Below are 142,671 nucleotides of genomic sequence, written 5' to 3' on the forward strand. Positions count from 1 at the left end.
AGTAATTAGATGGGGAGGTGGGTTAAAGCATCTAAATGTGTGGTATAAAAATTGGAATACTGTAATACAATACAATTCGGATGCAAGTCTTTTAAATGGAAGAATAAATTAAAGGAAAGATATGAATATACACTAGATAGTAAAAATAAACATAATATTTCTTGCATTGACCTGGATCTTAATTGATCTGGGCTTGGACAACTTGAGTGAACAAACATTAAGTAAATACACACAATGTCTAAGAATTTGAAATGAAAAGTTAAAAATTAATATTTTCAAGAAAGAAAAAAAAAGTTGATTAAATAAAAATTATTTATGTTAAAATCAATCAATATTTGAGAAAATATTCTCCTTTTCATCTATTTATGTATGAGGAAATACATATTTACAGTAGCTGCCTCTATAGTATTTGTTGAATGTCATGAAGCTTTGAACCAGCTTAAAATTTAGACTTTCTTAGACAGTTGTGCCATTTATTTAAAATTTGCTAGTTCAAAAGCTATGCTCTAATGGCAAGTCCAGAATTTTATGTTGCAGTATTTCAGGGAGGAGCAAGGTAAGTGACCTAATTCTGTGTTTTGCAAGTACTTTGTCATATTGTTTCAATTCATATAGCTTGAAGAATTTTGCTGTACCATTTGAACAGCAAGGAAAAAAACATTATTTTCAAAAATCCACAAAAAGGATCCATATTTTTGCTATCCTTATTTCTGCCTCCAGGAATAATTTTCCAAACTGAGTTGTATGGCTCAGAAATCAGCTGCCTTTTCTAATTTCCATCAGGGTTGAAGTGAGTAAGGACTTCTCAAGAGAGTAATTCCCAATAAATCCATGCTTGGACAAGCTCTAAATCCAGCACCAGTGGAGTGTCTGCACATTCTTCTCTGGCAGATTTTATGGGGAATTTAGGCCAATTCTTTCCCGTTAGAGGATCTCCGAGTAGGGGGCTTGTCAGGTGCTGCTGCCGGGCCGCCCCTCAGAGGGCAGGCAGCGGGCGTGAGGCGGGCCCGCGCCTTCCATTTCGCTTGGGCGGGAGCGCCGAGCCGTGGAGCGGCGCTGGGGCCCCTAAGGGAGGGCCGGGCCCCTGAGGGGGGAGTGTGGGAGCCCGTGAGGGAGCGCCGAGCCCCTGAGCGGAGAGTGGGAGCCCCTGAGGGAGCGCCGGGCGCGCACAGTGCGGGGGAGGTGCGGCCGCCATCGCCGCTTCGCGCCGGCAACGCTGGGGCGGCTGCAGCGCGCGGCCCCCGCGGCCGCCATTTTGCTCGGTGGAAGCGGCGGGAGGCGCTGCCGGTGAGGCGGGAGCCTCCGCGTTCTCGTTCCTCGGTGGAGGGAGCGGGGGCCTGGCCGTGAGGGTCCTCAGGGCCTCGCAGGCCCGGAGAGCAGCGCAGTGAGGCGGGGGATCCGCTCGGCGCCGCCGGGGCACCGGGCACTTGCGGTTTGTTTGGGTCAGCACCCTTAAAGGTTATGACCTTCACTTTGGGCCCCTGGAGAGAGCACTGTGATGAAATAAGTGTACCGAGGAAAGGATTTGTTTTAGGAGGGAGGTGAAAAGTAAAATGGCTTCAAAACTGAACAAATTCCCTCGTGGCCTGCGGTGTTTATAGTAAGGTGTTTGTTAAAGCAGAAGATACATGAGGGAGGTCTTTGCTCCCAGGATTTGGCAAACACCTCTCAGTAAATGTGATTCAGTGGTCTGTGCCGCTCCTGCGAACACCTACTCCCTCATTCTGCCATCTGGAATATGCATTTTCCCTGTGGAATCCAATAGCACTGAGCGTGTGGAAAAGACGCTTTGTTTCGTGGCTATCTTGGAAGCGTTTTGGGCTCCTCCCCACCACTCCCGCACTCGCCTTTTTTTCCTTCTTCTTTTAATTGTTAATTAAAATAATTTTTTTGGGTAGCAGTATAACTTTAATTTTTTAGATAACAGTATAATTTTGTTTTGCAAAAGCTTGACAGACTGTGATCATAACAAAACAACTGGAGAAAAAGAACATTGGCTGTAGTTGTATAAAATAATCAGAGAATATGCTGGGTTGGGGGGGGGGGCCTCAAGGATCATGGAGTCCAACTCCTGGCCCTGCACAAGAGACCCCAAGGGTCACACCCTGTGCCTGAGAGCATTGTCCAAACACTTCTGGAACTCTGTCAGGCTGCTGCTGTGACCCCTGCCCTGGGGAGTCTGTCCCAGTGCCAAACACCCTTTGAGGGAAGAACCCTTCTCTAAGGTCCATCCTAAACTACCCCTGACGCAATTGCAGGCTGTTCTCTTGGGTCCTGTCACTGGTCACCGCAGAGAAGAGCTCAGTGGCTGCCCATCTCTTCTCCTCATGAGGAAGTTGAAGAATGGGGTGTGTCCCCTCAGTCTCTTCTTCCCTAGCCTTCTCCAGGCTGAATTTTAGCATTGTTATTACACTTTAAATACTTCAACATTAACTTTATCTGGATCTTGATTCCTACCCACTTTTTCTTCTCAGATATGTCATGATAGTAAAATGTAGCTTCAAGGGCTGCCCCATAGGGCTTTTTTAGCAGAAGCAATAGGAACCACTTTTATCAGGAGAGAGATTCTCTCTTTGAAGAAGGATTAAGAATGCAGTCAAGAGCTCTAAAAGAAAACAATATAGAAATTAAATATTGCTACTTACAACTAATAAACTTTGTATTGCTTTAGACAGGTTCAAGTCTAGTAATTTCAGTTTTACATTTTCTTGTGCTGCCCTTTGCAGACTAAGAGACTTCACATTTGATCTAAAAATGTTCAACTCTGCAGACATGGTCTTTTCACTGGATAATTTATTTTATGAAAAACCAGATATGAGACAAAGGTAAATCTTTATTATTATATATATATATAATTGTTTTCCAAATGGAATAATTTTGCAACAGTGGGCGTTTTTTTATGACTCACTTTTTCATCCACTGATAGAAATGTGGGGCTGGAAATTTCTGGTTCCATAACCCATACTTTGAAATGTTTCTCCAAGCACATTCAATGATGCAGGTGTATCTTAGGGCTATGAGAAATAAGGGATAGCAGAAGTTAGGTTATTTATGACTAGTGATTTTGAGCTAATTGTTATGGAGGGTGCTTAAAAAATGCTTTTACCTCACATTTGTGTGTTAAAGTAGGTGTCTGGAAAATGAAGATCGTAATACTTGGTTTATTGCACCTGCTCCAGCTATTGCTGAAATTCCAGCTGCAGAGGAATTACAGAGGGAACTGGAAAAAAGCTCAGCTAACACTCACATGGGTAAAGTATCAGAGAATAGAATCATTGCAACCATTGGAAAAGATGTTTAGGATGATTGAGTGCACCCATAAACCCAGCACTGCAAAGTCCAACTAGTGTCAGACAATGTCAAGTATTACTTGACATTGATATTAAATTACTCAACAAATAATTAGTGTGACAGATCATTCCTCTCTTGCTGTGAAATATGACATATTCTAGGTATGCAAGTAGAGACAAAGAATGTATTTGAGTTGAGAATGGTGGTGTTAGATGTGCCAGGAGCCTAGCAGTCCTCTTTAGGCATAAACATGCCACAGGTTTGCTGTGCAGAAGTGTGCAAGGTAAGAAGTAGAGTCAAAATTTCAGTTACTGCACATTGTTTCACAAAGCACTGTAACACAGTGGAAAGTGGCTGTAAGAGCATAATGTTGTCACATGGATCTGATGGCCTGTCTGCCACCCAAGGAACAGAGAGTTTATATGAAACTCACTTTTTTCTTCTTCTTTTTGGGGCTTTAATCAAATTGATCAGGCAGCCAAATTTGAATCTGGTCGTGAATTGCTGCTAAGCGGCATATTCCTAGACATTCAGGATTATCTTAAGGAAACTTATTTTAAAGAATGCCATTTCTTTATCTATGTCAGCTAGATCTGTGCATTTATTAGTTGCTGTGCTGATTTATAATGTTCCCTGTTTAGGAATTTTAGTAAAACAGAAGGTGAGGTTTTTTCTGCTTTATGCAAAAATAATTCCATTAAGAGCTACTTATTCAAACAAGCTTTTTGATTTTTGTAGAATTAGAACTGCTGGGGTTATGCTACAAACAGGGCATTGTAATTTTGAGTTTCTAGATGGATAACATTGAAATGAAGACAGCAAAATAGAGCTGTTGTTATCTTGTTGCATTTAGTTGCTTGTTTCTGTTTGTCCCTTTCCCTTCCTGTTGCCAACAGCAAGGCTTGTTGATCTGGTCAGCCAGATCAGGACACTGATTCTACTGAGAATTAACCCTGCAAAATGTGATAATTAACCAAGAAGGTTATGAAACCAGCCTGTCTCCACCATCAGCACCAGCTCTGACTGTTGAGATTGCAGTAGTTATCTCAGCTGTTTGTAGCAGGAACTTCAAGCTTGGTCATTGTGTCATTTTTTTAAAAGACTATCTTTATTCTGGGACAGGGTGAAGAGCTCTGTCATACAAACTATTTTGTAGTTCTGAAGAATAGTTTTTATCCTTTATTTTGCATAGGAAGGAAAGAAAGGGACCTTATTTTTATAACTTTTTATTGACAATGCATGCATTACATTCATTAGCATAAGTCATAAAATACACACTAAAATTCCTGCAATAAGATAGAAACATCAGTTTGTATAATAGATGTGAGTTTGGCTGATTCTCTGGGAAAGGTACTTGATTAAATAACTGTGAATAAGAATATGAATATTAATGAAATAATAATTTATCATTTTTGTAGGGGGGAGCAAGCATGAGAAGTTTATACAACAATGTAAGAGTAACACAGAGAAAGTGGAAGATAAATCATCAGCACCTATTCATTTTGGCATAGCCCCTGAAAAGGAAGTCCTACAATTAAGTCTAGGAGAAAGAGATAAAATTAGTTTTCAGCATGAAAATCTGAAAGTGATTTCATCTTTTCTTTCCTTTGATGAAAATAAATCTAAAAGAGTAATAGATTTTTCTCAGCAACCACAAAATAAAGCATTAAGTGAAAACAGTGATGATGAGAGCGTCCATTCAACATTAAGAAAAAGGTATGTGTCCAGTCAACTCAGACAATTTATCACTGCCAGAATCATATTATTATTTTAGATAAATCTCTTGAACACAAGTTTGGGATCCATCAATTGAAGCTACTTTAGCAGGCTCTAGATGCTAATTCTTCAGTGTAAGGAAAAAAAAATTCTTTTTTGGCAATATTTTAGTAATTTAATTAAATGTGTCCTGAACTCAGCTCATTCATGAGAAAAGTAAGCGTTGGTTTGTTGCTTAAATTTTAAATAAGTCTTTAGATAACAAAGCTTTTGGAAAATAATGCTCTGAATTCTTTATCTGCCTGGTGACGAGGAAGAAGGCTGAGATCATTTGCTTTGCTGAGCAGAGGTCAGCTAGTCAGGAATACCTTGAGCAGTTCTCAGTGTGATCTCAGTGCTGCCTGGGAGGAGAGATTTTATCAATGAACTGCTCTTCTGTGTCCAGCTCCTCCCATTCCTCAGAACCTGGATGTCTCTATTGGTTTTAATGATACAGAAACTCAGAATTAATCTGCTATTAGGAGTCAGGGCCCATCTGCACAAGCAATTTATTCTTTCATGTTCTTTCTGGAATGAAAGTGAAGATAAAATGTATCTTGAGAGGAGTCTTTAGGTCAGATTACATAAAGTTAGATAAAATTTTACTATTTATCTGACTAGTTCTGCTGCTAATACAATTGTATATCTAGTATTTTTCAAATATTAGATAAACTGTAACATTACAACAAGCTAATGAAAATTTTGGGTTTTTTGCAGCTTATTTAAAAAGTCTGGCAATGCGCATAAAAATACAGAATTTAAAGCTGGTTCTGTTGATGTGAAAGAAATTGGTACTTACTTAAATACAAGTGAAAACATGAAAGAAGTGACAAAAGAAGGTTTTTTGAGGAATAATCATCATTCTCCAATAACTAAAGACTCAGATTTTACTTTGCAGCGGGTAAATAATGAGGAGATTGTGTCTGAAAATGGAATTAAATTTCAATCATTTTCTAATGCTTCAGAGATTCTGGATATGACAGGTAATTATTTTTACTCTATTTCAAGAAAAATAGTCCATTGTCTGTCTTTGGTATATAATAATAAAGGGTATCCAAGATCTGAGGAAGAGTGAAGAACATTTTCCCACCAGCTCAAAGTGAGATAATTGGCTAAAATTGATAGACTGTATTGCAGTCCTGTGGAACTTGATTGCATTGTTGTTTAATATGAACTGGCTAAACAATTTATGAAGAAGATTCACATTTTCAGAAGTGCTAAGTCATGTAAACCTGTTTGAAAATGTCATTTCACATCCCCTCAGCAATTTGAAAAAAAACCAGCCTTGTCACTTTTTGCGGTAAAGAGTTTCATCTTCATTTGCAAACAGAAATTGAGAATTAAATGTTTATTTGTGGTGTGACTCATATTTGTATCTTTGTAGAAATATATTTTAAGTAGGAGATATCTAGAAAATGGAGGGAAGTGGTGAGATTTTGATGAAATGATAAAATATGTGGTTTAGAAATTATTTTTGGCTTTTAATAGTTTTTAAGTAAGTGCAGTTTATTTCTAGATTTTAAACTTTTTGGGACATGAGACACCTGTGGAATGTACCTTATATGCCTGACTACTACAGAAATATGGAGTAGAAAATTAGTTCTAGCAGAAAAATGTAGGGTAGAGTAGTGGCTTAGGATGGGATTTGGAAGCAGGTCAGGAATGGAAAGCAAGATTAGATTCCTCTGATTGCTGTATGAGCAGTGGTGATTTGATTTGTGGGTGAGGGGACAGCAGTGGGTACCGTTCACTTTGCCTTCAGCAAGGGTTTTCATCCCACAGAGAGGTTGGAAAGTACTCCCACGGCATTCTGGTACCCACGTGGGGCACTAGGAGTGCATCAGCCACTGCCTGGTGTCCAAGTGGCTGGCCAGGCTCAGAGGGGGTGGTGAATGGGTCACACTGCCCACGTGCCAGCACCAAGGGCAGTACTGCAGGGGTGTGCTCTGCAGCAGGGGCTGACAGCAATCTCATCAAATTCAGCGGGAACAAATCACAGTCCTGCCCCAGGGAAAGAGAAGAACCCCTGGGCTTCCTCTGGGATGGTTTGACTGAGGGCAGCTCGTGGAAAAGTGCCTGGGGCCTGGCCAGCAGCTTGCTGAGCTTGAGTGGGCAGTGTGTCCCTGCAGTAACAAAGGCCACCACCAGCATCCTGGGCTTGGTTAACTAAGCTAGGAGGTTTAGAGAAGTGATTATCCCTTTCTTGGCACTTCTGAGACCACAACTAGATACTCCATCAAGTTTTGAGTCTCTGGTACATGCAAGATACCCTTAAACTGGCATGAGTTCATGAAAGGGCCACCACTATGGCCTTTTTAAATGATGAGTTAGTGACCTCCCTGTCCTATCGCATCTTCTCCTTTCTATCACCTGAACCTTGTTGCAGCCTTGAAGCTCCTTACAGAACACACAGCTTGGGGTCAGGAAAATACTTTTCATGGTTATTGGTTGAAAATGAATCTTATTTTATAAATGTACTGGTTTTTACTTCTTTAGGAACTACAGGAAGAAAATTGGAAATTTTGAGGGCCGTTACAGAAATACGTATCCTTGTATTTGCTGGATCTGGTTTTCCTGATTTTATTACAGTGCTTTTACATTTGCAAAATTATTATGTTTGATTTGTAGGCATAGAAACTAATGCATTACATTGTAATAGTTTCAGTTTGTGGCATAATGCTGGGAATCAAATGTTCAATACGTGTTTCTTTTGACTTCCAAAACAAGACTGAAATAAGACAACTTGTAGATCAATCATTCTTAAGAAAGCTTGTTCTTATTTCAAATGTTCAAATTTTATCCTCAAAACATTCTTTATAAAATATAAAATGTAAAATTTTAATTTGCGTAATATATATTTCAGACATTTTCTATGCAAACACACATATACACATATATCTCCATACACTTTAAATGAAGGAAAAATAATTCTTATTTAGGCTTATAAGAAAACTGTATCTTACTTTCTGTCCCGTTTTCTTAGAAGAAAATTAATTTTACATATTCCTTGTTGGTCTGTACCTATGTTGTAGTGTGCTTATACTGTATTTCCATTCTTAAAGCAGATTTTACCATCATTTTCTTTCTTCTTGGCCCTGCCTCGAACATGGAGTATAATCAAGTATTCATCTATATCTATCAGACTTCTGGGTTTTTTACACACTTTTCAATATTTTGTTTCTAGAAACCTGTCAAATGGTAGGTTAAATATGAGGAAGAGGAAATGTCTAAATTTAGGCACCTTAAATTAATGTAAATTGCTTTAAAAAGTCACATTTTTCAAAATTAGTAAGGATTTCATTGTTGTGAATTTACCAATTAAGGATCATTAATGCTTTCTAGTTTAAAAATAAATCACTTATTTAGAGCAGGGATTTTAAAAAAGGGTTTTTTTTATATCCTTATTTTCTTTATTCTAATGTTACTTGCTTTTCTTTACCCATTTTAACTGCTTTGGTTCAAATAAGTTGTGGTTTTTTCAGTGATATGGAAAACCATTTCTTAGTTTATATATGGCACACCAAGAATCTAAAATTACTGAATCATTTAATAGGTTACTTTTGGATAACTTTTTACAAGCATGTGTAATATTGTGGTATGTTTTAAGTTTGCATTTAGATTGCAAGGACAACATGCACTTACATTCCTATAATTTTATAATTTATGCTCTAGTATTTTAAATTCCTTAATGTTCTCAAGCAACCCAATTTAGGAGTATTTTTAAGGAGTTCCCATATTTTAACTATGCACAGTCAAAAGCTTTGGATGATGTAAGTATGTAACATAAACTGCAGCTGCAAGTAGTGCTTTGTAGATAAATTGAAGTGGGAATTTGATATTCAGAGCATAAAAGGAATTAGAAAACTATAATATATCTAGAATCTCTTCCTGGAATAGTTTATCAGGGTTGTGCTTAGCTGGGAGGAGACTGGAAGAACTTTAAAAATTGTTTTTCTCAGTTTAAGATACTTTTATGTTAGGATGAGAATTATATTTATGCATACAGATTGGTAATATATTTGCAAGGAGGAGGAAGGGTGGGTGAATGAGTGACATGGGTGAGTGACACTGCAGAGGAGGAAAGGGAAGAATCAGTCTTGTCAGAGGAAAATGAGGGAGCTTGACATGGACACACTTGGCTTCTAAGGTGCTGAAGGATAAAATATGAAGGAAGCCCAGTCATGCAAATCTTTCATTTGTCATTATTGAAAACTTAACAGGACAATTCTTTCCTAGCTTTTATATACAGATAGGAACTTTGTGATTTGTGCTCCAACTGGCTCTGGAAAAACTGTAATGTTCGAACTAGCTATTACCAGATTACTCATGGAAGCCCCACTGCCTTGGTTAAATATTAAAGTTGTTTACAGTAAGTATTATGCAGCTTTAAATATTTTGGTGACAGAACAGAAAATGTCATTCTGGGAATTCAGAGATCTGGAGTGAGTCCAGGAATAATATTGAGATTAAATACATTAAGATTCATTCTTTAAAAAGTTGATTTAGTGTTTATTTGTGGTACCATTGTAATTATTATTAGTATTTAACAGCACTGTGTAATTGTAGTGTTCAGCATTGCTTATACAAATAAAAATTAGGAAATCCTGTATATGTTTGTCCTCCAAGAAGGCGAGATGTACACAAAAAGGTAAGGAGGAGGCAAAGGAAATTAAAACCAATTCTTCATGCGTGGTTTCTGGCTGACACTATCTTTTGTATGACTGGCTGTTGCTCTGAGATGAGGATCAAATTTTCCAGTGTTTACTTACCTGGCAAAGTTTCCTGCTGTTTTCTGAATACTACCTCAGAGGCACCAGAACTGTGATCTTCATGAATTCGACTGATCCGTGGGGAAATATGAAAATACTTGGAGATACTCACATCAGTTACACTTTTTTTCTTTCCTTTCCTGGAGAACTGAGTTAATATTGTGTGAATTTGGTTAAATTGGTGATTTTTTCCCAGTTTTAATTTATTCATATGTGTTTGTCAGCCTTGCTGTTAAAGGTTTTATCCTTATATTTACAAAAACGTCATATTTGGTTTTTTACTCCATTTTGTTCAATTTCTTACAATAAAGCTAGTGTTGCTTTAGAGTTTACTGTGTATTGTAAACTGATCTTTGAAGCAGGCATGTGCTACAGGTTCTCTGTCAGCTGGACCAGCGTATGGTAATAGTTTCCACTTGCCTTGGTAGAATTGCTACAACTTGGTTGGTTGTAGCAATTACTGCACAATTTACTGCACAATTTACTGCAGTAAAGAAGCAATCAGCTGCCAGTAGAGTTAAATCTGCTGACCTTTCCAGATTCCACAATGATGGAGAAGGAGACTTGTCAGTTTTCTGAATGTTGGAGCAGAGGTGGTAACCAGACCATGTCCTGCTGGTGTGAGCACTGGTGCCTGGTTCATCAGTGGCCCCATAAATGTGCATTAGCGTGCAGTAGTTCTGTGGAGTTGTTTTCCAGTAGCTTTACATGGAAGGACTGGTGTCTGTAGTTCCAGGAGCAATCACTTGCATCTCACATTCTTGCATTGCTGAAGATGATTAGCTTTGTGATTTTGTGAATTACTTGCTGGTAGCTTAATCAGTTTGCTGGAGCTAATTATTTCTCTGATACTCTTATGAGATTTTACACCTCTTTCTGAAGCAGACACTGGTTCTTTAAGAAGGTCATTTGTGAGCTAATAGGCAGAAATCATTCATATTCCAGTGCCTCTAACTAACCTAGAATGTAATCACTGCAAGATATATTATACTAGAGCTGTTTAGGGCTCATGCATAGATTGTCTCTTTCACGTAAATCACTGCATTTTCCTTATAGATTAATCATCTAGTATAGCCTTACATGTATTGTTAATACCAGTCCTTATTGAGAATTATGTCTGATTTCTGGGAAAAAAGAGTCTGCAAAAGTACAGTGTGTATTCTCAGGAAAAAAAAATATATAAGTAGATTGTTTTAGGACTCTGTTCATGAGAACTGCTACCTGCTGTGTTAGCTGCTTCATATGACCCTACACCTAACTGTACATTTGTTTTTGATAGAGTACCAGAAGAAATAAAGGTCTGTTTCTTGCTCTTGGATGGTTTCTCACTTATACTTTGTTGTCTGAATACAGAGTATTCAAATCATTCTTAACTGAGAGAAGGTTGGTATTTGTATGATCTGCCATTAGAAAAGATGTATTTCCTGTGGTTTCTTCCATCTGTGAGAAAACCTTTGATAGCTGAGTGATTGTTTCCATGTGGTACTGCAAAAAAAAAAAAAAAAAAAATCAAACCCAACAGGATAAAGGATTAAGAGAGAGCATAAATAATCTTAATTAAAGGGTTCTGTTTCTGCTTGCTGATGGGAAGAACTAGGGCCCAAAGCTCAACATTGATTGTGCACATGGAGCAGGATAATAAGAACAGTAACACCAGTTACAGATGTTATGGTTCTGGAAGCAAAGCTGAAAATTAGGGAAATTAAATTCACGAAGGCATCTTACTAAAGAACTTAAGGCATACATTTCTAATACAGTTGAAGATTTAGTTTTCCTGATTTAATTCTCATTATTTGGTGTTGTTTTTAGTGGCTCCAATAAAAGCTCTATGCAGTCAGCGTTTTGATGACTGGAAAGAAAAATTTGGACCTATAGGACTCACCTGCAAGGAGTTGACAGGAGATACACTGATGGATGATTTATTTGAAATACATCATGCTGACATTATCATCACTACACCTGTAGGTTTCATTCCCAGTTCTTACAAGAACTTAGAATAAACAGACATTAGTGGTCAGACTGCCTTTTTTTTTTTTGGTAATAGACAGTGATTTTATGATCCTTTTGTTTGTCTGCACACTGCTGTACACTCTCTCAGTTCATATAAACAAAAGTTAGTAATATAATAATGTGCCAGATGAAACATAGATGGCATTAGCTTGAATTCATTTAATTGTTTTTGTTTAAAGATTTATTAAGTTTAGGCATGTCTCCATGTACTATAGTTGTGGCTTGTGTTGGCATTTAAAACATCTTTCAGCTTCTGTTGTTGTTTTGATGTGTTGTTTTTTTCCTCCAAGGAAAAGTGGGATAGCATGACTAGAAGGTGGAGAGACAACTCTATAGTCCAGCTTGTGCGACTGTTTCTCATCGATGAGGTAAGAAAATGAATGAGGATTTATGCACTGCTTTTTATCTTTTGCTAAGATAAAAAGGAATCTTAGAAAATATTAAATGTATTTAGCACATGTCTAGATTGTAACTGGAAAATATTTAGCATGTCTTTTAAAATTCCTGATAGGTACACGTTATAAAGGATGAAAGCCGCGGCGCAACTTTGGAAGTTGTAGTCAGTCGGATGAAAACTATTCAGTCTTCTCTTTGGCGTCTCTTGGAGAAACATGACACTGTTCCTCCCTTGAGATTTGTAGCTGTTTCGGCCACAATCCCAAATACTCAAGATGTAAGAGTTACATTTTAATGTATTTTGATCGGTGGAGTTGTGTTTTATTAAATTTGTCTGGAATTACAATTTTAGATTGATAGCAAAATAGTAATTTTTAAGCTGTCATCTGAAGACAGCTATGAGGCTGCTGCTAATGTAAGATTACCTTCAACCATGTGGAAATGTCAGCCATGTATGAACATGCTTCAGTTTTAGATCTCTGCTTGTGATTTTTGCCTCTTACGTACAAATCACAACGGATTTGAGATTTCAGTCCAAATAATATTGGTCCTGCAAAAAGCAGACCCTCACCTGTGATTTTCAATGGTAAAAAAATGTGTTAGTAGTTTACTATAAGTTAATTATTCTGTGATGCTATTAGAGCTGGAGCACAATTAAAAAAATTAATTTCTCTTTTCTGTTCTACTTCTTTTTTAAAGATTGCAGAATGGCTTTCAGATAGTAAGATGCCTGCTGTGTGCCTGAAAATAGATGAGGATCAACGACCAGTGAAGCTACGCAAAATTGTTCTTGGTTTTCCTTGCAGTGACAATCAGACAGAATTCAAATTTGACTTAACTCTTAACTACAAGATTGCTAGCATTATACAAACATACTCGGAGCAAAAACCAGCACTTGTGGTACAGCAGCTTTTTTTATCATGTTTGAAAGGATTTCTTTCTTGAAAGTGTTGATTCAAAAAAATATCTTTTATTTATAGTTTTGTGCCACAAGAAAAGGAGTACAGCAGGCTGCTTCTGTTCTTGCAAAAGATGCTAAATTTCTACTGAGTATAGAACAGAAACAAAGGTATTTTTCTATTTAAATTGGAAATAAGTGTTTGTACATTTTAGTAAACCTGTGATATCTGTGAAGAAAGCTGTTGAGCTAATACAGTTTCTAGCAGAGGAGTGTGCAACAAAATCATCATCACAGTTGACATTCTTTTTGGTAAATTGGCACTCTTGGAAAGTTTTATTTGCTTCTCAGAGTTTTAGGATACTTTTCACAAACGTTGTTTCTCAAAGCTGCTTTCTGAACATAAAGATGCTAATTCTTACGGCCCTCTGAGACCTTGTAATGCAAAGATTAAGCATATGAATAGTTGAATTGGATGTGACTTTACTAATGTTTTGAGTTGTCTTTACTTTTTCAGATACTGTTAATAAATAGAGCCATATTAATTATTATTTACTTCAGGGTTGCCTAGTCATGGCAGCTGCAGAAGCTACTCCTGGCTTTAGACCTAAAATACGATCTTACTTGCTTTAAGCGAGCAACACATAAAGATTGTTGATTGTCACTTGGAAAAATGACCAGGCTCAAAAAGCTGCAATAGCTGCCCCAGAGAGTCACTGTTCTCTCTGTGAGGATGGGAAAGGTAGTGGTTGAAAATAACCAAAGAATGTATATTTTCTAATTTTTGTTGTTGTTGTTGTTGTTTGTGTGTGTTGCATAGATTACAGGGATTTGCAAACTCATTGAAGGACTCCAAACTGAGAGGTAAATATAACCTACAACTTCTCTGTTCTGTGATTGAATATTTGCTTGAGAAAACCTAGTCAAATGAGGTATATAATAATTTCATTATCAGACCTTTTGACGTGTGGTGTGGCTTATCATCATGCGGGTATGGAGATATCGGACAGAAAAATAATTGAAGGAGCTTTTACCGTAGGAGACTTGCCAGTACTTTGTAAGTAAAATTAACTTAGAAAGCCAAAATTACATTTATGTATCCTGAGAAGGTTGCAGTTTGGAAGTAATATTTTATGGTTCTGTAGTTTGCTTAACCTTTGGAAGTTGTGAAATCCAGGTAAAGGTGTTTTTGTGTTTCACATGTACTTTTACCTTGTGAGCCTACATACGCACTGTTACTAAAGACCATAGATCTTCCTTTCACCACACATGGAAGTGATCCCCGTCCTATGTCCATGTAGGTCTGGCCATGTCTGTTTCCTTTTCCTACCACTGAACCCTGCCATTGAGATAGAGTTCTGTGCTAGTGAATCTTTCCTCCAAGTTTCCAAGATCTTTTCTTTGCAACTGTGGCTTCCCTGAAGGTAATCATTTATGCATCCTAGGTGGGTAGGATGCTATCTTCAAACTCCCATGCAAGGTGTTGTGACTGATGGGGAGGTCCCTAAGAAATATTCCATCTGTTGTTATGTGAAATGAGAAGAGATCTGAGATGTGATTGTCTCATCTCATCTGGGCTTTCTTTTCCTGTAAAAAAAAGATCCAGACCCTATGGGGAATTGTCGGTGTGGCTCATATACAACATTAAATGATTTGTAGATTCATTTCCAAAAGAACTGGAAATTCCAATAATCCTTTGTTTTCCTACCAGAATAGTAATATCAGTTGGCCCATATGACTGGCTTTCTGTGTTGATTTCTTGCCACTCTGGAGAAAGTGAATTAGGAAACATGAGTGTAAGATTACTTGCCACATACTTGACTGATGTTTCCTGTGTGAGAGTGTGTATTGGTAAAGTGTTGTGATAGTATTGGTGGTGGTTCTGGTTTGGTACCATGGGTATAAACAATGCTAATGACTGATGACTTAAAAAAATATATCTTCATACTGACCACTACTAAGCAAGATGAAGCCATGACTCTATTCAAATACATACCCTTGAAGAAATAAGAGTAAAGTTTCTCCATTGTGTGTCTGTTATATTGAACATGGATCATATTCTGGATTATCTCCAAGTATAAAGGAATGTTTAAGCAAAAGTATCTGCGATGTAATTTGTTAAAGAATATGAGAACAAATGAATGCTGATGATCAGATACACAGAAACTGTTATGTAAGTACTTGTCTGTAATCTACATAATTTCTTTGTGGTGCCCACTGATTCCACTAGAAACTAAGAACTCTTAGGCATCAAGAGTTAAGTTACCTATTTGCTGTTTGATTAGAGTCTGCTGGACATTTTGATGGTGTTTGTATACTTTGATCTGATGTAGTTACTACTAGCACCTTAGCTATGGGAGTCAATCTGCCTGCACACCTGGTGGTTATAAAATCCACAATGCATTATGTTGGAGGAGTGTTTCAAGAGTACAGTGAAACTGATATTCTGCAAATGATTGGGAGAGCTGGAAGGCCTCAGGTAAGTGAATGTTTTATTGTATTGATGCTGTCTATAGGCATATTAGTAGAAGCTATTCTTGGCAGAAGAAAGTAAAATACTAGGAATTTTATTGCAGCATTTATCAATACTTAAATTACTCCTAGGTAAATTTTCTGTTGAGAAAGAAATCTGTTTGCTTTTGTATTGTCCATCAAAAATCACTGCTTCACCTTGCAGTGCAAAAAGATCTAAGATTACATTTGGGTTACATAGTGAATGAGGATTAGAGAGAAAGTAGGAAACTGGCATTCAATAACATTTCAGACAGAATTTTGAGAAAAGAGTTTTAGTGAATTCAGCAGGTATGTGATGCTTATTCAACTGTGTTTTTTTCTAAGAACTAAAGAGCAGCTTTAGTTTTGGGGTTTTATTTTTCAGTTTGACACTACCGCCACAGCAGTTATTATGACGCGTTGCAGTACCAGGGAGAGATATATACAGATGTTAAATGGTGCTGATATAATAGAGAGCAGGTAACTAAGTATGTTTTTATGAGACTCTGTAGATAGTAGCTAAACTTCATTGTGTCTACAGAATGTGCTTTTCTTCACATGCATTTTGGGCTTCTGCTTCTGTCTATTTAGAAGAAATCAAGAGAGAATTAAGGAAAGTAAGCTATTCCATAGTTAGTGGTCTCTTGTTTTATCAGCCAAAAGAATCTTTAGGACATCTTAAGCTCAAAAAAAAAAGTTTTAGATTCCTGCTGGAAGACTGAGGAAGCTGAAAGAGTATTTATTGCAAAGACAACGAGCAGGAATTTAATGCAGCCCATCTCTCTGAATTTCTAGATTATAGAGTCTGGGAAGTACTAGACCTATATTTGCTGTTAACAGATTATCTTGAGAAGTATGTAGGAAAGTTAGGATGTTAAAAGGTAAAATAGGAAATTTTACTCATTTAATTTTGTTAACATTTATTTTTCAAATATATTTAGAATATCAACACCACAGAACGTCTGTGCTGTAATTTTTAAATGCATGTAACTTTGTTTTCTAGTAAATGTGGAACTTCACAGTTGACAGTTTATTTTTGCTTGCTAGGCATTATGCCATAATAAACAAATTACATTGTTGATTACTTATTTAATCTTTACTGTGTTCTATCAATTTCACTGATTACAGTGAACAGTTGTGGTTTGGGGGGAGGGGTTTGTTTGATTTTGTTTCTTCACAAAAATTAGTTTTGGCACTTTTTATTTTGCTCATTAGTAAATGTCCTTAACTCTTGGTTTTTTTGCGCTAGCTTGCACAGGCACCTTGTTGAACACTTAAATGCAGAAATAGTGCTACATACTGTCACGGATGTCAGTGTAGCTTTGGAATGGATACGATCAACATTCTTGTACATTAGAGCCTTAAAAAATCCAACTCACTATGGTTTGTTTGGTTTTATTTCTTTAATTCATCTAACTATGGCATTAGAATGTGTTATGTCCATATTACTTGTTTCTATAATTTTCTTATGGACTGTTATTTCATAATGTGATGAAAACAAGATGTGCAATGTGGCCTGTAACATTTTGTTCTTTAACATAAGCAGTGGGAGTTACAGCATGGTATAACATGTAAAAACTGTGAGGAAGCCATTTACAACTTCATAATCCATTTCTTTTTATCTTAATATGCTGGACCATGTATTAATACAGTATCAAGCCATAATGTATTTTGTACTGCTGAATATGTAATCTGTTAAGAAAAAAAATAGCTCAGTATTTCATAGTTTTTTCTAGAATAAAATTCTAGTTATCTTAATTCCACTGTCTTCAGTTTGTCTTGTCCAGAACATTATCCCAGTCCCCAGCCCTGACCATATCTTTGTTCCTGCCCATTTGCTCTATGCCTGATTTTGAAATCATTGGATAATTGCTGGAGACAATTTTTTTATAAGGATTTATAGCTTAAGGAACATAGCACCTCTAGTACTTGAATGGATGTTACAATTTACGTGGCTTCCTATATTCCAAAATAAGAAAACTGTACCTGGAAGTTTCTACTGACATTTCTGAAACTTTTGGGACTCTGATATTTTACATGGGGCAATGTTTGCAGCTTTTACCTTTGCACATCTGTTCTAGCAGCCTCTTACTGATACTTAGAGACTTACACCCTGTAAGACTTCTGACTTGTTTGCAGTGTAATAAATATTCCCACATATTACACTTTGGGGTATTTATCTACTTCCTAAAAATCAGCAAATCAGTTTTAATGGGTGATGACATTGAGGAGGAAGTGTATCATAGTACTAGGTTATGATATGATAGGTTAAAACAACTTTTGTCTTTGCCATTAAGGTTTTTCATCTGGATTAGATAAAGTTGGAATTGAAGCAAAATTACAAGGTAAGTGGCTTCCTAGCTTTTTTCAGTAAAATGTTACAATTTAGGGCAGGTTCAACCCTGTTTATTATCTATGTCCATTAATTTCAATAGATCCATTTGCAGAACAAATGTAATTTACTGTGTGTTATTAATTTTATTTTCTTATTAATATTTTTGAAATACTATCGGTACCTTTTAACTGGTAGAAAAATTTTTCTCGTATAGAGGAAAATAATTAAATGCCTTTACCTACCTCATCTCCATATACATACTCTGAAGTGTGGAGCAGAACACTTTAATTTTGATTGTTTGTCATTCTTCCTAATTTTCCTTTAATTGATCTCACTTGTTTTCATTAATTTCTGTTACTATACTTTCAGAAAAGTTCTTTTCAGACAATGTCATCTTCCATTCATAAATTTAGCCTTGGAAACAAAGGATATAAAATGTAAACATCTTTGCCTTGTCCAGAAACAATTTAAAATTGCATGAGTTTAAGAGGCTTTTTTTGCTAAGACTTGAATATTAACCTTTTTTTAAAAAAAGGTTTAGACTCAGTTATTAACCTTTTTTAAAAAATATTGCATTTTAGCTGTTTGCAATTCCATTAGAAAACATACAGTGGACAAAATCATTTTGGGAATCAGTGCCTATTAACTTTAAATACAGAAATAGCATGCAACTCTTCGTGTAGTTTTGTTTTGTTAATTTATTTTAATGTAAGTTTTCTGATACTTTAAATGTTAGTATATTTATAAAAGAGTACTTGCTATCAAGTTCTGCAAATCTACAAATAAAATTTTCTTTCTTCAATCAAAGTCCTCATGTCCATGCAGACCACTTGGAGCTAAAATATCTGGAGGAGGGTCAGGTCCATGAAAACATGAACAGATAAAATGCCCAGAAATTTGTAGAGCTTGTACTTGGACTCCACTTACACATTTTTAACATAACTGTGGAGGAAACATTTGTGATTGATTTTGGGCTTCATGGAATGATGCTGAGGCTGTTCATTGTGTAAGGGTTTCAGGGGCCTTCAGGAACACAGTACATTTGCTACCACTTGAAGTCCCCAAGTGTGAGAGACATTGACTCTAACTTGCAGACAGTGAAAAGAGGAGTACTTCTCAGTAAGAAATTTTGCCTCTTTCAGTAGTTTTCTACCTTTTCCTTTCTTTTACATCAGGAGTTTTCTATTCTTGCCATGTAGATTGAAAGGAATAGAGGGAATGAAGTGTGATACTACCTAAATAAGCCTTTATGGGAGAAGGCATGGTTTAAAATGTACAGATAGTGCTAGAAGAATTCAATTAATGCTTTTTTAGTGTGGCAGTTGTGATGTTAAAAACTAGCTCCTCTTCCTTGCAGCATGAAATATTTTGTGGTAATGTATATAAAGTTTTCTTATATTTCATGTGTAAAGTGAATGATTGCTCGGGGAACTATCTCTGAGTGCTGTTCTAACTGACTTTTAAATTCTGAAAAGCACTTTGGTCATTCTTATGCAGATACCTGACACAACAGGTTTTGTGAAATAAATACAAATGCACCTGATACAGCATGAAAATTTCTAATGAAGGATTCATGAATACTTGTGGGTATTTGAAATTTGAACCCTTTCAGTGTTAACTGTAGCAAAGTCTTTTGTGTAAGTGCTTGTGGGTTCTCTGACCTGTCATTCAAAATTGAATATGGCAACCTACATTCCAGCATCTAGTTTCTTTTCCTTTGCTACTTTTGCCTTACTGAAAAAGAGTTGGCTTGTCCTTATCAATTATCTTTCAGTGAGTTTCCCCAGAGAAAAGTTAACCACCAACTTTAATAGAAGGATTCCAAAACCTTTACTTGTGTTCAGTGGAATTACTTGGGTATACATTCATACCATTTTATGATGATGTTTGTGGTTTGTACATGGATAAGGTATTTTTAGTACATGCAGAAAACATTTTTCAAATTTTTGGCAGAACTGTGTCTGAAGAACTTAAATGATTTATCAGCTTTTGATTTGATCAGGATGGATGAAGCAAATAATTTCAAACCAACAGGTAATACTTGTTTCAAATAAACTAATTTTCAGAAGTGATGTAGAGATAGTAGTGAACTACGAAGGGTCTCAGCTACCCTTGTGACCTGTTAATAGGACTACATAAATGTAGGAGAGAGTAAAGTCTGAGGAATTTTTTGAGTAGAATATATGGACAAGTTTCTTGACCAAGTCGTGGATGTTCATTCTATTAATCTTGTTTCATGAATAGATCTTCTCTTGTTGATGAAAATTTGTTGCAGATTAGAAGATTGCAGAATACTGTGACAAGATAATCAGTTGTGGCACAGTGCAAGGAAGGGCAGGTTTTGTCAATACCTGCTCTGCTCTAGAGTCCTCTGCAAGAGGTGTTTGGCTTCTTAGCAGCCACAGTTCACTGCCTGGTGTGTTAGTGGGACCTAATCTCCATTGGAGAGAATTGCCACTGGCACATGGCTCCTTCTGCCACTCTGTGATCGGGTCAGTCATGTCCATCACACAGCTGGGGACAATAACATGCTGACTAGTGGGGGTAAATCTCACAGAGGCTGTAACAAGAAAATTAATTTAATTTTGTGGCTTAAAAAACTCTAAGCTACTAAAATACACTTGACATACTTATTTTTTATGGTATATTCTTCTTTTACAGAGACTGGAAGATTAATGGCATGGTATTACATTGCATTTGATACAGTGAAGCAGTTTTTCACAATTAAGGGAACTGAGACACTAAATGAATTGGTAATTTGGGTTTTTTTTCAAAATTACATATGTTCAATTTTTTTAAACAGTCTGAGAAAAGAAACATAAGGTGTTATTTATTTTAAAGAGCTCAGGCTTTGTTTGTATAAAGTTTTAGAGAATACATCTTAAATTTTATATGGAGTATTTTTGAGACTTTGTACTTTGAGATCTTTTGATTTCCAACTCTTTCTTCACTCACAAACCTTGTTTATGAAGATGCAAAGTTGCTGAAGCTGTTCTGTTTATGTATTTTCTGCTTTAGTAGGTTTTACTTGTTGAAAAAAAAGCTGCATCAAGAGCAGGTTTTACTTTTAAGGGAATTGTCTTTCTGTTTTAAGTAACTTTGCTCTTTCAGCTAACAAGTTGCTATCTGAAGCACAAGACATTTTGTTTTCAAGTGTGGGGTTGATTTTAAATAACCTCAACTGAAATAGTAATCTAAAAGCTGAAAGAAAAATTTTCCCCTTTCATTAATAGCCTTTATAGGAAGAGGAAAGAAAGTTGGTCGTATTAAAAAGAACTGATGGACTGTGTCTTCATGGTCATGCTGTTGAGGCAAAACATTTTTTAAATGTTCTTTTAAAAACAAATTAGAAGAAGTAATAGAAAAAATGGCAAATTAAAGCAATTACTAAAAACATTTAATTATTACAGATTACAATGATCTCCAACTGCGCAGAATTTGTGGATGTGAAGTTAAGAACAAATGAAAAGAAAATATTGAACACTTTGAATAAAGAGAAAGACAAAATAACGATCAGGTATTTAAAAAATACATTGAAAGTTGAAAGTACATTTTTAACAATAAATAAAATGAATTTAGAAAATATTTATGTTTTCATGCATAGGTTTCCAATGGAGGGGAAGATAAAAACAAGAGAAATGAAAGTAAACTGGTAAATATTATATTGCCTTTTTATTTTTTATTGAAAAACTGCCATTTTATGGCTGTTGAAGTCCCTGCTAAATTTTTTGTCATTTTGCAGAGGGCCAGATCTTGTATTTTGTTGTTTCTATTCTGAATGTCCTTTTTTTTCCCATGAAAAACTTTGATGTTGTTCTTTGTTTACAAACCCATTCTTTTTCCAGTCTTATTCAGGCTCAGCTGGGATGTATTCCTATTCAAGATTTTACTTTGACACAAGATACTGGCAGAATATTTAGAAATGGCTTGAGAGTTACTAGATGTATGGTAAAATTTAATTTTTTTTCCTGGTACATCTCCTAATAAGGTACATTAAGTTTATTAACATAAGTCACTCTTCTTTTTACAGGGCTATCGGATTTTCTGGCATCATCTAAGAACAACTTCTCTGCTTTATTAAACTCTTTGATTTTAGCAAAGTGTTTCAGGTGCAGACTTTGGGAAAATTCACTTCATGTGTCTAAACAATTGGAAAAAATTGGTAGGTACTAGTTAAAAATTATAAAAGTGTAATCTTGACAGAGAATCACAACTCATAATTAGCCTGCTGATTTCTGTGGTATCTATGAACATAATTGAATTAGTCTGCTAATTACTTATTTGCCACAATTAGTACCACAGTTGAGAGAAGAATCTGCCATAACAAAAGCAAGCTATTTAGTAACTTTCTTAAGGCTTTCAAAGTATTTCAGATTTATTCTTATTCCTTACTATTCCTCTCAGTATCCCAGGCATATTCCACATTGATGTGATTGCGTGTCCCTGACTAGGCTGTGCCTTCCTTTCCAGGCAGCTGTTGCTGTAGGTCCTCTTATTTGTATGCATTAAAACCTTTTAATTCACATTGAAAAGGATAGGAATCATGAAATATAAATCAATTTATTATGCATGAGGTTCTTATACACATGATGATCAAAAGTTTCTAATGATCTTCCTTTCACTGTATCCTGTTATTGAATGAACTTCTGGCTGGAAGTACAGGCTTGTCATAATTATTTGAAAAGGAGTTCAGAAATTTTTGAGTCTTCTGTTTTATAAAAATGTAGTCATACTTGTTTGAGGTAGTAGTGTATCTTCCTGCTTTGAGGTCTGGTCTTATCATACCTTCATGCTTTCAAAATTCACTGCAGCATTCTCTGTATTTCTTCTTTAGAGATACATCAGCTCTGCACTGAAGAGTGTAGTACAGAGATCTGCAAATTAGAGAATGGCTAAACCCAGAGGTCCATCGGGTCCAGTGCTTTACAGGCTTTCCTGCTCAAGGGCAGAGGCTGTAATGCTTCATTCATGTGGATTCAAAGCAAGGGCAGGGCTTGTTAGCTTGTGCACAGCACAGTGCACAGTGCTGGAACACACTTCCAATACCCCACACCTGTGGCAATGTTGACACCATCATCTGAGGAATCTGCCTCCTGTTCAGCATTTCTGTGGAGTTAGGATGAGTGGGATAAATATGGCACTTGCAGTGTAGACAAATCCTTCCCTGTACACTATATTCACTAGAATAAAGTCATGTTTAGTTTTTTAATAAGAGGTGTATATACAGACATCTCTGTCCAATTTTCCTTTTTTTGGGTACTTTTTTCTTATGCTGTCATAGCTCTTGCAGCATATGTTACAAAGAACTGCTAACTTCCAAAGTGTCATTTATTCCCCTCACAAGCTTCTTTTGAACATTCTTCTGACAATTCACTCTTTTCCTGAATCAAACACTGAATTGATGCCTGTAGTCTGATGCGATTTTTTTAACCTCTGCCTATGGCTGCTAATCTTCTGTTTCTTTCTGAAGTTAAACGAATTAAGTTCCTAGAAACTTGCTGATACCATGTAGCATTCAGAAATCCTTAATTTTTAAACTCTTACCTCAGTGTGCTGTTTTTGAACCTTAAAATGCCTTATTGGTTGGTATTTCCATTATAAGAGTGACAGTTCTTTGACTGACACTTGGCCTTACTGAGACTGATATTTCAGTTGAATTCTTACTGCATTTCTACAGCTCCTGTCCAATAATGATGCTCCCTCTTGTTACTGAATGGTAGGTTTGATTTCTGTTTCCTTGTTCTGACAGACAGGATAATGATCAGTTGTCATACAGGATTTATGACGTTTACTACTTGTTCAATTTTGTTTCCACCTTCATTTATTCTTTTTGCTCAGAAGTGTAGATGAAAATAAAGAGAAAAAGTCTTATTTATATCTGGTGTTCTCTTCACTGGCAGAAATCCTTCTACCATTTTAGGAATTAGGATAAAAGAGTTAATCTTCAGCTTCAGTTATAAAGAAACAGAGCAGCAGCTCTAGCAGAAGAAGTTATATGTGAGAATTCTCAGTATTCAGACTGCAGAGCTTCTGCAAAGGAGCAGGAAGATGGTAAATGATGTTTTCCCCAAGTCAGACCCATGTGTATTATGTTCAAATACACATAAAAAGAAAAAAGGTCTTCTGTTTCTTTAAAGTATTAAATTCTCAAGTTAAGTATTTTCTTATAAGATTACAGGAATGTCTTCCAAGAAGCAATCTAAAAGTATATAAAGAGTTTTCCCACTTAATTTTCAGATTTCTTACACTTGTTCTTTAGCAGAGCTCTTTAGCAGAACTTACACGAATTCATAGCAGAACTGTGTGAGAAGGGTCCAAATACTCATTCTAAGTATTTGGTATTATTTTTTACATACAGTCATTGCAGTTATTATGATAGGCTGTAATGCCAGGTCAGTTAAATGCCTGTTCATATGCTGTGATAAGTCTAAATCTCACTGGAAGTATGGTGAATCACAAAGAGAAATAAATGTGTACGTGGAATTCTCTGCTTTTGTGGCTTACATGCCATGGGAAAGTTTTTTGCTAAAGCTGGAATGACTCGTTGAAGATTATAATAAATAATTCTTTTTCAGTGAATTTCATTATTAACTTGTTCAAAAACATTGAGGTCTTTATGATTTTAACATAATTAAATAATTTCTTGAATAAGGAAAACATTCTGAGACAAAGAAGACTGCATGGCATGCTTTTTTATCATATATATACAGAACACATTTCTTGACTCCTGCAGAAAGTGATTTAAAATCTCTTTTACTGTAAAAATGCAAAAGTTGTCATCATTGAAATATTGTATATTTTCATGTTTGGTTTGTATTGCATTTCTTTTTCTCTTTACTAATGGAGAAATTAATTACTACTGAAATACTTAAGTGAAAATAAGTTTAGTGATTTGCTGGGCAGAAAGCTGCATCAAATGTAACAGAGGTATTTATGCTTTGGGTTTACCTGCTGTAATGCAGTTATTAGAATAATTTGAGGTTATTCATTGTCCTTTAACAGCATAAAACTGGTATACATGTTTTTCACAGGTGTATCGTTGTCAAATGCCATGGTAAATGCTGGGCTGACATCATTTAAAAAAATTGAAGACATAAATGCAAGAGAGCTTGAATTGGTAACTTATTATTTTGTACATAGATAAATATGATAGGGAAAATACTGAGGATTAATACTGTTAGCAGTAAAAGCAGTATAGTTAATGTATATTTGTTATATGACCATAGTAAAATTTAGATGTTTAGGTGATTTATTCATTTTAACTAGTAGAATTTTTAAAACTGTGTAGCTACTGCTGGTTTTCCTTGAAAATGTGTATGATGTTTTGTTGTAGCAAATTTAATGTGAATGATGATTTCACTGATTTGGCTGGCTGTGGAAAACAGATGCTTAAATATGTAGAATTTCATCATTAACATGGTTTGAAACATTCTCTATTAAAAGTGTTGTAAAAATATAAAAAGGAGTATGTATTTACAGTTTCTCTTAGTGTATCTCAATTATGAAAATCCCAAATTTCCATTATTGCAAGTTTGAGATAAAAATCTTCTAAATCATCTATAATGCAGTTCTTATTTTAGGAAAGGTAAATGTTACCCTAGGACTGGTTCTTTGGCTTTTGGCTTCTTTTCTGTGGAAGCTGTTTTTCCAGTGTTCTGGAAGATATAACAGACTTCTAAATCTTACTTGGATTTTTCTGTTTTGACTTTGGAAATTTGATTTATCATTCTGGCTCCTTTTGTGTTTTTTTCTTGTAATTTGTTCTGTTTTAGTTAAAGCTTGTGCAGCATAGAAGAGTGATCTCATATAAAACCTGAGTAGTCATTGGTAGGTGATTGAATGAACTGAACTGAAGCAGTAGCAACTTGAAAAAGTGTTGGAATTTCCTTTTGGTATGTTGCTATTCTGGGCCTCACTGACAGTAGAGAACCAAGAGTGAAAGGGGCTTTTGTTGCTAACATAATTACTCGGGTGACTTTGATTCCTTGGATTTACATCTTTGCAGATTTTAAACAGACATCCTCCTTTTGGAAACCAGATAAAAGAGTCTGTTTTGCACCTTCCAAAATATGAACTTGAAATTGAACAGGTACATTCTTTCATATTTATTTTATGTTTTTATGCTGGTTGTATTAAATGAAAAAGCAAGTACTGACTTAAAGCAGTTCTGAGTCTTCACAGATAGAAGATCATACAATATTGTGACCTCCTTCCCACTTAGCAGGTAGAATGAAACTCCTAAATCTCAAAGGAGAGCCTTGGAACAGACATTCCCCATAATATATTGGCCTCTCTTGTTGATAACATTTTATTTTACAGATGTATACCAGTATATTCACATTCTAGCATTATATGTGAGTCTGAGAGGTCTCTTCTATCTTGAATTTAAACAAACCCTAGAGACAGCAAAACATCCAAATACAGCTTACTGAAATAGTATTAATGCATGTTTATTTTCAACAGCACACTTAGGAATATAGAGAAACAGTAAGTTATTACATTAACCTAGCTGGTGCCCTTTCAAAAGAAGGGTACAGTTCTATGTGTAATCAAAAGCTTTGAGGTTCTGATATGCATTTTGTCTTTATATGGATCACAAAGACACTCTAGCTTTCTAAAATGCAAAATTTGAAAAGTAACCTTAAAGTTGATAGAAATGAAGACACATTTAAAGTTAAAAGCTCAATAGATGTGTGAAATTCTATTGGTATAACAATCAGTTCTAGTTTACTTTTCCCTTGACATAATACCAGATGAGTAGCACAATTCTCAGAATGAAGATTTAACAATTATAAATATCTTCTAGAGGAATGTTGGGATGCCAAAATATAACTTCTATATAACAAGTCTTATTCTTGCATATTTCTCTTTGCATTTGTCCTTGATTCTCAGTACTGAATCAAACTTAGGGTATTCAGCTTATGACCAAGTTAGTACTGAAAATCAGTGTCTCAGAGGAACAAATAAAATTGTACCACAAATTCAAATTGCTTGAGTTGAGTTTTTGTGCTTGTATCAATGGATAGAAATTTATAGAGGGGCATATATTTTCCTCTGCATATTTTAGCAGTTCTGTCTTCTGTATCATTTTCCCTAGCTTCCCAAATACAGTGACACGTTGGCAGAAATCTTAGTAACCATCAAATTAACAAACTATGAGCAGCTCCAGACAAAGAGAACAGCGCCAGACTTTCACTATGTTACATTGGTCATAGGAGATGCTGACAACCAAGTCATTATTAATCAGAAAATTATGTATGTATGATCAGGTTTTTTTGCCTCACATAGTTTTTATGGTGTTGGTTTTTCATCTGTTCTGTGACTTTAAGGCATATTTTCAATACTTCCTACTGATGTCTAATAGTACAAAATTATTCTTTTTCCTACAGCATTTTCTAGTCACTGTTGTCATTTAAAATGCTACATAAGATTCAGAAACCCCCAAAACATGCCAGTGTGCTTGTCAGTGAAGAGAGCACGTGTAAATATCTATTAAACATCAATGTCATATTACGGAAAAGTCATAATAATTTTCCCATAAATCTAAAACAAGTAAAATACCTTTTAAAAATATAGGTAAACCAGTTGTTACTTCCTCCTGTTAGCTATATTTCTTTAATTATATTTTAGAAATTCTTTTTTTCCCTCAGAGATGGATTTAAATTCTCCTGTTGGCTAAGAGATGCTTGGAGCAAATGGGAAAAGAGAAACAGAATCTTTTCCAACTGCTTGACCTTCATGAGAATTCTGGCCAAAATCTGGCACTTTGGGCAAAATTGAAACTCATCTGCAGGATCCTGGCCCTCCTATGGCCATAAATCAAACATTATTGAAGAGTTATTCTTAGGCCAATTATCAAGCAAAACGAAAGAACTAGAACCAAATGCAGGCTCTTTCACTTGGTTACAGATACCATAGTATGCATACCATAGTATGCTGTCCTTGTCTAACAACTTTTGCTGATGCATTACAGGGATTCTGTGCTCCTGAAAACTGGAAATTGGATGAAGAAAATTGAAGTTAAAAGAGCTGATAAATCAGAAGACATTAGTATAAATTTAATTAGTTCTGATTATGGTAGGTTAAGGTATTCTTTGAATTAAAAAACAATATGCATAAGATTTTGGAACAAATAACTAAAACACTTTCTGTTAAGCCAAAGTATAATAAAGTGAGCTGGTCTGGAAACAAAGCTCTATAACATGTATTTTACTGGGTTGCATACTACCTCTCACAATTACTTATCAGGTTATTTAATTTACTGCGACATTAAGGAACTGAGAAGCATCAAAACTAGGATGTTACTAGGAGACAGTATTTTGCTCTGTTGATACAGGTTGGGATTCTCTGTTGTCCTTCTCCTTCAAGTGAGTTAACTTTCAGTAGAGATAACCTATCAGCCTGACAGGTTATTTATGCTGAGCAGAGCTGTCTTTGTGAATGGTTAGGTTTTGCACTGTAGTAAAGAGGTGCTGGATGTGGTTCATCTCCACTTTGGTAACAAGAAATTCCTACAGCTGGAAATGTTGTGCCTTACTATGTGCAGATTTAAACATGGGTCCCCTCAGTGATAATTTTCATGCAGTTTGAACTATAGCAGCAAAGGATCCCCTTATGACCGTGAAACACAAAACTTCAAGAAACAATTTAAAGATAAACTGGCTCTGTTCAATTCTGTCATCGTGCCCCACCAGTAAAGAAAAAGTGCTCTGTGTTAGGTTAACTGAAGTGTAGTTGATGCTTCCATGGTAAATATTGACATTGAGATTATTACAATAATCAAGCCTGGAATAATCTATATTTCTATAGCTAGACCTGTGGCTCTGGAAAAAAGGGTTTTCTAACCACACAGAAATGAAAATTGTCCTTTTATCTGCAGGTACAGTAGATAAAGTACTCAGTACTGAGTCCAGTAGAACTCAGCACAACAGTTAATTTTTCTGAAACTGGTAACAGTGAAATTAGACTAAAAACAGGTCTTCCTAGTCTCTACTTATTTTTAAGTCTGTTCCTATTTCAGACTTCAAGGAAATCTCACATTTTTTAAAAGCCTGTCTGGTTTTCCAGCAAATTTTATTTCCCTAATAAAAGACAAAATTACTCTTTTTACAAAGGGTGTCTCTCAGTCTGTCATGAATATTGGCCTTCAGCTTGAGAAGCATTATCAACATATTCATTTTTTGCCTTTGCCAGTACAGAGCTCCTGATACTCCTGAACACAGACTGGAGTAGAGTTTAAAAGTTAAAATTTTATCAGCTGTGCAAGTCATAGATAAATGTAGTTTTAACACAATACAAGAACATTTGGTTAAAGGAACTAATTTTGTTTTTCTTCTAGTAACTATGTCTTTAATTCTAAAAAATGTTTGGGGTTTTTAATCTCAATCCTGAAGAATCTGGTCATACAAGAGTGTGCTCTAAGGGCAATTAATTTTTTAAATTTCCATGATCTTTGAGTAACATTTACTTGCTTAAACACTTTAGAAAACTGAAGATAATTGTAGTATAGAAATAGTTGAATGCAGTTTTAATATTTTTGTCTTTTTATTTTCCAAGTTGGCCTTGATATACAGCGAGCATATACAGCCTTCTACTTAACACCAAAACCAGAGGGACGTAAGGTGGTTACAAATCAAAAATTGAAAGCTGAATCTACACTTGAGAAATGTTATAGCTCACCCCAAAGCTTGCCAGCAGCAAAAGTAGTTACAGGTAAATGGTCAGATCACAGTATCTGGCTGATACTAAAGTCAACAGAAAATTGAATTTTGCTGTCACTAGGGAACTAAATCTTTATTCATCCCTGCTGTTTCTTTCTCAAAGGTAATAAAAATACAACTCTGCTGCTTCTACTTGTAAAGTACTACACTGCAATTCTTTGATGATTTTGAAAGTAAGAAAAATCATGGGTGTTTGGTATCCAATATTACTGTTTGAATTTCTGTATTATATTTATCTAGGAGGCAGATTTAAACAGGAGATTGCTTACAAGAAATACGGCAACAGAGAATGCAACCACCGCTGTAAAAATAAAGATGTGTGTGGGCATGACTGCTGTGAGTTTCATTAAATCTACTACTTCTGATACTTTTAGAGAAATGCAATTGAGAACAGCTCCCATCATGCCAATAGCTACGTTAATAGAAACAATACCAGCAAGAGAATGGGTTGTTATGATGCAGTCATAAAAGCAATTATAAGTAGCTTTGGCAGTAGCACTTTTATAGGTGCTACAATGATTAATAATACTTTTTGTACTTAGCATATGATCTTAAAAATTGTCAAACTTGTTATGCTTTTATAAAATACTCTGTTAGATCTTGTAGTTAGCATGTGAAATCTTTTAGAATCTTTTAACAAGAGATATTAAGCTTAGTGGCAAAGTTTTTCAAAGTAATTTGAAAACAATTAGGATTTATCCCTTATAACTAATCTAAAGATTATTTTACTTCATTTTCTCAGGTAAAACTGGAGTACCTCCAAAGTCACAGATGAATGGGGACACAAATGTTTCTTTGTACCTAGCTGATTTAAGGAGCAGGAACTCAGTTTCATCTATACCCCCAGTAAAACGTCTAAAGGTTCGCTTGAATGCAGTCAGCCATTTCATAGGTTTATTTTAATCTGTTACATATTTGTAGGCATTGTTTGCAGAGAAAATTTTATCACTAAATATGAAGATCCAAGTTTGACTTTTCTGTGTGGAGTGCAAAAAGTAAGGAAGTACAAAGGTCCAGAAATCTTTGAGAGGTTCTACTGTTCTTTGGGACATTTCCATTGGTCCACTTTTGTGCACATCCTCTATATTTTTTCTTTTATGGCATTTGATAGGTTGTGGTTGGTGAGATTGAGAGGCATTGTTGGAAGGTACTGCACTGTGACTTGGTTTGGCAAAATATAACCTGAATGAAACAAATTGTGGTATTTATTAGTCATGCTACTAAGTCCTTTTTTCACTGGCAAGTACATCCACTTGTTTATAAGAAAACTATCCCTATTGGTTTTAAACTTCTGAAACATTTCATGGCTTGCACTTTATTCCTCTGAATGTAGTGGTAAACTAGGTCTTTCTGCAGCAAGAATGACATTTGAGGTATTGGAGGGTTTTATTTCTACCTCACAGTTTTGTTTGCTTGTTTGTTTGCAGTAGAGGATTATTTAGCCTACACTAACACAGATGAGAGTCGACCAGTCTGGCTTTGCCGGGATGCTTGCATACCTCCACCAGAAGCACATAATTCAAACCTTTTTAACTGAGTGCATTAGATAGACAGACATCAGAAAGGTTTTACAACATTTAAAAATTGTGCTAACTAACAATATTAATGATGCCATCAAGCCTGTTAAAAATAATAGTTCTTAGTATGTTTATATCTTATAAGTTAAAATATTTTGCTTTCTTTAGATGCAGATGTTAAATCAAGCTGAAAATGTGGATCTCAAACAATTTGTTTTTACACCTAAGTCTTTATTGCCAGCCTTGCCAAGGTATTACTAAGAATTGCTTTCTGAATAAATTTATTTTGCAACTTTCTGTATTGTTTTACAGACATGTCATTGATTTATTGTTTTTAAATAGGTCTAGCAATAAACTGTCATCTTTATCACCTTCAGTGGACCAGGAAGATAATATTAATACCTTAGAAATATCTCAGAAACAACTGCAATCCCAGAATTGTGGAAAGAGTAGTAAGTTATTGCTTATGTTTAAAATTGCAGGGTTTACTGTTTTGATGTTTAAATTAATGCTTCATGCTTTTCTGCCACAGATAAAAGCAGATACTGTTTTTCAGATGCTTTGAATGTGGACTTTGAACTGAGAGACGATATTTGGGATGATATTGATGATGAGAAATTGGTATTTGCCAGTAATTTTGTCAGTAGAGAATTAGGTAAGGTTATTTCAACAAACTTTTTTCTTTCCTAAAATTATTCTACAGGCTATTATTTGAGAATAAGTTATAATAATATACAATGAATAGAACCACCTGAAATTTTTGGTTAATTGACTAGACTGACAGATTTATTATTCTGCCTTGAATGTCACATATATTTTGACAAATCCAATACAGAAGGGAGAGTTGAAAAACTCACAATTAAAGTTTTTTGATGGCCTGCAACTGCATAATTGTTGTTTCATAATGTATATTGACTGTATATCTCTGCTTATCTTTATATTAGCCCAAAACCCAAAGAAGAAATATTGCAAGAGTTAAGACACTTTCATAATTTTCAAAGTATTATTTATCATAACATGGGAAATATTTAGAAGGGGTTGTGGCTTCTTCTCAACCCTCTTTTTAAAGCTTTCATTCTTTCACAGAACATGGAAATATCTGCCTTAGAAGTCCAGATGAATGTCAGCCCCTCTGCCAGTATACATCAAGCAAAGTCACAAATAACATTTCAAAAGAGTAAGCCTTACATAATTTACTACTGTTTTATTCAGTTTAAAATATTGTCTGTATTTCACATGTATCTGTGTAATTAAATGTATAGAAGGTTGTTCACTCATAAAAGTGAGTGAAATTTCAGTGTTTAAAAGGCATGCCTTGTTGCATTATTTTAATTTGGTTTTTATTTAAGTGTGCAGAGAAATAAGTAGAAAAACCTGAATTGAACAGAAAATAATTTTTCCCTTCCGTAAAAATACTGAAATTATTCAACTTGGTATTTTCAGTTCATGCACGGTACAAGATGAGTCCAGTATTCACAACTCAGATGTTTCTGTGGTCAATAGCACATCAAAAGTGAATTTATCTGTACAGAATAGAAATATAACTTTGGTGAGTAAAAATATATTGACAACTGAATTTTCTATCATTTGAGTACTTATTGCGTAAATATATCTGCCATATCTGACTGATGAATCAATTAGGATATCATTAATTTCAAATTGTCCAAATCATTCTCTGTTCATTGGGATATTCCTGATGCACAGAAAAAGGATATGAATTTACTTTATATAGCACAATCTCAAAACTATTTACTCAATTTGATCATTTCTCTGTCCTGTATATATTTAGATTCATCACATGCTTGGTCCTTGTCAAATATCATAATATCAATTAAATACCAGTACTACATTGTACAACAATCTGGGAGCTTCAGTTGGTTTAACCATGTATACTTTTAAATGTTTGTGTTGCAGTTCAGTTTTCAAGAAAAAACACATTCAAGTCCTTCTCAAGAGCAAAAAAATTTACAGTGTTCTTCCATCCGAGAAATAATCTCAGACTCTTCGAAATTCACTAGGAAAGAAGATTTTTTTATTTTCACAAAAGAGCAGGAAAAAGAAGTAGATCCCAGGTAAGAAAAGCTTACATATGTTTTTCTGTTTCTTCAGTGTTACAGTGCTTAGTTCTTCATGGAATACAGACTTTTGGGCAATGTGTTAGTTTCTAATATTCATTGCTAAAAAGTTGAGTTTTCACAATAATAGTAACAAATAATTTTTCTTAAGAGACATTACTTAAAATTGCTTGTCTTGGTTTCTCTTGACTCTATAGCGTTCCTGATTCCATAGGTTTTGATGTGCTATACCTTATTTGTTTGTTTGCTTCATCTTCTTTAGATTTCTTCTTGATGATGAAACCAATGATGTCAAGCCCTTTCTTGGAATATTTGATGGTATTTTGTAAAACATGTAAACAAAATACATTGTAAGTGCTGGGGAAAGAACTTACAGTCAATTTTACAGTAAGGCTCCAGTCAAGAGAGTTTGATTCCTGTTGTATACCTATTTATTAATAGCTGGATTGCTGCATAGAATATACAATAAATTAGACACCAGTTTTGTTGTAGAATTTATAGAACATAAGAAATAATATCTTGTTTTACAAGTATTAAAGTATTTTTTGTTGACCTTGCTGTTTTCAGGATTATAAAGAAAAATATTGAAATGTGTCAAAGGAGAATAGTTCATAATTTGAGGGTACTTTAACAGATAACAGAAAATCCCATTAGAGAAAGTAAAGGATTAAGTGTTTATAGTAACATGTCCTGCTTCTCAAATAATCTTTAGGGGAATGAAAAATTCTTTTGTTGGAAATTTTGTAATATTTTTCAGGTTTTTCTTTCAGTTTCTCTCAAGTTGAATTTTTCATAGTGCTGTAAAATAATTAGATTTATAAAGAGAAGTAATAGGATGATAGATTATCCTAGATTCTAGATATTCTTTTTGACAGTGCTATGTGTTAATAAAAAAAGTGCAACTTAAGCAGATATTGTTTCCAGATTTTCAGCAAACCAGTTGTTAAATGTCTTTTAAAATACTCTAAAACTCTCTTGCCTGTTCAGTTTCCTACCCTAGGTCATAAAAGGGACGTTCATGTGTCCTAATACAGATTTAGGCACCAGGCATTGGATTTGGATATTTTCTTGTAGCTTTAGTGTTTGAATAGTAGACTTTGCAAGTTCAACAGTTAGTAGAATATGGGATATTGCCTAAAATCCAAGAGAATGTTAAATTTACTGTTAATTATTTAAAATGTGAGGAATTAAAATGCTACAATCACATGTGGAACATTAGCTGTCTATTCTTTCAATGTTGTTTATGGTGCAACTAAATGCAGCTGTGTTTTTCTCCACTACCAGGTTGTAATTTTCTCAACTAATAACATTTGGCTTGACTCCAGTGTTTCCTTATGCTTTTGACTTAATATAACTCTTTCTCTGCATGAAAGAATGGCCTACTCTAAGCAGCCTCAATACTCACTCCTCAATATGTTTTTGACTATGCAAATGCCAGCAGGCCCCACTACACCTCAAATATTTTATTATATCTCAGAGTTATTAGTATGTCAGATCTCTTTTTGTCAGATTTTTTAAAATCAGGCTTCCAAGCTGATGTAAGTCAGAATTACTGTACTACTGCTACATTTAGCCCAGCAATCCTGGTCATGTACACATTCCAGTTCTGTGTCAGGGTAAGATTTAAGAATGCAGATTTTGTTTCCTGCACGTCACCATCTTCTGATTTCCATGGGAAACAGGTGGCTCCTAGGCAGACACAGTGGTGTTTCTCAAAAGATGCTTCATATAAATAATCAGGAGACCAAAACCCCAGGTCACACCCTAGAAAGTAAGTACTGACATAGCTATGGAGAGCTGTAATTGCCATTGTTTAATTGAATCCCATTAAGAGATAAACCTAATTCACCTGGATTCCCTGTCTAGTCACTAGAAAGAGGCAGACACTGTCAGAAGATATTTTAGATTGTAGTGGGCTGAATTGCTCTCTGGTGCAACTGTCCAAATTACCTGTGTTGAGAGTGACATGGAGAAGCTGGTGTGCTGTAATTTCACAGAAAGGATCACTGAATATTGCTTTGCTTGTGCATGTGAGACACTGAATTCCTTTATCATCCTTGTAAGGATCTAATTTTCCTAAGGTGAATAAAAGGGCAAGAGATGGCTGTGCTTTGTTTCAGGTGCTGACCAAATGCTAAAAAAGACAAATTCAACAGGATATTATCAGACATTTTCACTAAGCTACTGACAATGAGTAAAATACAGACTAAAGTACATAAAAAATTTGTTAGAGTCCAAACTGGTCCTTATTTTAATTCTACATAGAGTTGAAACATTAAATGAGTGGCTTGAGTTTCAATCAATGGGATTGTGTAAGTAATTCTTTGGGGATACTGCAGGATGCCACAGACTTTAGTCTAGGGATGATTCTACAAAATTTACATTATAAAAAATACTGTTTTCTATAATGGAGAAGTGAAAGAAAATTCAATGTGATGAGAAGTCAGATTTTACTATCTTACTTGTGTGATTCCCCATAATAAAATACATGCTTATACCTGCTTTTAATTTAACTTCAACTTCCTTATATGCTTCCTTGTCCTGTCACACATACTGATTTCAAAATATAAACTGAGATCAACCATATCTGTGCCTGAAGAAAATGCAATATGCACTCAAAACCTATAATCTTCAAAAGTAGTGGGAAAATAAGTATAGTGTTTAAACATGTTGCGAGACATCTTTGTGTATAAGGTAAGTTACAGCATACAGAATACTGCAAATGTATTGTAACATAATTTTCATTGTGTGGGCAATGTCTTGAGCACATTTTAATTATATAGCTTTTATTCCTGTATTTGAAGATTTTAATGAGTTAAACATTACAGTAATTGTCAAAATAAGAGCAGCTGCAACAAGTCAGACCCTTGTTATTTGGGTGTATTTTTACTTAGATATACCTTCACAGAATAGTTATGTGATGTATAAAAGTTGGTGCTCTTAAAGGCAGTCAGAATAATGATAAAGAATGAACAGAAGTCGCTGTATGAAACCAACATACACAAAATATTTGAAATTAGTCATTTTGCAGAGCACAAATGATACCATTCTAATGCATCATTATGACAGTATTCAGATGGTACCTCTTCTGAAAGAAAGGGTGTCTTGCATTAGCTCTTTATGTCACTTTGTCTGCATGTTATGTAGATGAGCAAAAGAGTCATATCATGTCAATTGTTTTACTGCCAGAATCTTTAATTATATCTCTAAAATGAGATCTTTGAATGCCTGGGTTTTTTCCAAGCTCCTTTGCTTAACAAGGAAATAGAAAAGAAGGTACTAATCAGGGTAAAATTCTCTTCCTGCAGAGGGCTAATAACACACTGCATTTTTGGAAGACTTCCATGAGAATTAACTGAGGCACATACAGTGCTTTCAGTGATTAATTCAGCTTGACTGAAAACAATCAGATAGAAAAAGGACAGGTGTTTATTGGCTGTTTATTGGCTGTTCAGTTGAGATAAACCTGGCTTAGCCATGCTTCTGTATTTGTTCTTGAAGTCTGTGTGACATTAAATGGTATCAGTTTAAGCCTTCAGTTTCTCTCAGTGTTGTAATTCCTGGTCTGCATGTGCCCTGATGGGGGTTTCAGATGGAATGGGCTGGGGTAAGGAGTGCACCTCTGTAAGCAGTAGGTCTGTCTGTCTCTAGGCAGTGCTTATCACTGTTGCTCTTCCCTCTGGTTGTGAAGAGACTGGAAAGGATGTGCTACTGTCGACTTGCAGTCCTGCCTTAACAGGAGCCCCAGTCCAGACTGTTTATACCAGTCAGGAAGAGTTGGTTCCCAGTTTGCTTTAGTGTGCTACCTACCACACTGAAACACTACACTGTGGGGAATGTGCTTTGAGTGGTCCGAGTCTGTCCTCTTGTGCTTCTTAAATGGATTATTTCCCTGTGCCAGGACTTGAGGGGCACATCTAATTGGTGGTGTGTGAAAATGTTAACATGCTTTGCAGAAATGCAGTAGATGGTACTGGGTGGATAAAGAAGAAGGACACATAAATAAGGTATATGTCCTTTCAAATATAATAAAATTGCCCAGATATAATAATAAGTAATTTCTTCCTGTATTTAAAATATATACTGCATGGAACTAGCATGTCTTTTTGACTGGGGCTACATGACAGTTTCTATATTTTAGATAGCTGAGCATAGGGAATAAGGCAAAACATTTTATTTTGAAAACTGTAAGGATATTTTGTTTATATAAAGGAAACAATGTTTCTTTTGTAACTGTGAAACTTCCTATTAAAGGATGCATATAGCTTTCAAAATAAAAAGACATTTGTAACTGTAAATGGCTATGATATATTTGCTGTTCCCCCACCCACTTAGAGACAAAACCTATTTATGAGGCTTTATTAAGTGCAAATAATTCCCATGCTTCTGCAGAATGTAGTCTGATTTGCATATAAATGACATCTCATGATTTCTGCTCAGAAAACTATATTGAAAAATACATAGTTCTGCACTGGAAACCTGATATTCACACATCTTAAGGTCAGCTTGCATAACTTGTTTTAAGCTGCTGCATGTTGATACCTGATCTTCCGGCTAGATTCAGGCTTTATCCTTTGAAATTATGGATTTCTTATTTTGATCTAATTCCAAAACATTTATCTCATCAGTTTAAGCATTTAAAAGTACTCAGAATATTCATCAGTGCAAGTGGAAAACTCCTAACTTGGCACTTTTCCTTATCTCCAGTACTGTGAATTTGTGATATGAGAGAATTCCTGCTGTTTGAGTGAGACAGAAAAAGGCTGCTAACTTGCTAACTAGTCACTTTAATAAATGGTAGGATGTAATGAAAGTAGACACAGAAATATTACTCTTTTTTATGCTTTAATCTGTATAATACAATAAGTAATACAGCGAACCTTGCCATTGAACTCTGTATATTTTCACAGATTCTTATATCCTGCTTTGCCAATACCTTTGATGGTGTTTCTTTAAACAGCCAAGCCACTCATTCGGGACAAGTGTCCACTTACTGACAGGCTCCTGCTGCTTCTTAGATCCATCCTAAAATAAAAGAAAGATGTTGGAGAGACAGGCATTAAAAGGTTTGGAAGAGACCTGCCATGCCTTGGTTTTCAAATTCCTGCCTGGCAAAGGTCTTAGTGAGCCGATTGCTATTGCTGGAAGCAATAGGTTCTCTGCTTAGAGAGATTGATTTGCCACAGTAAATAGTTGTTAGTTTTGAATGCCTCATGGAGAGCTTGACACTGTCTAGTAAAGAAAAAATGAAAGTAGTGCTATCTAGAAACTTGGATGTGCAAATCAGAACCTCCTTTTTAGCAATTTCTTTCAGTTTATAAAGGCCATTAAATTATCTGAATGAAAATGAGGCAGTACAATTTATTCCTATTTTTCCTGGTGTGGAGTAATATTTTAGCTGTTTTATTCCAGACTTGTTAGGTTCCTGTGTGTAGGAAATACACTTCTTTTATCCCAGAACTCTCTCCTTGTGTCTTATGTGTTATGCCTGGAGAAGGTTTTTCTGTCTAGTTGGGAATTTCCCCTCAAAGAATAGTCACCCAGCAGCTGTATCATTTATCATTTTCAGTATCTTCTCAATTATAAAGATTTCAGACTCTGAGGTCAATTTGGTTTCTAAAAATTGTACTAACAGATGTAAAAGGTGCATTGACCAAAGCATCAGCACATTATCAAATAATGTTATTTCTTAAGTATGGCAGCAAAAGTGATAAAGAAAGTGTCGGCCATGAAATAGATATGCTTATCTTGTGATACATCCCAGAGATGCATTTCAGACACTGGAGGCTTGCTTAGTGAGGAAAATAACTTGTGTTACAAAGATAAGAGGTACAAGTGGATGGATCTCCCTCCCTGTCTCCTGGGTGTGATTGTCTCAGACAACCGTATTAGCAGAAGCTTAGATACATTCTTAGCTCCTGGAATGGATTTGCTGAAGTGACAGTGCATACTGAGGATGATGGCAAAAAGATGGGCAGTGTATTCTGGAAGAAAATAAAGTTGGCAGCTTGCAATGGTGGAACACAGCTCCAGATAAGCATGTGGTTCAATAGAAATTAGTCTCTGTCCATAGACTTTATAGCAGCCGATCAGACCTGCTCTTTCAGTTCAAGCAGTTAATAATATCTCAGCACTGTAGCTTAAGGGATACAATTTTCAAAATTATTGTAGTGTGGGACCGATAAATTTCAGCACAAAGAAGGCACTATTCCATATAATTTATTTTAGATTTCCATCTAGGGTATGTTCTGACACTCCACATGAAAGTCAAATTGTCCATGTAAAATGGTTTTCGGGTGATAAGTTGACCCCTGGGGTTTTAGTAAAATAATAGGTTCAGAATTCCATCTGACTCTCCAATCTATAAAAGCTAGTTATCAGCTGTTTGAAGGATTTGATAAGAAAGGGAAAAAAAGAGAGAGCTTTTGTATAGTGACATTTTTCTCATTAATGGGGACAATGTAAGAATCATAAACTCCTTCTGGATTTGGCAGTAAATACTCTGCTGACGTGTTCCAGGAGGTAGTTGTTCTGTGTGAGGAGTGTTTGTGTCTTATCCTCCACATGCATATGGAACAAGGAATATTTCTAATAGACATGTATGGCCTGTCAAAAGAAGGACGTTTACCGTGCCATCATCTGGCCATCATTTCTAAATGCATTCCACCACCAGAGCCTACTTTGGCAGAAGTTTTGCTGCAGAATGACTGTCTCACACTGCCTAGAGACACGGTAGAATATTTAAATGTAGTGCAAAACAAACCGTAACCCGAAAAGAAATAAGGTGTTATTTTAAGTTCTCGTCTGAACACTTGTGTAGGACCTGCTGTGATTTTTTTTTTCTAGTTTTGTTATTTAATTGTATTTTCTTGAGAATACTTAAAAGTAGTTCCTGCTGTAACTTGTGACTTTACTGTCAGTTTAAGCAGATCCAAAGTTGGGTAGAGGCTTCGTTGCATTTTGTTCTAGTAGATGGGTGTATCTGCATGTTCATGCAGCATTAGTGACTGGGAAAAGGGGACAGTAAGATAGGACCAGTCATTGTGACAGTTAGAAGCAGTTTGCTTAATAAAATGCTAAAAGCATGTTTATGCTTAGTGCATTTGAGTGCCTCTTTGAATTTTGAGAAAAAAAATACCTCCTGCTTTTAAAAAGCAACTGTGCTCAAGAAAATATGACTTTCTAGAGTCTTTGTATATAAAAAGGATTGTCTCAAAGCAAAACCCAAGTCCCTCCACAGCTGGTTGTGATGTTCCTGTACTTCCCCTTCCTGTGTGGGTGGTGAACATTGAGCTCACTGCAGAAGTACTGTTATACTCTGTTGCTGCAACTTTTGCAGGTGTGAGGAAAGTTATACAGAGAGCACCCGTGTGCATCCTGTGTTCTGGAAGGGGCAGACATCTCCTCTAAGAGGAACTGAGCAGTGCTCAGAGGTGAAGATACCTGATGCTCCCAGGTTGGGTAGAGAAGGGAAATCTGAGATCTTGTCGGCAGTATTATGGAGGATCTGGGATTTTGGTTGTGGGACAGAGCAAGCTTTAGAAGTGACAGGAGAAAGGTGAGTTTCTTAGAGCAGGTGTCTGTGGCACCTCTGTGAACCATTTCAGATTGGAAGGACTGGAGAGAAAGATTTGCCCTGCAGTGACACAATGGAAACATTAATTTTCAAGCTTTTTTATTAATTCTAGTTCTCCAACAGTTCAGACTTGTTGTGATTTAAAGAACAATTCTATCCTCCCATTCCAGTAACATTTGCATTTATAAATCTGGATTCTGTGTGTGCTTATCAAATAGAAAAATATCTACCTAAACACAATTGCTAGTTTGGGGTCCTTGTGGACAGGATGAAAAAGAGCTAGCTGCTCTTAACACCTTACCTCTTCCTGGTTTTGTTTGGTTTAGCTTTATAGAGATAACTGGGTGTTAGTCCTGCAAGTGGGTAAGTTATAACAGATGTGGGACAGGCTGGCTCCCTCCCTTGAATGAACTCCTGCTTGTTCAGGTGTACATGAGCAGTACTGAGATCTACTGGAGTGTGCTCAAAAGCAAAGCATCTGTTGCATTCTTAAAGTGCTTTTCTTCTGGAAGAGCAGATCTGAGAACCAGAATTTATGAATAACTCTGACTTCTGCTATTGACTGGATTTAATCTGCATTAACACTTTCCAGAGTAGCTATATGTATTCCTCTGGGTTGTTTGTCACTCTGAGGCTGATTTGAAAATATGTCACCAAATTTCAAGCTTTCACATGTTAGTGCTGAAACATTTACCTCTCTACTGAGGTAATTATAATTTGTATTTGTGGCCCTAGTTGATTGTAGTCCTCACCTTTTGCTTACTTAAGCCCTGTTAGAAATTGCTTCCTTTCCTGGAGTGGGATGATGGAAGTAAAGTACTTTATCTGCATTCTTCCATACCCCTAATATTTGGGAAATGCTGGACTGATATAGTGTCAGGTGCTGTAGCTGTGTAAGTGTTTACTGAAAAATCTGTGAGTGCAGCCATAGGTAGAGTTGGTGTCAGACATGTAAACATCATGATCCAGCCCTGGAAGGAGAGTTCCAGAGCTCTGCATCAGGGAGGACACACAGAGCAGCCACATGTCCAGGATCAGCTCCCTCCAGGACAGGGACAACAATCTGTTACCCCAACAGAATAAGTTTACTAAAGAAGCATTGGATAGATGTGGTTCTATAAAAAAGTCTCTCCCATAACTTTTAATGCAGGAGTGGGGTATCTGTTCTAAGACTGAATTTAGGACATAGCATGACTAAAAAGCAAAACAGGAGAAAAAATAGTGGACAAAGTATTGCCTCCTTCAGAGGCGCAGCTTTAGGAACCACCTGTTTCTTACATGAAGCACTGAGGCTTTGCGGGTAATGCTGAGTTTGGAACAAGCATCACCTTCATGCCTGTATTTTGCCTTTTCTCCCCTGTAGGCAAACTTTATGCAGATGCCATTTTGTCTACTGCTATACAAGGTTGTGCTGACTGGCCAGATACTTTTGGAAGTATGACTGGAATGTGCTCGTGAAGATGTGGAAACCTAATCAGTAATGAAAATAGTCACTGAGTGTAAATCTGTGTTCTGTCAGAAAAGCTTGTTGACGCTGTGGAGCTCCACTCTTGCCCTGTGCCACTCAGCTGTTGTACCAGGCCAGTTGTTCTGTAAGGTTGTTTTGTGAATTGTCTTTTGAGAAGCCTGTCGCTTATCCCTTGGCAGTGCTGTTATTACCAGAAGAAAGTGCATGTGTACAAAGAGCAAAGTAGACTCAAATGTTACCTTCCACGGTTTTATTTCACTCATCCTTGATTGGAAAGTAGCCTTTGTTTCATGTATGTGGCAAGTGAACTACATAACATTAATGAAACAGAGGTCCTAAATCCTGCTTAGAATTGTCATTGGCAGCTATTAGTTTATTTTCAAGACTATTTTTTATTTAGTTAGTCATAATTTACCTAAGTATGTAGTAGTAGTTCTCTTGTTAGCTATAGAGGTGGTTGGAAGGGCTTGGGATGCTCCAAGATTTCATCCCAGCTTCATAGCATTCCTCATTGTCTTGAAACTGTGCTAGGCTTTGTGTCTGTAGTGAAAGAATTAAAAATAGAGCAGCACTAAATTGACATTTCCACTCCTTGTGTGGATGGAATGGGAAATGAGGAGCTCTTTGTCACCAAGTGCAATGGGTAATTCCAAGTACTGGCTACCATGTGTAAACAGCTGTGTCTTTCCTGCAGACCCTGACAAGAGATTTCAGACCATATTTCTTTAAAAAGGTCATTGAGAAATACAACCCCCAGGACGCACCGCACACTTAAGTGTTTTAATGTCTTTCACAGAGGGCTGACATCGGAGATTTCCCCTCCCTTACTGCGCTCACAATCGCCGGCCTGAGGCGCATTGAGGAATCGCCTGTCCGCCGTGCAGGAACCGTGCGTGGACGAGCCCTCGTTCACTGCGCACCCGCGGCAGCTCCGCGCCCCCGGCGCAGTGCGGGGGGACAGTGCAGGGCCGGGCCCGGGGGCAGCGCGGGGGCGTTGGCTCCGCGCCCGCTCCCTGCAGCCCGCGGGCAGTGCGGGACAGAGGCCACCGCCTCGCTGGCCCTGCAGGACGGAGGCCGCCTCGCTGGCCGTGCGTGGGGGCGGCCCGGGACGGCCGGGATTGCCGCCCTCGGGGCGCCGCCCTCCGGGTGCTTTAGCCGATGGCACTCGAGTGTCACCGTGCGCCTCCCCTCGGTGCTGGCACCAGGCTCAGGGCGAGACCGAGGTATGGCACGGCTTGTGCTGCAGGCACCCCATGGTGTGTTCCACCGTGCTTGTCCTGAGAGCTCTCGCGTCTCGGCACTGCCGGGTAGGTGACACACAGAGCCGCGGGCAGGGACGGCGGGAGGGACCCGGCCGCCACCGCCGCCCACCCGCGCCCCGCAGGGACTTGGTGGCAGGGCTCGCAGCTGGCCTTGCTCGGGCAGGTGTTTCCGGACTTAAAGGGAGCCCTTAATACTGAACACCCCTGCAAAATGCAAGCTAAAAGAAAGGGCGCCGACTGTACCGTAGAGTAAGAGTTGTAATTTTAAACGGGGAGAGGCCTACGTAAGATGGCCAGTTCTGTGGGCTTGCAGTGTATTTTGACCATGTTGGTTAAATGGTTAACAAGGGACTGATGTGCTGCAGAGGGAAGGTGACGTATCATCCTTTCGGGATATTTCCAAACGAGGGAGTCGTGTGACCCACTTCAGCACCTCAGTTTCCTCCTGACTCTTACTTTGTCACTCTCGGGTGATAACTGGGCCAGCCAGAGCGGACGGCCGAGCCCGGCCACCATTTCCCGTCACTGCTGCGTGGAGCGCCTCGGTGTGCTGTTCCCCTGCACCGAGCCCATCCGCGTCTGCCCGCCTCAGCCAGCCCCTCACCCTTCCTGTGGGAAGGAATAGGAAGAAAAGAGCCTTTTCCTTAATGCAGAAATAGGTTATGGGATAGTTTTTGTCTCAGAATTTATTTTCTCCTGAAAAGGAAAGTGCGTGCCCAAAGCAGCTGTAGCGCTGACCTCCCTTCCCTGTGTGCGAGGTCCCTGTTGCATGTCGGTAGGGGAAGGGAGAGGTGGCAAGACCTGGCTTGGCTCTGCGGCCTTGCGGGCTTTGGCTCTGCAGACGGGACCCAGGAGGCCGGCGGCGGCTCTGGGGCTGGGGAAGGCCTGGGTGTGCCTGCGGTCGGAGTGGGGCTGCACGCAGATCCTTCCCTACAGAAAAGTTTTGTCAGCACATGGACTGGTATCTGGCTTCACATTCCTTCTCAGAGTTCTCGAGACTTTCAAAAGGGAGGTCTCCCTTGTGGATTTATGTCAGTGATTTTGGGTTTTAAACTATTCATGCATGAAAAATGACTTAGGAGCTGTATACTCCCATGTATGAATAATGACTACATAGGAGCACAGATTACAGCAGTTTTGCACTGAGACTGCTGCAGTTTACATGCTCTCTTTGGGAACATTATGAAACGTTTTTAAATGCTGGTTCATGTTAATGCATTGATTTCAGTCAGTCTCTTTTTGTCCCTTTTGGATTTGTTCAACTTAACAGCTAGCTTGTTTCATGTTTGCTCTAAAATATGCTTAGCAAATTAGGCAAATAAAAAAATGAATGCAAAAATATGGTGCTATGCACATGTATCAGGTTTTTTATTTATTAATAGACTTCAATTTTCATATGATAGTCTGGTTTTTTTTTTTTAACTTTAGCTCAATGGATAGTTTATGCCAATTACACGTAGTTTAACAGCTTTGAAATCTGTTTTTGCTTTTCTAATGCATGAAGACATTGATTCTGTTTCAGGTTTTAATTAAACTCTACACTGACTTTAAATTCTATTGTCCTTTTCATTTAAATAGGATTTTTGTTAGATCTTTAACAAGACCTCAGTGGGGTAATAAATCTAAGCAATTGTCCTTATTAGGAGTAGATTATCCTCAAGAGATGGAAAGTCACAGAAGTAACTAAAACCATTTGCAGAGACTGAACTAAGGCTTTTTCTTCCTAAACATTAAACAGACTTGAAAATTACTTGCTTGGGCACTCAAATTAAATTAAATGATATTTTGTTTATTTTTCACATTTTCAGTGTAGGCTATTTGCATTTACTTAAAATTCACATTTCATTGAGTAGGATTCACTCCTGAATAAGGATCCTTACTTTCTGTATACAAGCTGTAATTGAAACTCAATATATCCTGCCATTTCTTTTGTTATTAACCCTTGCAGTGCTTCTAATGTATAGGACCTGCTGACACAGTGAGTGTGTATTCTTAGCTCATAGTTTTTGCCATAGAGATGAGTCTTGGCTGAAGAATTGGTCTTGTGTTTGTCCCACACCCCAGCCAAGGAAAACTGTGGAGTATTCAGGAGTGTGGAGCTTGTGCAAAGATTTCACATGCTGGATTAAAACCACAGGTTCTTGGTGAAAACTTGTCACACACCCAGAAGTTCTGTCTAGGTTTGACCTTATTGTGTTCACATACTGCTAGGAGGTGAAAGGGGATATAACTCTAATGGTTCTCTTTTTTTCAGCTGTTGGCTTCATTCGATGGTATTCTCTGTTCTGAGGTGCTCCAGGTTTGCTTTGTTCCTGGCTTTAGTCATCGGTTGACTTCTGATGGGACAAGGCCTCCTTTATACACAGTCAGATCCTGAATCCCCAGTGTTTAATTCCCAACTTCATTATACACATTTTGGTGCAGTTTCTTTAAGCATTCTGTTGTGTGGAAGCTCCGTTTTGGGGGACACTCGTTTCTAGGCATTAGTTCTAAACCAGCGGGCAAAGGCAGGGATGTCGTTCCGGGACATTCTCCCAGTGAGCCCTGCCGAGACAGCGGCTTTTCCCCGCTGGCCGCAGTCGCTGCACTGGCCAAGCCACTGCCGTCCGCGGGGGCCACGGCTGCAGGAAGTGGGGCTGAGGGGACACGGCTGAGCGGCCGCGGCCGCAGGAAGCGGGGCTGAAGGGACCGGCCTCAGGGACGCGGCCGCAGGAAGCGGGGCTGAAGGGACCGGCCTCAGGGACGCGGCCGCAGGAAGCGGGGCTGCGGGGACACGGCCGCACGTGACGCGCCCACGTCCGCCTCCGCCGGGAAGGAGCCCGCAGCTCTGCACGGCTGATGAGGACCAGCCCCTCTTGGTTGTTGCAGCTCTACCGGCTCTCAGCCAGCAGGTATGTAATTTCTGGAGCCCTCCTGTCCGTAGGCTCCTCTGCCCCTGTCCTGCAGGCCGGCGTCTCTGCACAGCAGGTCCTGTCAGCCTCCAGGCTGCTGCTCCCCGCATGGCATCTGCTGTGTTTCTCTACTAAGAAACTTCACCTCAAACCTTCTCGTCTTCTAAGTGATACTCTAGTGATACTTTGGGGCAGAACGAATTATGTTAAAGGAACACAGCTCATAAATATTAATTTCTAATTAGACTCTATTTGCTGCATATTCTAGGCAGCATTACAGGTTTTGAGCCTTCATCTGCCGCTTTCCATATCACTCAAATAGGAGAGATTTTGGCATGGTAAATCACAGAGGAAGGTGGAAAATCTGATGCAAAGTGAGATAATGTAGTTCTTCATTATTATGGCTCTTGTGTGCCCTGATAGAAAACTTTAAAACATGAAAGGTGCTGACAGCAGGTAAGTCACCTAGTTCCTGCTCTGCTTTAGGTATAAAGCATGGGGAAAGTGGAGGAAAGGAATGCACACTCTGGTTTTTAGGCTCAGATTGCAACTCACCCTTCCCTCTAAAGCAGTGCACTGGAGGAAGTGTAGCAAACCTACAACTTGTTTAATATAACTCGTGCACAAGATTATGAGTTCTAAGAGTGCTCAGCCTTTGGGACAGAGTCTGGGGAATTCAGATGTTCTTCATCCTATCTTGCATAGCAATTAGATCTGATTTAGGCAATGCTATACCTCGGACAAATTCCACAGGGCATAGTTTTGCTCTTATCAGGATGTGGGATTTTCCCTCTGTTTTCCCCAGCAGCAGGGCCAGGAGTTTGTGGCTCTGCAGGGTAAGATTGAGAGGGCCTAGCTCTGTCCCTTACTATGAGATTTGTCTTATCTCCCCCTCCACCCCTGTTTCCGGGAATGTATGCTGTAGTCAGAGGCAAGTGCTGTGACTCTGCCTGCAGTATGAAAGTGATGTGAACATAAGAAATGCAAGGCTAGCTAAATGGACTTCCATTGCTTGCTGATGTGCAGTGAAAAGAATCCTGTCTTGCCTTGCACTCTGCAGCAATGTGTGTTGCTTTCCAGTGCCAAGTACATACCACAGCATCAGATGTGGGGAGCTGCTGTTTGCACGTGTGCCATGCGGTGAGCTAGCAGCATTCCCCCTGTTCCAGCAGCCTCCCTGGAGGGCAGCAGGCTGCTTAAAAGGTCAGCGGGGTACCTGTGCATCACGGGCGTGAAAAGCTGCCCTCTTTAGGCCCTGAGGCAACAACTTGCTTTCACTTTGTGAAGCCGAGCAGAAAAGCTGGGATCCAACAGTGGCAGGTATCCCTGAGCACAAGACAAGGCAGCATGAACATGTAAGAAATCCAGTTTGCTTCTCAATGTAAGTAGATGAGGTTTGGGTGGGAAAGTAATGGGAATGCTAAATGTTTGCTGCTAACATTTACAAAAATGACAGCAAATCCCGTCTGTATTAATGTTTAGCTTTTGAGATGCAGCAGAATTTTACTTTGTTAAAGAAGGTTAAGGAAACCTAGAAGTAGCTCTTTAATCTTCAACTGGAAAATACAATTTTGAAATCCATTCTCTTAGGAGTGGAATAATCAGAGTGATAATGGGTGTTAAACCTACTCTGAATGTTATTTAAAGGATTTCTCAGATGGAAACAAAAGTTGATAGGATGGTGTCAGGCTCAAATGAACATCACTTTTACTTACACAGTTGTCCACATGAAGGAGAGAGGTTGATCAGCATGTATTTTCTGGTTATGTGATTGTTTAGGAATTATCAAAAGTCATTATGTGATTCTTAAATACTTCCATTTGCTCTTTGTTCCAACAAAAGGCTGTTGGAACTGTATCCATGTGTTTTTACAAGCTCTATGCATGAGGACTTCACCAAAAAGGGTTTCCAGTGTCCTGCATCTGCAGGAGTCTTCAGCATTGAGGAGAAAAAAATTGTTAGTCTTTCCCCTCGTACTGCTGACCTGTTCCTCTTGGCACATTTTTGATCTCCCTTGGTCAGTCTGTGCCTGATACCATGTATACGTGTCTTGTTCCCCACACTGTAATGCTCTCCTATTTTTCCCAAATGTTGTTACATTTCCTTTGTCCTTCCTCTATTTTTCATTTGTCTTTCCCATTTGTAATGCATCAGCTGTCTCTGTTGTTTTTCACTTCTAATTTAATACCACCAGTGAATTTGTGTCTCTCTGCAGATCATTAAAAAGGGGCTATGTGGGATTACTTGTAGAAGAAAACACTGCATTCCCAGGACAGGTTACAAAGTGCTGTGTGTCAATACTCTGTTTTGGAACTCTTAGCTTTGTTTAGTTCTTTAGCAGATGCAAAGTGATCTCTGGATCTCTTGTTTGCCACTCTAGCATGAGAATACAAGGAACAAATTCAAGAGCTGCGGGACTTGAAAGGACCTGTGCAGCCCTAGGAAAAGGGCAGTTTCCTGTGTAAAGCAGAGCAAAAAATCAAATTAACAAAATCCCCGTCCAGCCACAAAACTAATCTGTCCTCAGCCCATGGGCACATTACAGGAGTCCTTTCCTCCTTGCTGCTCTCTGTACAGGCTGTTTCAGCCCACCATTGTGATCAGTGGCTGGGGAGCTGGCGGGAATGGATGTGTGCCTGAAATACCAAGTACTAAAGGGCCACACCCGTGCTGAGAGAGGAGTTCTGCTCCCCTGGGAAGCCAGGAGTCATGTGATTGCTTTAATCCAGCACAAATCTCTGTGGCTGATGCAGCCAAAAGGAGCATTTGTTTTCTGTGGTGGGTGGCAGAGTTGGATGAGGGAACAAATCCGACTGTGGGCTGCGTTGCCTCATGAGGCCAACCTGAATGCTGGTATTGACTCAAAGGAGGGAGTTTTGGGGGCAGGAAGCGAAGATGAGCAATGTCACCACATGGTCAGTGGAGAGAGAGGCTCTTGGAGCCTGAGTCTCTCCCGGTGCCTGGTTTTAGGATGTGGATGGCACTGCTGTGCCTGTGAGGTCTGTACGTGTCAGCCGATGCCCAGGGTCAGTCCCTGCCCAGGTGTTACAGCAGCGTTGGACTGACTATCCCTTCATTTTGCTTGTGCTCCCTGCTGGAGTGTTTCACTAGGAAAACTCACATTCTCAGCCCTGTGAGCCCGGACAAGATGGGCTCATAGTGGAGCTCTGACTGGGTTAAAGGATGGCCTCGGGCAGCAGCAGGGTTTCTGAAGGCCCCTGTAGTCTGCATCTCCTGGCACAGACTCCCTGCTGCCCTTGGACCTCCTGCAGTGCAGGAGCCTGCCAGCATTGCCCGGGTGGTAGTTTTAACTCTTTGTTACCTAAAATGCAGACGGTTTCAAAGTAAATAAACCACTAGCCCATACAGTCACATCTCTCATGTTGCCCCTGCCACCAGTGTTAATAATGTGCATAATTTCCCAAGCACAGACTGGGAGTTGGGGAGTGTGAGGTGTGCCTTAAGGGGCTGGTAGCAGCAGTGAGTGTTTGAAGCTGGATAATACCCACTGGTTTGCATGAACTTGCTGTCAGGGAACTGTTTAGATAGTGCTTAGCATTGCTCAGTGGCAGGACTGTAAACTGAAGTAAATAGCTTGGTCCTGATTACATTTTCTAAAGGGGATGATTCAGAAGAAAATTGAGTTAAAAATTAGCTGTGAAATGAGCTTAAAGTTTTTTTACCAAGCACGCAGGACTTTGAAACATCTGACATTAACAAAAAAACCTATTTGAAGCAATAGTAAACTGCCATCTGCTGGTAGAAAAGTAATGCACATAATGAACATGCAGACTTAGGAAGTGATAATTCTTTTGTGTTTGACATGCTGCAGTCAAATATGTACATGACATGGAAGCTGCATATATTTATTTAACGGGTGGTTTTCATCTCTATTTGCATTTTCATATAGAATATGCTAAACAGATGCCTATAATATAACTAACTTTAACGACAAGCACAGAAAACAAGACAATAAGAATAAAGAATGAGGACTAATAAAAGCAGATGAGCGATCAGGATGATGACAGGCTCCAAATGTGTCCTATTTACATTGCTAATAATGAATCACAAGCACTTCCTTCTATTGTTTCCCCCTCTATGACCAGAATTGTAGCACTGAGAAACATTTCCTGGCATCTTCATTGTGATTTGTGTGTGTGTGTATGTGGTTCCTTACACAAGCGTGTAAAAAGGAGCTGGGTCTTTAATTGTTCCCGATTTAAGTAGGTCATCTTCTCCAATACACAAATCTCCTGTCTTCTGGTAAGCCAGGTCAGCTGTTGAAAGGATATGGAAAATACTTACTACACAAATATGACCAGAGAAGATGATTTCACAAAGGACCACTCCCAAATTATATGGCATTACAGAGCCAGTTTCCATAAATCACCAGCATGATGAGTACACTGCAGGGGAGAGACTATCAGATTTCATGTTTGTATAGTGTGTACCAAGTGGGTGTGCTGAGCATGACTGTGTCCCTAAGGTGCTGCCGCACTATAAATAGCGGTGTTAACGTGAATTACCTCCAGTGCAAACATCAGGCCACTTGCCCTTTTCATATGCATGCAGTTTTGTTTTATGATCAGGATTATTCCAAACACAGCCTATTGTTTTAGCAAACTGATCTTCTCATAGGAAATATTTTAAATGGGCAAAGAAAAAATAGGTCAGTTCTTCCTTTGAAATCAGTGAGAAGTGTGTATTTGTAATATTTCCCAGGCTTGTTTCCTTGGAACAGGTTTGGCAGGTATGAGAGGAAGTTAAAGATTTATTTTTGGTGCTATGTACCAGATGTCATACCTGCTCTTCTGAGACAGTTGCTTTTATCTCCAGCAGTACCTGCTCTAGTAGCAATGAAAAAGTGACTTGAATCGCATTTAAAGCATGTAGTGTGCACTGTTCTTGTGCCACTAAAGGAAGGGGAAGGCTTGTTTGGGAGACTCCAGGCAGAGTCCTTATGCATCATTATAAAGCAAACATGTTTGCATCCCTCTCAGCAGTGTTGAAGATGTGGTGAATTAATTTACCCAACTCCAGGGCTTGTGACCCCAGCAGACACTGAAGGGCTACAAAGATGTCCAGTTTGAAGTGCTGTTATATTTATGAGATCTCCACATTTATGGCTCATTTTGTAGCATCCAGGTGGTTCTTTCTAAAGGACTATTTCTGGGGAATTTCTGTGTGCTGTGCACACTCCACTCACATTGGCCTTAATCAAATGCTGTTCAGCGTCTCGCCTGGAAAGAGCCCTGCTTGGTGGCAGAGTAACATTAATACTGTAGGGCCAAATCCTCAGCTCAGGTAAACACCACAGCTTTTTCTGACTTGTAATCTGTGGAGGATTTAGCCTTGGTGCATGGTCACAGAGGCAGACACCCTGCTCTGGGTCCTTTTTACTGGAATGCTCCAATAGCAACACAGCGTGATCAGATGGGAACAGCCAGGGGAACAGTGATGCCCATGGATACCTGCTAGCAGGTGGGAGCTGAGGTACACAGTTACCATCAAAGACACCACTGTCCTCTGCTTTGCTCTGGAGTCTCCCTGCCAACAGGACTCTGCCTTCCAGCTGAAGAGTGACTGATGGTTGAAACAGCAAGCCCAGTTTATTTCAGGTATGCCGGTGACCCACATGACCCATAGGAAGGATAAGGTAAAGGCAATCAAAGCAGCATGTTCCTGTCGCCTCTAAGGGCTGTAAAAATGGAAACATGGGAAACAAGCTCATAGATAGATGAAATGAGGATGAGGGTTCACTGTTACCTGCTATAGGCTAAATCAGGAGTTGAGTGAGACTGACACTTCAGCCAGCAAGAGAAAGGAGGAATGATGAAAACTGTGAAAAGATAAAGCTGGTGTTTCCTTCATGTTATGCTAGAATCACACTGTTCAAAAAGGCTCCTGAACCACAGAGAGCTGGGGCAGGCAAGGGTGAAGAGGTGGGTTGTGGTGATGGAAGGGTATTGTCATTACATAAATTGGAGGATTTCAAGTCTGTTTAACTGTTTGGTGCCATATCCTGTTAGTCTTTTCTGAGCTTACTTTGCAGTGGAATGGGGGAAGCTGTGCTGATTGCACAACTGGTTGTTTGTTTCTTTTCTCTGTGTTTCCAGCAAATTAAGCACTGTGTCCTGCCTGGGCTATGTTCAAAGTTTGGCAAAGGGCTTTTGAAGGGTTTGCCCAGCACTTAATCCTGCTTCCTTTTACTATGGCTTCTGTACTAAAATGCAGTGATCAGACTGAGTAACATTAAAGCTACTGGTGATTTACCAAGGAGCAGGAAAACCCTTGTTGGGGGGCAGTTTCTAGCAAAGTGTAGTTCTCAAGATGAATTGAGGTCCTTGTCTTTACAAGGATTACTGCATGGTGGATGCAGAAATGATAACCTAGCAGTTAGTGCTGTTCAGAAAGCAATAAAACACTCACTTCAAAAATCAAGAAGCATGAAGTAGGTACTATTTTACTGGGGCAAGAAGGGGGGAACACGAGGAGAATCATGAAATGGCTGCATGTTGTTAATTTCTGTGGATATAGTGACATTAGGAGACCTCTGGTATATATTTGAAACAAGCAATGAAATAAGGCTCATGTGCTATATGCTTGTCAAAGCCAGGCGGGGGATCAGCTAATTTGCTTATCAGTCAGGCAGTGTACGTGGAGATGCTCTGCTTTCACACTGTCTGCTGATTGGAATTGGGCCCATGAAGAAGCCAGGTGATTAGTCTGCAGGGCTTTATTTTTTCTGAACTGTTAATGTCCTCTGTTTCAGAGCAACAGCCCATGGCTCATTAAGCAGGCAAGATTTGATTGCAAGTGTGAAGGGCAGCACACAAAGATTCTCCACACATCTCTTGTTTGAGCCTTAGAGGGTAGGAAGATGAAATATTGGAGAAGTTTGTCCTGTGCTGGGGCAGAACCAATGCTTCATGAAGAGCAGTGGTACTGTTAGAAATTTGAGTCAACCAGGATAAAATTTAAAGCCACAATGCTCTTGTAAGGTGGTAGCAGACACTTGGTACTAGCCCAGAAACACAAAGCTGCCACTTCAGCTGACCTGCTGTGAGAATCATGCCCTTCTTAAATCTGTTGCTCCATTTCTTTGGGGATGCCACCTCGCTCTTGCTGTGTTCTTTCCACCCATACTGTTGTGTACTCTGGCATCTAATGCTGAGAAAGCAAATGGGGCTGCTGAGTCCAACTGCCTCAACAGAAATGCAACAGGGGAATTGAATACTCAGTCTGAAAGATTTTGCAATATTAGAAGAATCTTAAGGGGATTATTTTGAGATTATTAGCCACCATTTATAGTCTGTGTTGTACCTGTTTGTAAAATTAATTTCATCAGCTGAAATATTTGAAAACATGTTGACTTAGGAAAAGTACTTTTCTGACAGCATGGTGTTACGTGAGCATTCGTTTATTAACCCTAGTAACTTCCTTGAGAAATAGGGAAGTATTTCAACATTGTTTTTACAGACTGGGATACGTAAGGCTCAGATGTATAGATTTAGATCTGTATGTTCTAGTGTCTGCTAACTAGCATTTGGCCCTGCTTACTTCCACTCAAGTCTTTCCTCACCTGAACTCCTGGTCATGGAGCAGCTGTGTTCTCTGCAGCTCCTGGCACCTCTCTGGTTGCAGCCTGTGAGCAAGTCTGTGCTGGAGGAACGTTAGCAGTGAGGATGGGTTATTGTGGGAAAGGAAGAAAAGTGAATTACTGTCTTGCTTCAGGCTCTAAGAATGATGTACCAAGCTCCCATTTTGAACATGGGAACCAGGGAAGGAGAATGGCTGCACAGGAGGGAGCAGACTGAGGCTCTGTGCTTCCATTCCCAGACATCCAGGTCAGACAAGAGAAGACAATGAACCAACATTGAGAATACAGACAAAATCGTGGACCCTGTAATAATTTACTGGCTCCAGGAACAGGAGAATGTTGTAAACTGTAATTATGACAGACGACAAGGTCATTGGAAACAGGGGTACCCAGGATACTGGGTACAAAAACAAGGATACTGGGAACAAAACAAGTCTCCCAAAAAGATTTCTCAGTCCTATGGTGCAATATTTCCATGCTCAATGGGCTGCTCTAAATTTAACTGTTATTAGATATTTACCAATGATCTGGACTTAAACTGCGCTGTGGAATGCAGTGACAATGGGGAAGGATTGAGAATACTTGTTAGAAGGGGCAGCAAGAAAGTTTCAAGGGTCTTTGGCTTTGCTTTCTTCTGAACCTCTTTTGGTTTTGGTTTGGGTTTTTTTCCCCCTTTATTTTTCTCATCTTTTTTGTTATAAAGTTCTACTATAAACAATTAGAGGAAATTTAGCAATAATATTGTCTGTGGATGCTAGGAAGGTAAGAATACATCCTACATCACTGTTTTCCTTTGTTTGTCTTTTTTATCTTGTTTATCTTTGATCAGCTGCAGATGAAATAACCAGCTAACTGATTTCCCATACAGGTCTGCCACTCTTGCTGATGAAACTGTGCTGACATGGGAGTATGCTCTGTAGCAGTCTAGCAGTATCCATTTCTTATTCCAATACACTGACAGGTCATTCAGGGAGACAAAAAACGCTATTCTAAAGTGGAAAAGTAACTGCAATTTCAATTTTGTTTTGATTTGAAATTTTCCAGCTACCTATCAAGACCAAATCCTTGAACTATTTACTTAGAGTAACTGAAATACCCCTATTTGAAATAGTGGATATGCAAGATTTAGCCATTAAAGAGTTGGGGTAAAATTAAAATCCCCTTCAATAATAACTAAAGTCGGAGAAAATCTTTCAAGAAAATTAAACACTTGATCAAAAAGAGAGAAGGGTTATTGTTGAGAGCATAAAGATTAACAGGAGAGTTGTCTCAGAGAATAACCATCAATGATAAGTAGCAGGCAGTTAATAATATCCCCTCAGGGATCTTCTTTTACTCATGTAGGTTTTTTGGACAAATACAATATTACATTTTTTATAGTTAAGGTGTGAGGGAGCTTCATGTCATTCTAGAGCAGCAATAAAGCTTCAGTGGAATAAGGACAGCTGGAATGGTAGGGAAGGGGTGACCCAGAAGTTGATACAGCAGGAAATCAGTGACAGTTTTTCCACATAACTCTCCTTTTTAACCCACAAATTCTGAGATCTCTCTCCCTGACATTCCTTTTTTTTCATATCCACAGCATTGTATTGGTGCTGAGATTAGTGCTACTGGCCCTCTATATGGAAAAGAAGGAGAGACCAAGGAAATGAAGAGTGTGATTCCATAAGAGCTGTTTCAAAGCTTGATTGTGCAGATGGTGGAATTGGCAGAACTAAAGGCATGGTGATCTGTAGACAGGGGAAGGCACACGGGGTGGGAAGGGTGGGGGCAGAAGGGTCTGGAGAACCTCTGCAGCCAGCTCTGCAGCTGGAGAAACTGTAACATGAAACAACTCCCTTGATCTCTCATCTTTCTTCCCTTATTCTCTCCGCCTATGTAATTGCAATAATAAATCTTTTCTGTTCCTTAACCATCTTGTGGCCATTGCAAACATTTAAGAATTAATGCAGTTCTCACACATGATGCACATGTTCTTCATGTCCCCTTGTGTCCCTCCATTTATTCATTTATCATGTACACACAAAACTCCCATAAAATATTAATCTGAAATACAAATCTCTCTTTGCATCCTGGGAGCATTTGCATATAGTAATGTTAACGAGAGTATTAATTCTGCATGCACAGTCTGTGGACTGCACACAGGGCCAAATCTCTCTCGGCAACTGTGCTGAAGTCAGTGACAAATTAAGAAACATTATTTTCATATTAAAAATGCTGAGTGGAAGGTGACAGTTTCCTAGCACTGAAATGTTGTCCTTAAAAGTCAAACAAGAATATTTAAAGCCTTATTTTCAATTTTTCCTTTTAAGAATTCCTTTGTAAAAGGAATTTTATACTGCTCCATGTTTCTACCCAATGCTTCCTAATAAACTGGTACAGTCTAGAAAGAAAAGGATTTAATTTTTTTAACAGTGCTGTAATTCATGGGTCCTGAACATTTATTTTGCTTTTCTTCCCTGTTGGGAACATGAGGAGTAGCTACACCTCTTCCAGTTTGGGAAGGACATGCAGTTGCAGATGGACCAAAAATAATTCAGTTAGGCTGGAGAGAGAATCATTTGCTCTGGGGTAACAAAGAGTGAAAACTGTCTGAGCAGGCATTTGATGAAATGGAAATAGCAGGAGGATCTCCTGTGGTGGAGTAAATCTTTGTACCTCACTCCTGGCTGTGGGCACAGGTGGGGGGTTGTCCTGCCTTTGACCGTGGTGAGAGCCCTAGGGCACCTTGGAGGCCACCGGGAGCCATGGCAATGCCTCTGGAACAAGGACACATTTCTTGGCCTGGGTTTTACTCTGGAAAGAGGGAGGGAACAAACTTGTCTGATCCTTCACTGTCCAAGGCAGGCTTAAGACAAAATAGTGCCAACAATGAAAGATGGGTAATGTTTTTCTCAGTGGTGGATTGTTAAAGGGTTGCATTTCCCTCAGTTAAACTCACATCACTGAAGGTGTACAAAAGATTTTTTAAGGGAAAGTCCCTGCAGCTGAAATTGGACCTTTCTTTCTGCAGGGACAGTCTCTGGTGAGAGGCAGTTGCCAAAGCAGATCAGATGCCTGCTGCCAGGAGCTGCACCCCTTGGGGGAAGGCTGGAGCTCTCAGCAGATCCCTGGCTGCTGTTTATGGATCTTGCAATTCTCTGTCGATGCTGCAGAAAATCAAAGCACTCTTGTTTCAGCAACAATGTATTTTGAGTTTGACTTTATTTCTATTCTGATACTCAAATTCTGATGTCTGCAGTTTGTGAAAACACTAAGTGCCTTACTGTCTTCAGGAAAAATGCCATTGATCCCTCAACTCTTTACTGTAAAGCATTCATTTGACTATACAGCTTTTAAAAGTATTATAAATGAATCATGTGAGACAACCTCCACAGCTGGAGTTAAGCACTTCCATGTGCTTGCTGAATCAGGGACCAAGTTGTTAGGAAGATCTTTCTGGACTTACTGGAGATCCATAAGAAATTGTCTTGAGTTAACCAAGCCATGGTATTTCTCTTAATCTTTCACTTCCTTCTTATTCATGCTTAAATGAGACACATCTGTTTCCATTTTTCACATTGTTCTGTTATGTGAGTAACGATATCAAGCTTTCCCCCACACACACACACTGTGAAAGAATAAATTAGTGTTAAGTTTTGTGAAGTTCTTTAAAACACTAAAGCAAAACATCTGTTTCAACTGCAGGTCATTAAGATAAAAACCCCTAGTCTGTGTGCAGTGCAAAACTGCCAAAATTTTATCAGCTCAAACACATTTCTTTACCTGACTTTTACTATAACAAGTGAAGATGGTGAAAGGACAGTAAATCTTTGTCAGGGATGGAGCAGTTAAAAGTGTTCAGTGTAGTAATCCACAGCAGCACCTTGCAGTAATCTAGTGAATCTGATCTGGAGATGCCTGGACATTGCTGCAGTGTTACAGACTTCAAGCTGTCTCCTTGACCTCCACATCTTCCAGCCAGGCACAACACTGTGTAGGGTTGCCTTATCTCCTGTAGATGTTTGTGTTACTGAACTTCAGCTATGAACCTTCCACCCACCCCCAATAATTTAATTGTTTCCAGGGCAGGTGGCCAGAGTAAAGCTGAGCTGGCAAATCTACTTTACAGGTGAACTGTGACACTCTTTCCATGCCAAAGCCCAGATGTAGATGTCTGTGTTCTTTTGTTGGTAATGATCTCCTTTATAAAGCATTTTGAGGTATAGAGATGAAAAGCCAGCAGCTACCTGAGAGCTTGACTATTAATAAATAATCAATGTTAAACCCGAGTGCATTTCCTGCATTCTGTAGGAAATGCCAAACCTTGCAGACAGGTCCTGGCAGGCAGGTAATAACTTACTCCTACAAGAGGCAGTGTCCACCTGTGATTCCCTCTGTCTTTAATTAAAAGATCTAGCACCTTCCTTAGTGTAAAGGAGGTGTTGTGTATCATGAATGTGCTCCAAAACTGGATGTGGCTTTTTTGGCATCTTAAGATAAAGTACTTACTTGTTCTTCCAATCTGCCAAAGCAACAGCCAGTGAAGTCTTGAGCAATTCTGCTCCACTATGCTCACACCCTCCCTGGAGCAAATGAATGGGATGTTTGGGGTCTTTAGCAGCCCTATGCACTTTTTAAAAGCAGCACTGTGGGTCCCCTTTCATTTAAACCCTCAGTTTCTGAGACAGGAGAGTGTATATATATTGCTGCACTGAATCTGTTCACCTGCAGCTCTCCCCACCCCCAGCTTATGAGCATGATTTCCTTTTATGCACTGCTCTGTCACAGCTTGGCAAGTTTCCCAAGACAATCCATACCAGAAAGGAGAATATGGCTGCTGAGCAGCTTAGACAGGAGAAATGCCTTATGTAACAGATTCATTTAAATACTATGAAATGTTGGGACAGGCGAGACAACTGAAAGCAAAATGCAGCCCTTAATCTCTAGCATCACTTCTGCTTGCCCTCACCATCATCAGCATCTGATAGTCACTGCCTGTCTCCATTCACATCTCCATCTTTTTCAAGAAACTGCCTGCGGCAGAATGTTCAAACAGCTTGGCAAGCAGTTTTAGGAGAAGGGGTTTTATTTATTTTTTTTTCTCCTAATTCTTCATGAGCCTCATGAGCATTTCCCCACTAATATGCCTGTGGCATCATTAGGTGTTTAATGAGAGTGATGTTGCTTGAATATTATTGTTTTTATAGCTCATTTTGTTTTGACAAGTCTTCAGTTCTGTGACACTTTATAGTGTGCAGACTTCCCCTTCCTATATATTACAGATTTTGCAGAAATATTACCACAGAGGTGTTGTCATGAAAGCTGAAATTAAATTGTCAACATTCAGTATGTTTGAGTGCAATACGTGTTCAACACCACAGCAGTTTAATGACATCAATTAATTATTTTAGTGTATTCCTTTATAATACTGAAGCACCAGGAATACTCCAATTAATGGCCATGTCTTAGACAGCAGTTCAGTCCAATTCTGCACAAACAGTTCTGTTTGGAATCTTCTAGCAGTTCCCCAAAAGACCAGCTTGTACTCCAGTGGATAGTGGATCAGAGTCTTGTTCCTCACATCCAGAATCTGGATCATTATAGGTTGTGCTCAGATGAAAAGTTCCAGGATTGTACCTGCAGAAAACAAGGTTGCTGAAATTGGAAGTATTGAATAGACCCATATAATATCATTTTACCCCTTGCATTTTATCTACATGTTGATGGTACTGCATCCATTTCTTTACTGATTAAATTAAATGGATACAGGTTTTGTGTCAATGCAAGAAAAATGGCTGTATTTTTAACATACTAATAATTACCCATTAAGTTCTCACTGTTATGTTATCTTCCAAGTAATTTTACCTGGTTTAGGCTGCCAGCACATACTTTCTTACTGCCACAGTGGCAGAGCCTTTAAAACAACTAGCTGCTGTCAGGAATTTGACTTGCTGGCCTTTACTGAGATAAGGGAGTTACTGGGGAGAAGGACAGTGAAGGTACTCTTGCTGCTTCCTTGTGCAGTGTGTCCTGCCTGACAGGAAAGGGGAAGAAGCTGCACCTCTCTGCAGTGCCTGTTCTCCTCCCACCACTGCACAGTGTGGCTGCACAAATATTCTGCTCTCGGGATTCCTGCTGCAGGTCCCAGAGGTCTGTGCCTGTGTTCCCAGCACAGGCAGTGGAGCTGCACAGCTCCAGGAGTACATAATGTTAACAAAGCGCTAATTGTATACATAGCCACTGTTTCAAACATTCATATACTGGCTTCCAAGGACCATACTTTTATGTCTTTGTTTACATTTAATAGCAGTTACAGTGGTTAACTGGCTTTATTTTGGAAACTTTGATGTTTCTCTTGCCAGTACTGGCGCTGTGAGGATCAGAAACAAAGATGTGCCTTTTTACTCTGTCTTCTGATAGGTTTTGTCATTTGGCAACTGTTGTTCTGTTAGACTTTGCAGAATTCGGACAGGATTCTGATCTCCTATAAAGTGACACACACTTATTAGAATGCAGAAACAGGTTTGGGGCCTTTTTTCTGATTACACCATGCTGAGTGCCATGCATGAGGAATTAGAGGCTGTCTGTTATTATGTGGCCAAATAGCTGCAGGAACTTCCAGTGAGTGCTTTTAAATACTAGTAAAATAAAAATCAAAATAACATTCCCATGAAGCAGAATGTAAAGCACAGGCACTCTTGCAAGTCTCCCAGGCTCTGGAAAAGAATGATCAAATCTACACCAGGCTAGTCTTCTTATACTTAAAGTTCCATTGAAGTAAAACATAAAATAAGGAGAAATTTTGGGGTCTTCTACAAGTTCTTTTGTGGTAGGTGCTTTTTCTAGTCTCTTTTCAAACCCAGTCCAGTGTAAGAAAAAAACCTCAAAATTTTAATTTCTAAATTAAATGAAATTCAAGGCTTGAATTTGTGGGGTGTTTTTGAGATCCCATATCTAGGAGGCATTTTAAGTTGAGGTTGATACATACTACATTTTATATTAGGCTATTTTTCCTTTTAGGTGCACAGATAATCATTCACATGACATTTCCAGTGGGGTATTCCCCAAGCCATTTAATTTTCCTGCTCCTGCTGGAAAATTGTTCGGTGAGCCTCCCCTCCCTGCAAGTAAAATATCCTCATCCTGCTCAGAACAAAAGAACTGCCAGGTATAGGCAGGCCAAATAGTTTTGTCCTTCTGTCCAGTAAAAGTGCTCCTGTGTTACCAGTAAGGCTGTGTTGCCTGAGCATGATGTGCCCTCTGAGACTCCCTGCGAGTGCTCCAGCTGGGATGCTACAGGAAAATTGCTCAGAAATCTTCTCAGTTTGCCCCCCACATGCATAGAATCTGGATCATCTCCACTAAGTGACTTTCCCTGAAGCACCTCCCTACCTGTCCAGCAGAGCCATGTGGCTTAGTCTTTACACTCAGCTCTGCACCTGTGTGTGTGCCACGCCTGCCCACCTGTTCAGCACCAGCTGGCCATGTGGCCCTCTGCTTAACAGTGATGTGTTCTTCATTACCCCTCCACCTGGCCCTGGCTGCCATCTGCAAACACTCTGGGCTTCTCAAAGTCTTCTTCCACATTTGGGCGGCCACAGCTACAAGCCAAGGCTTTTCTGCATCTCTTAACCCAGAGGAGGATCAGCTATCGTCCTTCCCAGAAGGAGGAGTGACCTCCCCCCCACCTCCTTCTCTAAATTGTTTGCAAAGCAAAAGGAGGGAGCACTACAGATTTTGTTCCTGAACTGAAGGCCTGAATGGGTTGTCTCAGAATGGACTGAAGGACCAGAGTGGTACTCACCATCCCAGGGAGGACACCAGCTGGCTGCTGCAGCAGGATCAGAAGGCGGGTCATGGATGAGGTTTTGAACATAAAGGTAGGGCTGTGTAGGTTGTGGGTTGTATGTGGTACATGTGTTCTGGTGTCACATGAGTATTGGAAGGGCTTCACATGGTATGCTGCTGCCATGGGATAGGGGTACCTATAAGCCAGCCCCTGTGCACGTGTCGTGGTTGTCCTATCTTGATTCCCAACACCTCTGCATTCAGGAGCTCCCCAGCCTGCTGCTGCCCCAGGCTGTACTTCACAGTGAGCCTTTCTGGCACAAGAGGTACAAAGGGCCAGAGTTCACATATGCCTGGAGTTAGAAAGGGTGGCTCTGTGTCCTGAATGCTCACCCTGGTTTGCAGCCTGGGCCTCTTGTTAACAGCAGGTATCAGCTCCCTGAACTGCTCTGAAGCACCATGATCTCCTGTTTCTGGGTCCTATGCAGCAAAAGCAGGATGTGTTCTCAGAGGGCGTTTTCAGCCTCTCTGCTCTCAGCAGGCTGCAGAGCTGTTTGATCAACACAAGCTTTGACAGTCAGGCATCATTAATTTTCCACAACCTACTACTTGAAACTCCTGAAAGGATGGGCTGTCACTGTTCCTTGCAGCCCTTGCTGGCCTGAACTGCCCTCTGCACTGTCCTGCTGCAGCACAGGAAGGCTGCATGCCTCGAGCCACTGCTCTCCTCCTTTGGGCCTGAGATTTAAATCCTGTCAGCTCTGTCAGTGAAAAAAAAGGAATTCTCAGTATAGAATTACTTCTTTTTAAAGGATGAGATAAACTGTAGTGCATTAATGGTGGAAGTGATCATATACAATTCAGGCTTAGTGAGTACCCATTGTCTTAAATTAATCCTAATAAGCACTGTTTCCCCCAACATGTGCCATTTTAACAGTCACTGTGGAGAGCTCTGCTTCCTAAAACTATCACAAATGAGATGGCACCCTCCTCTTTCGGAAAGCATAATTGATAAAATGTGACAAAACATGGTTATTGCTTATTTGTAAGTGGGAGCCTTTAAAAAGTACTCTCTTACATGGATTGGGTTAAATGTCTTGCTGATTAAGACATCTACATGAAATATTAAAGTGCCATTATTTGGCTCCCGTTAAAATTGAAAATCAGGATTCTCTTTTGTGCAGATTAAGTAAAAACTTCTATGCTGTTTTAGAGTACAATATAAATGTGGTAAGTAAAAGCTAGAGGTATATTTGAATGACAATTCACACATAATGTCTTAAGAAGAAATTCTAATACGCTTGGGATGAAATTAGAGGGACATGTTTGACACACTAATAGACAGATTTGAGTGCTTCCTGAGTGTTCAGATATAGCTGCTTCTGCTGAAATCCCCAGAATTACACTGCTGACTATTTCTGCTTTTACAGATACCCCATTTTTACTCTATGAATTATCTGCACAGTCTAACTAAGAATACCCTTCCAAAGCTTTATCTGAGTCCCTTTCCGCACACTTTGTTGGAAGCCAGAGCCAAGGCCTGTGAAACTGGGACAAATTTTAAAACTGAACATGACTGTTCTTCTAAGTTTCCTCACTCATTCTTTTGACTGAGAAACCTCTACTCAGCATGCATTCCAGGATACTGAAATAAGTATTTTGCAGTTATTTTAAATACATAGATCCTTGTTAGTAGGAAAATTAGTGCTAGAATTTTCAACCAGTGCCTGGTTGAAAGCTCAATAAAGTCTTTCAACGAGCAGTTATTTCAATGAGGTTATAATGAGACACCTTAGTTCATATGAGCCTCACACTAAAACCAGCAGTGAGTGGTATAATACAAGATCTGCCTGCAAATCTCAAACTTGACAGTATTTCCTGAATGAGATAATGGCAAATGAACTGCTGTTCAAAATAATTCACCTGAGAGTTTCAGTGGGATGTGATATGGAAATACTGGCTGGACAAGAGAGAAGCAAAAGTTTTAATATAGCTTTTGATCATTGCACTGAAGATACGTTTTAGCAGATGAGTGGTAATGGATGTGGGTCAAAGTGAGGAGCTAAGAGATGCTCCTCTTCCTTTGGCATAGAAAGGGATTGGCAGGGAAGTTGGAAAGGAAGAACTTACTGGGTAACAATGCTGTCATTATAATAACCCTAGGTTGTACCTTGGTCTTTTTTGTTAACAAACCATGCCATATACTGATTCTGTGCAACTACAAAATTTAATAAATCATTTTTCACAATTGCATATTAACTCTAAGACTGTATAGAACTATCACAATTTTATGTAATTTCCCTCCCCCCCCCTTCTTTTCAGAGGATTCAATTACAAAGATGCCTGGTTTTATGCCCTGAAGACATATACTTATCTGTACACTACAATATAGTCTAAAAAAGCTTTTGTAGTTTTTTTTTAAGCTTTATCCCTGATGTTAGAAAACTCAGGTATATTCATAATTAATTGTCTTGGTCAAAACCAAACTCCTTACAATTAAGAAACAAACAGAAGGTATGACATATCAAACAGACTTTCTACTGCTGTGATCTTACCTAAACACAAAATAAGATCCACAGTACTTCCACATTAATAATAGTAAAATGGATTTTTTTGCTTTCTTTACTTCTTTAAAAGCGATTGCTATGTCTTCCCATACTCAAACCTCTAGCACTTTACAAATAAACAATAATAAAGCTTTTTGCTTTATTACGCTTAAAGCATAAGGAGAGGAAGGTGTGTATGTCCATGGAATGGTGAGGGAAATCAGAATTGCTGATGTAGCAATTGCCTACCAGGCAGAGGAGTAGGAAATTGCAGGGAAAAGAAGGCAGTTTGAAATCCTGCCTGGCAATGATTTTGACGACTGAGAGACACTGTTCATTTTTCAAGTGCTGCTAAAACATATGGAACTTGCTTCTTAAGGCAGAGGGTTTTGGTGAAGATGTCTTCACTTGGATCTTTGTCCTGGCTTCCATCTGGCCAGATGACTTTGAAGTACGGAAGTGGTGGGGGTTGGCTAGCAATGCCTTTTCCTTTTGGGGAGGGTGTGGAAATGATCTTTGTCTGAGGGAGGTGACTTCCCCATGTTGTGCCACCTGTGTCCTTCACTGGACATAGAAAAGTCACAACTTTGGATATGGAGTGTGCCTGAAAGGATTCTTGTCACCAATTCTCCACATTGGCTGGAGAATTGGTGACAAGAATCCTTTCAGGCATTGCTCTGGTCTCTGATACGTGCTGCAGCCCTGGGTGTGACCCTGATGCTAGCCACAGAGGTGGATGTGGGAGGTGGGGTGACACACCCTGAAGGGGACAGAATGTGACACTCTCAGGCCTAGTGCAGTTTCCCTCTCGTCACTAGCACTCTGCCAGCGTAGCACAGTCGTGACAAAGGCCCAGCATGTGGCCCACAGTGGCCCAAAGTGGTAGGAGCTGGATTCATTCATGCTGTGACCTCTGCAGGGGGATGTTGAGGCTATCAGTGTGACACTTGAAACAAGGATCTTGAAATTACTATGTCTGTCTTCTCCCTGAGTATCATTTTGGCACTATAATGTGAACTGAATCATCAGGTAAGCTGAGCTATGATAATTTATACCTATTAGATCTAGGTCCTTTTCCATCATCTATTGAAGGCCAGTTTATTGCCACTGCTTTCTTCCCCTCACAGTAAATTATAATTAATCAACAGATTCAGGAAGCAACCTGTTATGGTTTCGTTGCTCATAGCATATTTTCATATATTAATGCTTCCTGTGTGTGATGCAAATGGCAACTCTCCAAGGCAAAGCATTGTTTTTAAGAAGGTCAGTGTTATAATGTATGGTGGTATTTTCCTACACTAATCTGCTTTCTTGTGATCTTTGAATTCTGTGAGACTTGAGCTCAGTAACTCAAATGTGAGAAGAGAGATGGCAGATCCTCCTGAAAGGAACATAGATGTAGGCTCAGTCTTTTTTAATGGAAGATCTATTAGAACAACACCTGATGAAATAAAATGAGCATGAGGGCTAAGGTTAGTGAATGACTATTGATAATTAATCCAGGATTTGTAATGTTTACAGTAGTGGTACCTGTAGGACAGCTAAGAATGGAGCCTGGTGTGCCAGGCAGGCAGTGCTGCCCCCGCAGCTGCTCCCCTCTGATGGGTGGCAGATGACAGGAACACTCCATAGTGGTGAGCCTGAGAACAGGAGACGACTGTGGCAAGCTGGGCACGAGCTGCTGTCCTGACAAAAGCTGGTTTGTAACTGCGAGCACAGGCCTAGCCAAGGGCAGCAGGTCTGAGCAACAGCCACGGAAATCTTCGTACCATTGCCTATGGACAGAGGCTGAGCAGTGAGAAAACAGTGGCAGTTGTCTCATGTAATCTGAGCAATCTTCTCTGAGATTTCAAACACACACAACAGTAGGACAGTTCTAAAGGCAATCCACAGTGCAAAGCAGTAATCTTTTCCTAGGCACGCTGTCTAAACACCCTTCTGTTGCAAAATACTTTATTTCAGGACTAACCTTATCTTGGGATCACTGTTAAGAGAGACAATTTTATCTATATGTTCTTACTGCTCTCTTATTATTTTACTGGTAATTTTAAAAGTTTAATTCATTTTGACAAAGATGACTAGAATATCTTGATTTATGGCAGAGACTAAATTTATAAATAAAATACTTTTTTTGTTCTGTCTGAAAAATAGACAAGACAATCCTCTTTAATTAACATGACAACTGTATCTCAAAAGGGCCTGTGAAAGAAGCAAGCCAGCAAAACAAGAGAACAAACAAAAAGAATCAACAGCTCAAGCAGAAAAAAAAATATTAGGAAAAGTCACCTTCCCCTTTTTGTTTCTACAATGTTGAAATAAATTAAACTGCTCCATATAATTCTTTTATTAGTTCTTCTAATATTTCAGTTGAAATAACGTTGATTACTCTTTGTCGAAACAACCAGTACATTGAGGTCCTAAATTCATGGATATTAGTGAAATCTGCATTATGTCATTGTAGGAAAGGCCAAGAAACCAGAAACATCTCAGTAGAGTGTAAAGAAAAACTCAGTGGCAAGTTGAGCAATGAAACACAGATACCTTTCATATCATGTTTCTGTGTGCTTCTTTTTGTAGTTACTAGGGTCTAAAGACAAAGACAAGACAAACTTCATACATAAAGATAAGGGATTTTATTAGTACAACCATCTCACCTTAAAAAAATCCCATCACTATATCTCAGGTACTCAAAAACTCTACTTTTTCAGACTGTAGTAGTGTATTTCATAAAAGATGCTACTTTTGCCTATAGAGATCTTTTTTGTCTGAAAATCAGACATCAAGAATCATTTCAATTTTAAAAATGTTATGGAAGACAAAATTTTCTACCAAGGGCTATGGTATAAAGATGAGATTGAAATAGTAAATGGAGAAGGAAAACTAATGGGTTAAATGTAATGTATCCATTACATGACAGCATTTTGTAAACCATACAGCCTTAAATTGTTCTATAACTCAAAATTATACAGCTAAATATTTTATCTGTTGTTATTTTGTTTGCTGTACACAGGATAACCAGAATATATGTCAACTGAATATGAAATGTTCAAGGAATGATGCATATAGTGGCTCTATTTCCATGGTGAAGCTTTTTGCATAGAGTTAATGAAGTGCTTGGGGTCCTAGGGAATTAAAGGTGCTATATAAATGTAAGAAATTATCATTAAAAAGTTTTTCCCTCCAGGCATTTGGGATTTTGCTCTGTGTTACAAGGAGGCATTTGCAGTCTTCTTTCATTCAAAATGCTTCAGCTTAAACATTTTCCAACTCTCCCTCTGCAGCTTCAGCTACAAAAACGTTTATATGAAGAAACAGTTACTAAATTGGTTCCAGTTAATCATACTTTGCTGCTAACTTGAAAGAACCTGCCTTGGTTTAAGCTTTTTATAGCCATGTTGAAGATCAGGAGGAACTAGGAGCATCATTTTCTCAAGAGATTTTCAAATGCTGTTTTAACCATTATTAGGCTTTGTCTGCATTGGTGGAGAAATAATCCAGGCCACAGCCAGAATTCCTGCAAACAGAAAGCCAGCTGTGCAGTATCTGGCTTGATTTTCAAGGATCCTATTGTGTTGTTCTCTACTGGCCATTACATGTTCCTTTACTGACATTAGAATGCTTCACTGGTCCTAAAGTTTCTATTTTGTGCAGACATGCAATCCCAATTTTGTGTCATTTGGTGTCTGTTTCTCAAGTCTTCTTAATCCATCAGGCAACCTTTAAGATCATCTACTACTTTTCACATACTACAAATGGCAACAGAAGTGGAATTAGAAATCAAAAAAGACTTCTGACATCACTGGACATAACCTTTTACCACACTGCCATTTTAATGAAATACTGAATTTATGTTCTTTATTCATTCACACCAAATGTGGATTTTTTGATCCACAGATTATGTGAATCATAAGCATTTTTAAGAATCCATTAGTGCTAATGGAATTGGGCCTCTTAGTTCAAGTATTAAGTTAAGAGATTAAAAAATTGCTAGATATCTTTAAACTATTAATAAGTTGTAGGATTTGGCAGAATTAGAACTGAAGTTCAGGTTTTGTTATGCTAAGTATTTTACTTGTTCACAAATAGATGTGAAATCTAATAAAACATTGCATCTTCTATAAGTTAATACTTTTACGGAATTTGGGGATTTCCTTCAGTTATTAATTGCAGAATTGAAGCAAGAATTGCTATTCCTTAAATCTTACCTTCTATTGGGCAACATATATTTAAATTAAATAAGGGTGATGACCTTAAAATGATTGCGTGCAATAAAATATATGATTTTCAGCAAGAAGCATAGGGGTAGCATTAATATTTGCTTTTCACGTTTTTATTGTTTGTATTTTGGTTAATGTGGAGCACATATCCTGTTAAGAATCTTAGAAGGAATCTGTGGATTGCACAAGATGATAATGTTTCTTTTGTTTAAGAGCAGTGGAAAAACTGTCCTTACAAGCTCCAAAATAATTAGAACTCGATTTTATAAATGTATATTTTCAGAAAACAAGCTTAATTCTCAGAAGAATAATATTAGCACTCATTAGGGGACTGAATGCTTTGGGGTACTGTTAATGAAATTCATAGCCTTTTGCCTGTGGGCTATCAGTTTGAATTCAGTCTAACTCAGTGGAGATTGAAAATTGGCCTATTTAATGGCCTTTTAGTCATCTCTAATGAGTTGAGTTTGGTGGGTCTCAGTCCTGCAACATAAACCACTCACACTGCCTTCTCCTAACTGGCAAGCTCCAGAGAAACCCCTGAATTTAATGGATTTGGGGAAAATTAGCCTCTGGTACCATGGAGAAAAAGCAAAGAAAAGCAAAAGCTGTGATAGACAATGGTTGCATGAGCACTAACACACACATTGTTTTTAAATGTGGAATTTATAATGATATATAAAGTTTATAAATTAGCAAATTAGCTGAGCATGTGACATATGTTGCCACACAACTATACTGATTGTAACATGACAAAGACTCCCAAAGGGGATATCTACACCTGTGCATAAGATCATGACAACACATTAAATGTTTAAATGCCTCTGGGATTCACTTTTGTCAGGGAAAAATAGGATCAGAACAGATATCTAGGTATCTGGATAGTAACTGCAGCTACAGAAAATTATGCTGAAAGCAACTATAACCTAGTGTGCCTCCATTACTTCACAGCAGTCAAATTCTTCTATACTTTCCTTATAGATAATTAACTTAATATTAAAAAAACACACTAATACCATTTCCAGGATCCTGTAGGTATGCCAGTTTTACTTATCCATATGGCAATAGAACTGTTCCTAATGTCTAACTGAAAATTCTCAGTACAGTTTAAAGCTGTTACGTTTAGCCTTGTCTGCAGTGGACTCAGTGCAACAATGGATTTTTCTCCCCATGGTCTTTTATTCTCTAGACTAAAAAATCCCACACATTCCTATTTTCAATTAGGGTCACATCTTTTAAAATGGTGACTTTTTTCCCCTCCATTCCTTGTACTGTCTTCTACTGGAAGTTTTTGAAAGACATTTTTCTTGAAATGCAGAGGCCAAATCTGAACACACAGATGAGGCTTCACCACTGCTAAAGATGAGGCATTCTTCCTATGTCCTAGATATGACAGTTCTGTTTATGCATCTTTTTGTACTGCAGCTTTTTTCACAACGGTGTGACATTGTTGATGCATGTTCAGTTTGTGATTTACTCTGATCCCCAGCCCCTTTTCTGTAAACCTGGTGTTTATTCATCTGTTCCCAGTCTTGCAATTGTGCAATTGTTATTTTCCTGCTTAAATGTTGAAGTTGGCACTTGTATTTATTCAATTGCATCATATTTCTGCAACTATTTTTTCAGGAAAGTTTTGAATTCTTTTCTTGGCTGTAACATGCTTCCCACTCTGCCAGTCTGGCATTGTTGGCAAATCCAGTCCATGTAAACTGTATTCTGTCACATACATAATTAGACTTGGGACCACAGTCATGACATACCCACCTCCAGGGAACTGTATTTGCTGTCCTGCTATTTGTCACAGTGAGACGTCGCTGGTGTAATTTTGCACCACTGCAGTCAGTTCATTATGTTATGTCTTTTGCTTGCTCAATTAAGACTTCTCTGAGATGGTGTCAAAAACCTGACTTAAGCCATAACCAACCAAGCACTACTCACATCCAAGGCCTGTTATTCTGTCACAGCTCAGGACGAGTTTGGCTCGATATGATTTTTTTGACAAATCTATGTTGGCTCTAACTTACCACTTCATTAGTTATCCTGTACTTAAAGATGTGTGATTATTTGCTTCAGTACTTTTCTGGGAATAGAGGCGGGAATGATTGACAGTGCTTGGCTCTACCTATTCCCCCCTTTTGAACTATATGTGCCGTGTTTTTCCTCGTCCTCTCTCCTGACATCTGTCGTGTCCCTGAGCACACTGACCACCGCTCACACCTCTAACGTTGCCTTTATCAGCTTCTCACTCGAGTGTGAGAATCCCCCAGGCCTGGCAAGTCTGAAGGGAAAAAATTAACTCATCTAAGCAGTCGCTATGCACTTAACATTCTCCCCTGACTCCGGGAGAATTCCCTCTGTAAGCCGGGGCTCGCTTCAGCAGCCTTAGTCTGAGGAGAGAGTGGCGCCGAACGTGTCTTTTTGTCACCTCATGGCTTCTCGCCCCCCGCTGCGCTCAGGTTCCCCGCGGCCCCGGCACCGGCCGCAGCAGCCGGAGCCCGAGCCGGGCTCTGCCTCCCCGCTGCCTCGGGAGCGCCCCGCGCACATCCTGCCGCACCGGACCCGCTTTCCCAGGCCTGCGCGAAGGGCAGCCCGCCGGACGGGCGGCGGCCGCGCTGGCAGCCGGCGCTGTGCGCCCAGCGTGTTTGGGGAGCCGCCCCGGGGGGACATTCCCTCCGGGCCCGAGGGGGATGGGGACATTCCCTCTGAGCCTTAGGGGGGGACGGACATTCCCTCCGAGCGGGCGGGGCCGCTCGCGGGACCGGGCACGGCGGGGGCGCGCTCCCGGCGGGGGCAGGGAGGGGATGCCGTGCGCGTGCGCCCTTCGCCCACGGTGGGGCGCGTGCGCGCGTGTGTGCGTGTGCGTGCAGCTGCGCGCGGAGTGGCGGGGCGGTCGGGAGGCTTGCGGGATGACGTCACGACGGCGCGCGCAGGACGTAACCCCGGCGTGACGCACAGCCCGGCGAGCCCGTGAGTTTCCCGTTACGATTTAGTTTTTTGTATCGCGCCCCCGCCGCCCCCGCCCGGTCGCGGAGCGAAGGGGGAGAGCGGGAGGCGCAGGGCCCCGCGGGGCGCGGGCCGGGGCCGAGCGGAGCCCACCCGATCCGGGCCGGGCCAGGCCGCCCGCCCGCCCTAGCGGCGGGTGGCGGAGCGGGCAGCTCTGCCCCATCCTGCCGCATCGGGAACATGGCGGCCGCCTCCGACCTGGTGCGGCACCGCGGCTCGGCCGCAGCCGCCCGCGCCGCGGTAAGTGGCCGGGCCGGGGCGGCGGTGGCGTGGCGGAGGCCGAGCGGCCGCGGCAGGCGCTGCCCTCCCCGGCCCCTCCTTCTCCAGCCCGCCTTGTGGCCTCTCTCCGTCCCGAGAAGCGCCCCTCGCCACCTCCCCGAGCCGACGAGCGGCGTTCCCGGTGCCCCGGCCGGGCGGGACACAAAGGGCTGTGTCGAGGAGGGTTTTGTTCGGTCACATGAAGCGGCGCAGCCAGTGAGCGCGGAGCGGGGAGGGGGAGCGGGGCCGCCGCCATTGCCAGGCGCGGAGGAGCTGGGCAGCCCGGGGCCGCCGCTCGGGGCCTGGGGCCGGGCCGGCGGCAGCGGGAGCCAGGTAATGCCCCGCGGGCGGGGGCGGCCGGGCGGGACAGCGCCGTCGCTCGAGGGTGGCCGGGGTCACTCTGGGGGCCCGCAGGCCTCCGTGCCCTGCCGCCGCCCGCCCCGGCGGGTCCCGCAGGGCCGCTTGTGCTCCGCCGCGCGGCTCCCTAGTGCGGGTCTCGCCCGCGCTGCCCCCCTCTGCTGGCGGCCCACCCGGGAAAGGTTGCGCTGCCGTCCTGGGACAGGGGGAGCGTGCGCTCCTCACCCTCCCCTTCGCTCCCTTCCCTTCTCGACGTGGAGCGGGCAGGCTCTGAAACGCCCGGTGTCGGTACAAAGGGCTGGCGAGTCCCCGGCCCGCCGCCGTGTACCCTCCGGGAGCGGGAGTAGAGCTCCCGGCGCAGAGATGGTTTACAACAGCGAGGGAAAAGTTACCAGTTCAGGTACCAAAGTCGTGTGTTCGGGCTTCCAACAGCTTCAGGATCTGGTGGTTTCTCTGACTAAGTCTGTGTTACCAGTTTGCAGTGATGAGCATCATCTTGACAAATGGAACGGGTGTGAAATGTACAAAGTTTTATTTCTTCTTATGGCATATGTGTAACCTTCAGCCTGTTGGCAGTACCTCTGTCGTGGTAGTGTGGTCTGTAAACTGACAAGTCAAGTGGTCATGGAAAACAAGTATGATATATCAAAATAGGCTTCCATCAGTACTGTACAGCTCTAGCCCTTTAAGCAAAACCTCATTTGCAGTGGTATTCTGATTCCTGCCTCCCTTTCCAGCACATAATTTAATTATGAAGATTGTGTCATGGAACTTTACTTTCAAACGCATATGAAGAATGAATGTGCACCAGATTTTAGAGTGAGAAGTCATTTCATCTTGTATAGAGTAATGAATTAACACATTAATTAATTGACAGGGTTTTTAATACAAGTTGCAACATAATTTTTGATTCAAATCATAAAACAAATTTTAAAGAGAAGATTCTTATAAGTGGATGGCGAAGTGCTTCAGAGTTTTGGTAACTTAATGTGATTCTTCTGTGTAGAATTCTTTACTACCTGACTTGTGCAAGGTTGGTGATTTGAGGACAGAATAAATGGACTGATTAGGCAATGCAGGATAAATCTGGGGAAGCTTTTAGTGGGTCACATAGGTGCAGAGAAAATGCAGCAATTTTCTTATTGGAGAGGAGTTTAAGCAGGGTGCATCAAAGAGCAGTGCAGTGTGACAATCCTGTTACACTGACTTGGAGTCAGAGCTGATGTTGCAAACCTGCTTAATGTAACTGCAGAGGAATATGCTGCAGAGTTATACAAGAAATACACTGAGAATTGAAATCAATAATCTTCAGAATATCTTCTTGGAATAGTTTCTTCTGATGTCTCATATTCATTCCTACAGATTTCATTTTTAATAATAAGACCTATCCAAGGAAGAGAAATTTTGTAGAGGAAAACACCCATAATGTCACTAAAGAGACTTGACTTGTCTTTTTATACATTTTTTTTTCTTTTGTTCAGTCTGAATGATTTTTTTTTTAATTTAAAAAAAGGCTCTGGGCAAATATCACTGTAAAAAAAACCCAAAACCAACCAAACAACCGAGGTGTACTACTCTGACTTTTTTTTTTTTTTTTTTGAGTCCAGTGTCTGGTTTATGCTTAGTAGCACTAGGAGGAGTATGCCAAGGAAAGTATGAAAGTTCTTAATGCAAAAAGATAGTTGAACTCTCAACAGTTGACCTGGCTAGTAGGAGAAAAAGGCACTGACCACTTGGGGCATCTTTGTGAGGTTATTTAATACAGAAAATGTTGACTGAAATAGGAGCATCAGCAGCTGAAAAAACAGGATATTAAACAAGAATGGCATTGCCTTTGACTTTAACTGAATTTCATATGGACACTGAAGTCAAGGGTTGTTAGTGGAGTTTCTTGAGCAATAGTTTGTGCTTAAGCTTGCCAGTATTAGCACAGCCTACCAGTGTGTATACTTTTTTAATTCAAGCCTTTTCAAGTCATTTATGGAGTAAATGGAACTAAAAAACTAATAAACTTCTCAATAGTAATAAAGCACACACAAGTTCACACAGTTATTAGTTTCAAACCCCTTCAGGTTTTTAAAAGCTCTGAGAACTTAAAAATGGAGAAAGTACGGAATAGTAATGTCACTTGCTCAGCAGCTTCACCTGAAGTTGGTTTGAATTAAAGGTTTTTGAACAGCTGCTGATTCACTGTCCTCATATTTTTACATTTTCCAGCAACTTTTTATCTTTAGCAAAGTCCAAGTGATGTGGCTATCAGGGGGCTGCCTTAAGATACTTGTTTATGCCTTTATTCTTTTAGTACCAAATGCATTGCTCCAGTGTTAGTTACTACAAGACACATTCAATTAGTTTCCTCTGTGCTCTGGATTGCAGAGCATTTTGTATTATGTATTCAGAGATTGGGAAAATGACAGTAAAATTAAACAGAGTTGCACTCATTTAAATTGATTTTGAGACTGAGTAAACTTGGCATATACTCCAAAACTGGATTTGTTCAGATGAAAATAATATCCGCCCTGCTTCAGAGTGTAAAGGAATCCCAGGTGAAATGAACCAAAACCAGTTTGTCTTCTCTGAAAATGTATTTGTTGGTCTTCCTGAACACTCTGCCTATAAGCCAAATCTATAATCTGATTTTTGTTAATTAACATTTTTCCTTGCTGCAGTTTTACCAATGTAAATGTAAATTTTATATTGGTACTGCATAAAGAGCTTAAGTTACCAGTGGAAATTGTGATTGTTGGTCACTCTGGCTGATAAACATAAAGATGCTGTCAGAATGAGTTAAAGGATTTCCTAAGTTTATAGTATCATGAAAAAATATTCTTTTTATGCCTAATTAACAAAAAAATCCCAAAAAACCCAGACAGAAAGCTCACATAAGCATTAATGCCTGTATACATTGTGTCCCTTAGATCAATTAATAAGAACCTTTTGTGCTAGCAGTGATAGTAGCCCACATTGTTCACAGAATTGTAGAAAAGCTCTTGGATAGCAAGGATGTGAAATGGCCATGTAAAACCAGATGCAAATACTGTGCACCTCTATAGTGCAGTAATCCTATGGGATGTAATTTGGTGCTCAAATCGCAGTTTACTATCAAGAAAGACCATGTAATGAGTTTGTATAAACTTCTAATATGCATTGTTTTCAAGATTTGAAAAAGCACAATAGGCTCTGTTACTTACCTAGTCTGCAATTCAGTGTCATGTAGTGAATATTTCATCTTGGTACAAAGTCTACCCAGAATCTATAGGATTTAGTGGTAGAGGAAGAGGAGAGCAAGCTTTTTTAAAATCACATAATCAAATGTATTGTATAATAATTTCATATAAAATAATTTATTTTAAATCCAGTTGTGCTGCCTTCCTGTCACTGTTGAGCTGTACACAGCAGCTGTTAGGTTCACAAAAGCCAGGCCCTTACATTGCCAGTGAGGTTAAATGGAGGAAGACAGTGGCTTAACAGTGTGTGTGTGTGTGTTCTGGTTGCACTAATGTTAACTGACATAACAGTTCTGAGCAAACCTGGGATCACAGAGAACTCTCCAGGAGAAGTAATTGTAATGCTCTTGGAATGGGAACTGATGGTTCATACTAAATCCAGATACTGGAAATGGAATTCTCTAGTTGATCTTTATTGATTGATATTGAGTGCTTTGTCTTGCAAATAATTAACTAGTTTAAGGATGATGGGCTGTTTAGTAATTCAGTATTTCTTGAAACTTAATCCAGTTTATGTGAAGTTCATGCTCAAATCAGAATAAAGGTCAGATGGCTGGGTTTAGGAATATTTCAGGCCCCTGGTTACTGTGTTGTAACTTTTCAGCATGCTGAACGCTATGAGTTAGATACTTATCATACTTAATTGGATTTTTTTTTCTTCATAAAGGGACACTATTTTGGGAGTATTTGAATGCCTGTATTTTTTGCTTGCCTTAAATGGCTACTTGATAACATTGCATTTTGGGAAACAGGATGGGAGGAATTACAGGGTGCCTTATTGATTGGTCCAATTGTAGCTGAAGTCATCATTGTACCTTCGCTGTTCTCTGGACCAACTGTTAGCACCCATTTGTAAAAATATTTTTCACAGCAAAATATCTCTTGTGTAATTTACCTTTATTTACAGGCTTTCACCTGATGCATCCATTTTTAGTTTGAGTGAAAGACAAGGAATTCCTTAGCAAATGTAATCATTGAAATGTAGCAATGAGTCCCTTCTGCCTGCTTTTTCACAGAATAATATTTTGGTACATTGATGGCATTGAATTGTGCTTTATCCCATCTACTTTCCCAGTGTGGCTCTTTGGTAGGGACTGGGCTGAATTTTCCAGAAAAGGCAAACAGCAGGAGGTCAGGTGACTGCTTTTGGAAAACTGATCCTTTTCTGTCTGCTGGTAAAGCATGGCAGCTCTGAAGCTGCTCCTTGCTGCTGCTGGTAGGAAGTGGCTGTGGCTGTTACTGGCCTGGCTGCAGCCAGTGGGTGATGGGTGCTGGTTATGGTTTAAGGTTTTCATTGGTTTGGTTGGGGTGTTCAGGCTGATGGTTTTGGTTTTTTTGGTTTTTTTTCTATTTTAGCTTCAGTTTTTATTTTCTGGAGTGGTTGTCCTCTGTATATTTCTGCTGTTTGCTTCTGCTTCTATTCAGCTCTCCTAGGAGCACTATGTGATACAATTTTTGATGCTTACTTTTGGAAGGCCCTCAATGTTTGTTGTATAGTGTTTGTTGCTGATACCTTTCTTCATCTTCAAATGTGCGCATATACGACAGTTTTGTGACTGTTGGATTTCAGGAACTGTCTCTGATATTAACTTAGTTTTCTGAATTTATCCTTTTCAGTCAGAAGAGTTTGGAAATCAACTTAGTTTTCTGTATTTATCCTTTTCAGTCAGAAGAGTGTGGAAATCTATAGAATTTGTATCCTAAAATTAGGCTCCCAACAACCAAAACAGTGGCTGTAGGATCTTGTATTTATTATTGTGTTTATTCTTATCTAGGTCATTGAATTTATGCATATAAGAATACTGTGTATTCTTATGAATGTTCTTAGGAGCCTTCACCAAAACCACCATTCTGAGATTCTCTGTTCTCCCAGTGATAATTGGTAGGGAGGGCAGAGGAGGGGAATGTTTTTTTTCCAACAGCTGTATTTTTGTTGTTGCTACCCAGTCAGCTTGGTATTAGAAACAATATTTTCAACAGAGGACAGGCTCTGCCTGCAAAGTTCCAATATAAATAACTTTTTTCCTTCACACAGAAGTGCTGGGCTTTTTGTTTTAATACCATAGCTGTGAGTGTATCCTCTGTGAGAAAGTCTTGATTGTGTGTGCTGTCGCAGGGAGTGGGAAGTGGCAGTTCTGCAGCTGGCTTCTCACAGTTCTCTCCCACACTGAAGTGAGCACTCTGCCCTCTTTTGCTTCCTTTTTCATAGCATGCTTCTTGACTTATTGAAATCACCTGATCTTTTGTGTTCTTGGGCAAAACTTTGGAACTGAGAATCTGTGGCATGTAATGAAAATAGCTGCATGTGTATGAATTGTAGTGAATATTAGTATTCTGAAATTACTTTTAAACAGTTTCTCATCTTGTAGAAAGTTGAAAACAAAATGGCACTTAGAACTCCCTAATCAGGTAGTTATTAACAAAAGAAATATATTATGTTGTTACATTTTTTTTTGCTGGGGTAAAAGGGAGAAAATAAGTTGGGGAGACGTGATGGTGAATTAACCTAGATAAGCCACAGTGAAAAAATTGGAAGGGTTTGGAGCAATTACAGAATGGGAGGGAGTAGAACTTGAATGTCTGGAATGCAAGTTGAGCTGAAATGCTGCAGAAACAGAGGTGGAAAGGTTGCTTGTGTGTTACATAAACCAAAGATAGTAGGTACTGTCTGTGGTCTTTCTAGATCTTTGCTTTGGGGAAACTAGTGAACATTTGTTTTATTTAACTTGTTTTCTTGCAGAAGTGGTTTAGGATAGTGATTGGCTTTTTCTGTGTCTTTTTAAAGCCTTGACTGTGTTGGACAGTAGTGACTCAGGTGATGAAAAATAGTTGACTTGTTGGTGAGCTGCTTTAGCAGGGATTCTTAGAGACCTTTCCTTTTGTTAGTGTTTTGGAATACGTACATCACTAGTGGTCTGTGCCATGTTCCCCTAAATGCCAGGCCCTTGTTCCCAGACTTTGGAGGTGGTGAGGCTTGCTGAGGATGTTCAGTGTGATTCTCACTGCTGTCCATGTGGCTGAAAGAGCTGGTGAATGAGAGAAATTGTTTCTTTCCTGGCATGTGTAAGATTTGGAGAGGAAGAACAGCTTGTCTTGAAAAAAATTGTTCTCCAGGTCTCTCTCTCTACTACAGTGGTAAGAGTGCTCTTGCTTTTCAATGTTTTACCAGCAGTAATGAACACTAAAAGGTATAATGTATTTTTGCACAAAGGAAGAGTGCAAAAAATAGAAATTATGCTTGGGAGAAGGTATCCAGGTTCCTATATAACTGAAATGTCGCAGTATTTCTAAAAATACCGTACAGGTACTGTGATAATTCATTTTTAGAAATGTCTTTTAGACACTAAAAACAGCTTTGGGATTTGCCTTCCATTTTTTTAGTCCAGTGAAGTGTTACCAGAGATGGTGACTTGTCTAGTAAGGAGTTATGTTAAGAACCAGTTTGCAGTTGTGTTTCTTTGTCTGTTTATCTTTACAGATATTTATCAATATTTGTATATAGACAAACAATTTAGAGTTGGAGTATTGTGGTTTGGAACATCATACAGAGTTCTAAATGAAGGCAATATTTAGGATAATGTACTCACATTCAGTAAAACTGAAGGCATCCAGGTTCTGTAGTCTTTTCAGAAGTTCAGCTATGTCCATAAGGAAATTAGATGAGTTTTGCATAAGTACTGCAGTATCACAGCAGGACCTTCCTTCATGTCATTTGGAGCATTAATGATGAGTTAGTTTTTGGGGTTTTTTTCTTGTGGAGCCATTTAGAGAAAGTAGGTTTGTTTGACTTCTGCAAGGTGATTGCTTTGATCTTTAGGATACTTGGTGCTGTTTTAAATAAAGTTCTATTTAATATATTTCTAGCAACTTGGCTTTAGGTCCATCTAGTAAGCTGCTCCTGAAGCGTGCCTGATGCATGCTATTTTCAAAGGATGTAAATATAAAGGAGGGAGGATTAATTAGAGATCACCTGTGTTGTGGTTGCCATGATCTTCTTTGATCAAAGTTTTCTTCCAACTTAGTGATACTAATACTAGGAACTAGGGTGCTTTTGTCCAAAGAAATATCTCTGTGATTTCACTTTTGTTATGACAGACAGTTTTACCTTAACTTTCCTTCCATTTTTTAAAGTAATTTTCCAGAATGCCATTTTCAGCAGGAAAGAGTGCTCTGGTTTTTACCTGCTTGAGGCTGTTCTTTTTCTTCATGTTTTCTGCCGCTGTAGATTCATTAGCATTTCTTCCTGTCCTTAAAGGAGATTTTAGCATTCAGAAATAAAAACCAAACCTGTATGATGTTAAATCGGCAGCTATTTGAAAGAATGCAAAACTGTTAAAGTTACCAGTACTTTTCCACAGGACAATCCTATTAGTGTAAAAAACCCACCTCGCTTCTCAGCCCTCCCCCCAAAAAAAACCCCGACTGGAAAATACCAAAAAAAAGCTCCACCCCAAAACCCTCTTGGCTTTTTAAGACCAAAGTACAAATCTGAGTGCTTTGTGGCTGCCTATACCTCATAAAAAATCAAGGATACAAATATCTCTGTTTTCCTCTAAATACTGTAAATTCCAAAGAGTTTTCTGGTTCAAGGAAGAGCTTTGGTTAGGATATTCTGAAGGCTTAAATTTGGAGAAGTTGACCTGTTCTGCGCCGTAGCTTCCTTTGTTTTTTGTTTTATTTGTTCTCGGAATTTCTTTAGTTTTGTGAATCTGAGGATAAAGACAGGTTATTTCTTAATTTTTTAACAATCCCTTATGTATTTCTGTACTTTTATCAGAGTTCTGCGGTGTCATTCATGGCTCTTGTTTTCTCTGAAGCTGTTTAAAGTTAAGTAGGTATTAAGTAAGTGCTGAAGTTTTTTATCAGAATTGCTTTAATTTAGTGTGCTTCCATATGTTGTCTTTGAACTTGAGGAAAAGTTACTCTTGCTCCTTTTGTCCATTTAAACCAGATTTCATATTCATACATATTCTCTCAGCATTGAAGTATTGGTTATATTTTCTTCAGTGTTTCAGTGGAAAACAAACAGGAGGTCTTGAAATCTAACTTGTATGCTTACGAAATTGCTGGTGATGATGAAACATAGTAGCTCTGGGGCCAGTCAGTAGGCAAATAGTCAGCTGTGCTTAGGGGCCCAAAAGAAGGCACAGATCCTGTGCTGATGTAGAACACTAAGCTTTTGGGACATATTACTCATTGTGAATTTATGAAGCCTTTGAACAAGGTATTCAGAGGTTTTTTATTTTAACTGTGAATGTCCGAGACAGTGGCCAAGTTTCCTTTATCTTTGGTGCTGACTTTGGTTTGTTTTAAGAAGCTTTGTTATTACTGCAAATAACATAAGCTGTTTACTTGCTAGAAGAAAATATTTTTGTCTTGGGGTTATGTCATTTTTAGAGTGGGAAACATCAGGGTTTCTTTGTTTCAATTTAAAAACCATGTCTATATTCTGAAACAGAGTAATGATGTGAATGACTTGTGCCATTTATACTTTTGGATTTTATGCAATCTTAGCCCATGCAGATCCAGTTCTTTGGTGCTATCCTAGTAATCCACTGTAAAGCATATGAAATAGGCTTAGAGTATCTGTCTTGTCTCTCCTGTTTCTTGAGCTCCTTTTGAAAGTTTGGTTGGGAAACCTGCTCTGGTTAGGAAAACTGACAAATCAAGGACAGCCAATGGGCTGGATAGGCACAGGTGAGGATAACTGGTGTGGCGTGCTGGAAATACCAAGTTCTTCCATTTGCCTTCGTGTATTTGGAAGAACTAATTAAAATAGCAAAAGAATCAAAGATTTTAAACTTTTCCCTGAAACAAAAGGAATTGAATAAGTCCACAAGCATTGAAAGGGTTCAGTGCTGAGAAGAAAAATATTAATTAAACCCTGATCTTGAAGTGAAGCCTGCATAGAACTGTTGTATCTTCTTGCAATCTTGCATGGAGACTCCATAGATGTTTATTAAACAGTTTAGAAAGTAGACCTCAAGGTACTGCATAACTTGAGTAGAGTCCTTGGGGTAGATCTTGAAAACACCTGCTTCATAGCAAAATGTTTTTCATGGAATAGTTTTGTAGCAAAGGCAGTAACTTTAGTAAACTCTTGTGACATTTCACTACAGGAAACACTCCTGTATGATGAGTATATTAGTAATAAAGCTTGTGGACCCTGTCCAGTTGAACACAGGGACCATGAATAGGAGCTTACTAAAGAGATGTGGATGCTGTGTCAAACCTGAGCTGTGGTTGTGGTGCTGGTGGTGTGCGACTGTCTCGACTGGGTGTTCATGACAGTGGTCACAAACTACATTTCAAAGAGGGATGTGGAAGCATTTGTCCCCGTTTGCTTGCCAGGTCTGGTGGAATAACCTCAGTTGAAAAATGACTGTTGTTCCTATTCCAAAAACACTAATGCAGCTATCTGACATGAAGGTGTAAAATAAAACACAACTGGCTCAATTATGTTACATTGCTACAGCTTATCTAAGGTAGGAAATAGTTTTTACCTATTTATGGAGGCCACAGACAAGGCTGGAAACTTAGAGTCTCACCAAACCAAAAATGAACACTGAGCACCTCAGCGAGGAATGGATTTTTTATGTTTTCAAAGGCTATTAAGGTGATAGTGTTGACTGCATATTATAACTTTTCCTTCTTCACCAGAACCATTCCTGTGTTACCAAAAAGCAGGCTCCAGCCAAATGAAGGGAAGTCCTTATGTTACTGGCTAAGTATATGTGGCTCCCCAAAGTGCTCTTTCATAGATTTTAAAGATTATAGCTTATATATCAACCCAATTAGGAAGCATTTTGTAGCTTCACTTCAAATCTGATAAGCAGTGGCTGAATTCTGTTGTATGAAATAGGTGTATATTTTATTTGGAAAAAGATTTTGCTAGAAAAATGGCGGTGCTGAAATTTATATTTTTAGGTGATTGGTTTGGAATTTGCATCTTTTGGGAATTGTTTTATATGGTTATTTTCTTCATCTTGGAACATTCATTGTAGTCACAGCTTAGTCCTCTGATTAGGAAGAAGGCTGTTTGAGAGTTAGCAGTGCTGTTTACAGGGAATGTTACTCCAGAGTGTCTGCTCTGTCCTCTGCTGGAAGGTACTGTCGTAGGGATATCAGAATAAAATCTCTGCTGCAGCAATTCAGAGTTCACCGTAAGCCTTCCTTCATTTTAGTGTAAGCCCTCAATGAGATTTTTCTTAGCACTTAATGAGCAAAGCTTTGTGAATACTTATGCAAAGCGTGCATGAAATCTCTAGGAAATTTTTGTTAGATTTTACATTTTCATGGGCACAGAAAATAGACTTCCTCTGAGGCTAGGAACAGGAGATTCCCTTTCCTGCTATGGTCAGGAAATGTCAGAAATGCTGTCTAGACAGACAACAGCAGGCATTAGAGCTCGTGATCTCAGCATAGCTACCCTTTCAACTGGAACAAACTTCTGAGGAACTGAATTTGGACTTAGGATCCTGTTTTGTAGGGGGTACTTATGTGCTAATACCGGTTCACTATTTCCTGCCATTGCTGTTACAAATGTTTATGTAATTTACTTTCTGTTCTCTACTGCTTCTTTTCAAACTGTCATGATAGCAAGAAGGGGAGATTTTTTGGTAATTTTTTTTAAAGGAAAGAAGAAAATAGTAATTTATCACTAATTTTGAGCTGTAGGATTTTAGGCTCAACCTTTTTTTGAAATCTGCATTGCAGTCTTAATTCAAGAAAGTGTTTCAAGTTTTGTCATTTTTAAGACTTTAGAAACACAGAGAAGACTTGGAAATGAATCTACACTAGTCTGCCTTACAACGTAGAAAATTCAGAGGTATTCAGAATGGTCTATGAAGAAATTGTTTTTGGCTCCAGCACTGGCTTTGGTGTGGTTATCTGTGATCTGCGGAGGTTGGTGATCCTGTGCTGGGCTCTGTTCTCAGCGCCTGCAGGTGACAGTCATGAACTACAGCGCTGCCCTCCCCTTAAAGTATCCTTCAGTAGCAAACTGTTCAATCTCCTAAATGTGGGGGTTGGGTCGTTTGGGGTTTTTACAAAGGGAACTGCCATGCTGTCACATTGCCATGAGTGTAAACTGAAATTGAGTCGGGTGCAGCGCTAGAGAATGCTGGTCGGTGAGCACACGGGACTGGAGGTGTCTGCAGGGAGGCAGCCAGGAGTGCAGCCAGAGGAGACCGCAGAGCACTTTGCTGCCTCTGGGTTTGCACTGAGCTTGCAGGGAGGACTGTTGGCTTTGAGACACTGTTAAAGCTGGAAAGAAAATGGCTACCAGAAATTATTGTTGCTACTGTAAGAACATGGCGTGATTATTAATGTGCTGCTTTAACTACTGTTAGAAATGTTGTGTGAGATACTGCCTTGAAGTAAAAATGTCATTAAAGGGAGCAGATATTTTAATCCATTTAGATATAATGGATATCATCAGGCATTCTTGTTTTAGAATGCCAGTCTGCTTAGTGGAGAAACTAATTTCTAGTAAATATCTTTTAAAACCTCATTACTGCCTTTTCTACACTAAAAAAAATTGCTTAATGGTTTTAAATTTTAATAATAAACATAATGCCCTTATAAAACAACTTGCAGGGAAAAAAAACAGTAACGAGATACTATTTCCTATTTCACAAAATATGTTGTATATGGTAACATAATTCTGGCTTTCTAAAATTAAGCCCTGAGTGTTTTTTCTGCATGCAGCAAAGCTTTTTTTTTAAGATTTTTTTTTATATTTTGAGTTTGAAATAAATATGCCCAACCTAGATTCTGTTTGAAGGTTTATAAATAAGGTTGAAGATACATAAATAAGGGTCAGATTATAAAGTGGAATCTACTTGGGAAACGGTATTGTGCTTTGTTTGATAAGGACATCAGTGTATGCATTGTGTCGTAAACTTCTTGCAGTTACATTGAGGGATTTCAGAGTTATTTTATGCATTACATCAGGAAAGGGATATGTCAAGTTCAGTGAATGTGTGAATAATAATTTCTGTCTCTATCAGGATTCCACAGGTGGCATATTGAGGACAGGTATGGTCTGACAGTAAACTGTGTCTGCTCTTCTTCCAAGTCCCATAGGTGATGTGTTTTATACCTAGAGAAGATCCCATTTTTCTGTACTTTTTTCATTTTTGGGGTTTTGGTTCTCTCTCAGACTTCTTTGACTGACAAGGCACTGGATTGATTCAGTAAGAGGTGTGGCTGATAAACTGTTTACAGTAATGTGTGCCACATATGTGTAAGAGAAAACTTATAAGTTGCAGAAAAATGAGTAGTATGTGAGGACAGATGTTTGAACTGTAGAATGGTATTGCTTAGTGGTACACTAAAGGGGATGCACTAATTTGATGGACACAATCTTAGCTTAAACTTTTTTTTACTTTTATGCTTAACTGTAATAAAAGCTTCATGTTCTTATTAAAATTCTGTAGTTTTGGAGGAAGGAGAGGACAAGACTACAAATGTGTAGCATCACTGTGCAGTTTAGTATTTTTAAAACAAACCTTGAAATGTAAGAGGTTGCCTCAGATGTTTCTAAAAGCTTGCTTTTTTTAAGACACAAAATGCATGTTTTTTACTTAAGGCTGTTGGTTCCTTAGAAAGCACTTCAGTGATCAAGCTTTCCTGGTTTGCATTTTCAGTTACTTTTCAGCTGAGAAATGGGAGGTGCAAACTTGGACTAAAAGTTATTAAGGAACCATAATCCAATTTCTTACGAGGTAGGGAAGATTTTGTGTAAACATCTTCTGGAATGCTTTTTTGCAGTGCCTATAGTCATAGGGTATGTCACTGTATTTTTATTTGCTCTGTGTAAAGCTTACATGATGATGCATGGTGAAGGAATATATATGTGTATGTATATTACTGGGCACAGAGTGATTGTATAACTGGAAGGGTAGAGGCAGTCCCTATACAGGTAATGTATTGATGAGATTTTGCTGCCAGCAAAATGAACAGAGATGAGTTCAGAGACAAGGATGATGCCAAGGATGTGTACAGTGCCGTTAGTAGTTTGGAGTGGAATGGAGAGATGATGTTATTCTGGGCTTTAGGCTTTCCCCATTTAAGAAAGGTGTTATATTTAAGGTATGTAAGTGCAGTAAATGAAGAGGTAGTTCATGTGGTCAAAATGAATAGGCTGAAGGGTAACTGAAAATGTATGGATGTTTATTATGCAAGTGGTAAATTGATCTGTAGCTTAAATGGGCAGAGAAATTATAAAGATGGTGAATTATTTCCCTGTAGTTTATTGCTTATGGTAAATCTCATAGTGAAGAATGCTATTCAATTTAGTAGGGTATTGATGGACTGTAAACTTTTTAATATCAGTGATACTTAGAATGTTGCACCCATCTTAGCTGAGGGGAGAAACTGCATTGGTAAGTAACCTTCAGAAACAACATGGTAGTATTTTCTCATAAGGTCTTGAAATTCTAAATGTTTTCAGGACTCACATCTTCAAACTGATGCTTCAGTTTAGTACTTTTATGATGCTTTCATTTGTGCGTTCATTGTTACGTATTTGCTTACTGGATAATGTATGCTCAAAGTAAATAGCTCTCAAATTGTTTGTTTCCCCTTGATTCTCTGTAGACATCTTTGCATCTTTATTGTGTGTCTGTTGTGTACATCTTTGAGTGATTGCATCTGCTCTCTTTACTGATAGAGGGGAAAAACAACCTTTTCAGCCAGTATGTTTTGGTAGTCCAAACTTCTTCTTACCAGAATACTTTCTGCTGTGATGACTTTCCAATTTTTTTAAATTTATGGTGTGCACATTTTTGAAATAATAATTAAATCACTCGTGAGACCTAATTGATGATATAAACAGAGGTTCCTTTTTTTCCATTCAAGCTACTCCATGAGACTACTTTTTTTCCTACTGTGATATTCCTATTAATGTTGCATTCAACTACTTGTAATGTTGTTTGGACTGAAACAGCTTCCCAGTCTGAGGTATGATCAGTTGTGTTCATTTCCTATGCTGTCACACGTTCCCTTGAAGTGCTTCACTGTCCCATATGGAGTGTTGTCAAAAAGCAATACTTTCTACGAGTAGAAAAATGAGAGATTTCAACATTTCCACGTGAAAGCCCTACCACAGCTTTGGGAACTGTGCGTGTGGCTTTTACTGTGATGAACAGACAAAGGAAGAACTGTAACTTCTTTGAACTACTTTTCAGATAACTCTCAAAATCTAGCAGGAAATTCAAAATGCAAGAGGCAGTCATCTCTCTTGCAGTTTTTGCTTGCTTTTGTTCACTCACTGCAGATTCTTTGAAGTCAGGAGCATCTCCAGTAAAGACTTAATATTTTGTCTCTTCGCATTGTAAAGTGTTAAGCTCTTGCTTAATTTGGCTTCTGGGTAATTCAGACTCTGGTATAGTGCCTGTTCTTAAGTATTGCTCTTCATTAACTATTTTAAGAAGAGTGATTATTATTTTTTCTTTGCAAATTTAATTTTGGTAAATGGGATTGTGGCATATATCATTCAGTTGGTTAAACTACAGTTGGAATAGCATAGATTGAGAGGTTCTACAAATTCTCAGAAGGGATTAATTTTGTGGTTTTAGAAAACCTCATGTTTAAATTCAAATTATTATTTAATCTACACTGGCTGTTAGTTCTAGATATTTGTGGGTACAGAATGTAGATTAAGTTGTTTTTATACTTTTTAAATAGGAATCAAAGACAATCAAAGCTCCTTCTGCAAATAGAAAGCAGGAAACTACATTTTTGTACAGACAAGGTCATTGCTGATTACTTGTTTGGAAAATGGCAGTATAGGCTTGTATTTAAAGAGCTTTTCAGCTGTATCAACTGATGTAGGACTCCCATCAGCTGAGGTTTTGCCTTTTCAGTCATCTTCTGAAATGACTTTATCCCTGATACTGCATGTACAATTTTGGCAGGAACTTCTGGCTTTCTTGTAATAGCCTTTTCTTAGTAATCTCTGCTTTCTGCTGGCTGTTTTTTCCTGCATTGATATTTAGGATTCTTAGATTTTTGTAAGAGTATAGATTTTTTTTTTCCAGAGCTGCAACAGATATTAGAATGAAATTTATTCCACACCCCACACTCTGCATTTGAATTTAATGCTGGGATGATCATACCCTAATAAATGTAGCTGCCACTCTGGACTAACTATCAAATTTTCTAAGCCATGAAGTCAAGTCTACAGTTACAAGCCTTTTTGCTATGTTATGTCAAAGCTGGTGGAATTGACTGTTTATCCACAGTTTATATCAACAACAGTAGTTTGTATAGTATAGTTATTCTGCTCTTTGTTTCTTCCTCTTTATTTCTTCCCACACAGGCATAATCAGCTATAGGGGCAAAACTGGTTTTGTGTTAAACAGCAACACACAGCAAAACAAAACCCGTTGAAAAACCACCTAAGAGGCTTCCATATGAATTACATTCCTAGCTGCAGTCATCCCAGGAGAAGGTGGTAGTTAAAGGTGATGGTGTGTTTTCCCAGATGGATGTGGAAATGGCAGTTACAATGCAGATCTATTATGAAATGAGGGCTGCATAGTAAACAAATGGGTCAAAACTCTTGTTATAATTAAAACAAACTTTACTTAGTCATTGTACACCTTTGCATTCTAGTATTTCTTAAACTTTTTCCTCAGAGAGGGAGGGGATGTGCTGTTAGGAGATAATTTTATTATAGCAAGAGTTTTCAGTCCATCTTTTTTTGGTTACTGTCACTGGGGGTGCGTTTGTAATCTCTCATCTCTACCATTTCGGTTTTCTTCCACTTCCTGTTCACTGCCCATATCAGAACAGGAAGCTGCTTATCAGAAGCCTGACCATTTTACAGCAGCCCTTTTTCCCTGCTGTGGTCCCCCTTCTCACTCTGAAGATCAAGGCCTTCAGGTGAATGCTCTGTAACTACATGTCTTACTCAGTTCTGTCACCCTTTTCATGCCCTCTTTTATTACCTGGTATGGGAGAGTGACTTTCATTCCCACTTCCTTTCCTGATAATGAGAATTAAGACAGGCAAATTGAAGCAAAAGCATTTATGATGTTGAAATCTTTGCCTTTCCTAAAGGAAATTTTTGGAGAACTACCTTTCTCAAATCTGCTGGTAAAGAATGTCAGGTGCTCAGTTATTTCAAATGTCATCACCCTTGAAATTAATAGTAGGTGTTAGAGTTTGTGGTGGAATGAGAGAAATCTTATTTGACAGCAGAAAGACCTTTGAGAGGAGATGTGAGTGCTGGTTAAGCACTGTAGGTGGGTGGCTTTAAACAGTCTCATGCTGTCAATAGTTTGGGCTAAGATCTGGTGTCCTGTGGATTGTGTTGCCTTCACAAAGATGTTTGCATGACGCTGCAAGTACCATCTCGCATTGGTGGAGCTTTGTACATCAGCTTGGAAATCCCAAAAAGGGGAGTTAATTCTGTAGGGCCCTTTGAAGTTTTTGATGCAGGGCTACAGTGACCAGCCCTTTGGTCCTTCAGCAGTTTACTTGCTGGTGATCTCTTTGTGAAACTTGTCACCTCTTCTTCAGCTGGACGATATCCAAATTAGGATGGCCCATCTTCTCTTTTCCCTTCTCTTTCCCTCTGTGGCAGGTGTAGAATAACCCCAGATTTATCCCCAGCATGGTTTGTGAGCTCCCTGTGATCCAAAGAATACTGAAATGCAAGAGTACTTGCATTTGAGTTTTCTGCCAAGTGCACCTTCAGTGAGTATAAGAGTATTCTCTAGATAGATTGTTCACATAAAATACCCTGTACTAAGTCAATTGATTGATCCAGAGTAAAGTGCTCCTGTTGAAGGGCTCTTACAGAGAGTAGTGGGTGGTATGACACTGTACTGCTCTATCACCCCAGTGATCTGCAGTTGTCTGGGCTCAGTCCTTTGACTGAAATATTCTGTCTGCACTTGAGTCACAAGCCATGAAATCTGTGTTGAGAACAGTCATTACTAATGTTTAATTCATTGCAAAGTTTAGAAGATGTAGGTGTTGAGGCCATTTTGCACGGGGGCAGAGTCATTGTAATTCTTAATTAAAGAAGTGTTAGACTGGGGTTGTCGCTCCCCAGCCAAAGTGCACAGGCTTATTGAGATGTCTGGTTTAGTGCTCATTATAATGTTTGATCATGTAAAGCCATGACCATTGACTGTTTTTCTCAGTTTTTGAAAGGTGTTTTGGCTCTTTGTATATGGAGGTTGTTATTTTTGTGGGAATATAACTATAGCTTTACATTTACTTTCTGTAACATACAGTGGAGCTACAGTGCTGTTGGAAAGTAACACTTCTGCTTCTCTAGGTGAATGAATATTACTTTAAAATCTGACCAAAGAATTGTATTTTTTCTGTAATAAATCTTACTTGAGAAATGAGCATGTATATTGAGTAACATTGATGCATAAAGCTACAGTTTAATGTGATAGTTGGGACACAATCCTGGGGCTAGGAAGAGGAGCTCAAATACTTATCTTCTGTTGCTTTATATTATCCAGTCAGGCTTTTTTGAAAGTTCTGTCTTCCCTTACTCTCTGTCTTTGTAATTTCGGCAAAAGGCTTTGAGACAGTTGCAGATTGATTGGGGAACTCTGAATCAAAAAGCTATGTGTGAATAAAATAAGGACGGTGTGTGATGATAGTTACTTCATTCAGAGTCAGTTCTGATCATGCCCTAAATAGTCTAGATAAGAACAACCTACCCTTTCTGTAAAGCTCTCTGCTGGTAATTGTGTCTTCATTAGTAGACCCAGTTCTGTAGAGATACCATACCCAAATCCATTCTTGCTTTTGTGCAGCTTCAGTTGCTTTTGGAGTCTCTTCAAAATTTCCAAATAGGAAGTGAAAAATGACCTTGTATAGTTAGTTCTAAAGATACATGAGCAAAACAAGTTCATCTGATATTGATCAGCTTTCATGCAGACAAATAAATGATAATTTTTAAGTGGGCCAGCTAACCTTAGAATCATAAATACAGCTTTGCCTTAGAAAAGGCGAGAAATTAGAAAGGCCCAGGCTTCAAGTCCTCCAGCACTTAATCTCACATATGTTGATCATTTTTGCTGAAAAGATTCCTTTAAAGCATTCATTTGTATTAATTTCCTTTCTATGCATCATTCCTTATTCAAGGACCTTGAGATAGCTGACTTGGAAGGCACTAGCAGCAAATGCAGAGCTTTTCTTTCCATCAACTTCCTTTTCCCCTGTTCTGTCCACTTAATTTAATGGCAAGTGTATATTTGATACAACTTCCTGGTAGACTTTTAAAATTAAAATGCCAGTAGCTATGTTATTTGGAGATTACACGTGTTTGAGAGAAGACCACTGGAATGTTGATACTTTTACCCTGAGATAAAAAAGATAGAATACATTTATGGCTGGGGATTTCTTACTTCCCTGCCTTGCCTGTCTTGTCTCACAGCCTAGGACACCAGCAGAAAACAATGACAACTGTACAGTAAGTTCTTGTTTTATTTTGCAGGTTTGTTTTAATGTGGAAGTGGATCTTACAGCATAATGTAAATCAAACAAGCAAAGGTGAGTAGGAGTTTTGTGTTGGTGGGTTTTTTCCCCAAAAATGCCATTTGCATATACTGCTAAACCTGCAGAAAAGTGGTCAGTGAAAATTCTCTTGAAATTTGTATCTTGATTAATATAATGTATGTGTATGTACTGTAATGGTGCAGTGTTATTTCTACAAAACTGAAAGAGGAACAAAAGATATTTCCCCCATTGTTTAATATTATGATGATAATGTTTTTCTTCCATACATTATTATAGTTAAAAAGCTATCAAGGTGTTCTGCTAGCTGTTGAGAGACAAAATTATGAGCACTTTAAATAATTTTGTTGTCAACATACTATCCTCCTGGTTTCAAAGTACTGAAATTGTACTTTGCACTGTAAAAGCAGCCTGTTAAACTTGCACTTAATGTATTAATAAATAACTGCGTGGGAAATTTGACCAACTATCAGAATAGCATTTCAAATTTCAAACAACGAAATTGTGTTGGAATTTTGTCCTCTCTTCCTGTCTTTAGGAACCCATTTGCAAGCTATTTGAAAGACAAAGTTTATGGAGATTTACTCCTGGTAGAACTTAAGTGTTCGTTTGCAATTGCAAAGTGTCCATTTAGGAAAAGTTTCCTGTAACTAGCATTTTCCTCCTTCCCCCCACCCCCTTTCTCTGTTATTTTGAGAAAAAGAATTAAGAATCTTATCTTTTTCTCTCCCATTTACTTGCTACCCCAGGAATAATTAGAACTATAAAATTAATCTTGTCTCTATATAATTCTGTGAAACATGTAACAATGAACTCTAATCCGTTTTAACTTGAGTCTTTCAAGAGAATCTTTGGGTAAGGCCCCACAGGTCAGTAAGTTCTCTCCTTTGGAGACATGGCATGGTGGACTCAGCTGCAGAGACCTGTAACAAACCAAAGCTGTCTCCTCAAGTTTCCTGCTTGCTGTTTGACTTAGGTGCCATCTCAGAATGCAGCTGCTTGCAGTGACTTGATATTTTGAAGAGGTGAGAGGGAGATCCCATTTACTTAAATGAGTTTGTTCCTCAATTCCAAGCTTCAATTATTATGTAGACTTAATATTGCCTTGAAATTGTAGTATGTACATATTAAAATAGACATGAACTGCTTTGTTCATATCTTCTGTTCCACTAAGACTTCTTCAGAGCTGTTGCTGTCAACATTTAAATACTGATTATAGAAGAGTTCTTTGTGGGGAATTTAAAATAACTCTTCTATTGAGTGCTGATCTTTTGTATAATGTAAAACTGATTCAGGACTTTGATTATGAATTGTCTTCTGAACTATGAACAATTAAAAATAAGCTCTACCACTGTGTTATGCATATACTTACGTGTAGAAGATGTTTACTGCCTTAGCCTGACTTTGCTGGTTTCTGAAATGTGCTGCTTTGAGAGAACAAATGAATATAACTCTGCAAAAAGAAATACTTCATCTAAGGATGAGTGTAAAACAAGAATTATGGCTAGAAAAGAGACTTGAATTGACAGTAAAATTCAATAAAATTCAGTTCAGTAAACTGTTCCTTGTGCCTTCTAATGCTTTCAGTACTTAAAGCTTGCCATTTATGCTCTGTGTGGTTATCTAATTGCTCGTTTAAATACAAAAAATTAATTTAAAAGTCTGATGTATAAATAACTGTGTGTTTTAAGCATGAAGTCTTCTGAATGAAACTCTGAAGACCTTTCATCTTAATGGTGGTTATCTGTGTTTAGTAGGGAAAAGCTGGTCTCTGAGGAGAACACCTGTAGGATTGCATTCACAGCAAGAGGGCAGAAAAACGTGTAAAAGAATAAGTGGAAACAGTGTAATGATGTTTGATCAGTATTGCTTTTGCTTGGAAGAGATCTTGAGGTTCCCAGAGATCAGTAAAAATGACAACTGAATAGTCAGTAAATCAGTGAAATGATTGTGCTTTATTAGGGAGCAGAACACAACCCAGATCCAGTTCTGAGAATTTGTGGTGTACCACAGCTGCATTGCATTGCAATGTGTATTGCTGCTTCTAGTCAGGTGACTGAAAAAAAATAGAAGAGCTGAAAAAGGTTCAGAGAGGGGCAGCAGGGATGACTGAAAGAATTTTAAAATGTCTTGTGTTAGCAGAGCATTGCTCATATTTGGCAGCTGCAGGAACGTTTTTCAGTCTGTATGTTATACACGTGGGGAATAACTGGATTTGCAAATCCAAATTTCACCACCACTTGGTGGCAGTACCTGGCTTCAAAAGGACTTGTCTCTGATCAGATAAGGTGGCTGATCCTGTAAAACTATAGGTTAATGAGGAGTAGATTAGTTTTTAAATTTCTGAAAGTTAGTTATGTGTTTTAGAAATGAAAATACTTTTATTTAACCCACCAGAAGGATTTGCATTTGTATGTCTCTATGGAAAATCTAGCTATCATGTCTAATACGCAATTTAAGAGTAATGCTTGTGTTAATAGTATTCTCAGAAGATGTATTTAATGTTCCCCAGTTGAATTATTTTAGCATTTACTTCTAGCATTTTGCTTCAGTTGAGTAGTTTAGTTCAAATAATTTTAGAACATAAAATTTGCTTTCATGGTAGAATTCTTTATAGTGCTGCATTCTGCAGTTTAATAGAGGACTGTCAAAGCTTTTTTGCCTTATGAAACGTTCTCTACATTTTTACTTTTTTATTTATTCATGTAGATTTTAGGAAAAGATTCCCCAGTGGATTTTTCTGTCAACAAAGCTAGTAAAAGTTTGTGCCCTTACCCATAGTCACCTCTTGACTGTGCTGATTCACTGGTGTTTGGGTCCCCAGCCTTTTAAACTGGATAGTGAAGTGTTGATAAAGTGTGAATGGAGGAACTTGGAAGAGTGGAAGAAGGCAGCAATTATTTAAACTGGTTTTGCTTCAAAGAAAATTCCAATGTAATTCCAATGAATAACCCAGTAATTTGACAGTATATGATGCCATGTTGAAAATACTTCCTCTTCTCTGCAGGCCAAAATCTGCAGTGGTCAGCAGGTTCTTTAATTTTAGTATAATGCCCCATGTAGGGACTGCAGTGGTGATTTTAAAGTCTGGAAGAATGCAGATACTTTCCTACACATGATCTCTTTGTGAAATGTCTCACTTAGTGTGACTGGAAAGGAACATTGCTGGTGGCAGTAGGTTCTGTAGGGAGGAAATACTTCTACTGTATTGCCTGGAGAGCCACACTGAGAAGCCTCTCTTGAGGTGTGACACATCAGGAAGGTATTTAAGTATATGGTGGTGAAGAAGAGGGATTCTTCCTGTCTAAAATCTGAAATTGTAGAAATACAACTAGAAAATGAGGTGAGACTTGGAAAATGCATGTTTATAAATTTGAGTGTGATTATAGCACTCTACTAAGTGATAATGTTATTTTATTTGGAGCGAGAACTCTGGAAAACAGGATCCCTGGAAGGGAGGTAGAAGGGAGAAGAGCATTAAATTATATATATTAAATTTGCTGTCAACATATTCTACATAACTAGGGATAGAGAGAACATGCTTTTACCGTATCCATAATATTTTTTGTGTAATTTTCTCCAGCTGTCAGAATGATAAATTTAAAGTTGGTAATTGGAAACCATTTTTAAAATACTTTCGTACCTATATTGAAATTAAGAAGAGAAATAGTGTGTGTTTTCACAGAGCAGTAATTTTGTATTTTTAATATTTCTGTGTCTTTATTGGAATATTGCTAGTCATTACCATGTATGTCTGCATTTAGGACAGTTCAGTATTTGATTATGGTTCTCATCTCTAGTAGAGCTAATGGTAGTACAATTCAAACTACTTTGTAATACTAAAAATCCAAAGTAGAGAGCTGCAGGAACATGAAGACAAGTACCTGGCTGTCCTCTGTGAACAGGGCTGTGGAATTCTGGGCAGGAGTTACAAAGCCTGTGGGGTTGCCAGACAGTGTGTGACTGTTCTTAAGTTACCAGATTCAACATCTTGGTTTTGTGTTCTGGCTAGTCATCTTTTAGAAATACCTAGTTCATTTTCACCTGCCCGTGAAACTGTCTTAAATGCTGCATGAGCAGTTAAAACCAGAGGAGTATTTTCTATAGTGATACATGTGGTTCTTGTCACACTTAAATTGTACAGTCATTTATTATTATTGATTTCAGTATTGAATTTTATCATGATGCCCCCCATTGTGACAAACTGGTTGTTTCCCCAAGCAAATCAATACTAGACGAGTAAGATTAAGAGTGGTTGGTGGCAATAATGGAATTCTCTTTTGTGATTTCTAATTGTATGATGGTTATTCTTAAGTTTTGTTCAGTCTTCTTTCACATGAGATGTTAACATATCATTCTTAGATGTTTTAGACCAGAAATCACGTTTCTGAACTTTTGACATTTTAAAGGCATTTTTGGTTTCCTTACTGTTCCTGGCAGAGAGCTTTTGAAGACATTGTTGCATTAGGAACTAAGCTGCTTTTGTCATGACTGCTCTATAAATGAGAATTTCTCTGTGATCACCTTTTTCCGCAGTTGCCTCTTTCACCGAGACAACTCAGTGAACTTTCTAACAGTGTTATAAAAGACTATACTGTGGATGGCAGTAACTTTGTATTTATTTAGGTATAATACAAATGTTGTATTGGTAATATTTCATACTGCTTTAAAAAGTTTTTTATATGGCAGTCTAGTTAGCTATGGGAGTTTTCCAGTGTTCGTATTGTTATGTGAACAGCTGTGGATTTGGATTGTATTGAAGATAACTAGTTTTGAATGGAACTCTTCATGTTGTAGTTAGATGAATAACTGTGGACTGTGTGTAGAGTAGGTGGGGAGGGCAGGACTCATGGTGTTAGGCATATTAAACAAGCTGTCTCTTCACTGCAGAAGTTTGAAAAAATGCGGAAGTGTTCATTTGTAGGTTTCAAAGCTAAGTAAGGTGGTCTACAAATAATGTTTCAGCTGTGCAGAAGGAAATGTATTTTCAACAACTTAATTTGCAAACACAAATAGAAGCTGAGGGAAGGCAAGGTGAGTCACTGACTCACCTCTAGTTGTCAGGCTTTGTGGTTTTATTTCCATCTGAAGGGTGGAGTGGGATAGCTTTTTAAAAAAATAAACTGGAAAACAAGTAATAGGTATTCTTCTAATGATCAGAGTATCAAGATTTTACTGATTTGGGCCATTAATATTGCTAGATAACGCCCAAAGCTCCAGAGGCATAAACTCTGTGCATTACTATATGGAGGAGGCAAAAATATTGTGCAGCTGAATTCTAAGGTTGTTCTTTGTTTCTCAAGATGTGGCTGGTTTGTGCTGGTACACTACCAGTTCCTCTATTACTCTGTACAAACATTCATTTTCCAGAGGTTCTTAAACCTTTCTCTTTTGGCAGAAGTTCTGTGCTTGATGTTTGCCATGATTAAGGTTTTAAAGCATAGGCTGATGGTGCAAAATGGAATGAGATGCTTTTTTAGTCCTGTACCATGATGTACTTAAACTCTCTCTGGTCTTCTGTTTGTTGCCCAAAAATCTGTGACTTTGGTTCTAACACCTTTAATACAATCTGTCTCTTGAGAAAGCTTTATTACAGGGACACTTGTGGAAAAATGGTAGGTTTTGTTAGTTTTCTCTATTTACACAATGAAGTCTCAAAGAAAAATCTAAATGGGAGCGGTGCAAACCTGAAGCACCTTTCCTATGTCTTGAATATTTGAACAATCCCTTGAGTGTCCTGGATATTCACATATCTGCTTAAAGAACTTGACTTATGAGGAGTTATTTAGCACAGGACAAGTATGTTTTTGCCTTTGTTACAGCACTGCTGAAAGACATTGGATTTCTTCAGTTTCTTTAACTAGGCTGATGAAATTCAAACCATTGAGGAGATGGCTTCTAAGTGTTTGTGCTGCTTAATAGTTGCTCTGTGCTTTTAACTCATTGGCTCACATTTATGAATTTAGTGAGAAACTTGATATCAGAACACAGAAAGGCACTAAATGCTTTTCACAAACTCAGCCAAATTCTTCTGTCCTAATTTTCGGCTCCAGTGTGCTTTCAAATTTATTGTAAATCCCTATGAAATGACACTGGGCTTGCACTGAGGTGTAAGCTTTACTGAGCTAGCATTGCATGAAGGCAGTGCTCCTAATTTGGTGTGTGACCCTACTGCATAGTAAAGGTTGTAGTTATGAAATAAGAACTTGGAAAGGTCATAAACCTACTGGTAATAAATACAATTAATAATGTACATAGAACAATGGATTTAAGTACATTCCTATCAAAAAGAATTATTAATGAACAGAAAGTGGACAGCATAGATCTGATGACAGGAAGGTTGCATCTAATCTGAATTACTGAGTGACCTAGGAAGCCTGCTTGGAGGGATTACCAAATAATTATGTTAATATGCAATTATCACCTCATTTCTTCTGTAGTAACCTCAAGATGTAGTGTAGTAAGGGTGTTATAGCAAGTGCTGATAGTTTGCAAAAATACTGATGTTCAAGATTTTTTGAGACAATAAGATTAGCTTAAGGCATTTAAATTATGATCTGTCAGCTTGAAGATAGATCTGACCTTACACTTCTTTAATGCTCGGACTGTCTGGCCACAGGCAGTCATATCTGCAGAACACATTATGATTTTTAAAACTGATACTTTATGAATAAAACCAGTATTTTAAAATTAGGTAGATTTCAAATCAATTAATAGAGAGTGGAGTGTGGCTTAGCTGAATAAATAATTGGTTTCTTTCTACTTTTGAATATGAAACAATTTCTGTATAGTAAATAGCATAGCATGTAAACCAAGAATAGCGCTGTTAAGTGTATTGCAGTTATTCTTAGGCTTAACTGAACTAATTGAATTGAACTGAATAATTGAATTTAAATAATTGAATTCAACCTAGCCTTTAGATAAAGTGTGTTTCAAAGGTAGGAGCTGGAATTGTGTATACTTGTGTAGGCTTTTCCAGACACTTTCCATCACCATTTTTACATGTATGTATCTCCTAGGTATATTGCACTAGATGCTTAAATAAAAATTAGTTCAAACATTTAGTTGAGATAATATAGTCCTGGTAGTGGATATGATAAGCAGTACTTTCAACAAATTGAAAGTTTGATCTCAATTTTTAATTTTTCAAATACACAATAATTTTGCATTCCTCATATGTTATAGAGAAGATAATTTTAAAACTCTGATGGAAGCATGCAAAGTGTATTGCATAGCCTTGATTACATCTTAGTTACAATGAATAATTTTTCTTTTTTTCCCTGAGAGACAAGTTAGATGATAACATTTCCTCAAGAAACATGGCATTGGGTCTTTAGTTATACCTGTCATTGTTACTGCATAAATTCTGACATGTGGAGTAGATAATGTAACTGAATTATTGCATCTTAGTTCAGTGTTATCACAAGACCAAATTATTATAATTTAAAAGTACATTTTCTGTTTTCTCTAATGCCACACTGTTAAAACTGTTAACTTTATTGTTGTTGTCCTGCACAAAAAATAGTGAATTGTACCAACTTGATAGCTGGAAAAATAATAATACATGATGATAAGAATAAAAGTGATAATTAGCTGAAAATTATTAAAATGTAGTAGTGATATTATTGATTCAGTAAGCATTTCAGGGTTGATTCAAAGACTGAAATCTGTAGGGCTACCTGTTTTACCACAGAAGACTTCTAATCATACCCATATGGAATAGTTCCCAATCTCCATAAATACACAGTATGGAGAGGAGTCTCTTACAAGATTGCATTAGGTAATGCTTTAGATATCTCTGGTAACTCTGAGGAGAATTTCAGTTTAATGGTGACCACGGGGTGTCTTAGCCACTTTCTTAACTTCAGCTTTAATACTAATATTCATTAGCAGTATGATTTTGTACGTAGAGCAACATAATTTTGTCTTCATCTTGTAAACCTGTGAGCAGTTTTGAGGAGCCATTCTGATAATGAGGATTGCAGGCTCCAAGCAGCACAGTATTCTCAGTCTGCCTCCCCGCTGTTCGGGGTACCACTGAAGTTGCTTTGAATGGGAAGCGTCTGTTCTTCCTCTGAACCCCTCACACCAGAACAGATGGGTGGAACTTGGAACATGGAAGGTTTTACCTCAGAGGTGGTAACAGTGAAGCCACTCATTAACACTGAATTTACCACTTTGTTAGCAACGTTGCTTCCTGTTGAGCAAAGCTAATACAGGCTCTCAGATAGACAAAAGAGCAGGTTTTTGTCTGCTTCTGCAGCAATAAACCAAGGAAAACACACATCTTCCAGGCAAAATTGGCTTACTCAATTTCTTACCAAGGTTTTGTGAACAGTTTTATACCTTGCTGCCTGATACTATATGAAGCCTACATTTTTGAGTTACAAAATTGCTGGAGCTGTTGTGCATCATTGTAGGCTTCACTTCTTTTAATTGACTTTTGCATTACTGATTCTTAGCACATGTTTGCACTGCCCATTTCTAACTTACCAAGGTGATGTAAAGACTCCTGCTGGGTGGTGCATTATCACCATTTTAGGGTGGTAGCTTTGGATGTGATCTTATTGGAAGTCGTTATTATAGTGAAAAACAAACCATCTCAAAACAGCAAAGCAAAGAAAAAAAATCTAAGAAGATTTTTTGGCAAGATGAGGAACCGGGTGTCCAGTAGAACATGTGCGTAAAGGTATGTTACAGATAATAATACAATAAAATATTTCACACACTTCAAACATTTATTATGCCTCTGATGTGAGCATTGCTGTATTTCTAAATTGGCTAGTTCAGTGGTGGAGTAGCAAGGGAAATACTTTTTTAATGACTTAATTTTTCATTGTATTTCTGCTCCAAATAGAATTACTTTCATCTGCAAAAGTAAGTTACCTTACATTAGGGTTTGTTTTTTACAAACTCAGAAGAGGTTAAATAATTGTTTTGTCCTTTTGCTGATTTGAAACAAAACAAGTGCAATAAAAGAGAATTTCTGTGAAGTTGTACTTAGCTTTGAATTGTGTGGATAGCTGTCATTCTGTTGAGTTTAAAATACTGGACATACTTTAAAATGTTATATTTGGAGATGAAAATCGTTTAACTAGGTTGTTTTCTCTCCTTAGGAAAAAAGGATGTCCAAAGTGGTCTTCCTGGACTTCGATAAAGGACCATTGCAGGAAGCCATGGATATTAGTTGTGAGTTATAACATCTTAATTCAAAGAGTCTAGGTAATAACTCCTTTTAACTGAGTTCCATTCAAAATGTTAATTAGTAACTGAAACTATGTGATTGCAGGAATCAAATCCCACAAAAGATCAAAGTGAGTAATACTCTCTAAGGGTAAAATATGTGATTTTTGTAAAATATAGATGTCCTGACTCCAAGATGTTTTAACGCCTTATGCTCACTTATGTGTTCTGGGACCTGTATAAAAAGTGAATGCCAGGGTAGAGTAAAGTTTACATTTCTGTTGGTCACACATTGATTTTCATGTGTAGGCAGCTCCTTTGTGCTCACTAAGCATTGAATAGATGATTAGATGTATGAGTAAGAGTCACTTGTAGAAAGACAAGGCCACCCATGGGGAATTAATATGCAGTAGTTCTCTGTACTGGAAGATATTGTTAGTGTCATGCTCTGGATTCAACACAGTGACTTCATCTGGTAGGTAGATCCTAATGCAATGTTTTGTTCTTACAGTATTTTTCCCCCACCTTTGATAAAATGTTGTTTAATATGCTTATCATTTAAAATAGCCTTATAAGCAAATGGGATTTATTTGTTTTAAGCAATGAGGGTTCTTTTCTAAGAAGGGAATAGGAAGACATCTGGTTTCCTCAATGAGTTTGATCTTTGCTGTGTCTCTGTCACTAATCAGATACTCAAAATCAGCTTCATTGTGTTTTTCCCTTCTGCAGGCTTCCATGCAGCATCAGGTCAGTTGTATGGAAGTACTTCAAAAAAAGTGCTACCTTGAGAAATGTAAAGACTGTTTTAGTTTCCTAAAGAAAGTATGTTTAAAAAAAACAAAAACCAGAATTGCTAGTAGATGTCTGGGTAGCCTTTACTGCTTACTTCTACTTCTGGAGAACAACTGAAGATAATCTATATTTATGTACATATAGAATGCATTTGCTTTTGTTTTGGCAATCTGATTTTCCCTATCTTGCTTGTGTGTAGGTCTCAGGTTTCTTTGAACTGGGATATTTGGCAGTGACTAGTTTGCTGTATGGTTATTAATATTGCATAGCAAAAAAAGAGTGGGTTTTTTTCTTTCTTCATTGGTTCACTATAAATATTCTGGATATCCTAAATGAAAAGTAGATTTTTGACAAGTTCAAAACATCTTTTTAGATTACAGTGTGAAGAGTGATCCTGAAGAAAAGCTCTAAATTAAAGTTGTCATTATTTATTTCTGCTATTGCCTGATTTTTTCTTGTTTTTTTTTAGTGTAAATGTACTTAATGGACAGACCAGCAATATGGATGATTTAGAGACAAATACCGAAGTCACTGGTGCTAAAGAAGAAGAAATCCTATGTGATGATAATTTTGTATCTGAGGAAGAAGGTGGCATTCCCAAACCAGAAGAGAGTGACACATCATTTCAGAACAATACATTGACTCTGACTGAGGAGCTGTCAAGGGACAGATCTGAAAAAGCCTTAAGTGGAGGCCAGGCTTCTCTATTTATACACACTGGTGCTCCTACTGTTTCTAGTGAAAACTTTATGTTGTCTAGAGGAACTGCTGTTAATGGACCAGTTTCACACTCCACCTCAACAAAGACTTCCATTATGAATAAAGGCAGCGTTTCATTAACCACTGGACAGCCTGGAGGTCATCTTGCAGATTCCTGCTCAACTTTGACAGTGGTTCATGATCTGCAGCTGCCTGCGAAGAGTACAACACAGAAATCCAATCAGCACCAGGTTTTATTTTTGTTACCTGATGTAGCACATGCTAAGAACCTGACTCATTCCATTAAAAATCTACCTACCTCTGCTTCAATTGGTTGTGATTCACAGAAAACAGTAGGAAATAGTGTAGATAGCACTTTAGTAGACCAAGTAGAAGTTTGTGAGGATGATAAAAATTTACTATTAAAAGATGATTGTGTCGATACATTAACAAGCATTTCCTCAGGTACAGGTGGCTTTGGATCGGGATGTGATCCCAGCTGGGATCCACAGAAAGAGTTTATACAGTTTCTTATGACTAATGAAGAAACAATAGAGAAGTCTCCCATTCACTGTAAGGTAGGGCTAGAAAAGAAGCGAAAAAGGAAAATGGATGTTAGTAAAATAACACGCTATACTGAAGACTGTTTTGATGATACCAGTTGTATTCCTAGTAAATCAAAACTGTTAAATGTTGAATTCTTAGAGCAGAATGAGGAGCTACAAATAGTAGAACCACAGAAATACTCGTTGAGTAAAGTAAAGCCTGAATCTACAGATGAAGAGCTGGAAACTGTTGATGGTATCCAGCAGCTCATTTATAGTCCCACTAGTAACTGTGCAGAAGATACTTCTCCTGTTCACACTAGCACTTTTCTATCCAATACTTTGAAAAACAAATGTGAAGAGAATGATTCTGAACCACCATCTACTTTCAGTACTGATGAACCATCGTTTTATCCCTGTACAAAATGCAATGTGAATTTTAGAGAGAAGAAACATCTGCATAGGCATATGATGTACCATTTAGATGGGAACAGTCATTTCCGGCATCTCAATGTCCCCAGGCCCTATGCGTGTAGGGAATGCGGAAGGACATTCCGAGATCGTAATTCCCTTCTTAAACATATGATAATTCACCAGGAAAGAAGGCAGAAACTGATGGAAGAAATCCGTGAGCTGAAAGAACTTCAGGATGAGGGTAGGAGTGCACGGTTACAATGCCCACAGTGTGTATTTGGTACCAATTGTCCCAAAACGTTTGTGCAGCATGCAAAGACCCATGAAAAAGATAAAAGATATTACTGTTGTGAGGAATGCAATTTCATGGCTGTGACAGAAAATGAACTGGAATGCCATCGAGGGATCGCTCATGGAGCAGTAGTCAAATGTTCAATTATTGGTAGTGACTTGTCCCAGAGAAAAACTCAGAAAAAGGCATCCTTGAAAGATCCTTATTTAGGATCCTCAAGAAAGTCATCGACCTATATGTGTAAGCTGTGTCCATTTGCTACTTCAGCTAGAAGCATTTTAAAAAAACACATGGCATATTTGCATTCAGGATCATGCCTTGATCCCTTTGGTAGCCATCTTAGACAAGAGAAAAGAAAAGGCAGTATAATAGAAGAATCTTTAGATTTTCGTAGCAGGACAAAACAGTTGATCAAACATTCTTCTACTTTTCCAAAGAACTCTGCTTTAAAACAGGATGTAAAAAGATCATTTGGCTCTACTTCACAATCCAGTAACTTCGCAAAACTTCACAAGAGACCCTACAGGATACAGAAGGCTCGGAAAAGCGTTTCACAGTCATCTGTAAGTGTGTGCAATCTAAATTCTACAAACAAGAACTTTTTTATTAGAAATAGCATTGACCAAAAACGTAAATGTTTTCATCAAGCAGCAAAGCAGAAAGCTAGTGCCAAAAAAAGTAATTTATATAGACACAAATATGAAAACTACAGGATTATTAAAAAATCTAGTGACTCTTACCCTTTGCATTTAAAAAAGGAAGAGTCCAAATCTGTCAGTGCTTTACATTTATTTTCTTCATCAAGTAATGATTGTTTTGTCATGGATTCAAATAGCCTTGATTGCAAAAGGGCAGAAGGCTGTAAAGATCATAGGCATGTAGCTGTAAAAAGAGTGGTTAAAGAATCCAAGAGGGAAGGCTCTGTTACAGGAGATGATTTGGATTGCTATCCAGATTTTCTGCATAAAATGACTGTTGTTGTTTTACAGAAACTAAACTCTGCTGAAAAAAAAGACAGCTATGAAACGGAGGATGAAAGTTCATGGGATAATGTTGAACTATGTGATTACACTACACAGTCTGTGGAGGATGAATCTTACAGTGATATTAATCAGGAGCATGTAAACCTATTCCCCATATTCAAAGGTAAAATGGAAGATAATGAAGCTGGTGATAGATCTTCACTTGGTTATGAGCAGAATGATGGCTTTTATTTTGAGTATTACGAAGATGCTGAGGGTAGTAACTTCTTGCATGATTTGCATGATCCTCAGAATTTAGAAAATGTAGGATCAGCATTGCCAAAGCATAATTCAGTTTTCCACTGGACTGATTTGTCGCTTGAAAAGAAATCGTGCCCATATTGTCCAGCAACCTTTGAAACAGGTGTTGGTTTGTCCAATCATGTCAGAGGACATCTTCACAGAGCTGGACTAAGCTACGAAGCCCGTCATGTTGTTTCACCAGAACAAATAGCAACAAGTGACAAAATGCAGCATTTTAAAAGAGCTGGAACAGGGACTCCAGTTAAACGTGTTAGAAAAGGTAAGATTTGGTTTTTTATGTGGGTACGAAGTTGGGTGGACAAAGGGATTTATTGAGCGCTGAACAAGGCTTGCTTTAGCTTCTTGTCAAGCCTCTCTTCTTGTAATTTGCAGTTGTCATGTTTAACTGTACATAATTGTCAAAAAACATTGTAATTATTTTCTTTGTAGCGATTGAGAAATCTGAAACTTCCTCTGAGCATACATGTCAGCTGTGTGGTGGCTGGTTCGATACTAAAATTGGATTGTCTAATCATGTGCGAGGACACCTGAAGAGGCTTGGCAAAACCAAGTGGGACGCACACAAGTCTCCCATCTGTGTTCTGAATGAGATGATGCAAAATGAAGAGAAGTATGAAAAAATCCTAAAGGCTTTGAACAGTCGCCGTATTATTCCCAGACCATTTGTTGCTCAGAAATTTGCATCAAATGATGACTTTTTATCTCAGAATGTTATACCTCTTGAAGCATACCATAATGGCTTAAAGACTGAAGATATATCTGTGTCTGCATCGGAGGAAGAAGGGCTGAGTTTCCTAAATGAATGTGATGAAACAAAAGCAGTACTGCATGATGAAAAAAGAAATCAGTCACTTACACTGATAGAACTCCTGAAAAACAAGAGGTTAGGAGAAGAGAGGAATCCTGATATTTCCCCTCAAAAGATTCATAATCAAACTGCAAGAAAGAGGTTTGTTCAGAAATGTGTTCTTCCATTAAATGAAGACAGTCCATTGATGTATCAGCCACAAAAAATGGACTTGACTATGCAGTCAGGTAAGAAGGTGTTTCTTGACAACATTTCCAAAAAAGTCATATAATTCATAGAAAATGTACAAGTGCAGAGTATTTTATTTGGGATTCTCTTCATTTAATTCTTGTTTCATTTCCAGAGGACACTTGACTGCGAGAGGTAGCACAGCAAATTTTTCTGACTTGTTTTTCCTAAAGCGAAAAAACCCCTCAGCAGCACTGAAGGGTTTTTGCATGGAATATAGTTCCTGTTCTGCATATGCCTGGGCATGCAAATTGAAAGTGGACACAAAGTGAGCCTCAGTAAGGAAGAAGACACATCCTGCAGTAAACAAGTTGAAGTGTCTATGCATACTTGGTAGACTAACAGTTCTGAAATGTTTGGGCTTGCAACCCTGTTTTTGGGCAGTAAAACAGCTGGTTTAGGAATACTGCATTTAAGTTGTCAAGGTTTGTGCAAGGCAGCATTTGCTCAAACTAACAGAACTGTTGATCCCATTATAAATGCATAATACTGCATTGGTAAATCACTAATTTTCATGGGTTTAGGCAAACATACTCTTACAACATAGATTAATTCTTGTTTGTTGCAAATTGTGGCTGCTGTGAGAAACTCATGCTTGCTTAGGGCCTGTCGATCCTGAGTGACAACCTGTGCTGGTTCAAGCTTTGCTGGCATACAGTTGTAGCCAGCAGGTTTCCAGTGCACGGCCTCTGACCAATAAGGACCTAGATTGTCCCTCCACTGAGAATTGTGCTAATGAAACAATTCTACAATCAACTTCCTAGCTACTCTGTATACTAATAGAGCAGGCTTTTAGGGTGATGTTTTTAACTTACTTGTCACATGAGAATTATTTCTAGTCTTGGGGAACTCTTACAACATCCTTTTTAATGTGTATGTAGAGCTTGCATTTACCGGTTTCTTGGTTGGACACCACCAATGCTGCAGGATTCTCAAGACTGGAGAGCAGGATCTTATTTTTATACCCCTGACTTTTTTTGTGCTGTTTCTTTTCTTGTTATTAACTAGGTTTGTAAAACTGGCAGTGCCTAGTACTTTTTCACCTGTATTCTTTCTTTCTTTAAACAAAAAACCCTAACAATCTGATGCGCTCAGAAGTTCTTTTAGGGGCTATAAAAGTGTGGCAATAAATTTCTTAAGAAGGGTGGCTTTCTAAAATGACATAGTAGAAGTGGAAAAGAATTACATTTTACGATTTTACATCTTCTGTACGTCTGTGGTTGTCCCTTAAGACAGGAGATTGCTTAATAAAGGAAGTGTATCTTTGACAGGTTTAATGATTTGAAAAATAATGCTCAAGAATAGTTTGCCAAACCTGACACTGTGTTTTGCTTTCTGTGTAATATTTACTGCTCAATACTAGGTAGAACCCGTTTGGTTATGATGAACAACCAAGTAAAAATAAACATATGCTCGCATAGTACTAACAGTTCTGAATGGAGCCCGATAGTTTTCTGTGGCTGAGGTAACAGAATTTGATAACTAATGCACTGTGCCAGTTGAGTTAATAAGAAAATATTTAACATCAAGTTGAAAATCTTCTTTTTTTTCCTTAAAAAGGCAAATATTCCTAATTCTGGTTTTAGTTTTATAAAGGCTTTTACCAATCTGGTGGTCTTCTTTTGTAACTTGCCTGAAAAAACAGCATGTCTTCTGTGGGCTGCTGGAGAATAGCATTCTTTCTTTCCTGCAGAGACTTTTCAGCTGAGTAGTAGCTTTTCATTTATTCTTCTAATAATTTATTAGTAGAGAACCTGAAATATTAGTTCACCAAAACAATATATCTTTGGTAAAATACAGGGAGAAATATGGTGAAGTTGAGCAGGAGATAAGTTATAATGGTTTCTTTGTCTGTAAATGAGGAGTTCAGTATTGTTTCATTGTTTTCTGTGATAAATAGCATGTTATTTTGTTGATATTTATTTAGCACAAAGATTTTAGCAAAAAAAAAAACTTCAAATCATTTACTTTCATTATCAATTGTGCATCTAAAGTAATGAATAGAAAATGCACTGAACAAAATGTTTTGCCTAGCAGCTGTTCAGTGGTTTGTTTTACCATGTTTTCTCTGAGCCTTCAACAGCAGCCTAATTTTAGTATTGAGTGCTTTAGTCTTATGGGTAAAACACTTTTAATTACCACTTTGTCAACTTGACTTTTCAAATTCTCTTTATTGGAAATTCTGGAAACTCTGAAATTTCTCAACAGAATTGTGCTATTCATATTGCAGGATTGTATTTTGGAATTAGAGTTTCTTTATGTGGAGATCTGTAGGAGCTTGGTAGTAGGTATTAAATGCAGAGTAGCCTACTGGGCTCAAGTTGCCTCCTTTCTGTTCTTTTTCAAATAACATGGTTTGGCTTAAAGCACTAGGTGGAAAACTAATAACTGTTAACTTGGATCCTTCTAATATACTAAACAATTGCGTCAATGCAGTGAATATATTTTAAACCATCTTTATTGCAGAAAACTTTTTACAACGCTTTGAGAATTTCATTTTTTGAAGAGAGAACTGGATTATAGTTTTCTTTTGAATGATAGGTATGCCTGTGAAGCTTAGAACGTGTGTGCATTGCAATACGACGTTTACAAGTGCTGTTAGCCTGTCCAACCACTTACGCGCTTATGCACGAAAGAAGAGTGCTGGACTTTTGACTGGGACAGGTATGTTTTGTTACAGATGTAAAAGCAAGTCTGTCTATGATACATTTTCTTCATCAGACTGGACAAAAGCATATGTTAATTCAAAATAATTTTGAAGCTTTTGCTGGTAAAGAATTTATTTGCCATAAAACTTCAGCAACTTGTAAGAAAACGTATGTTGCTGTTGTCCACTCTCATGTCTGATTTTCATTCTTAGTCTTTGATTTTGGATCCAACATTTAAGGTATGTAAGCAAAACTAAGAGATGGTTGCTTAAATTCATTCTCCTATGATATCACAACTTCCAAACCAGATAGTTGGCCTTCAAATGAAGTGTTTCAAAGTATCTCAGAAATGAGAGCGGTGGGGAGGAAAAAGGCAACGATACAACAAGTAGTTTTTACTGTCTAGTACATACAGTTACAAAGAATACTTCAGTAAAATGGAAAAGCAAGTCATTTTACACTCTGTATATTTCTAACAATATATGATACGCAGTTGGTTTCATATCTTATTTGGCTCACAATCCAAAAACTACCTGCTCTGACATTGAGTGAGGGTAGTACAGTAGCATTTGGCACTGCTATTAATGTTTTTTATTAAAACACACTTCATTTTGAAATTCTTCTAATATGCCATATTTTGATTTGTTTTCAGAGACCTGCAGCTTGCTTGGCTGTAGGCAGTTTCTGAGTTTACTTGGATTATTGCTGAGATTAATGGGACTTCACATGGTCAACAGCAAATTGAGGAGCAGAGATGCAATATAATGAGGAGAATTTGGAGATATGAAGCCTGAAATATTCTGTAATTAAGAAGGGCAACCATCAGTTTTCTGTGTAAACAAACACAGACTTTTACATAATGCTCTTGGAAAATGTGTAATCCTTTTTTGATCTGCAAATGTAATTCATTATGCTAAGAATGGCAAACTGAGTAGCAGGCTTACTCTGTAGAAGGCTGAAAGTAATATTTTTGTAACACAGGCCTGTGGCTGCCAGGTCTTCTGTTCCTTTACATTAGTGCCGTAACAAAGCAGATTTGGAAGGAAGTCAGCAGATGCAGTATTACCTAACATGTAGAAGAATATGCCTTTAGTCAGTGATTCTGAAAATTTTCATATTTATTCAGTAGAAGGCTGATAGTAGTGAACTTCATTTACCACTGCTGTGATTTGATCTTAGTCCTGTGGTAAATCCCTTTTCTTATAGACTTACTGAGGAAGTATTTTTCAATAGCTATATATTTAAATTGCACATTAATAACAGTAAATCAATGAAGGAGACACTGGCAAATAGGATACTACAGAGATTGAATCCTAGACAAGCACTTTGTACCTAGCTTCCCTTTTGCTAAGTGGGAAAAGTGAAGGAAGCTGGTTTAGGTACTTTCAGGGATTTTTGTTTGTTTTCTCTAAGAAACGTATTTTGCTAGTCAAGTAGTTGCATAGTCATCAGAACAGATGCCACTTTTCTTAAAAGAATGGAAAGAAAACTCATGAGTCTTCTATCATTGGACCTAGAAGTTGGTTTTGAATCAGATTGGAAACAAAATGGGGTTAGAAACAAGGTTTAAATAAAAGGTTAGAAACAAAAGTTTGGGAAAAAAATTTTTTTGCTCTCAGAAGCTGGAGCTAAGCCAGATAAATAACTTATACCATGGATAAAGGCCTGTCGCTGGAACCACTGACTTAAGGAGTCAGTGTTGCGTTCTAGCTGTAACATCATGCAACCAATGTGTATCTATAGCAGCATAGTCATTACTCTCCTGCAACTCTGTGAAGGTTGTAAGCTTTGCTCAGTGACTTCTCACTCAAGCAAGCTTAATGCAAGGCTTGTAGATCAAAAAATACACTTTAAACAGTTGTTCTGTTTGATATTCCACTTTATAATACAAGTTTTGTGAAGAGAATTATTTTAATGCAAGATTTCACTAGTAGACACTAGTTTTAAAGCACATAGAAGTACAGTCTTGTTATGAGTGTTGCTCTTGAGTAGATCTCAGGTTTATCTTACTAAAAGATGGTTGTGGTTGAGAGCAATTTTGAGATGTCTTCAGTTGGGCCTCAGCCGCAGCTAAACCTTTAATGGTCTTCAACCATTGTATGGAGACATTGAGGACATGTTTATACATGTTGCTTCTCATTAAGCCTTTCTTATATCTTCTTAAAGCAAACATAACTACCAAAAATAAATCACATCAGTTGAATAATTATCTCCGTTTCTTCCTGTAACAAAATAATCTGGCAGTTGATATGGGACCTGTCTAGGCACTACCATTTATTAGGAGAAATAACATGAGAAATGCAAGATCCCTGCATGCCACCAAAGTGAGGCCTTTCCCAGCATTACATTAGCTTATGTACTAGTCTCAGATTTTCCATTTGTCTGCACGTGTTTTTGATATTGACTGTTACCGTGTTGCTCTTCCAGCAGGTGTCCTACTTCTTCAGTCAGTAATGTCATCATATTTAGTTAAATCTTAGCCTATTTTTCTTTTCAAATGCAACTCTACAGTTTTAGCATATAGTAGACATGGTTAAGCATAATGGTAGCTTTGGAGAATGGACTGAAGAAAAACATCCTAGAAGTGAAAGTTCCTAGGCTGTTGGCTGTTTGAGGTTAATCTTTATTAAACTTTATTTGTGCCTATACCAATGCATTATAGATCCACTGTAAAGCAAATACCTGTGTCTTCAGATGTATGGCTGGAACTTTTTTTGTTGTTGTTATTCAGTCCAATTTTTAACAATGTAATTGCTCATCTTGAATAGATGTTAAATTTCCTTTTATACCTATTTTGATGTATGCAACACATTGGTGTTTCTCAGAGCAAGTGGTCAACTTGCTTCTTTCTTCTGAGTATCTTTAGAGCATTGAACAAACCTACACAAAATCTTCAAAATGCATCTCGCTCTTCTTCGTATAGTTGTATATTCGGCTTCCTTTCTTTTTTTCTCTCTGGGCTTCTCTTGCTCCCTCCTGCCCTGGCTCTCCCCAAGTCTCTTGATTCTTTCTTGCACCCTGGCTTTTTACATCTTCTCTTTGTTGACCCTTTTCACATACTCAGTCTTTTCTTACTGGCTTTCATCTTCTGGGAATCACCACTTTCTTCTTTGGTCTCTGCTTCTATAGGTGGAGACTGCTCTGTCAGAAGTTTGGGAGGGAACAGTAAAGTACAGAGCAAGGAGTCTGGCCTTCAAGCCAACAGTGTGACTGAGGTAGTGGTTCATGAGGGCTGCTACGCGTTCAAATAATTTCAAATGTTGTTTTGTCAAACTTGTAGCTTTGGGATGTTTGTGGTGGAAGCATATCAAGTATGCAGGAATCTGAGATCCCCTGGCTTTGCGTGTCATTGTTCTGTGCTGTTACAGTCATAATGAATCAACTGGCATGATGAGCTCATTTTCAGCATCTTATAAAATCCTACAGAGAGCAAATGATAGGAGGGGTTTATTTAATGTACTTCACTGTGCAGTAGTGATGAGGATAGATAGCAAGTGATTGAATTTGAAAAGTTAGTGACTAAATGTACAAGATAGTTCATTATTTTTCACTTGGCAGTGTTTTCAAATGTTTATTTAGTTCCATTTCTGCGTCAAATTATTCAACTTGCTTTAGCTTATGTACACTTCGACAAAAGTAATGAAGTCCAAATAAAAGACCCAGCTTCAGTTTTCCTGAAATAAGAAGCATTTCATGTTGGCGACATCAGGAAACAGAGCAGTGTAATTTGGAACTGCAGACCAAATGTCACGGCATTAAAGGACATCTAATTGTGACCTGTCTAGTTCACTTATGCATGCTCATTGGAACCTCCTATGTCCATCTGCTTGTAGTCTTTTTTGATAAGTCATCACAGAGGTTTTTGTATGCAGAGCTTTTACCTAGCATATATTTTTCAAAGTAGTGTGCTCTGAAATTGTACGTAAGTACCTCAAGTAGGATCCTCCAAAGTTTGATAGTCATTTGTTTTAAATGGATTGTTTCTCCACCATGTTGTATCGGCAGTTTGAGGATGTTGTGTGACTGGTTGTTTACAGGAAGTTTTTCAGTTATCAGCTAGGAAACACCAGGTGGCCAAACTTGAAAGAAAGAGAGTTCTTCCAAAAAGAAGTAGGCCTTTATGGAGAATGAGGAATGATAGTTCGGAAGCTGTGATAACTACAGAGTAGCTGTTAATGATCAGTAGTTCCTACCTCTCTATAGCAATTTGCTGCAGTTTTCATGCAGCTTACTAGACCTAATTTATCCTTGGTCTCTTCCCAGACATGATAAAAGACTTTCTGAGGAGGTCATGTTTTGTTACAGTAAAGGCATAGAAAAAGCAGGAACTGAGTTTTGGTCGGAACATGGCTACTTTATGGGGAGGCAATGGCTGAGGCAATTGTGTGATTTAGTTAATGTTTGCAACTTCTTGTAAGCATTGTATCAACAGAGTACTCAAGTGTGTGCATGTGACTTTATTTAAACTTGTTGTTCTCTGGATAGACAAAAGGAAATTAATGTGATGGCTACTGGTACACATGCCTCATAACTGCTGTTTGAATTGTAGTTTTCAATGAGCTTTACTCAGATATTCCTCCTTCTTCACTCACTTTCCATCTTCACTGGAGTAACTTCAAAACATGCTGGTGCTGCTTTGAGCTCCCTAAAATGTAAAAGAATATGTTCACTATCTCAGAAGACAAAGGGAAAAAAATGACCCTTGCAGAACACAGGATTTGTGTTCTTAGTGTTTTCTGTCTTTTATAACTGCTTCTTCCTTGGGCAAATCTACTTTCAAATTTAGCTAAGTTGCTCTGAGAATTCATAGCGTAATCTGAGTCCTTTTTCGTGGTCTTTTACTGTGGTATTTTCTTCTCTTTGTTTTATAATTTCCTTATATAGAGTCTCCATCATAAATAGCTGAAAGAACATGCCCTTGCTTTTGTTTTCCTTGTTTTCTCACTGTTCATAGAAAAGGTACCTTTCAAGGAAGTAGAAACTGCCTCTCCTGGTTCATTATGGCAATTTCTGTCAGTGTTGCTGTTGTTTGATTGCACAGTAGTTCAGAGGGGTTTTTTTCTTAGAAGATTATACACATACACACACAAACCCATCAGTGTCAGCAATCTGTTGCAGAATACCAACCCAGGTCTTGTAGGAAAGGGAAAGCTCTCTGAAATGCTCCAGATGCATGTGAGTAGAATCAAATTTCTTGATGAGAATGAATGTCTTTGCCAACATCAAGGAAATCAGCAAGTTCTTGTTCCAAGTGCAGTTTGCCCTCTCTAGGAGGAGTCTGTTGTCACTATTGCTTCTTTTTTTCCACTCATATAAACTGACATCAACTAACTTATCAGGTGCAGCTCATGGACATGTTTGCATTCAGGTAATACCAGCTTCTGTTTCCCTTCTCCCCATGATGTTCCAGAAGATGGCAAAGGCAGAGCTTTTGCTGCAGTAATTGCTGCAGATAAGTTGTGCCTCATACAAACAGTTCTCTTCAAAGCATGGGTGTCTGAGTTCCAGTGTTTTATCTGCTTGCATTGCTGATGGTGTTACTGAAGTTGTGGTATGTAAAACACATATATGTGGTAGTTCCTACCTGATATGATAGTTAGCTTTTTTCTTCCTAATTAAATGAAGAATATGTTTCTTGTGAGAGAATGAAGTATTAAGAACCCCTTGATGCTTTTCCAGAAGCATCTTGGCAATTTCTCTCTCTCTCTCCCCCCTGCCACCTTGGGTTACTGCCTTTTTATGCAGACTAGTTTTGTTGTTGCTGTCAGAAAAAAAATGCTGTTAAGCCTCATTTTCCTAATGTTGATCTGAGGAAGTCTCTAGGTTGGTGTCGTGTTTCCACTTATTTTATTGGTTCTCTGATACCTTCAAACCTTAGATATTCATTCTAAATTTTAGATAGGTAGGAATCCTTAAGCCGGGGATAGAACTGGAAAATGTCTAGTATGTCTACCAAGTTGAAAGTTGGGCTACAAGGTAAAAGCTTGAGAGGTGCTCATTTGGAGGGCATGAGAAAAATTAAGGATACAGTCAAGACTGTGTGTTCTTTAAATCAACATGTTTTACCTCACCAGACAATGTCTTATGCTTCAGAATGCTAAGAGGTTAATTCTTCTGTTTCATATTCTAGGAGTCAAAACTTAAGCCAAGTGTAACAATTTTTTTCCCCATTTTACTGTTAAGATGCTTCAGTAGCATAGCATTATGCCTTCTTGGTATCAAGAATACCACCTGGTACTGTCTTTCTGGTTTCTGTGGAGTTTTTGTTGAAGTGGTGTAACTGGTTGTTTGCAAAAGTTTTTGTGTTGGATTTACATTGTTGGTGTCTTGTGTTTTGGAATAGAGTGTAGCTAGATACACTTCTCAGTTCAAGCAGTCACAAACTTCTTGAGCTTTATCAGCTGTTCGCATCATAACAATATTAATTCCGTTTAATCCACTCATCCCCCACTTTGGCTGCTTCTTAGAATCTCCAGGTTTTGTCTCAGATTCCCATTACATTTGTTTATGGGAGATGCAGACCTCAGAGCTGTCTGAACTCATTTGCTATGTTTCCTATTCACACACGTTACTTTCATATGCAGTTTCAAATGCTTAGACTGAATTTAAAAAGGGGCCTTGCCATCCCTGTTGATTGTCCTAATACCAGCTCCCACTGCCAAGGACTAATACATAGTTTTTGTATGCCTCATTAGAATTCAGACAGGAGTGAAAGGGAAGCTTCCTTTGAAACTCTTAGAACAAAAGGACAAATTTTTGCTTTGTGTTGAAAACAAATGGCAGGTGTTTTATTCAAACTAGGAATTCCTGATTGTACTAGCTGAAAGCTACAACTTCATAAAGTTGTAACTTGGTTGAACATGAGTGGTCTTATGATGGTACTTGAACTACAAAACAAGTTCTGAGATTTTGACAGTGTTTTATGCATGAAAGGGAATTACCAATGGTGCTTTGCTTCTGTATAATTCTGCAATAGGTTTATAGGTGCTTGCTGATACTAAAACAACAGTTTAATGCTGAAAGTCAATTATCTAGTCTTTAAAAGAGCAAGCACAATGCTAACCTAAAAAAAACAGCTTCATGTGTTCTCCCAGTATATTTCTTAGAATACACTGTAATTGTTTTGGATTTACGTTGTAATTTAACTACAGAAAAACAAGGAGGTAGATGTCTTTTTATTATTGCTATAGGGAATACTTACTGAATATCTCTGTTTGACTAACACTCATTGAAGTATTATTTTCACATATGAAAATTTCTCTTCTTAGCTTTAGACTGTAAACAAAAGAAGTCAAGGTCAAGATCTGGAAGCAAGAAGAAAATGCTGCCGTTACCTCATAGTGCTGATGAAGTTTACATACTCAGATGCAGGTACATAGTGTTGCTTTAACTGGCAGAATACATTCTTAAGAGCTTACTAATGTTAGTCATAAAGAGTTTCATTATTTTATCCATAAATGTTTGTGATTAAATTGAATAATGACAGGGGAAAGGAATTGCCTGTTTTCATTAATTTGAACAAGAGGATTTGATTCAGTCACACTTGGGTGTTAGATTGCCAGTAGTTTCTCTAGCTAAAATCTTACTGGTCGTGTCTGAGTAATATTCTGAACTTCAAAAGAAACCTTATATAAGAAAAACAGATTGTTATTACTGGTATTGAGTGTGAGAATGTGAGTTGTATAAGCTGCAGGGTTTTGTGCTCACAGTTAGTACTAATGAACTCAATTACTAAGTTTTTCAGCTAAAACATGTAGAAACAAACTTCAAGAAAATTAAGACTTTTCCTCTTACTGTCTTTGTTTTATAATTTTTCAGTAGAGATAGATGTATCTTGATGGATTAATTTTAATATTTGCATAGGTTTTGTGGTCTGGTCTTTCGAGGACCTTTGTCTGTTCAAGAAGACTGGATAAAGCACTTGCAGCGACACATTGTCAACGCAAATCTTCCACGGACTGGAGCTGGCATGGTTGAGGTCACATCACTACTTAAAAAGCCTGCTTCAATTACTGAAACTTCATTTTCTTTACTGATGGCAGAAGCAGCATCATAGAACACAGAAACATTTTAAATTTTAATTGGATGTAAATTTGAAATACTTCATCATTTTTTAAAATAAATGGCTACACTAAATTATGTTTATAAATGCTAAAGAGAGAAAATAGAGGAAGTGGATTACAGTAACATCATAATAAATTGAATACTTAACAGTTACAGTAAGTAGTCTTTATATTTTATATAGGGTGGAAGATGTGTTTTTAAGGTTTATTATGTTTTTGTCAGTTACTGTGTTCACTATCAGTACAAGACCATTATATGTATGGCAGCCATTTTTAAATTGTTGCACATGGGTACTTAAAGGACAGATTTTAATAAAACAAAGAAACCACGTTCTCTTCAGTGTTACCCAAATCAAGGTTCTGTTTATTCCAAAAAGAATTACATAGTAAAATAAGATACTATTATATTTTGTTTGTATGTATGTAGTGTTTTGTATAATACCAAGAACTGCTAATACAATTTACTCAACTTAGGGCATTAAATACCATGTACTTCATAGTTCAAGAGACTGTTTTGTTCAAATAGGGCAATTAGTACTATTCTATCTAGGTGTGTAAGTGTTTTTTTTAAATCACATGAGGCTTTTTGTACTAAAAAGTGGAGGGAAACTTGTTTAAACAAATTTCTAAGAGAAATATGTACATAATACTGGAAATTTGTGGTAAGGAAATATTCTTTACTTCAGTTGCATTTCTCACTGACAATAAAGTGGTGCATCCATGCTACCTCCTACTTGTCAACAAAGATGGTATTTACCCTTGTGTTTTGTATCATAGTAGATTCAATCCAACTTTCTTTATTACAAAGCATCTTTTTGTTAACAAGTTTGTTACTTTTATGACAATTTACTTAAAGTCTGACTTGCTTACAGAAGTTTGCCTCTACTATTTTATTTAACACTGTAGAAATGTACTAATAAGCATTGCTCACTACACGGTTAGAGTAGGCTTTTCATTTATAATTCTGTTTAAAAGATTGATCATTTTAGAAAATTCAAACACAGATTGAAATGTTTCCACATATGAAGAGAATGTTTACAACTTAAATTTTAGAGCTTGTTTTGGATGTGATTATATGTATGAAAACTGTAACACTATGCTCATGCTAAGGACCTACTTACAGAATTATTGAAATAAATGTGCTGTGAGGATGGAAATATGGTGCAGGTGTCTTGGTCATGATGAATTGTGTTTGTTCATTTAAACTGTCTTCAGAACATGATTTTTGTTTAAATCAAATTAGATTCCTCTACAAATCAATTTTGTATGCAAGTAACATTTCATTTTACTCATATAGGGTAACAGATACTGTAGTTAAGCCAAGGATATGCATTGATATTTTCTTTATATGTAAATAAAGTTAAAAGCAGTTAAAGCAAGAGGAGTATTTTGGTAGAGTATATACATACCTCACTGCCAGTGAAATTGCTTTCCTATGGTATATCTCCTTACCAGAAAAATCTCTAAATAAAAAGGTTTAAAGAAAATATAAATGTCTATAATGTGAAGCATTTATTTGCATTGTGTGAATTAAGTTTGTGGAATTGATTTGTCTTGCTTGAGATTAGAATCTTCTCATGATCTTAAGTAAAAGTACATTTACTTGCAATAAACTGAATTGTTCACAGATGCATTACATTTGATTGGTGGAAAGTATGAATAAATGTCTGTCTTCCTGGATGCACAGAGTTCAGAGTCAACACATGAGGCTTGTTAATGTTCTGATAGAATAGATGGGCTAAAAATGCACAGCTGTGCAAGACAGAGGCCTCAGACAAGGCCATCCTAGCTCTGTCAAGGCTGTCATTAAATTAGTGGTGTCAGGTGTTTACCTGTACAAATTGCTACAGTTAAGTTTAGCTTTCTTGTTGAAATTTATTCTCTTGTAAGTGGAAAGATCTACATCATTACATTTAAAGGCTGGAGGAATAATACTTTAGAGATTTTAGAAAAGATAACTGGGATGTTGAAGTGTATTGCAAACAAATAGTGTATGCAGACTAACAAATTTCTGAATTTGTGAATACTTGTGGAGCTTTTTTATATGATGTGAAAACTGAAGATTTAAAGCAGTGTGTTGAAACAGAATAGAGGGAAGTGATCACATCACCTTGAATGTTTATAATGCTTTAATAGAGTGCTTGTTTACCCTTCTCACCAAAAAAGGTGCTTGTGAGAGCACCATATTTTATGGCTGTTTAGCAAATGAAAAAATCAATTAAGTGCAAATGATATTTATCTAGTGTTGTTAAGAATGCTTGTAAGGTGAAGCCATACCGTGCAGAATTTTGCGTTAGCAAAAGACTCTTACTAGATTCATTAAAATAATTTTTAAAACCCTAGTTAATTCTATTTAATTAATTAAGCCCTAATTGTGAGCTACTTTATGTAATACTAAAATAAAAATGCAAGGTTGTGTCTGAAGAGCAGTGAGCTCTAGGCTGATCAGTTTCCAAAATGAGATTCTATTGATGAAGAACAGTTTTCAGTGACAAACTGTGTGCCCTGCTGGCATCAGATCCTTGTGATATAGTTCAAAAAATATGTAGGAGTTTTAGAACTCTTCTGATTATTAAATTAATTGTTTATGTCGTTGATACAGGCTGAATAATCTTTTTTAAAGTAGAGTACTATTAGCTGTTCTTAGCCTCTAGTCCTCAAGTGGGGCTGTTTGTTTTCCTGGGTTCAGTTGTGTGGAAATACAGATATTTTTTGTCATTATCTACAAGGAACTATAAATCCCCCTCTCTGGAGTTACCAAAATTCTAAATAATGTAGTAGAAGAGGGTAAATTAAATGGGTCACTTTGTGATGCCAGTCTGATGTTGTGTGGCTTGAGGGGCTCTGGCAGTCTGTGCTAAAGGGTTGGACTTGCAGAGTTGCTCACCTAAACACCAGTTAGTCTGTTCAGGTTGGGGTAAAGGCTGCAGTGGCACAGGGATTTCTGTTGGGTTGATTTTGGTTCTTTATCACAGTCCTACTCGTTTCTGAAGTTATCCTAGTATCTGGTAAAGGTCTCTTTAGTAGTAGCCTCAGGAAAATTGTAGAAGACTACCCCCATACACTTTTCATAAGATGATGGCCTATATTCCCTAGTCCCAGTGATATTTCCAAATCAATCCTCTAAAGTAAAACTCTGTTTGCATTCCTTGAAAAGATTTTTCTGCAGAGCCTTGGGTAGGTGATGCAAGTGCCCATGGTAGCTGCTGCCAAGGGGTGGTTATGTTCAGGCATGGAACATGGGGGTGAGCAGTCAGCACACGTTGGGCGTTTATTGCGGTTTGCCCGGTCCTGCCCGTGTGTCCTGGGGGAGCTGTTTGAGGTGGGCTGCTCCCAGAGCCGAGGGGGCCAGCTCTGCCTGCAGATCCAACTTCTTCCTCAGGGCCCGCTCTCTGCAGGCAGCAGCGTCACAGGTGAGCTGCTCGCCCTCCCGCCCGCAGGGGACGGACTGACCGGGGGAGGGAGTGACCAGGGGCAGGACTGACCAGGGGAGGGAGTGACCAGGGGCAGGACTGACCGGGGGAGGGACTGACCAGGGGGGGACTGACCGGGGGAGGGAGTGACCAGGGGCGGGAGTGACCGCGGGAGGGAGTGACCAGGGGCAGGACTGACCGGGGGAGGGAGTGACCAGGGGGGGACTGACCAGGGGAGGGACTGACCAGGGGCGGGAGTGACCAGGGGGGGACTGACCAGGGGAGGGAGTGACCAGGGGCAGGACTGACCGCGGGAGGGACTGACCAGGGTGGGACTGACCAGGGGCGGGACTGACCAGGGGAGGGACTGACCGGGAGAGGGAGTGACCAGGGGCAGGACTGACCGTAGGGGCCGTAGCTGCCGGGGAGGGGGGAGTGAGTGAGTCCCGGGCTGTGTGCCTGTGCTCGTTCCTGCTGTTCCAGCCATGCTCAGGGAAATCAGCAAGCTGTTTGAGGTAAGTGATCACAGGAGAAACATGAGTTACCAACTGGGGCTCGGAGAAGAGCATCCAGAGTTTCTAAAGGTCAGTGTCACAGGACTGAGATGGGAAGATGCAATGTTATTTTAAGTGTGATGCTTTTCCTGGGCTAGTTACGGTTCTAGGTTTCCTGCAGTGCTTTAAAGAGGGGTTATGCATTAAATCTGGCTGATTCTGAAAACCTACAGAAGATAAATTGGGCTGAACAAACGTGGAAATATTAGCAGTGAATAACAAGGACTTGCTTTTAACTAAATGGTTATGGGCTGTGAACAAACCCTGTTTAGTTCAGCACTATGGTTAACAGAATTTTTCACTTTTTGTAACAGTAGTTAGTGGCCTGGATATTTAAACACCGGTCTCATATTTTAAAAATTGATTTATATAGTTTTGAGTTTGTTTAAAGAAAACCCCAAACTTTTTAGGGTGGTACTTACTTTAAAAAGCTGACTGCATTATAATTTGTTATTTCAATCCACCGTGCTTTGTAGGTGCTGTTGCCTGATTCATGGGTAGCAATTGTGATGTAATGGAAACATTTGGCCATAGTGCCAGGTTTGTAATCTCTTGCAATAAAATGTTCCTTTCTAACACTGCAGGCTTCTTGGTGTTCTTCCCATTGCTCGGAGGTGAGCTGCACTGCACGTGTTTATCATTTAACTGGGGAGTTCCCCCCCAGCCAGAGCAGTTGTGTGTTGATGCAGAGGGCAGATCTGCTGGCTGTAGCCACCTGAAAATTCGGAGAGGTGAAGCAAGGGGGAGTATTTACATTCCAGTAATGGAGACTAAGGATGAAAATCTGTGGTGCCAGGAATGCCACCAGAGCCAGGGACCCAAATCTGAAGCTGAATCCCAAGTGGCAGTGGCTCTCATCTGTGCCCATCTGCCCACTTTTCACTCTGTACAGCCTGGTCTCACTGCTGCTTTCTCCCCCAGTTAGGAGCAGTTTCTCCTTGCAGCTTTGGCTGCCGTGTGTATCTGGGCAGAGCACACTGAAAAACCCAGTCTGCCTGTTGCTCTGCAAGTCCTGGGCTCCTCCTGCAGCATGAGAGGACCCATTGCCATACCACAGCCATTCACACACACTGTAAGAGGAAAATGCAGAGGTTGATCCAACACAATATAAGAGAATGTTGAGGGATGTGTTTGCTTTAAATAAGGGCTGGAGTGGGGATCCCTTCCATGTTTTGCTAAGGCTGAACTCTGGCACTGTTCATTTTCATTTCTAGTCGCACTATAGGCTAATAAACTTGTGTTTTTAAAAAGCAATTAAGAAGTCTCTTAACTTTAGTGCCCTATCCCCTTATTAAGATTTGAGCACAAGTCAGCCAACAGCCTTTTTATAAAACTGCTTGGTAATACTGAGTATTTTTATAAAACTACTTGGCAATACTAATTCTTCTACATCAAGTAGAGGAACCTTGTGGTCCAGTAGCTGGTGTGTGGCTGCAGTGCTTACCCCTCAGGGAAGTGGTCCTGGCTGCCTTGGCTCATGGGCTCCAGTGTGCCAGAATGGCAGTGGAGGGATCTGGCAGTGTGTCACTGACTGTGTGTGCTTTGCACACATTTCCTCAAGACAGACATGGAGTTATTTTGGCTAAAAAAAAAAAACCAAAAAACCTGGAATAAAGGCATTCCTGTGGGAATGTTCTTCTCTAAGTAAATGCAAACTTTTTTACAAAAGCCCTAAAAGATCTTTCTCATGCAGGCTCCCATGCTCTTTTCATTGCAATTAAAACCCAAGCAAATGGCATTCTCACTAACTGTGAGCCCAGAGGTTCCAAAATTCCAACTCTTACTGTCCAGTTAGGGAACAAAGGGAGCCTTGGAGCCTTTTGAGACCTTCCAAGGTGCTTGTACTCCTTATGTTGTATAAATCACAACACTTTTGGGCTTTCTGTACTATATTTTCACTCAAAACTACACTTTCAACTCATAAGGTCTGAGGTTTGTGTACCAAGTGATGATAACTCTTCTGCTTTTGTATTAGAGACCTGCAACATGAAACATGCTTACATGATACTCATGGTAAGTGTTCCTAAATATAATCTACCTCTTTTTAAAAATCTGTTTATTGGAAACTGAAAACTTCACATGTAAACCTTTGATTATGTATCTAAGTCAGCAGCAGCATGTTTATCTCTCTGTGAAACTCAGCCAAATCCATCCTCACTGCTGTAGCAACAAATGCTAAAGCTCTGAATCCCATTGTGCTCTTTAAAACAGCTTTGGAAAATAGTAGACTGATAAAGGGAAAACACACACCACTAGTCTGTGTTTTAACCAAATAAGGAATTGTGTGTCACCCAGGTACAAGTCTTGCTGACAAGAAGTAATTCTTTCATCTGTCTTTTCCCTGAAAAAAACTTAATTGTGTGAAAGTAGGAAAAAGAAAACAGCCTTATTTGGATAAAAAAGCAGGAGAAAAAAAATCTTTTAAAAACAAACAAAAACCCCATAGGTTGAAGAGAAACTGCAAAGAAGAAGACAGTATAAGCCTGGGGTTGGCACCTGTTTTGTAGTCCCTGAAATCTAGCTGATGGCTGCCTTTGTTGTGCCTCCAAAGCTTCAGAGGTGCACTTCGGTTCCTGGCACAGAGGAGGCTAGGGCAAATATTATCCTTAGAGGAACAGCCATGGAAGGAGTTGTCACCCAAAACTGTTAAAGAGATAGGCAGTGACAGGTAAGAGGCTTTAAATCCGATTTCTTGTGGTGGAAGTCAACTGTACCCATTCCCTTTGCCATCTGGAGTACATTTACTTTTTAAGTGCTGCATATAAAGCATATAAATCCATAGACACTTAGTCCAGTCATAAAATAACATTAACTGCATTTCCATGTATAGCCTCAGTTACAAATTTGCTACTGAAATCTGATTTGTCAGGTTCTGTTCATGACACATTGCCATTCATTGCCTCAAAAAATTTTCTCCTTTCCTATTTGGCATCCATAATTTTGCAGCATTCTCTTCTCACTGAAATAACTCCACTGCTAAACCCAGTGTTCTCTGACTGCAGCTGACTATGAGTGCTAATAAATGAGTGAAGACCCTGACCCAGAATGTGAGTGTTCTTGCAGGATCCCAAACTCATTTCTTTGCCCTCAGGCCCAGGTTCCCATCTGGGAGCAGCACTTAGCCGCGTCTCACTGGGTGCTAACCTGACCGTTTTCATTATCTTCATTCCCAGCTTGGTTTGTTTTCCCCTTCCTCAGTTTTTGCTTATATCCACATCTTGGATTTTGTCTTCATTTTTCATCTCTCTTTTTCTTTAGGACTTTATTTTACTGCTGGCTTGCAGTGAAGAAGCTTTTTGGGAAAGTCCTATATGACTGTGAAAACAGATAGAGTACTGCTTAGTATTCTTAAAAAGCATAGCTCTTGGCCTGATTTATGATTTATTTTATATAGAGACAGTAGCTGTCTCTACCTAAATGGAGGAGGAAATTTAGAGTGTTTTAGGGTGGTTTTGGGTTACACAAACCGAAAATCCCAAGTTACATGGTACCAACCCTTGATACTGCTGCTGGAAGCTGAACTCATAAGTTACCTTTCTGTTTTGTCTGCACAGGGCTGAATTTACTGTCTTTTCTTTTTTCTTTCTTTCTTTTTTTTTTTTTTTTCTGGCAGCCTTTCTGAAATCACAGAAGTATTTAGAAAATGGAGCACTTGCTTGAATGATTTTTTGTGAATACACAGCTGGCTGGGTTCTTTGAGCAAAGCGAAACAGGGGTATTAATAAAAACTGTTAAAAACACTGGAGATAGAATCTCAGCCCATTTACTTCAAAACATAAATGCATGCATAGATGGCATCAAATTCTTAGGAAGTTAAAAGTTAAACTGTGATTTCAGATTCAGGTGGAGAACTGTGCAAGAACTATGTGAGCAGCCCTCTCCACTACCAGCAGCAAAATCAGCAGCCTACAGGTTTGTGTAATTTCCTGCATTAAGGAGCAGTTGGCACCCATTTCATAAAGGGTGGGGAGGAGAGGTCAGCCCTGCTTTCCAGTTGCTCCTGCTGCAGTGTATGTTGTGTGCTGGGCTGTGGAAGTTGTACGATGGCCCAGGCTTTTCTTCTTGCTGCGTTAGACATTGAAAGCAGTGTGTATGTTACAGGAGAGTATTTACAATCTAGATGTGTGTGATACTTGCTGCTGTAGTACCCAGATTTACTGTGGGCACTATTTTTTCCTCTACTGAAGTGGAAGGTGCTTATCTTGCTATGTCTTACAGATTTCAAACTTCCCTCCTACCTTAACAGATCAAGAATGTTAGTCCTGGCTGTCTGATGCTAGGCACTGATCTAGAGTCCTGGTCTGAGAGAGATACTGGAATGGCCTGTGAGAATTCCCAAGTAGTGAAGGCTGCATTTGAATTTAGGTGCTGTGTTGGGTTTGCAGGACAAGCTTTTGGTAGCAGGAGGGGTCATGGGGTGGTTTCTGTGAGAAGGCACTAGAAGTTTCCCTTATGTCCAGTAGAGGCAGTACTGGATGGATCCAGGACGGTCCCACTGCTGAGCCTGTCAGTGATGGTGGCAGTGGCTCTGGGATAGCATATTCAAGAGTATAAAATGTACAGCTTCAGCCTGAGGAGAGAGAACATGTGAGAGCCACAGCTCTGCTGACACCAAGGTCAGTGCAGGAGGTGCCCGGTGCCAGAGCAGATTCCCCTGCAGCCCTGGTGAGGAGCATGGGGGGCAGCTGTGCCCCTGCAGCCCAGGGAGGTCCGGGGTGAGCACAGCTCCACCTGCAGCCTCTGGAGGACTCCACACTGGATCCAGTGAATGCCTGAAGGAGGCTGTGACCCCATAAAGGACCTGTGCTGGAGCAGTTCATGAAGAACTACAGCCTTTGGGAAGGACTCATGATGGAGAGGTTCATGGAGAACTGTCTCCCAGGGGAGGGACTCCACTCTGGAGCAGGTAAGAGTGTGAGGAGTCTTGCCTCTGCAGAGGGAGAAAAAGCAGAGACAACCTGTGATGAACTGACTGCAGTCCTCATAGGGAAAAAGTTAAGCCCAGGAAAAATAGTGGATGGTGGGAAGGTGTTTTAAGTTTTATTTTTTCATTTCTCAAGATCCAACTCTGATTCAATTAGTAATAAATTCAACTAATTCCCCTAAGTCTCTTTTGCCCATTGGTGAGTGATTTCTCACTATGCTTATTCTGACCCATAAGCCTCTTGTTATATTTCTCTCCTGTGTCCAGTTGAGAAGTGACAGAGCAGCTTTTGTTGGCACCTGTTGTGCAGCCAGGGTCAGCCCACCATGCAGGTGCTTTATTTCAGCTTTTTGTTTCTGAGAATTTGACCAAAGCTGAAAATACGTTCTACTGTTGCTGTTATCACTGTTGCACAGAGAGAAATTCTGACAGGTTTGGAATCACAATAAAAATTGAGCTGTTACAGAAAATTGGACCAGATGTATTCAGAGCTTCAAGTGCTTCATGTTTCTGCTGCCAGGAAAGAGCAGCACGTGCTGCCCGCAGCCAGAGCTGCTGTTTGCTGCTGTCACAGGGAGCTCATTTATTATCAGAGCAAACCTGAGCACTTCCCAATTTTTTTTAACTTTCCTTGCATGTACTTTCTCTCTCAGTTCCTTTCCTCTGCCCTCAGGAAAGTGTTAGTTGTGTTGTTTTTTAGCTGGGAAGGTTCTTGTTAAAATTCTCTCTTAATTCCAGAAGACTTGCCAAGGTGAGATTTTTACCCCTGTTCACTCTGCAGCTCTGAACTGCTGCCCTACCCGAAGGTGGTCTCTGCACACAGGTTAATGAGACCCATCTCCAGTACCCAGGAACTATGGATCTATATCTGGAACTGTGCTAAATCAAATGAAATAGCAAGGATAATTGTAGCCTTTCACCATATGGGTACTTTGCCTTGATTAACAGTCAAAATTGTTTTGATCTTGCTCAAGAGAAAGGCAGTATAAAAGCTCTGTGTTGTTTAGGTATGGTTAGTGCTGTAATTGGAAAATGGGGGATGGCAGAGCCATGGACAAGGATGCAGTTATGGACTCACCAAACAAAACCACATCCTAGTCCTTAAGCTTTCCTGAACATTATTAAGTTCTCCATTAAAATTCACATGATCTCTGACCTGATTAGTGCTGGGAGCTAATTGAATAGGAGAGAGGATTTGTGTCTACTGCTAAAAAGATTGCTCAGAAAAAAACTGTGTAAGTCATGAGAAGTTACAGAGATGCATCTCCTTTAAAATACTCTATTTGAGAAGTTAATAGGTGGGGTATAAAAAAAGCAAAATGTTAAAAAAATAAAAGAATTGCAAAATCTTTAAAAAACAGGTGCAGCTAGTGTCTGATATAGAAAAATGTATTGATACTTCAAGAGCAGAAATTATGTAAGAGAATAGTAAAAGTGATTAAACTACTTTGGGGAGCCTTAACAGATGTATCTGCTATTTCTAAAAATGCATGAAACCCTGAATATTTTGTGGTTTCTCCCCCACAGAAAACATTTTACACTTCAGAGTGGGAACTGCAAGATGGAAGGAGTTATCTCACTGCAATATTTTCATTAGGATGGTGCAAGACAAGCCATTTACCATAAAATGGGAGGAGGAGCGAGCAGTGGAACCCACGTGTGCTGCAGCAGGGCTGGTAATTAGAATGTAGCCAGGCAAAACCACAAGGGGATATGTAATAAAAGAAAGCTTTAATGTGATTTAAATACCGTGACGGAGTTGCATTCGGTGACAGCCTGGTCACCGAGCAGAGCGGGGCAGCCTCCCCCGCAGAGCCCCGGCCATCCCCGGGGACACGGGACATGGCACCTCGGGGACACGGCGCTTCTAAACTTCCTGTGCCACCTACACACGTGCCATCCAGTGTGCGTTACTGTCCTTTAAAGCATCTTGGATTAATTGTCGCTGTTCCTCAGAGACTGTCACCAACAGAAGGCAGGGCAGCTCCCAGCCCAAGCTGCTCTGTGCTCCTCCCGGGAAACAGCTTTTGTGAGAATCCATCTCAGTCACTTCTCTCTCTGTCTCGGCTCTGAAGGGAATTGTCTCCTTACATCTCTCTCCTTCTGATTGCACTATGTAAAAAATTGGTATTTTTTTTCCTTGCATGTCATAAATAGAGAGGCATAATTGTTGCCTTATTTGTAGGACTCTACTTGGACCACACGGTTTTGTTAGTTGAAATTATTCTGTAAAGTAAACATGTCAACTAATATTTTATAGAAATAACTGTTATGTAAAGAGTTGCTGTAAGTTACATATTTTTATTTTGAATATTTAAATTAAGTTGATCTATTATTTCTGAACAGTCACTCATCAGGTTGGATGTTACTGCTGTTGAAGCAATGTGGGAGAGAACTGCTTCTCAGATTTCTTTACACTCTAAGAGGATGGAGGTAGGTAACGATAAAAGTATCAAATGCAAAACCAAAAATGGATAATCTGGAAAATTGTCAGTGATGGATAATTAGTCTCCAGGGCATTGTATTTCTAATTGTCCCAGGCTGTGTTTAAACATGTCATCAGGATTAGGGGGAAAACATCTGTTTTCTATAATATTCTAATAAAATAACTTACAGAGCTCAGGGTCATTTCCAGCAGCTGTATATAACCAGGGTAGATGACTAATTAAGAGATGATGCAGGTACAGTAATTTGGATCCTGGATCTAAGAGTTTCACTGGGACAGAGATTGTATCAAGCAGGCTGATGCAGGTATGGGCTTTACCTGCAGCCTGCTGAGCAACAAATGCAGCAAAAATGGAAAGCAGCAGCTGAAGTTGGCTGCCTATAACTCATTTACTGCACCCTGCAATAAGCCTTACAAAAAAATTTATGGAGCAGATGGACTAGAAATGCTCATAGCCTTATGTGCCTTCAACTTTTGGTAAACAGATACAAGTGAACGTATCTCAGGAGTTCCTCACTGAGACTCCGGGGTCATGTAAAAACATAAAATGGGTCTGCTGGGAAAGGATTCTTGAGCTTTGAAACAAAACCAACATGGATGTGGTTAAAAATAGTACTTGTCACTGATACAGATATGGCATTTGTTCATCTGAAACTCCTTACAGAATACCAGGATGATGTAATTAGAGCATCTGGTGCTCCAAGTGGGACTAAATTGAAAGTGCCCTGTACTGCTTAGGAATAGGGGTGTTCCTGGCAGGGATTGTCAGAAGCCAATGAAGGTGTTATCATTTCACACTTCTCTGCAAAGCAGGATGGATCACACCAATGCATTGCCCATCTTTCTGTGGATGGACTTCTGGTCATGGTTCTGAATCACTTCAGAACTGTATGTGAGCTAATGGGTGGAGACACAAGAGAGCAGAGTGAGAGGGGCTTTCCTCCCTTTTCCAGTCTGTTTGCTAGGGCAGCTTGCAATGGAGCACCAGCCCTGCTGCAGGAGCCTGCCCAGCATTCCTGGGCAGGGGGCACAGGCAGCAGGGCTCCTCTAAATCTGTGCCCTGACTCCCCAGTGCCCTGGCTCCTCCTTTCTGGAGAGGACTCAGGAGAGCCAGACCTGTGTTTGGGGCAGGTTTAGTGCTGCAGACCAGAGAAGGCAGGGGCTGTAGGCTTTGTGCTGACAACTGGGTGCTGCACCCTCCTTGATCTGGGCTTTGGGTGTCTGCAGGCCAGGGCTAAATCTCTGGGCTTGAGGGTGCCTGAGCTCAGTGACTTCCTGTAGTGTTTACAGCCTCTCTGAACCTTCATTACAAAAAAACATCCTCTCTTTAATCCAAAATAGCATGAGACTCCGTGTTTTTCTCTCTTGTATAAACTCAGATTAAAATTACCATGAGAATAAGTACTGTTATTTTTCTGTAACATTCAAGATATTTTTGATTGATATAAAGTTTGAATGAAACAATGAGCATATATATACAGACTGACACACCCATTCACACATGCACATCAGATGCAGATAATTTTCACCAGCATTTTCCCACCAACATAAGTGGTTATAAGAATCCCAGATGTTTCTTGCTTTTGAGATTAAAGTTTACCTTGATGGACTGTGATTCATGCTTTTCCCCAGAACAAGCCATTCATTCACTATTTTCATTTCTAACTCTAGTAACTCCACAGTTTTTTATAATTTCTAAAATCAGTGCAAAGGAGAGAAAACATTAATTCTGGGAGCAGTGGTTTCCCTTTATTTGTGCACACAGTTGGCTCTGATGACTGTACTTGAAAACACCCTGCTCCTTCCTCCCACCTCCTGTCTCTTTAGAGCACTGGCTCTTTGATAGGGGAAGCATCTTAGCTTTGTATCTGTATAGCTTTTGATACTAGGGATTTCATTTGAAGTTTCCTCTTCATATCATGAATAAATAGCAATCTTATAAAGGTTTGTTCTAGGCTACAATAAATGAGTCACGCAAGCAGGAGTGCCACGGTAGGACTGGGTACCTCACAGAGGGGGAGGGACAGGAGTTGTCACAGGGATATTCTCAGCCAGTTTTGTGCCCTGATTTAATTCTTGTGTGAGAACAGTAGCAGAAGATTTATCTCATTTAGTGTATTTGAGGGTATTCGCCATGAGAAGCGAGATGCAAAATACTCTGCAGTGTACAGAGCATGCGAGTGTGATATGAGAATCCTGTTACTGATGGATGAGAAGAAAAGGCCTGAAGCTCTGTTTTATTATTCTGTAAATATGCTGTGCTAGAGGCTCTTACAGCAAGATGAAAGTAGGGGGGTTTTTTTAATGTTCATTACAAAGGAGTCCTTCTCACACTTGGATGGGTGAATCCCCTTCTCTGACTGTGACTTTGTGTGGCCACTTGTCTGAAGAGTCCCCAGAGGTCAGCCCTAATAAAAGGTTATCAAATACCAAGAAATTATAGGCTTCTCAGTAATCAAAGTCTGCTCCTAAGATGTGCCAGATAATTTATTTATCTTCTGGAAACAATAGAGCAAAAACCAAATAAAGAAGGATAATCCTTTCAATAGAAATACGTAGTAGAAAACATTTTAAAATACCATTATTAAAATTGTTCTAATTTAAAAATTGGCAAAATTGTAGCATTGAGGGGCCAAATTTTCCTAATTAAAGAAAATTTCAGCTGATCTCACTGGTGCCATGAAAATGATGCATGTGAACTACTATGTGCAAAGCTTCCCTGCAAGATGTGCATAAGGCTGAATGTTTCATGTGTTCAGTTCTATACTCAATACTCTACAACTAATTTCTGGGTGAGTGTAAGCTGCTTACGAAGCTAATTATGGTTAAAAGGTACAAGAAAAGATGGCAAGAAAGTAATAAGTTCACATTACTGAAGTCTTCTTAAGGTCAGTCCTTCCTAACATCATGGGCAATTTGCAACCATAGAAAAAAAATTCATTAGGTCAGTAATTGAAATAGTAGCAAAATGTGATTAGAAATGCGGAAGAGATTTAGGCTTAGAGGAATATGATATTTATGTAAACTTTATATTTTTAATTTTTTGAATACTAGCCTATTTCTCATTTCCTGGGGGAAGGCCCTGGTATTATGCTATGGAACAAGGAAGGACTCACATCCTGCATACAGCACCGATGCCCAGACCTGGGATCACCTCTGTGCTCTGGTTATGGATGCACCTCAAATTTTTTGGTGTAGTGTAGCTGTGAGTGGTCTGAGCCACTGCAACTCCTGCACCTGGCACAGACATCTCTGCCTGCTGAGGCACAGGGCAGTGAGGGCAGGCTGTGGAGCTGGGCTGTAGCCAGGTGAGGGACACACACATGCCTTCCTGCCATGCTGAACACCTGTGCAGGAGGGACAGGCTGAAAGGAGACAGCAGGGAAGGGCCCCTCCAGCACTGTGGCTCCAAAACTCTCCTTGGAGACGAGAGATGGAGGTTCAAATCCCTCCAGGCAGAAAAGGGATTGAACATGGATCTCCCACATCCTGGGTCACTGCCCTAATTACTGGGTTAGGGGATAAGAAGGGAATGACAGCAGCTGTGGTGAATCCAACCTCTTATATCTTAGAGGATTTTTTTTTCTCTCTGTTGCAAGTGTCTGAAATAAAACATTTTGGATGAAACAAAGCACTTCCCTCACCGCAAAATGTATGGGATTTGTTTTAGTTTCAGCAAAGAAAACCAGAAAATATTATTTCAGATTGATCTGATTGTGGGTTTTTTTTCTCCCTTAAGTTTCATTCCATTGCTTGAAAGCATAATCAATTATTTGCACAAACCAATTTGTAAATGTTAAAAAACACAACTTGGGCTTTGCTGGAGGACATTTACCTGCAAAATCTCAGCCTGCACTGGCAGACTGTGACCCCAATGGCAGTAACTTCAGCAGAGCAGAGCTCACTGAGGTGGTAGAAGAGACATGAACCTGTGAGTAAATGGGTATGTGTACACACTACTGAAATACTGAGCACTGTATATATAGCTCACACTGTAAATATATATTTACATTGATTTAGAAACTTCAGTAAATAGGAGACACTCCATATTCCCTTGATGCCTTTAATTGAAAACAAGTGACAGTTGGTCCCAGAGTGATTCTCTTCAGGAAGTGCAGTGGGGTCCACATTGGAGTGGCCTTTTTTGGGGAAAGATAATGCCTGGTGCAATCCTTCCTGTGGCTCATTTTGGATGACTGTTTAGATGCTTGTTTGGTGGCTGGACAAGACAGTAGGTCATAGGAGTTCTGAGTTACTATAAATCACTGGTAGGAGGTGAGGTGTGCTGTGAGGACAGAGTGAGGTCTGTGTCTTCAGGCAGAGAAAAGCTGAACATCATTATGGAGCCTCTGCTAAGTGAAAAAGAAGTATGGACAACTTTGCTATGCTTTTTAAATATTTAGAATTGTTTCATTTTTGCTACTCATCTGCTGGTTGGGAGTCACCACAGCCAGCATAATTGTAGGAAGAAAATGTACATGCTTACTCTACGTCTGTTATTCCCTTCTTTGTGCCATTGTGGATTCCACTATGTCTGTTAATTGTATTTTATAAATGACATAAATGTACATGGAACATTACAACAGGGAAAATATGACAACAGTAATACTACAGAGCATAATCCCTGCCTCAGGAGCTTCTTATCTGAAGGCCTGAACATATTTGTGGTACTTAGGGAGGGAGTAGTGTGGAGATGTTAGCCATGCTTGGCCTAACATGAGATTTGGGGTTCTGAGAAATGGGCAGGAAGAGGAGCTCAGAATAGACCTGAGCCTCTCCAGGGACAAGACATCTGGGTCTGAGCATCACCCATGAGGTTCTGGTGCTCTGAAAAATTCTTCTCCAAGGTGATTAAGAGGGATTTGGGGCTCCTCGTTCTAGCTAATGGGAAGAGTTCAGGGGTTGCTTTGGATAAACAAAAAAAAGACATGAAAAAATTTACATTTAATTTAATTCAAAATGATCACTGAAAAAGCAAACCCCAAAGTATACTTGGCAATTCACACAGCCTTGTTTAACACTTCTCAGGTGCAGCACAGTTACTCTCACAGGATCAGGCCCTGAGGGGATGCCAAGAAGAGAAATGCTTGAAAGCAACATATGGAAATTGAACACGAAGTAAAAGCTCGATTGGAGATAGGTGGGTTAAGGAGCTGTCTTCGGGAGAGGGAGCCAAGGCTAGGCAGTGGAAGTGTGTAGAAAATGGAAGTATGCAGAAACTGAAAGGCATTCAGCAGCAGTCATGTCAGCATAATCCATGCAGTCATTTCCCCCTGACGAGTGTATGCAGCACATCACAGAGCTGGGCCTGTTGTCAGGAGAAGGCAAAGCAATGCACACACGTGTGCCTGTCATGGACAGCAGCGGTGCCAGGGGATGGGGCACACAGGGGGAGCAGCCACTGAGCAGAAGGCTGCAAAACATGAAAGTGCATTCAAGAAGGGCTGGTATTTTTGTGATAAAACTGACCAGTTGTTCATAATTAAAAATATGTTTCCCCAAGGTCACTTGAATTTTTTCGCCAGGATCACAAAGCTGTTCTAATCTCCACTGGTGTTCAAGCTTGAATTAAAATGTCTGCTGACATCTGCCAGGGTAAGTATCTTTGTTTCTTCCTCCCACCCCTTACAGGAAGCTTGGTTCATCTGGAAGAATTTAAGTTCTGGAAGGCCCCAAGCCCCACGAGAAAAGATTTGGGGCACAGTAAAACTTCTCCTGTAAGCTCTTGGTATCCTATGGAAAGCCAGTATCTGTCTGATCTGAATTTCTGTAGACCTTACCTTGTGCTGGTAAATGTCCCACTGTCTTCCTGATGTGCCAGTGAGGTTTGAGTTCTGTCAGGGACACAGGAGTGACAGCTGCTTTATCTGTGTGCAATGAGCTACTAAGGGAGGACAGACCACACTTTGGCTCTCTCAGACCAAAAGTGCTTTGTGGTTTTGAATCTTTGAGCTATTGATTTTTCCCCCCGAGTTAAACCTTTTCCAGGAAGGCTGCCATACTCATGTCTCTTCCCCTTTAAAATTATAGATGGTGTATCTTATTGCAAACAGTCCATCCAATTCAGCAAATCTTTAAACATTGATCTCCCCCCTCCCAAAATTTCAATTGGACTTGCAGTACTTTTTTATCCCAAATCATCTCAACTCTATGAGGACTGCTGTACAAATTTAAGATTTCACCTTGCCTTACTGGATTTTTATTAACCATAATTTATTGTTATTGCCTGACATCCTCCTCAGCCCAGGGCATTTGCTGTGACACAGGATGGGGTATGATTTACTTAAGCATCATGGACTCGTTCAAGCCTTTTTGCTTTCCTGCAGGTGGGAGTTAATTGTGGTCCCTGTTGGATTGCATCTCCTGGCAGCCTTTGTGCCTGTTGTTAGTTCTCTCTGGGGCTGGTGGATGGCTGTGCAGTGTGGTGTCACTCACCTACATGCCTGTTCTTCAGTGGCAAGGCTTAAAACCTGGAGAGGCTGTCGTGGGTCTCCTTGGTTAAAGGGACAGCTGGAGTCACCACCACACCTGGGCTGGGTTTCTTGACATTTTCCTGGACATTGATTCCTTGTTGCTTATTGGGAAAGGGGGAAGACTGGGAGAGACCACTTCATTGTTTGTATCCATGTTTTTTGTGAGCAAATTGTGAGGATGGGCAATTGTCTCTTTATCCAAGTCCAAGGGATATCTGAGTCCAAGACAGCTGATGACATTATATTGGGCATTCATTTTAGAACTGCTGAGCCCACAGAAATCAATAGTTTTCCATTATCAGGTCCGGCTGGGTCACTAGTCTGTCAATGAGCTGTTACAATTGCTGTACAAGGGTGAACCTGACCAGTCAATTGCTGCTGACAAAAGGAAAACACGCTGACAGCCCCTGGAACAAGCCAGAACACAGATTTGCACTTTGGTTTACCATCTGAGAAAGCTGGGAATGGGCCTTTTCTGAGATGTAGGGCACGCACTGTGGGAAAAGAGGCCCCTTTCCCCCTCCCTGCCTCACGTCAGACAGGCCTTCCCTGCCCAGGGAATTAAGGTTTGTTTCCCTAGTCCCAAACACCAGAGAACTTACCAAGGGGAGATGAAGGTACCACCTTCCCCAGCACTGTGTTTTTCCAGCCAGAAGGGAACATGCTAAAAGGGACTCTGCTGCCACAAGGCCAGAGGAGCAGCCTTTGGCCACTGCTGAGGGATGTGGGCTCGGGGCTTCTTGTCCTGGCAGGGCAGGAATGCAGATGATAGGGTTGACTCCATCTCCTCTCTATGTTTTAGCACTGACTTCCTATCAAATTTGAGAGCAGAGCAAAAATAAATATTTGGAAATCATCCCAATATTATGATTTTTAATTTTCAACTTTATTAACTTCTTTCAAGTGTTAAATCCTGACCGTTTTATTTATGCCTCTGGCCGTCTGTTTGATTCTCACAGAAGTCAATATTCACTTGTGCTCCATCATCAAACAAAAAACTGGTAATCAACTTTATCACTGGAAGCCAACTAGCTGGGTTTTAAAAAATACACTACCCAAAAGAAAGATCATTTGCTTTAAATGAGAGGAGAGGGAAGTCTTTTTAACAGAGAAGAGCAAACCTTCCTTTACTGGTAATTAGAAGCACCAGTCTTATATGACTTGCAGCATTTGGTAGCTCAAGCTGCGTCAGATCTCTTACAGCATTAATTAAAAAGAATTTATGTTTTTTTAATAAAATGCTTCATGTTTTAGCCCCTTTTCGTCCTCCTTCCAAATGTGATTACGGGGGCTGAAGGGAATTCAGGTTAATATGTTGACACACTTAACAATGCGGGGTCATGTAGCACAATCCGCTCGGCTGGTTCGGCGCGGCGCGGCCCCTGACAGGTCCCATCAGCCGCTGCCCTAAAGGCAGAGGCGAGGGGAGGATTTTAATTACTGCGCTGTGCGCGAGTTTGCCAGCATTAAATTGAGACATAATTAGGCCCCCGAATTTTAATAATTGTCCTAGCTAATTGGGCAGACAAGTACGCTCTGCAGCGTGGCGTGATTAGATAATTAGTGTTTCCAAATGACAAAATTGAGCTCTTGATTGCAGATTCCAGATGCGGGTGGGGGAGCGGGCGGCTCCCTGCGCGGGCAAAGCCGAGCCGAGGCCGGGTGAGCAGGGCCGTGGCCGGGCGAGGATCCCGGCGGGGAGCGGGGAGCTGGCAGCGGGGACAGCAGCGGGGACAGCAGCGGGCCCGCGGGCACGGCACTGGGGCACCTCGCGGGCGCCCGATGCGCGCGTTCCCCCACGACGCGGCGTGAGGCAGCTGCCCTGGCGGCGCCGATTGATCGCCACAGCCCGCGGACAGCGCGGCACGCGTGGCGGCCCCGGGAAGGACACCGGGAGCGCGGGAAGGACACCGGGCCGCGGGAAGGACACCGGGAGCGCGGGAAGGACACCGGGCCGCGGGACGGACCCGCCTCGGCGGCACCGGCGCCTCCCCTCATGGCCGCCAGGGGGCGCCGCTCCCGCGCGGCCGGCCCGGCCCCGCTGTGCCCGCGCTGCGCGGCCCTCGGCACGGCCCGGCCCGGCCCGGCGGCACCGCAGCCACCGCAAGCACCGCAGCAACTACCGCAAGCACCGTAAGTACCGTAGGCACCGTAAGTACCGTAACCAACTGCCGCTCCTGCCGCTCCTGCCGCCCGGCCCTGCCTGCGACCCGCCGCTCGGCTCTGAGGCGGCATCGCCGCCCCGCCAGGCTCCCCGGCCCCTCGCAACCTGCTGGGGAGCCTCGCTAACGAGAGGGATAGGGATAATTAATCAATCTATCAAGTTTATATAAATCTGTGTGTCTGTTGAGCTAGAGCGGGGGCTCGGATGGCCGCGGACACGACCCCGGCAGCCACGGCGAGGCAGCGCCGGCGATGCTGGCAGGTGCCACCCTGCCGCTACCGGTACCTGCGGACTGCAGCTCCCGCGGGGAAATAAAAGACTTCCCATTAAAAAAATAATTGTAATGATACAACCGAGGGCATTAGTATTTTTATTAGGAAAAAAAAAAAAAAAGGCTGTATGCGCAGAGGGCGCTGGGGTGAGCCCGTGGCTGAGCGGCGATGCCGGGCCCCACCGTCCCGCCCTGGCCGCGCAGGTGAGCGGCACCGCGGGCCCCGCTCCGAGCCGCGGCAGCGCTCCCGCCGCACCCGGGGCACGGGCAGCCCCCGCAAAGGCTGCAGACCCGGCTGGCCGGGGACTTGCTTTTGTTTGTTATTATTCTCTTTATTTTCTCTGAGAAGAAACGGGCGTTTTCATGCGGCAATGTAAAGCTGTATCGCTAATAACTGAAAGTTAAAATGTAAACGCTTCACTAGAAAGCATTTCACGCAGCTGGTGCAAAAATTGCAAGGTTTTTCGCTCTTATTGTTTATCTACAAGAAAGGGAAAACAGTGTTATGATTTTTTTCCTGTGTGTGATAGTACTGTCATCAAAATACAGATGCTTTTCCTACATCAATGATTTTTTCACTACAGCCTAAGGGCTTCTTGGTTTAAAAGGTCTAGTTATTTTTTGCTAATATATCAAGATTTTAACTCCTGACTATTTCATAAATCAACTCCAGATGCAATGTACAGTTTTAAATACTTATTTTCAGAGGCACATTCTGGCTTAGTAGATTGCTGTCTCACCATTTCAGTGCTTCAAAGCGATGGTGCTGGGAATTGTCAGCTCTGAAGACAAGGTTAGCTCACAGAAGCAGGATGTGTTGTGTAAAACGCTGATTTATAAAAGTGTTACAATCTATATATCTTGCAGGTCAAATTGCATGCACTATATGATCAGAAATATATAGAGGATTAATGTGCCAGTGCTTATTTTAAAGCATCATGTTGTCTCTAAAGGTGAGGGTGCCAGAGATGTATCGGAGCAGAAGCCAGAAGGAGCATCTTCCAACCCACCCCAGCCTGGAGAAGCTGTGGCAAAACAATCCTACCCCGATAACAAACCCCCAAGACCTAACCCTCAGTGCAGCCTTGCCGGGAGCGGTAAGCACCCTGCCCCGCCCCTGGTGAAAAACACCTGCTGCGAGCCAAAAAAATGCCTGCTCATTTTTAAAAATCTTTTCTCACTTTGATGGGTTCTGGACCAGCAGGTGACCCATCCTCGGGCCTATGAGCCTCCGAGGGTGTTGCTTTCCCATAAGTGGTTGCTTTCTGAGAGGCTTCAGGAGCCTCTGTGCCCTAGGGGGCTCTGGGGGACTGGGGGAGGGTGCTCCTGCAGGCTCCGCTTTGCCACCTCCCGCCAGCCTGCAGGTAGGCTCTCCTATTCATAGGTAGGCTTGTGGTGCCCATAGGAAGGTCACATCCAGCTCCAAGCTTGTGGTTAATCAAGCCTATTTGGTGAAGTTGAACAATTTAATCAGTGCCTGATGAAGCCTTGGGTATATCTGTGGTATATCAAATTGTCTTCAAATCTAAAGCAGTCGTTATAGGCCAGGCGGGGAGGAGCTAACACCACAACTAACAGCACAGTGGTAGTTCCTGCCCTGATCCCGGCAGAAATGCTGTGTGAGTGCCTCACACCCAGCCACAGGAGCACAGCAGCCTGCACTGCTGTGTGGCCATTGCAAGGCCAAGGTGAGGCTCCCATCCCCAGAACGCTCTGGCACTGACTGCTGACCAGATTACAGCTTGGGCAGGCATTGCTTAGCAGCCCTTGCCAGGGTCGCTTTCTGTCTGCTTGGGGAGAAGGCTGGCACTCTTCCTTCAAGGACATTCTCAGACTGTCCTGTCGTTTGTGTGCAGAGGTTTTGTGATACAGTGGCAGGACGATGGGAGCTGAAGGCCACTCAAATGTGGCACTGAATGGCCCATGGCCCTGTGTGTGTCCTGTTTCTTGCAGGAAACATGCTCCACCCATGCTTCACGCCCTGCCCAGCCTGCGGCTTCACCTACTGGTGGAGAAGGAGGGTGGGTTTTTTTGGTTAAGATGTTACTGTCTTGAGACCTGGTTATTTTACAAAGTTTCATTCGAATTCCAAGTTAATGCAACGATTCTGATGAGTTGGAAGTACAGAAAAGGGTATCCCCGTCCTGCCTGATGTCTTCTTGGTCCAAGCCTAGACTGTATTTATTGCTTCTCAAATGGTAGATGGGTTTGCCGGGTTTTGAGATCTTCCCTGGGGTGACAGTGTTGACTGTCCACGCTGGAATTGGCAAGTAGAGTTGAAGTTACTTGCTTTGTGAGTAATATGATAATTTTTTCCTGAGTACCAATTCATTAAACAGTTCATCATTTCATTAAACTGTTTTGTGGGGATTGTTTTATTAATTTAATGGTGCTTAAAACATAAAAAGTAAAATTAGACTTATAAAATAGGGTGCTTGTTTTAGTGGTCTAATTGAAGTGGCTCCAGTTGTTAGTGTTTAGTATAATCTCCTTATGGTGCAGGCAGCTCTAGAAGTAGGAAAGCATTTTAAACTAATAGACGGGTTTTCACACTCGCTTCCTCAACGAGACGCCGCCTTGCTTTTCCTCTGGTCTTAAGCACGACTGCAAACCTGGTTCCGTCGGGGTGTCCGTACGCACCTGCCCTGCAGAGCCCGCCCGCCCGGCCGGAGGAGGTGCGGCTGCCACCGCTGTTGGCAGAGCGCCGCTGGCCCTGGGCCTTGCCAGGGCACGTCTGCATCCTTGTCCCGCTCTGGGCGCGGGGAGCCCCCCAGGGCCGCCCAAAGCCAAGGGCGAGCCCCGGCGCGGCCCAGGAGCGCTGCCCATGCCGGCGGGGCGGTGCGGGGCGGTGCGGGAGCGAGGGCTTCAAAGGAGCCGTCGGGGGCGAGCAGAGGCGGACAAAGCCAGCGCCGGGCTACCGGACGCGGCGCTCCGCCGGCGACTTTTAAGGCGCTTTAAGTCTAAAGGAGAAGTGACAGGGGAATCATCTCCTCGGCTCGGCTGCGGATGGGAGGGTGGAATCTTGCTAACAGCTCGTGTATCTGTATATTTAATTGCGACCTGGCTGCATGTTCCTGTTGAGGAAGGATGCAGATCACAAGCGAATCCATAAAAATGCGGTTGACAAGCCCGGGAAAGGGATAACTGACAGATGAAACGAGAGTCAGCGCGGAGCTAAGTGGCAAACGCATCGGTACAAAGTCAGATACCTTCTGAGAGGAGGAGTAGTTTGTTTTATTCCGGTGCTCCAGAGTTTAGTCTCCTATCGGTGTGATGGAGTAGAGAGGAGCTAATGTGCCCTGTTTAGGATACAAACATGCAGATTAGATCAGACTTCAGACACCGTGTTTCACTCAGGACAGTGAGAGGAATAAACCGGGTTTCCCCCACCCGAAAACATGGAATTTTCTTTTAATGTTTTGAGGGGATTAAAACTTGTTTAAACACAACTGTTATGCATTCCGATTTAGTGAGCTATCGGGATTTGATAGGGTCGGGAGCTGGGGCCCGGAGCTCAACGCCACCGTAGTGCAAGGCTGGGGCGCTGGTAGAGTATCAGCCCGGCTCCCGTTTTCTTCACTTTTGTGTTACTTTAAGTTTTCAATGAGGCTAGTGTAATTACGAGGCGTTTAACTTTTTGCCAGGCTCTTTCATTATGGCCTTTCATTTGCACCTCGCTTTTAAGAGAAGTAATAACATTCACAGTCAGGGGCAAATCCTGTTAATGAACAAATTAAAGTTCAAACAGTTATTCAAGTTCACAGCCCCGCTCGCTGCTCCTTTAATAAGAGTTATACATGTTACTTTCTCTCGGGATCACTCCCCCTTTTATTACTTTTTAAGCTTTTCATAAGCACTAGCGGGCTATACGGGCAGCTCCCAGCCTCTAAAGAGCCCACAAATCCTGAATGGAGCCCTAATCCGACCTTAATTTGGCAACTTTTGTAAAAAACATAAAAGCTCGGGTGCCACCCTTGTGCGCTCAGATTATAATGTCGCAGGGAACAAGCTGGGGGAAGGCCCCCTCTATCCCGCACCCACGCATTTGAGTTGGTTCCCTCGCCTCAGGAGCTGCGCAAAAAGCCTCTGTGAGCGCCTCGTGGGTACCGGGAGAGAAATTAGATCGATACCCTGGGAATTTCCACCCCCTGCCACGATAGCTCTGCTGGGCGTGGGCTGCGGGGCGGCCGCTGCCCTTGGGCCGGCTGCCTGCCCCAAGTGCCAGCAACGCGCGCTAGAAAAAAAAAAAAAAAGAAAAAAAAAGGTAAATCCTTGCGCTCTTCCCGCCCCCTGCCCCTCTTCTCTTTCTTCAGACCTTCCGCGATTAGAGTGTCTGCGCTCACCTCGGTGTTTGCACAGCAGGAATCTGAATTCCCCGTGTCGGGGCTGCCCCGGTGGGAGCGGGCGGGGAGCGGGGCGGGCTCCGGGCACAGCCCAACAAAGCCCGGGGAGTTTGACACAGGTTCAAGGCAGCGCCGGTGCAAAAGCGCTGTCTATGTACAAATAGAGGAGATCACACTACCCATTATCTACCTCCTGGCGAGTGTTTGATTTGTGACATCAAAAGCTTATCAAGGCAAGCTCACAAAAAAAAAAAAAAAAGAGAGAGAAAAGGGGGAGAAAAAGGTACCTCTTCATGGAGGGACATCCCTGCGGTTTGGGTGATGCAGGGGAGGGAGGAAGGGGCCGGTGTTGTCAAAAAGCTGCCAGGGAGGCGATTCCTGCTCCGCCCGTGTCCCCGCGGGCCGAGCGGCGGGGCTGGTGCGGGGCCGGCCGCGGGTGCGGGCGCTGCCGCGGGCGCGCAGAGCAGCGGGCGGGCCCCGGCGGACGGCTGGAGGGAGGCCCTGATTCCTCGCAGCCATCCACACAGAAGTGGTTTGATATAATCACCATGACAACTGCCGCCTATAAGCATACAAATAATAGAGATGAAATAGACAAAAGATTAGCATGCCATGAAAAGTACAATAAGTTTCTTATTTAGCATTTAGATAACTGTCTTTCCTTCGGAGCAGGCTTCAAAGTTGAACCCAGTTTAGACCAAGAGGATTAATTCTTTCTCCCGCATGCTTCATTGAATCTCTCATTACCAAACTTTGTCTGTATTGATGTAAGATTTGATTGAAGATTAGAGCATTTAGCAAATCTTGCTTTTCTGCATGTATCAGGCCTTTTCAAGCGCAGACCGCGCTGCCCAGTGGTCAATACCCTTACTTTTATCCAGTGTCTGCTTCATTTAAACTTAATCAACTCCCTCAATGAACTGGAACAGGGAAACGTCCCTGAGGTAAGAATGTTGTGCTTTTCTTAGATAATTCTTTGCTCCCTCTCCCAATCCGCTGGCGTTAAACCTAAAATTGCTCTCTGATGAACTTAATCAATATGATAATGACAATTGGAGCTGAATGGCTCGGCCTATACTCAGCACGGAAAAGGTAGACGGCTGTGCCCATTGCCCAAAAGCAACTTCTCCTTTCTCGCCTCTCCTTTTGTGTTCACTTCTCCCACCTTTCTCTCTCTCTCTCCCCCTCTTTTCCCCCCCGCCGTGACACGGACCGCTGTTCACGCTGGAGAATGATGCTTCTTTGTGCGGCAGGAGGACTCGTATGTCACCGCCCGGAGGAGCGGAGCGGAGCGATTGGCCGGGTGAATTATCTGCCTTGTTGCAGTGAATTATTTGCGCTGTTTCCTTTCCCAGTCAACAAGTTTCTGAGGTATGGCGCAGATCAATCAAAGCTGACAGAGCGCATGTGAAGCTTTTACTGTGTAAATCTGGACCTCTTGTCCCGGCTTCGTTGGCACTGGCATCTGTATATCATTTTTATACTGCTACCAGTAGAGCAATTTCAAAAGTATTTGCAAGGAAAATGGATGTCCCCATCTGTTCCTGGAATCATAAATGTGCCACTTTCGGAGGGTTTTCACTGGTAATCATATCTTTAATGATGAACAAACTTGTGATATATACCTTTCCATAAAATGGGGTTTTCTTCACTTTATTGTGATTGGCTGGGATAAATAGCTTTTCCATATGTTAGGAAGATAAAACATAAGATTACCAGACCTCGTTTCTTTGATCATAAACAAAAGAAACAATTCGCTCCAAACACTCTTTAAACAGAAACAACTGCAGAATTAAATTGTATTAATAAGCTATCGATGGGCCAGGAGGTAAACAACAGTCTCCAAAGAAAACACAGCTGGTTTAAAATACGAGCAGTCGGTCCTTCTCGCTATTCGGGTGACCTTAACGCAGACGTGGATTTTAAATACTCGATGCTAATTTTAATTTTGATTTTCTAAGATTTGTCTTGTCTTTATCTCTTTTTTTTTTTCTTTCCTCTAGCTTGACTTTGAATTTCCTTAAGTGCCAGAGCGAGGATACGGTGCTGGGTAATGCATTGCCATGCACTATATTTAGAAAGCAGCTGGAAGAGAAAATGTCCTCAGGAATCCGGACTGTTCTGTTGTAATTGTCCCTCCCGTCCCGGCCCTGTAACGCAAACGCTCGTTCTGCGGACGTGTGGAACTGGGCAAGGGCG

General features: G+C 39.6%; 3 protein-coding genes across 19 annotated transcripts in view; all 3 read left to right on the plus strand.

Annotated features, from left to right (window-relative positions):
* The first annotated feature begins 2,712 nt into the window (after positions 1-2,712).
* HFM1 (helicase for meiosis 1) lies at positions 2,713-34,649 on the plus strand. Its single transcript, XM_071436309.1, has 38 exons — positions 2,713-2,825; positions 3,130-3,251; positions 4,710-5,007; positions 5,764-6,029; positions 7,543-7,590; positions 8,746-8,816; positions 9,283-9,415; positions 11,625-11,776; positions 12,116-12,193; positions 12,337-12,498; positions 12,921-13,121; positions 13,202-13,290; positions 13,940-13,983; positions 14,075-14,176; positions 15,453-15,598; positions 15,998-16,092; positions 16,862-16,995; positions 17,910-17,957; positions 19,901-19,981; positions 20,609-20,700; positions 21,358-21,464; positions 21,552-21,599; positions 21,793-21,890; positions 21,978-22,109; positions 24,979-25,064; positions 25,953-26,036; positions 27,045-27,202; positions 27,921-28,024; positions 29,504-29,659; positions 29,908-30,003; positions 30,410-30,528; positions 31,353-31,435; positions 31,527-31,636; positions 31,741-31,839; positions 32,271-32,361; positions 32,628-32,733; positions 33,099-33,256; positions 33,522-34,649. The coding sequence occupies exons 1-38, from the start codon at positions 2,755-2,757 to the stop codon at positions 33,586-33,588; spliced, it is 4,335 nt and encodes a 1,444-aa protein (XP_071292410.1). The 5' UTR covers positions 2,713-2,754; the 3' UTR covers positions 33,589-34,649.
* An 8,839-nt stretch (positions 34,650-43,488) lies between these two features.
* On the plus strand, positions 43,489-118,308 carry ZNF644 (zinc finger protein 644). Of its 8 annotated transcripts, XM_071436318.1 has the most exons (9): positions 71,424-71,556; positions 90,907-90,962; positions 100,043-100,115; positions 101,371-103,414; positions 103,841-104,396; positions 104,567-105,172; positions 107,715-107,837; positions 115,090-115,192; positions 115,685-118,308. In XM_071436318.1, the coding sequence occupies exons 4-9, from the start codon at positions 101,402-101,404 to the stop codon at positions 115,875-115,877; spliced, it is 3,594 nt and encodes a 1,197-aa protein (XP_071292419.1). In that variant the 5' UTR covers positions 71,424-71,556; positions 90,907-90,962; positions 100,043-100,115; positions 101,371-101,401; the 3' UTR covers positions 115,878-118,308. The 8 variants fall into 8 exon arrangements, with proteins under 8 accessions (XP_071292416.1, XP_071292414.1, XP_071292419.1 ...); XM_071436315.1 differs by lacking the exons at positions 71,424-71,556; positions 107,715-107,837 and adding an exon at positions 43,489-43,610 and having other exon boundaries at positions 101,371-104,396; XM_071436313.1 differs by lacking the exons at positions 71,424-71,556; positions 107,715-107,837 and adding an exon at positions 46,343-46,456 and having other exon boundaries at positions 101,371-104,396.
* Positions 118,309-135,172: 16,864 nt separating this feature from the next.
* The window catches only part of LOC139594345 (uncharacterized), a 13,906-nt gene continuing 6,407 nt past the window's right edge, over positions 135,173-142,671 (plus strand). For 4 of the 10 annotated variants that reach the window (XR_011680605.1, XR_011680606.1, XR_011680607.1 and 1 more), the window contains exons 1-3: positions 135,178-135,827; positions 141,703-141,843; positions 142,476-142,522. Coding sequence is in view for 1 of the 10 variants with exons in the window: in XM_071436319.1 (XP_071292420.1) it covers positions 135,691-135,827; positions 141,703-141,843; positions 142,476-142,522 (325 nt within the window). In the remaining 9 variants the exon portion in view is untranslated. Of the gene's footprint in view, positions 135,828-137,082; positions 137,227-141,702 lie in introns of all 10 variants that reach the window. The other 6 variants (XR_011680599.1, XR_011680600.1, XR_011680602.1 and 3 more) reach the window with 4 other exon arrangements.

Source organism: Agelaius tricolor, unplaced genomic scaffold (genome assembly GCF_023055355.1).
Source record: "Agelaius tricolor isolate 1412-34295 unplaced genomic scaffold, bAgeTri1.0.p SCAF_11, whole genome shotgun sequence".
In the NCBI taxonomy this organism is placed as follows: Eukaryota; Metazoa; Chordata; class Aves; order Passeriformes; family Icteridae; genus Agelaius; species Agelaius tricolor.

Bases quoted from the DNA above. Each gene is read 5' to 3' on its own strand.
- HFM1 (XM_071436309.1), top strand. From the start codon at position 2,755: ATGTTCAACTCTGCAGACATGGTCTTTTCACTGGATAATTTATTTTAT. The intron at 5,008-5,763 runs GTATGTGTCCAG...GGTTTTTTGCAG, and splicing joins CATTCAACATTAAGAAAAAG to CTTATTTAAAAAGTCTGGCA. The intron at 20,701-21,357 runs GTAATTTGGGTT...TAATTATTACAG, and splicing joins CTGAGACACTAAATGAATTG to ATTACAATGATCTCCAACTG.
- ZNF644 (XM_071436315.1), top strand. From the start codon at position 101,402: ATGGATGATTTAGAGACAAATACCGAAGTCACTGGTGCTAAAGAAGAA. The intron at 104,397-104,566 runs GTAAGATTTGGT...TTTTCTTTGTAG, and splicing joins AGTTAAACGTGTTAGAAAAG to CGATTGAGAAATCTGAAACT. The intron at 115,193-115,684 runs GTACATAGTGTT...ATATTTGCATAG, and splicing joins GTTTACATACTCAGATGCAG to GTTTTGTGGTCTGGTCTTTC.